Here is a 120,033-nt window from a genome sequence, read left to right on the forward strand (position 1 = left end):
AGTTATTCAGCTGAATATCTTGGAGTCCATGCAGGTATTCTGGTCCAACAATCCACTTTGTGGATGAGCATTATGATACAGGACGCATCCTTGCTCAGAGGGTTGTACCAGTGTTGATGACTGATACTGCAGAGGAGTTGGCAGCTAGGGTTCTCCATGAGGTATTGGAAATTTCTTCTTGGTTTGCATATAATATACCTTTGTTTTTTATTCAATGTTCAATACTTTTAGTTTCTGGTACCATGGGAATGGAGCTATACTTTCAAGGAGATGGTGATGGTGTTGGTGTTTTTGGACCAGATTAATACATAGATGGTACACAAGAAGACATTAATGAGCTTTATGCATGCAGCTTGTAATCAGAGCATGGTTTTCCATCGATAACTTTTTGTCTAGAAAAATGACGAAAAAAGAGGGGTTGGGGGTTGGAGGAGGACTAGTGTGCCAAGGAAAATGGGCACTAGAGTGCTGCATTTGTCGTAGTTAACCTTTCTGGAAGGCTAATACTTATGCAGTCTGTTACTGCCATCAAGGGAGATACCCTGCGGTCCATATATTTTTCTTCTGCCACCCTTGTTTTTGCAGATCGAGTCAGTGCTGCTAGAAACTGGTAGGACAAATATGTGCCTCCTGTTAAAACATGAAGATGCAAGAACAAGACAAAAAGAAGAATGAGAGAAGCCTCTAACGTATTTCATTATATTTTTATTTTGTGAGAGAACTCACTTACATATTAAAAAGGGTCGACCCCCTTTAGACTACATCAAAAGAAAAGATAAAAGACAATTATACTCCCTTTACTATAGGGTATGTACATAATAACTTTATAAATTTACTTTACACATGTTTATACTACTTTATATTACGTATACTTTCAATACTCTCCTTCAAACTTCGAAGGATGTGAGAGAATCATTCCAAGTTTAAAAAGAAAAGAACTGAAATGCAAAGGGGGAAGACTTTTTTGTAAACAAAACTATTTGTAAATACATCTGCTATTTGATTCCTTGAGATGACATGCTCCAATGCTATAATCCCATCTTCATAAGCCCTTCTTGTATAATAACAATCTATTTCAATGTGTTTTTTGCGCTCATGAAATTTTGGATTCTTGGCAACAGTGTTGTGAGAGGCGTACCCCTCATTACCTGAAGCGTACGCCTCAGAGGCGAGGCGCACCCTCAAGGTACTGAGGCGTTGCTGTGATGCGCTTAAAGTAAATATAAAAAGTTTTTAACCCAAATATGGGATTTCTGGGTTAGAAGCAGCCATGTTCACCATAATAATGATGAAATGTTTCACTAGTGCGAGGCGTTGAGTGTGATGCCACATATTTTTACGATATTTTAGATAAGACCACGGATACTTGAGAGTCTCATGTTGTGAGAGGCGTACGCCTCAGTGCCTGAGGCGTACGCCTCAGAGGCGAAGCGCAGGCTCAACGCCTTGCTTCGCCTCATCGCATTTAACAACCTTGTTTGGCAATATGAATAGCACTCATGTTGTCACAATATAATTGAGTTTTCTTATCACATGAAATTCCTAATTCCTTCAATAGCCATTGTATCTCTAAATAATCTTAGCCACAACTTAAGCCATCACTTTGTATTCAGCTTCTGCAGTGGATAAATCAATCCTTTGTTGCTTCTTGCTCTTCCACAAGATTAATGAACTTCCAAGAAAGACACAAAACCCTGTAGTGGAAAGTCGATTTCTAGTGGACCCTCCAAAATCAGCATCACAAAAAGCTCTCAACTCTTTGCTAGATGAAAACGATAAAAATGTGCCATAGTTCTTAGAGTTTTCGACATACCTAATGATCCTGAGTACAGTTGCCAAATGATTCGATTCGGGGGTGCTCATAAACTGACTAACTATATGAACTGCATATGTTATATCTGACCTGAATATCATCAAATATATAAGGCTCCCAACTAATTGCCTATATACTACAGGATCTTCTAGCTTCACTCGATCTGTAGCCTTCATCTTCAAATTAGCTTCCATGGAAGAATTTACTCTTTTTGAATTATCTGCTAATCTTGCTTTCACAACCAAATCTTTAGCATATTTATGTTGAGACAAGTACAATTCTCTTGGAGAGTATGCTATCTCAAAATCAAGAAAGTACTTCAACTGCCCCAAGTCTTTCATCTCAAACATATTAGCCAGTTTTTTTTGGTTTCTCCAACCTTCTTTATGTCATCTCCTGTGAGTACCATATCGTCAACATAAAGAAGCAATATACATCTCCCAAGTGTAGAGGAAGAAACAAAAAAAGTAGGATCACCGTGACTTTGCTCAAAGCCAAGTGATCTCATTAGCTCGAGGTGCTTGTTTGAGTTCATATAGAGCTCTGCGAAGTCTGCAAACTCTTCAGTCTGGATCTGAGTCTCATTGCTGAACTGCAACCACTGCTAAAAGTATATGAATTGTGGTTATATGAGCCACATGAGCAAAAGTTTTTGCAAAATCAATTCCAAAATGCTGAGTGTACCCTTTAGCTACCAGTATGACTTTATACCTCTCCACTGACCCATCTGCCTTTGTCTTTACCTTATACACCTATTTGCTGCCAATGGTATTTTTTAAAGGATATTTTACTAGTTTCTATGTTCGCATTCTTTCAAGTGCATTTATTTCATCAACCATAGCTCTTTGCCACTCCTCCTTTCCTGCTACCTCTGCATAAGCTCAACATAGGAATGAATTAAGGCTAAGAAAGTACGATGAGGAGGAGCGAAAGACTCATAGGATACAAAACGAGACGGAAGTACAGAAGGTCTAGAACTTTTACGTACTTGAGAAGACATGAAAGAAGAAGAAGGTGGAACTCTGAGTTTTGTTGTTGTCTCGGATATACTATTCTTTCACTTGATCAAAAAATGGAATTTCAATCACACCTTCAGGTTTCCTTAAGTAGGTTTGACCAAACCTATCTTCTCTAGCCAGAACTTGCTTCCCTTGACTCTCCATTCTCTCTCCCACTTTCACTTTCTTCAAAGGGAACCAAAAAGAACAAGTCAGTTTTATTTTCTAACTTTTCTCCATATTGACTAAAGTATAACGCATTCTCCTGAAAAACAACATACCTGGATACCCACACTCTCTTTCCAACCTGATTATAGCACTTGTATCTTTTTTGACCCTTAGCAAAACCAAGAAAGCAACATTTGACAACTTTAGGAGATAACTTGTCTTTGTATCTGTCAGCTAGCAAAACAAAATATATACAACTAAACACCTTCAACATATCATAGTTTGGAACCTTTCCATACAGTTTTTGAAAAAGTGGTATGCCTTTGAGTACTCCATAAGACATGCGATTTATTTGATAAATGCTCAATTGAGCTGCATCTGCCCAAAGCACTTTGGGTACTTCTCCACCAAACATAAGAGCTCTTGCTGTTTTCAAGATGTGTTGTTTTTCCTCTCAAATACACCATTTTGCTCAGGAGTGTAAAGACAGTACTTTTGGTGAACCACCTCTCTCTTGCAAGATTTTTTCAAACAAATAGCTAACATATTCACCCCAGAGTCTGTATACAGAGTTTTAATCTTGGCTGCGAATTGATTTTCAACCATGGCACAAAAGCTCTTAAAAATTTCAAAAAAAGCACTTCTATTTTTCATAAAATATATCCATATAAACCTTGTACATTCATTTATGAAAGTCATAAAATAGGATGATCCTCCTCTTGATACAACAAGAGAAGAACCTCATATATCTGAATATACCAAGTCAAAGGAACTTTCTGATTCTCTATCACTAGACTTGAATGGAAAGACATAACTTTTAGCTAATATACAACTCACACAATCTTTAACATGATTTGACACAACTAACTTGGATTTTCCAAAACTTCCTGAGGATACTAAACTTTGCAATCTAGAGCTGTATATATGCCTCAGTCTTTGGTGTCACAAAACAGAGTCATCCAAAATTGAAAGTCCATATCCAGTTCCAACTTTTTTATGCTCCCTCATATCAATTCAATCCAGATAATACATATATCCTCTTCTATGACCAATCTCAATCTTCTTCCTTGACAACCGATCGTACACAACACAACCAACTGAAGAGAAGATAACATTACAGTTAAGCTTGGTAATTTGACCCACAAAAATAAGATTTATAGTAAGGGTTGAAACATGATAAATTTGAGAAAGATTGAATTTACTACCATGATAAGAATTACAAGTAATTGAACCTACTTTGGAAACAAGTATAGACAAACCATTTGCAGTGTGAAAGATGCCACTACAGGGACGACAATTAGCAATGACAGACTCATGAGGTGTCATATGGCATGAAGTCCCAGAGTCTATCAACCGACTTGAGATACCCGAGAGAGCATAACCAAAGGAGGAGGCAAGGTGACAGAGAAATAAATGCCAATGGATAACTGAGCAAGAAGCTGCAGTTGCTGAATCTGATGTTGAATCTCTTGTTGAACATGTTCCAATCTCTAAAGCTGCCCACTACCCATCACTTCACCACCAACTGATGAAGAACCAATTAACTGCTCATCCTTGGGCATTATGCCCTCACCCTTAGTGGAAATTGCATATGCACTACCTCTCTCTTTTCTCGAGAATGGGACATTAATTTTTCATATGACCAAAGCCCTTACAATAGTGACACTGAACAAAACTAAGGTCACTTCTTCCACCAAATCCTATCTCTCCTCGTCCTCCAGACTTACCTCCACCTCTTCCATTCAATTTCACTAGAATAATTTGAATTCCCTCTTTCTTCATAGTTCACACAACCCCTAAACCACAATACTTAATGTCCCTACACACAAACAAAATACCAGGGAAAATATGCAGAATATATCCAAAAACCCAGCACACGATAACACCAACAAAAAATTTCACGCTCAGCTTTACAGAAGCATGAATACTCACTATCAACATCAAAAGTAAGCAACAACCATAGCAGATTCACAGCCAAACTGTGTATATCACAACCACACTATCACAAATATCATACACAATGATATTCAGGCCACTGATACACTGAGCTGCTCTTATCTCTCAAAGTCTATACAAGCACCAAGCCAAATCCAGGTTATCGTCCGTAGATTCACAACCAAACTGTGTATATCATAACCACACTACCACAAATATCATATACAATGATATTTAGATCACCAATGCACTTAGTTCTATGTCACATGGGTGCGGGGATTCGGCACTTCCAAAAAACTCGGGTGTGGGGGTGCGGCAGGGGCAAAAATGTAAATATATATATATATATATATATATATATATATATATATATATATATATATATATATATATATATATATATATATATATATATCATGTATAGTGTATATGTATGAATGTATGGTAGTTGTTAAGGTCCATGACATTTATGCATGTTAGCACATTCACCACAATTTTATGCCCCTGACAAATTAAAAAATTGATATGGTGATTAGGTGTATTAATTGTCACAATTATGGACATTTTAGTAATTTTTATTAGAAAAACATATTAATAATTGTGCATTTTGAATGCACAGCTAACAAGTGTGTAACTTATTTTTACACAAAATTGCAAAAATAGCTACTGGTGACCATTAATGCATGGAACCGCCAAGTCATTTTTAAACTTCAAGGGTGTATTTTATGGTCATGTGTTAACACCTGCAGATGGCTATGAAAGTCAACACACTTATTAACTTCCTAGACTGATCCCTCTTCATGAGAAGCCTTTTGTTTTATGTTTGCAGAGGCATTGATTTTTTTTAGATGTATATCTGATGTGTGCCCAACTTGCTTTTTACCATTTTTTTATCTTATATGGTTGTCCCCAAAGATGAAAGTGATGAGTTGTGGAGCCTGATTCATTGTTTTTGCCCTTGCAGGAAGGGGGGTCCGGGGGCTCCCCCCGGCGCGGGTCCTGCTGCGCGGTCAGCGGGCGGGGGGTTATAGAGGGGCAGCGCCCCCCGCCCCCCCCAAAGATTTTTTTTTTTAAATTCCACAGCCCATTTCATAGGGCAATTTTTTTTTTAAAAAAAATCCAAAAAATGGACAAAAATGACCCTGGGTGCGGTCAATGCACCCAGGGTCGGGTTGACCGCACCCGGTGCCACACCCGCGTCGACGCGGGTGCGGCACCCTGCTAGCCGAATCCCTATGACATAGACTTAGTTGCACTTATCTCTCAATGTCGATAACAACACCAACCCAAATCCAGGTTACCGCCTTTAGTAGCCCTTCACAGATAGCATATACCAAAACAACTAAAATAGGACTCATCCAAGACCCAAACACCTACCGATTGAATCACAATGAACAGAAATCCCAAATCTGGACATGCGATACCTCAATATCCAGAAATCACAAAAAAATTAGCCACTCAACAGATTGCCAAGATTTTTTGCTTAGAAAATCTTCTAAAAATGAGGGCTAACAAATCCATACCTCAATCGATAAAAAACTCACAGCTGATTCTGATGTCAGCACTCGAGCATGCAAACCGAGGTGCACCAGAATGAAATTGACTGTTTCACCAGCCTCTTCAGTCGGCAATCCCTTGTTCCCTAAGTGGCTCGGATACCATGTTAAAACATGAAGATGAAGGTGCTAGAACAACAGAATAATGAGAGAAGCCTCTAACGTATTTCATTATATTTCTACTTTGTGAGAGAACTCACATATTAAAAAGGGTCGACCCCATTTAGAGTACATCAAAAGAAAAGATAAAAAACAAGTATACCCCCTTTACTATAGGGTATGTACATAATAACTTTATAAACTTGCTTTACACATGTTTATACCAAAGTTGCCAAACTAGGAAGCGGAAGCAGGAAACAATACGGGAAGCGGAAGCGAGAAGCGAGGCATTTTAAAATTTATAGGAAGCGGGAAGCGAAGTATCAATTTAAAAGCAAAATATTAAAAAAAATGAAGCAATATAGTAATTGAATATGAATTGAACAAGAAACAAATAAAAACTAAAATAAAATTGATCATTCTTATATTTCATGATTTTTCAGTAAAAGAGTGAAATTTTTGTTAAAAGCTAACAATGATGGTTACTAATTTAAAAAAAGTACATGGAAAGTGAGTGAAAGCGTGAGAGAAAATACATGAAAAACATGAAAAGAAACATGAGAAAAGCATATAGGAAGCATAAACCATGTGTGTAGGAAGCATGAAAGAAGCGTGGGGGAATCGAGATTCCCATGAAGTTTCCGAAGCGAGGAGTATCACGCTTCCGAAGCGAGTTTCCGGGAAGCGAGCTTCCCACCTACCTAAGAAGCTTTTGGTAACTCTGGTTTATACTATATATTACATATACTTTCAATACCTCCAAGTGTCCTGTACTTTCATCCATCTCTTAATGATTGATCAAGAAGTGCTCATTTACCAATTTCATGTATCTCCAATTTTACAAGAACAAAATCTGTTTGACTGTAAAATAGTCATTTTCATGGTTTTGCAACATTTTGTTTTGCCGAACCACGTTGTTAAACCACTCAAATGTATGGGTTTGACTCAGTCAAGCATTACTTAACTCAGATCTTTTGGTCTCTATCTATTAACAGTGATTCTCATACTGTTATACATTTGAAAGTGCAGTTGTGATTTAGTGTGTACCTATTTTTATTTTTTGGCTCTTATTTATTCACCAAAATTATTGTGGTCATGAGTCATGGCCATTATTGCACATGCTGTTACTAAAACTCGTTGTATCAATGCAGGAACATAAACTATATGTTGAGGTAGTTACAGCTTTGTGTGAAGAGCGTATTGTTTGGAGGGAAGATGGTGTACCTTTTATTCGAAAAAGAGGATGTCAAGTTGAGTATTATTGACCTTGATAGAAATCACAGACATTGCATTTTTTATGGTAGCTGCATTCATCCTGGTGTTTCATAGAACACCATAGAATCTTGTCTAATTATATTCAGCCCCATGCTGTAACATGTGTTCAATTGATGTGCTGTAACATGTGACTGCCTGGTAGTTCAAGAATCAAATAAACACAATGCTCATGTGCTATGTGATTAAAAAGAGAAAAATGGGGAACCAATATTGCTGATGCCTACACCTCTTTGTAGTCCTGAACTATGTAAACATTTGTCTTATAATATCGTAGTCATTGGTGTATGAAGTTGGCTTCAGTTGCCATTCTGTCCAAATTCTCTGTGGATGCCCATTGCCAAGCACTGGCTGCATCATTTTAATGCAATGATTATATACGAAAGCCTGATGGTCACTTATGAGAAAATCTGTTCATTTACTTGTACACTTTTTTTTCCCTATGAAAGAAGTTGTGTATCTGAAAATTTTATGATAATGCCTGCTTCTCATCAAAAAGAAAATTTTATGATAATGTATGGAGAATGAGCACCTGCGCATTGTAAAGAATGAACCAACAAAACCTGTAGATGATATTCAGAATTAGGAAAATTTTGCATTGACCCAATGATCAGCAGATTCTTCAAGTTCTTGAGGTGATATTTGTTTCTATAGAAATTTGCATCTGCATTTGTGTTCAAATGCGCATGATTATCTGAGGTGCCGTCTACGCTGCAGCAATGTCTTTCATATTTATCTTGTGTTTGCAGCTTTCCCATATTTTTTTTCTTGTTTTTCATGTGAGGGGTGAGATTTTTACTGGGTTGTAGGCAAGCTGATAAGATAGATACGAATTTCTGGATTTCAGGTTAATTTGACATATCATTCTAAAAGTAAAGAAGTATTAAAAGGTACTTTGGCACAATCATGTTGTTATGTTTATAGGGTTGACTATTATGAGATTGTCTCATTGTTAACATAGAAGGAACATCAGGGAGTCCGGCTGCCTCACTGCGTAAGAGTATGATATGGATTTATATATATTCAAAATATCTTCATAGGGAATTCCAAATCTTTTCTCCTTGTTACTCTTTCACTCATTTAACATCTCTCCTTACCACCGCGAGGGTTGCCCGTGTGGGGCGGTTGTAAAGGTGTTGAGATGAAGGGATTGGATCAAACTCCACTACAAAATTTAGTCACCCGAGTAGTTGTCGTCACTGTTTCGAAACTTTTTCGACAGTGATAACATCAGAATTTAAAAAATGATAAAATACAAAGATTATCGAGGTTTTCGATAGCTTTTCAACAAGCTAAATCACAAAAATTTTTGACTTCAGACAAAAGAGGTATAACCAAAGTAATGACGGTAGGTGTGATCAAAATTCTGAGATACACCAATACAATCATAAAACATTACAAACAAAAGTTTAAATTAATATGATTTTAGTTTTAGTGTTTATAGTTTGACCTGCACAAAAACACTTCTAAAAGTATTTTTTATAATGTAAAGATTCCTTCTTCACTTCTAAAAGTATTTTTTATAATGTAAAGATTCCTTCTTCCTTAACCCAACTTTGGTTATTTCAAAACAAGCAAGTATTGCAAAATAGCTAATCTTTCAACACAAGATATTTCAAAATAACTTCAGAAATCAATTTGCTACCATCAAGTAGGGGTGGCAAAACCTAACCCGACCCGCCTCTTAGGCGGGTTCGGGTTGGGCTTAAACTAACCCGTTTAATAAACGGGTCGACCCACCTAACCCGTTTATTAAACAGGTCGGGTTCGTGATAGGGGTATGCCAACCCGTTTACCCGACCCAACCCGTTTATTAAACGGGTTGGCAGGTCGTGTCGGGAAACAGGTCGGGTTCGTGTTTGCCACAGCCGACCCATTTAATAAACGGGTCAGGTTCGGGTTGAGGTATGCTGACCCGCCAACCCGCCGGGTCAACCCGCCACCCCCACCCGATTGCCACCCCTACTGCTAAGTGTGTACGTCATACACCATGGCCACTCTGGAAAACCCAAGCTTGGTTTTATGGCTACAAGTAGCTGCCAACACGGTATATTTGAATCCAGATACAGACTTTCAACAAGGTCTTAATCTCAGTCTGATTCTGTACTAAATACGATGTGACAGAGTTGAATCAGGATCTGAATTGTACATTGTAGTAACGGATTTGGTATAAAAAGGTTGGAAGCGAGGATTTGCAAGCACATAAGCGTGATTTTGATTGCAATATGTAGTTTTGAGAGCCACATTCGAATTCAATTTATCAGATTTGGATTGGATATCTGATCGCATCCGATCCATTTACACCCTAGTCGGTTTTCAGTCGTGCAATAGTGTAGCGCATTGAGTGAAACTCGTGTAGGAACAAAGTGAGGCCGTTCTCAAAGCACCACGGTAGGTTAGCTTCTGATATATATTTTTTGTAAGCCCAAAATAAAATGCTTGTGAAGTTTAGAGTGAGAGAGAGAGAAGTTTAGAATAAGAAAAAGCGTCGACAGCAGGGTTCGAACCTGCGCGGGCGAAGCCCAACAGATTTCAAGTCTGTCTCCTTAACCACTCGGACATATCGACCTTCCTTGAATTGATCTGACAAATTTTTATAATTAAACTAGCTTCCATCAGTCCCCCAAGGGCCCCAACCCTCCAAGTTGTTCCTTTGGACTTTCGAGAGGCGCTACTACCAGAAGCAGGGGTGTCAACAGGTCATGCTTGTCTCGGACTTAGGTGAAACCAAACTCAAACCTGATTTGAGATGTTGGTATCAGGTTCTGACTCAGTTCCAATCAGACTCACAATAAGAGAAATCATACTCAAATCCTATACGGATTACATGAACCAGACCCAAACCATACCAGATAAAATAATATTTTTTTATCTGTTTTATATTGAAAAATTACAGATCTTATTCTAAACATGAGTCAGGCCTAGTCTGGTATGAAATTTCACAAACCAAACCTGGCTCCATATATTCATCGGACACTTCGGGTCTGACCCAGATTCTAACCTATTGACACACCTGCCAAGAAGTAAGAACTCCCCACGTCTATCTTTCGTCTCTTAGTATCAACAAGTATCTCCACCTTCGCCGTATCTACCAAAGTTGGGGATGATATTGGTTTTGGATACTTGGTTGAAAGAAAATCAAGCTTAGAATTCCGTAGGGAGGTCTCGATTGCTAGAAATTCCAAATGTAAGATCTTGCAATCTCTCTCTCTTCTGGTAATGGGAGAAACTACTGTTTTGGCATATGAACCAAGAGGTGCAACATTGACTGTGGCCCTACATCCGTCGTGTAAAATTCCACTAGTACTCCTCTTGACCCACCAGAGATGGTTTCTCATTGACTTCGGCCTTGCAGTAAGGATGCACACCACGACCACCGAGGTGGTATCCCATGTGGTAAGTGGGGTCCTGTCCCAAGCTGAAGGCCCAGGTTCGAATCCCTCTGCCACAAGAAGCTTAAGAGATATTTGGTAGGGGTCTGCCTAACCCCAGCTAGACTCATACCACGGTTATCAAACTCGCGACATCCTTTAACTTGGACGCCTTAAGCTTACCCACCTAGCCAGATGTGCAAGTTTGTGATGGCGTTATGCAGCCAGTGACAACCAAAGTGACCCAAACCACAGGAACTTGAAAAGGCTTTGCAGATCCAAGAGCAAACTGAACCAGGAGCACCATGATATTTCCCTTCTCTACCAACTGAGAAATAGTTTCTAACAGACAAGAAAAGAAAACCATAAAAGTTTCCCAATGCAATCAATGAAATAAAAAAAAAAACATCTTGGAACCACGAATTAGGCAAAACAACAATCAAGTTTCTCAAATTATCAGCTGGTCATGAAGAACGCACACGCTTCTTCCTCCTGCGTGAATGATTACCATATGCTCTTAGCTTAGCAAGAATCTTGCGTTCGCTTATTCGTAGCGATAATGAATCATACAACTTTGGTTGTTGCAAATAGCAGCATCTACTCAATGCCTCTACGTCGTCCGCCAATGAACTTGAACCATACAGGCTTTCGCGGATGTTCGCAAGAGAAATAAGTGCATCACACACGCAACCTGTGAGCATCCAATCCTTTGTTTCTGTGGTTTTTCTGGAAAACACTTTCTCCATGGTCTCACCAAACAACTGAAATTTCACAGAATCATCCATGTTTTCAATGGGTGACACAATCCAACTGAGCTTCGTGTATGCTTTCTCTGGTAAGCACATGATATACAGCAGAGCTAGAAGCTCCGACTGAGGTTGCCCAGATGAAGAAATTTCAAAATATTCTGCTTTCTCGCTAACACAGCCAGAAAAGCCCATCTTCCTCCATGTCAACAACCGTGATCGAGTATAGCGGCCAGAAAAGGATGATGAGCTCCAGTCCCATACAAGGCCAAGATCAATATTCACAATGCCAAATGGGTTATCGGGCTCAGTGAAGCCATATCTGTGCAGCAAGGCAGCATTACCCATGTTACCATAAGTATTGAATACCTGAAAAAAATATAAGAAGATATAGATATAAAACAAAAACAAATTATAGCCTGAATATATCCTGAAATGCAAAGCTATGACTCACATGAAAATACAGTCAAGATCTTTATCTTCTCTTTCTTGTTACTTGGTTTGCATGTTTGAGTGGGTGAACTAAGCCAAGCTCGATACTCTTAATAAACCACTTGACTTATGGACTCTAAGCGCTTAGGCCAGAGAGGTTATGATGTTTGCATAACATGAAAAAGGTGTTTGGACAATACCCATGAAATGCTAGATAGTGCATTACATATTGACATCCAGACTAGAGAACCTGTGACTATTCATAGTAGTAGTAGTTTCTAAACAAGAATTTACGTCAAGACTAGCCAAAAGTATTGGAAACTACCAGAGCTTATCACTAGAAAACTTGTTAACTAAAGGCATTCTTATGCTTCTCCAAAATATTTCTGCCAAAGTAAAAATTAGATGGATGGTAGTCTACATTTTTAAGGTTAGAACATGTCATCAAAATACATTCTTCTTGGTTATCACCATAAGTAAAAGAAAAAGATAGCCATATGCTTCTAAATTGCCACAAAAGCTCACAAATATAAGCCAATGTAATAAGAACCTACACATGTAAACAGGTACCAAATGCATACATATTAAGAAGGCATATAACGCTAAACCAAAGGCTCACCTCATGTCCTGCCTTCACATCTCGCACCATGATCATTTCAAGAACTTGTGGGAACTCTTCCGAACTTGAAGATTTAGGATCCTTAACATGATTGATGATGTGTCCATTTGCGTTGAGCTCTGAAGGTCTGCCCTTAGACGGACTATCAAAGAGTGAAGCAGAAGCTTTGTTGTCAACATCAGTTATTGATTCTTCCTCCTCATCAGAACTATACGAAGTGACTGTAAAGTGAACATCCTCTGCCCCAGTCTTGTGGTTAAAGCTGCATTACAGCACATAGCAGTCTCTTGTCGTTAACAACTTAAAGCAACAGATGTTTTATTGAACCAATGGTTCTGTCACACGAACTCAATAAACATGGTAACCCAAAAAAATCACTTCTAAAATCTTCAAGCGACAAAACAAGATGTAATTCACTAGAGAAATAGATGAAAATACTGAACATCATATGAGAGCTTCCCTGCCATAGAGAGCACTAATTTAGTACTTATTTTACCACGCAGGACCTTAAAGGTCATAGCATTACACTTGCAGGCCTTTATTGGAACGCAGAGATAAGACAATTGTGCAAGGTTGCTAACAAATTGATATTATAGTTCAGATTCAAAGGTGTAATCAAGCACACTGTAAAAGAAAGTCCTTCTCTTCATTTTGGATGTACAGTAACAATGGCAACAGTCTTCAGGCTAAACATGTGATAAACCACAAGACTCCCAGCTTCACGATAACTTAGAACCTTAAATTAAACATAGAGTGGCTCATTGGGCCTCTTCATTTTGCCACTTGGATTCCAAAATGGGAGCTTTGTCAAATACATATGAAACTAGTACCTAGACGTTCAAACTTTAGTGATCAACCAACTTAGTAAAGGCATTTATTAGCAGTTGTAGGTAAATGTCAAACAAAGAATCATGCCAGAAACACCATTTTGATGAATGTAAGGCAAGCAAATGTCACTCATAGGTCGAACGTAAAACAAGCAGAAGTTACTTACAGATCAACTAAAAGGAACCATTCCAAAACCATGATACTCATCCACATCGAACGATCTCGATGCAATGAGACTTTTAGCAGCAAAGTATTGCTCTACACCAAAATTGCATGGATTGAGCTTCAAATCTTTATCATCTAGAAGCGGCTGAATGCACTCCTTCCAATCCAAACAGAGAAGTTTCTTGTCCTCTTTTATTATCTGCCTAGAGATGTATGGCAATGACACAGTAGAGATCAAGAATAACAGAAAATTAGTTCTGATTTTCAACAATGGCAATGACCATCTTCCTGAAATCCTCAAAAGCAAAAAGGGTTAATGTGAAATTGCATTGGGTCACCCTGTGGAGCTCAGTCCCAACTAGAAGAGCATCAGTTTCCTTTGAACTCCATAGCAGAGGCACGCATTCCTTCTCAGACAGAAACTGAAGATAGCCATTCCACAAAGACTTCTTCCCTATGCTTTTCTCATACCTCAGAGTTACAGACAGGCCCAGTGCACCATCCATCTTCATTTTTTTGATTAAATCACGTGTCGTCGATGTCTTGATTGTAAGGCAAGCCGTCTTGGGGATGCAAGTGATCAATTCACCCTCCTCTAAATCGAAGAACGTCTTCACCCCGAATCCCCGTTCGTCATCAGTGAACACAAGAGCGTCACTATACTCAATTCCTTGGGACCTCATCCATCGCTTGAATGCACGTAAGCTCCTACATTTCAAGCAGAGGAAAACATCACCAAAATGATGAAATAAAGGAAAATTGACGCTTACAAATAGAAAAGAAGTTCTTTTAAGTAAATTTCCCACTTTTGGGGAATGAATCCAAGAAAAATGTGAATGTAGGATTGTTAGAAAAAACTGAAAAATATGGTTTTCTGAAGGAGAACACAAGGTGGTGCACCTTTTTTTTTTTTGAAGATGGTGGTGCACATATTTATCAATCAAAATTTAGATTTTCGGAAAGAAGTAGGGAAACTCAATAAATATCAAAACTGAAAAGAAACCAACTCTATTTTAATGGGTTACAGGTTGGCAAGCTTCACAATTGAACAGAATAAAAATAAAAAAAGAGATGAAAATCATGAAAAAAAATTGAGATTTTGCAAACCCGACGATATGGGTCTTGTTTCCGATTACAACATTGTTCAAGAAAATGAGAATTAGAGATTTGGAAAAAGAAGGTTTTTTCACACACAAAAAAGGATAAAAAAATCCCTAAAGGCTCCAATACGCAAAATGGGAGAAAAGCATGCCTCAGAATTTGCCCAAATCCTGAAACTCGCATTTCTTTCTCAAATTCTCAATTCCATTGTAGGACATGGGGAACTTGAGATTTCTCTCTTTTGTTTCCGAGATTTACAAAAATCGGGAGAAATTAGGGGGTTTGACAGGTGAGGCCACCATTTTCGACCGTTTGGCCATCGGAAGCAAATGGAGTTCTTCTCCGGAAATCGTTTTATAGAACACAATGAGGGAATTGGAATGAAGCTCCCTACCTCGTCATTGAGAAGGTGTATCGGCTCCCCTCTCTCTCTATCATTTTACAGTTTCAGGGTTTAAGGGTTCGAGTTGGAGTTTAGGATGAACGGCGCACCCGAGTCGGGTGCGGGTGCGGGTGGGTACCGCACACGCACCAGGTGCGGTGTGGGCCGGGTCGGGTCAAAGACCTTTTCTGTTTGTCCAGGTCTTACCCATACGGTTCAAAATATTGATATATAGAATTGGCTTTTGAGTACAACAATAAGATTTACATCAATGTGATTTATATTCTTAGAGATAAACAAGAAGGAAATAATATCCTTATTATCTCACGGGGGCAACTCGATTGACAAAACGCTCACGAGTGATACAGAGCACTGCAGAGTATTCCTTCTTTCCAGTTGTTTTGTTTCATATGGTATCAGAGCTAACTTATCTCCCATGAGATCTGATCATGGCTTCTTCTCCCTTTGCTCAGTGGAATGCAATCACTAGTCTTGTCTCTATTAAATTAAACAGAGACAACTACCTTATGTGGAAAAGCCAATTGGAATCTGTAATGTTGTCCCAAGATCTGTTAAAGTTTGTTGATGGGTCATTAGAGTGCCCTGCCAAAATCATCACAAATGAAAAACAGGAACCCAATCCTGAGTTCCTGAACTGGCAACGGTTAGACTAACTTGCACTAAGCTGGGTCAAGACTACAGTGTCTGAAACTGTGTTAAGCCAAATTATGTGTGCACAGACAACTAGAGAAGCATGGCGCATGCTTGAAAAGACATATGGCTCGCAGTCACCACTGTGAATTATGATGCTAAAAAAGGATCTGCAGTTTCCTGATGAAGAACTTATTCAAGTGGCCCTCAATGGTCTCCCCATCGAGTATGAAAGCTTCATCACCACCAGCACTGCAGGATCTAATGTCTCTATTTTGACTTTTTCAGGTCTATACGATCTACTGATGAACCAAAAAAGGAGAGTTCTTCTCCTTCACCCCAAAACTCCAGAAAACACTGAGATCACTTAAACAACCTTCAATGCTACTTGTGGTCGTGGTGGACGTGGTCGCGGCTTCTATCATGGTCGGGGACGAGGTCAAGGTAGAACTAACCAAGGGTTCTACAACAACAATACCAACTATAATAATAATGGAAATCAGAACCAAAGAAACCAGAATTCGAATCCAATCACTTGTCAATATTATGGTAAGAAAGGGCACACTGCAAAGTCATGCTATGACATTCCAAAGGTTTTTTTTTGCCATGACTCTTCAACAAACAGGTGAAGACTACTGGTATCCAGATACTGGAGCTACCAAACATGTTACAACAGAGGATCAACATATGAAAAACAAGGCGATGTACCAAGGAAATGACTCTATCATAGTTGGTAATGGAACTTCTCTCCCTATTGTGCATGTTGGCAACTTATCACTTCATATTAAAGGGGACTCAACGTTTACTCTAAAAAATGCATTGCATGTTCTAGATATTATAACTAATCTCTTATCTGTTAGACAGTTTACCACTGATAATGATTGTATTTTTGAGTTCTCACCCACTGAGTTTGTTATTAAGGATCGGCAGACGAGCAAAGTTTGACTTCGAGGCCCAAAAATGCATGCAGAACTTTACCCAATTAAAGTTGAAGGGAAGACAACTTTTATTTTATGCAGCAACAAAGGGACTTTTGAAGACTATCGTAGGCTTCTTGGGCATGCTAATAAGAACGTTATTAGTTTTCTGAACTCTCAAAAGTTGATGGAAATAAAACAGCCTGCACAAAAACATTTGTATGAGCATTGTTTGATAGGCAAGGCTCATAAGCATCCTTTTCTGATCTCAGAGTTTCATGCTTCTCGCCCTCTTGAACTTCTTCATGCCGATGTATAGGGGCCCTCTCCGGTGATTTCACGAGGAAGTTTTCGTTATTGTTTACTTATTATTGATAATTATTCTTGTTTCTCTTGGTTGTTTCCTCTGAAAAATAAAGGAGATGTTTTTTAGTGTTTTGTGTCATTCAAAGCTCTCATTGAAAAACAACTTGACTCTAAAATCAAAAAAATTCAATCTGATAATGGTGGAGAGTTCTGTAGACATCAACTTGAAGATTTTCTCAAAAAACATGGGATTATGCATCGATATTCTTGTCCCCATACACCAGAGCAAAATGGGCTTGTTGAGTGCAAGCATTGCCATGTCGTCGAAACCGGTCTCATTATGATGAATGATGCACAACTCTCACACTCCTTCTGAGTATAAGCATTCTGAATAGCGACCTATGTTATCAATAGACTACCCACTGTCAAACTTGGTCGTAAGTCACCATATAAGCTTGTTTTTTGTCAAACTTCTGATTATTCACATCTTTGAATTTTTGGTGCTACATGCTACCCCTTGCTCACTTCGTATAATTCATCTAAGTTTAAACCCAAAACCAAACCATGTATTTTCATTGGGTATGGAACACGGCACAAGGGCTACATGTGTTTAGATCCTGCATCAAACAGAGTTTTCATTTTGCGTCATGTGTATTTCGATGAATCTGCCAAGACCACTAAAGAAATTCATAATATCATTCAACCTGCTTTCTTGAATCCCAAGGTTTTGAAGTCTTCCAATTAGATCTATCTCTATTTATATTCAAGCAAGGCAAGGATCAATTTTTTCTACTTGTTTATGTGGATGATTTGATCATCACAGAATCATCTACTGTCATCATCCATAAAATAATCGGTCAACTTCGCTCAACATTCTCTATAAAAGATCTTGAGAGACTCTCTTATTTTCTTGGCATTGAAATCTTGTATCAAAAACAAGGAATCATACTCAGTCAATGGACCTACGTATACAACATCTTGCAAAAGGTCAAGATGGCTGAGGTCAAGGCGATGAATACACCAATAAGTAGCAATCGACAAAGGACAGAGACTAATATAGAATCTCAAGAATTTTAAGATCCTTCTACTTATTAGAGTATTGTAGGGGCACTTCAATATGTGACTCTAACCCGACTAGATGTTGCCTTTGCAGTAAACCGTGCATGTCAATATATGCATGCACCCTTGAAGGCTCATTGGACTAAAGTGAAGCGAATCTTACGTTATTTAAAAGTAACAATACACTTTGGTCTCTATTTTCAGCCTTCGACGTTGCTTCACCTTTGTGCCTTTGCGTACGCGGACTGGGCAGGGAGCTCAAAGGATCGAAAGTCCATCAGTGGGTTTATCACATTCTTAGGAACCGATGATGTTGTATGGATCTCATGGAAGCAAAAGACAGTAGCTTGGTCTAGCACCGAGGCGGAATATAAATCTCTATCGTGTGCAACAGCTGAGCTACTTTGGCTTAAAACTCTCTTGCAAGAGCTTGGATACCCTGCTTTAGAACCTCCCGGTCTATGGTGTGATAATATGGGAGCATTATACTTAGGAACCAACCCAGTGTTCCATGCTCGAACAAAGCATGTGGAAGTGGATTTTCACTTTGTCTGAGATCATGTTCAGAAGGACAATATGCGCATTCAATTTATTAGAATTCAAGACCAACTGGTGGATGGTCTTACCAAATCTCTAGGCATAGTCAAATTTGAAGAATTTAGGAACAAGCTCGGCGTAGTTGAACCCACGCTGAGCTTGACGGAGCGTGTTAAAGATACTGATAAAGATGCAATAGTCAGCACTAGTATTAATCATGGCATGAATATTGGAGCCTTATCTACAAGAAATAATGGTAAAGATGGACAACTAAGATTTCAGTGATATGATGAGATTTGCCTTCCATTATCGAGTTGCCCCTCCGAGATAATAAGGATATTATTTCCTTCTTGTTTATCGCTAAGAATGTAAATCACATTGATGCAAATCTTATTGTTGTACTCAAAGGCTAATTCTATATATACAATTGACAAAACGCTCACGAGTGATACAGAGCATTGCAGAGTATTCCTTCTTTCCAGTTGTTCTGTTTCATACAGTGGTGGTGTGGTGCCTAAAGACTCGATATATCATAAGGTTGTTGATTGACCTCAACTTTCTTTTTGTGCATTCAAACGTCTGAACATGGTACCTTTAAAAATCATATCATCCACATATAAAATTTTATTTTTGGTTTAACATTGTTGGATCAGCTAAGCTTTTGAAGCTTATTTGAGACTATACAATGTTCGCCTTAGCTTGCATACTTTTTTTTTAAGATCAACATATCTTCTTCATATAAACTTTTTTTTTAAATCTCTATTTAAGAAAATATTTTTTACATCTTACTGTCATAAACTTTTAAATAAATGCCATGTTAATCATAGAAACATACAGTTTTGCAAGTTAATGCCATAATTTTTACTATATTCATTGGCTACTAATCTAGCGTTATACCTCTAAATTGAATCATTTGCCATAGTCTTGATTTTGTAAACTCATTTGCATTCTACTACCTTTGCTCAAGAATACTCAACTCTTCAACCATTACCATTTGTCATTTTTCTTGAAAATTGCTTTTGTATAAGAACTAGTCTCAACATAGGAATAGATTAGAAACAAAAATGCATGAGGCTTTAGAGAGAAAGTCTAACAAGAAACAAAGTGGGAGGAACAAAAACACGAAAACTATGATGTATTTGAATAGTAGGAAGAGGGGCAACTTGAATTGCATCAACAAAATCAACTAAAAAGGATTCAGAATTGGCCTCTAATGGTTCAATCGTTTTCCTTTCTACTCTTTTAAAAAATGGTATAATCACAATTCCTTGCCTCTTCTCATATATTTGCTCAAATCTATTGAATGACACTCTAACATCATTTTGAATGTTTGTAGCTTCACTTTCCCTTTTTTTCAAGATAAAGGCATAAAAAGGATTCCTTACTTTTTATCTCTCCCTTATTTTTTTGTTAACATATCATAATATTTAAATCCATCTTGTCTCTCTGCAAACCCCACAAAGCAACATTGACAAGTAATAATACAAAATATGTACAACCCAAGACCTTCAACAAATTATAAATGGGTGCCACACCATATAATTTTTGATAGGCCGATGTGCCTTTTAATACTCTAGATAGTATTTGATTAATCTGATAAATTGCGACAGAAGTAATATTTGCCACATAGACTTTAGGTACATGACTGATAAACATGAGAACCTTGGTACTTTCAAGAATATGTTTGTTCTTTCTCTCCGTAACTCCATTCTATTCAGGCATATACGGGCATGATTTTTTATGCACAATACCTTTATCTTGCAAGAAATCCTCAAACATATGACTAACAATTTTTTCCCTTGAATTTGAGCGAAGGATTTTAATTCTAGAGAACTAAGTTTCAATCATTATACATTTTTTTTTATGAAGTAAATCCAAGTGTCTTGCACAATCATTAATGAAATTAACAAAATAAGATGAACCTCTCTTAAAAAATACTAGTGAAGGTCCCCAAACATCAAAATGTACAAGGTCAAAAGCTCTATTTGATTCCACTATCCTAAACCAAAAAGGTAGAGTATGACTTTTCGACAACTTATAACTTTTGCAATTTTTTACATGCTCGAACATAGATACTTTGAACCTTTTAAAATTATCAAAGGACAAAAGATACTAAAGCGTAAAAATTCAACAAAAATACATCTCTTACACTAACTTATGATCCTTTTTCTGCATCCCCGTATCAAAAACCTCTATTTGACCCATCTAGTGCTTATTTGGATCCTTACCCAAGCTCCAAAGTCATTCCAAGCCGATCCAAAATTCTCCAGATCCCTTGCATAACCCAAATACCTTCTTAAACCAATTGGATCGTACCTACACCAAACAACTTCCTTATCAAAGCCTAAACCCAATTGAATACGCAAAATAAAAAATTTGCTCAAACTACCCTAATCCATGTCTAAATAAAAACTCAACCTAGTTTCAAGCTAAAACCAACTCACAGGTCCCAAGATCAGGTCTCATTAAGGTTCAACACAAAAAAAAAGTTGGTAAGGCTCCAAAGTCGTTAAGGTGCACACTAAGTAATTTTCCATTTCAGATCTCAAGCTTAGATTTAAGCGACCAAGGATAAGCAAATTACCAATTATATTTTTGTGCTACAGTTTCACTTAGATATTAAGTTGAACAATTCTAAAATTACATCTTTGTCTAACACGGTTCAAATGGCATTAATGTTGAAGAGATGCTAAGATGTTTGCCCAACAATCTCCTTTTATATTTACAAAATTACCTAGGCCTGTCGGCCAAGGCTATAGACTCCTTGAATACATCAGTGTAGCGCGTGTGACCCACAACATCTAAGGGCATCACAGACATGTTATTGCCTCAAACTTTCGTGGCCTAAACAGCCATAGTCCCTCTAAGAAGCTGGTCGTGGAGGGGTACCTCCACTTAGCTGGTTAGTAGGCTCATTCGTTAACGAAATTAACCAGACAAATCACAACCATGCACCATCACCCTTAGAATCAAGAAAGTGCTCTCATTCTGTCAATCCTTATTATGTCTCGACCTAGTAAGTTTCCCGGTGTTGAGTCAAATTAAGCCACAGAAAATGATAACAGCCCTGATTTGAGGGTGAGCATTTGTAAGCTAGCTTAGAAGCAAAATCTTATTATTAATATAATTCTTATCTGTATTTGTAAAGGTGTTCTGGTCATTATATTATTGCTTACACTTGTATATTAGGAGTTGAGCAAGAGGTCCCAACTCATTCTTACCAATGCTAAAACATTTTCTCTATACTGATAGCCTTCATTCTACTTTCCCTGCTCTCATATTTGCATCCTCAATGATTCCAGCAAGGAAGACATACAATCAGAAGGAATAGGGCAATTCATAGTTGAGCACTTAAAGAAAAAACACTCATACTTGAAGAGTAACATAAAATTTTAATCCCTCATTGACATTTTCCTTGATTTCTTGATACTTGCTATCTGTTTAAAGCTTTTCTCACGAGCAGCTGAATAAAATAGTTGCTCAAATATCAACAACATTGCATACTACAGGAAATTGCTAATAGAAGTCCAAATTCCACAACATCGTCACTTAAAAGAAGCCAACATGGCTAATAAAACTAGTAAATACCAATTCAATCAAACCACTAATTCAGTATTTCTTTAATTCTCCCTTTCTTCATTTGGTTTGGGTGAAAGGAGGGATAAAATTCCATTTAAATCCCCAGATCCAATTAAAGAAGATTTGGATCTACAACTATGTGATGAAACTCAGATTGTTAGTATATGGACCGGCAAATCTCCCTTCCGAGGCATGGTTAAAACCCGACGAAACGATTTTTATACACCAGTTTCGCCCAATACATAGCAGTGTAACACAGTTTGGGGCCGTGAACAGGAGGTTTCATTTTCCCAAGAGATCACTGAGGTTACATTTATGAATGTCTAGAAAGCTAATAATTGTATATAGATTTTTTTTTCTTTTAGGGTAAGTTTGGGTGCCTCAACTCGATGGGCAATCATTCTTATTCTAAATCCCAGGGCAACCCGTGAGATTCTAAATCTTACGGGGGTGATTCGAAATCACAGGCTGACTCGAATCTCATGTTTGGTTGAACGTGAGATTTCAGGCTTTTAGCGATCTTGAGAAAGCGATTCCGTGGGAGTGAACTGGACGTTCCCTTACTGTCAACGTCATGCATTTATTAGAATCGCATTTGACAGCAGCGGAATTCTTGGAAGAGTGATCAACAACAGGTCACGTCACTTGGTGTGTGGGTGCATCCTTGTTAGAAAAAGTTTCAAATTATAGCTAATTTTTATGTTTTAGTACTTTATTGTTATCCACCAAAAGTGATTTGAAAATGTTTAGTTCCATATCTAAGAGTAAAAAATGTTTTTGGTGGTTTAAATACATGGTTTGCTTCGCACTTTGTATGGGAATGGTGTATACACGAGGGCACTTGTAGTGCAAACAAATAGTTTGGTCATTTAAAAGAATTGATTAATAAGATTACAATGGATCAATGCAGAACAAATCAAACCAGCCTTTTAAGATTAAAAGGCAGAATATGCAAAACATATACGATGCTGGAGAAGTTGAGAAACATAAAATCACAAGAGAAAAGATGCTGCACCGTCTCCAAATCTGGGATACAAGGGACCTTGCTCTAGAACACCATAATTCAGATATTCAGAAAGCTGAGCAGCAGTTGAAATTGGTTGGAGACGCAATATCAAACTCCAACAGGCAAAATTTTCAGATTCAAGGATACATAGAATCAATTTTTGGACTCCCATTCACATGAGAAATCTTTTCAATAGAATGATATCGAAGCCTAAAATGCAAAGGGTAACGCAGCAGGCAAATACCATGACATCATGAATCGGTGCACAAAAACAAAATGTAAAAAATAGTGCAGGGGTGCTGATGAGTGATTTACAGAAAATGTAAATGCAGATCTAATTTTCACTCAGTATAATTGCATACTTTACATGACAACAGAGGAGTGTCATTCAAAAAATGTAATAAAAGGCTAATACTCAACGATTTCTAAGTTGAATTTAATTCAATATAACAATTCAGCTTGAGGTCACTTCATAAGTTTGATAGATGAAAATATTTTGATAAGCATCACAGAGGAGTTTCATACTAACTCCGAATCTAATTTACAATCGGTATCTAAAAAAATGCAGAAGAAGAAACTCTGTAACAAGCACATGGGAGTTCTATCAGATGATAACTACTCTGGGAATATGGGCAAGATCAAAATTACGCTATCAGTTAATCTAACCATATATATTGACTGTTTTGATTCAAAAATTCTTATAAAGGCAGATAGAGCTCTGGAAGAACATACCTCTAGATATTCTGCTACTGATTCCCAAAATGGTAGAAGTATTAGATGCGAAGATATCAGTGTAGAGAACGCAACTCCAGTGTGACACACATTGAATGTAGCTTTGATCAATTTGTCAGGATTCCTCCAGCCGTTATAGCAGGTTGATTCCAGTCAACCTTGAGAGCTTAGCTTTTGCTACTCACCTGTAACAGATATCTTAATCACCATGAGGTTCCTGGCCTTTATCAACTCTGTCTTTGATATGTGCAAGGAGGGTCTCATCGGTCAGGAACCTGAGATCCTCTCTAGTATTTGTGCTTTTTATCAAAAGACCTACAGAAACATCTTCAGAAATTTCCATCAAGTAATAATTAGCAAGATTAACATGAGGGGCACCACCATTGTGCTACAGATTACATCAACGCAGATGCATTTGAAACTTCAACCCCTGTTGGTTGCGATCTTTAGAAGGCCAGAATTGGATTTGCAGGTGGAGATCCACAATAGTTATGCACTAACGAAGAGTCATGGAAATCAAAATGCAAAGAACATGAAGGGTTCTGTAACATATAAAAAGAATGGTAAATGTAGAAATAAAAGGCAAATGATTACAGAATACTAAAAAAGATAATAGAAAAACATATAAAACAGATTTTTCAATTAACGTATCCCACAGTGATTGGCCTCTGTATTTTCATGGTCCCGGGTAAGCACATCTTACTCAATTGATCAATCTTGAGAATCGATTTTCATGTCTGACTCTTAGCAGGTCAAACCCTTCCGTGAAACACAGAAGTTCTACACTTTCCAGAATATCAGCATTTGGTATTAGCAGAAGCAAGGGAGCTCACAGAACCCACCTCTTGTGGCTTATATTCACGCTGGTTTATCCCAATAGATAGAGTTCATAATCGAGTCAGGCATTCACCCCCATTCTCGAACTCCACCCTGTAGTTATGTGGAGATTTGGACCTCCTTCGCTCAATCAGAGAGGGAAGAGGCGAAGAGGGAGGGATAGATATAAAAGAACCAGAAGAAGTACTGGAGATACATAGAGAGATGCAATGAAATCTCGACATGATGTCGACCGATTATCAGTAAACCAGAAAGATTAATAAAAGAAAAGCTAGATAAATGATAGATTAAATCGTAAAGTTAAACCAAATATAGAAATTACAGAGAAGATAAAAAGGAAATTAATGATTTTTCTGAAATACTGCTCTGCATCCTATGGTTCATCGGTAACCAGGCATTCAATACCTGGATATACCTCCTCTGAAATGCCAACAACCCAATGTAACCAGGGAAATTTGTGAGAAACGCCAGTCACGCGAGAGAGAATGCACAGGATGAGATTATAAACAAAGTGCGGCAGAAATAACACCAAATGTACACAGCTAATTACGATTAACAGGAAAGGGAAGAAGAAAAAAAAATAAAAAAATTGAGGAGAATATGTTGGAACATGGAGTTCCATTTGTTGTTGCACAGAGGTGGATCGAGATTGCACAAGCTACTCGACACCACCATTGGTGCGTAAATGGAACCAAAAACCGAAAATCAAGAAGAAAAAGGGGAAAACCCAAAACTCCAAAGAGGAAGAACGGGTGCTTACCGTAGTTTCGCAAGATTTTTCTGAGGGAGGGGAGAGGGTTCTCTGCAACTCTGAAATCTGAAAGAGGATTCTCTTTCTTCTCGTGTAACCTGTTTCAATCGAGAGAAGGAGAGTCTAACTTCGATTTGTTGCTACCGGGTAGGGTCTACCTCCTTCTTTAGTCGACTGGGAGAAGAAGAAAAGAAGCAGAAGATGAAGAAAATTAGGAGAGTGGCGATGAAGACTCGGAAGGGGGGTGCGGTGGTAGGGTGAAAAACGGATCCTTGAAAAGGGTTTTCTGAGTCCCCTTTTAAGGAGGAAGAAGAAGCTTCAGGAATGGGGTTTGTTAGAGATGAGCGAAGGAGGAGAAAAGGGGGCGATAGAGGAGATGAGAGAGTTTTCGAGAGAGAAAAAGAGAGAAAAGGGGGGAGGCGCCAGCCAGCTGCCCTCTTTGCCCAGGGCTTTCAAAACCCTAAAGGGTTTGTAAAGGGGTCTTCGTTTTTTTTTTCATTTTATAAAATTTTCAAAAAGGGGGTCTTTTAAGAAAAATTTGTTAAAAGAGGTTTTTTATAAGAAATGATTTTTATAAAAAGGCTTACTTCTATTTTTTTTTGTATTTTTCTCTTCCTTTTGATTTTCTTTTTGTTGTTTTTCTTCAATTTAGTGTATAAAGTTATGAAACAAAAAAAATAAATAAAAAAAATAAGGGATTTTAAAAAGTCATTTTATAATTTTTCAGAAATATTTACAAAGAGAAGGGTTTTCTGAGAAATTTGGGTTTGGTTTCTTCAGAAAATGTGTTTGAACCCAAGTTTTGAGAAAATATTCGAGTTTTTAAGTCTTGAATTGAGGAATATAACATGATGGACCCAAACGGATACCGGACGAACTGTCTGAGCCTTTCAAAAGGTTATTTTTTTTGTATTTTGAAATTTTTAAAAATTTGGATAACGAAGCTCAAATTTGGATTTTGAACACTGGGTCCGGATCTAGAATCGAGTTTGAATATATCAGCATAGAATTCAATCCAGAAAATCTGAAAAATAATTGAATTTTAGTTTTGATTTTCTCAGAAGATAGAGTCAGGAGCAAAAGGGTCATTTTTACAAAATTTTAAAAAATTTTGGGTGTTCACATTGCCACAGCCGACCCGTTTAATAAACGGGTCGGGTTCGGGTTGAGGTATGCCAACCCGCCAACCCGACCCGATTGCCACCCCTAACTCAATCTGATCACATAAATACATTAAAAAAGTTTATTTGCTAATGATGGCATTGAATCATGTTATTTCGATCCCAAAATATGTTTTTTGTTGAGTCATGAAATTTGAGTGCATTGTGGACCATTGATTTTTTAAGCAAATAAAAAACTTTCTTATGTATCACAATCATGTAATTCAAAACTCATTTTTCACTGTATATCACATCCATAAGATTTAATTCAAAAAATCTAAAACCTATGATTTTCAGCTCAGCGATTCTATGTAATTTTACGCCTTCCACAGTACCGAATAATAACCCAAGAGAAAATCAGGGCAAAAGTTAAAGCTGCCCTAATTCCATGAAAATTCCCCTTCTAGTTGCGTTTATTTACAATACTGTCCCTCCGACAGGCCACGAGCTCGCTCTCCCGGCCACGATATAAAGAGAGAACGTTCACCGGTTCTGTTTTTTTTTTCCTCAAAGAGTTGGTTTCTTCCTCTTCGCTGTGTAAATTCGAAGAGAGAGAGAGAGGGAAGAGCGAAGACGCGGAGAGCGCTCGGAGAACGTGGAGGCGAAGGTCTGTATCTTCTTCCACCTCGTTTCGTATTGTTTTCCTTTCCACTTTTCTCTCGTGCAATCCCTAATTTCTCTCTCTTTCGCTCTCTTTCTATTGATTCTTCGAATTTTTGCGCTTAAAACTAGAGGGATCTGAGAATTTAGGTCTCCTTCTGTGGATTTAGTGCGTTAATTTTGGTATTTTCATGGACATTTCTCTATGGATTGATTCTTGTGGAGTCTACATGAAATACTGGTTTTTAAATGATGTGATGAATTGAACTTGTTTTCTTTCGATTGAAGGTTTTGGCTCCAGATGAATCGAGTCTTGCGGTTTTATTTCTAGTTGACTATTACGTACTTTTGGTGTTTTCTCTTGGATTGGTATACGTGAAAATTCGAAGAGGAATATATGTTGATTTATATAAATGAAGATCTTGTGTGAGTAGTTTGCATGAATAGTCTAGAATCCTTCATTTTCTTTTATTGTTTTTTGTTGTCTGCATGGGTGTGTGAGTTTGTTGGGCGAGGGAAGTTCAGACTGTGGTATCTATGCTATTAGGTGAAAAGTACTGCAAATGAAATTAGGGGAATCGTCTTCTGTTGATATCTGACGAATACAAGCAGCTTCGTAGCAAAATATTGTGGGGCAAGGGAAGCGCAGACATGGTATCTCGGCTTTTAGGTGAAAGAGACTGCAAAAGAATTTAGGATAACCATTTCTGTTGATGTTTGACGTACAAAGGGGGTCCTTAGATTTTTGCATGTTAAGTAATTCGAGGGTCAGTTCTGAGGGTTGGGTCTTTAGATACCCTAGAGACTGTATATTTTGTTTCAATGGAAAGATCTCTGTTGCCAAAGTCATTCTTTTTTAGCACTGAAGAATTTCCTTTTTATTTTCTCCCTCTCCGTGGGTGTGAAGTATGTGCTGTTGTTGTTTGCCAAGAAAACCTGTTCGTGATATTTGCTGAGAAAACCTGAGTTTGAACAATTTCCTTTTTATTTTCTCCATCTCCGTGGGTGTGAAGTATGTGCTGTTGTTGTTTGCCAAGAAAACCTGTTCATGATATTTGCTGAGAAAACCTGAGTTTAACATATGTTCACTCTATTCTTGATGACAATATGGTTTTGATTAGGTCGTCAAATATGAATACTTAGTACTGAAAGATCTCCATTTTTTTTCTCTATGGAATTGATGAAACATGTTCTTGATGTTCCCCGAGAAAAGTCAAGACTCTGATGTCACTTCTGATGGCAGTGTGGCTTTGATTAGTTAGTCTGTCATCAATAAGATTGTTGCACCAAATTCCTTAGCTGGTTCTTTATTACATATATGGTTGTATGAAGGGGCTTTTGTTGAAGATGGTGTCTTTTAAGTGAAACAAATGCTGTAATAGGGGAGAATGGAAATGGCTTATGAATCATGTAATTGGCTTTTTTTGCTGGTAACAGGCAGTGTGACAAATATCGTGAGATTTATGAAAATCTCGCGATGATAAGAGTATTCTCCTTTGGACATAATGGGTGCTGACCCCCATACATCGGAATGCACAAGTTCGAAAGGTCTTTTTGACACAAAATTACTATGTGAATACGGAAGCGAATGATTTTTTCCAAGAATACAATCATTGCATGTAAATGTATTTGTATTACAAAATTTTTTCAAGGAAAGAGATACAACTTGTAGATACTAGGATGTCCAAGCCTCTTGTGCCAAGTCTCAATATCTTTAAATTAAACATGATTATAAAAAGATTTGGATGGCAAAGACAAAAAATCCATATAATAAAGATCCCCTCTTCTATGGCTTTGCCCAATCAGCTTCCCAGACCGGAGATCCTGCACATCTCAATGGGTAGGTGAAAAAGAGACTTTACATTCAAAATCGGTAATTTGAGAAACGGAAAAAAGATTTAGGTTAAGTTTTGGAATAATTCGTATTTTGGGAACAAATTTTTTTTTTTGATCATAAGTTTTCTCAAGGTTTCCAATACCTTCAACATCTAAGGATGTTCCATCGGCGGTGAAAACATATGATTTGAATTTATTGAGACTTGGTTTTGATAAAAGCGATGCATTCAGAGTCATATGAAAGGAGGCACCTGAGTCAAGAATCCAAGAGGTAATACTTGGAAAGGATGAGATGGCGGCACTAGAAGTGGATGGTGTGGAGGATGATGGAGTTGGAGTTCATCTTCATGAATTGTTGTAGAGTTTCGGTAAGATGAGCAATGAACTCCTTTATGTCTCCATCTTTCTTTGAATCTTCATTCGGAGGAATTTCCGCAAGGAAAGGTACCTTCTTTTTGAACTTGGGGCAATCCGGACGAATATGGCCCGGTTCATTACAATTATGGTAAATAATTTTTCTTCCTCCACCACCATTATTTTTCCAAAAATGGGGTGGTTTGTATTGCCTTACATTATTGTCGGGTCTAGACACAACATGTGTAATAAAATGAAAATCTTTCAATTAAGAACTTAGATCTGCAAGAAATGGTGTCTAGAAAGACATAATAGCAAAAACCCTTGAAAAGGGTATAATGGGAAACAAAAAGAAACAAAATATTCTTTTATTGAAGCAATATGAAATGCTTAAAAAGCATTACAAATGATAATATTACAAGAGAGGGGTTTACCCCTATTTATACAAGAGCTAAGGGGAGAGCTCATAAGGAGCTCTCCCTTCTAGTCATTGGACTAGTCCAACGGCTAGAAATCTAGCAGTTGGACTAGTTCCAACTACTAGATTTTGGTTAAGTTCCAAGTGGAACTTAACCAAACTAGTATTATCTAGTTCCTATTGAACTAGATAATATTTGATATACAAAATAAAGAAAAAACAAAAAATAAAATAGGAAAAATATATATAATAATAATATTATTATATATTACATTTTAACACTCTCCCTCAAACTTATGGTACAATGAGCGAAAGTTTGTCTAAAAGAAAGTGGAATCTGGGAGCCGCAAGAGGTTTGGTGAAGAAATCTGCTAATTGGTACTCTGATGTAACATATGGCAGATCAATGGTGTCGTGTAGGTACTCCTCTCGAACATAGTGACAATTCATCTCTATGTGTTTGGTGCGTTCATGAAAAGTCTGGTTGCTTGCGATGTAGATTGCACTCTTGTTGTCACAGTACATGCGCGAGGCTTGTGTTGTTTCAACTCCCATGCCAGCTAAGAGACGTCTGAGCCAAACAACTTTCATTGTGGTGGTCGTCATGACTCTATATTCGGCTTCAATGAAGGAGAGATAAACCTTCTGTTGCTTCTTGCACCTCCACGATATAAGAGATTCGCCTAAGAACACACAAAAACCAGTGGTTGAGTGCCTATTATTAGGATCACCTCCCCAGTCAGCATCAATATAGGCAATTAAATCTAAAGATGATGATGCAGACAAGAAGAGTCCACGTGAAAGAGAACTCTTTAAATATCTAATAATGCGTAAGACTACTCCCATATGAACAGAGGTGAGACCATGTTGAAATTGACTAGTTATGTGGACCGCATGTGCGATGTTTGACCGAGTGATAGAAAGGTAGGAAAGAGCTCCAACAAGTTGTTTGAATGGAGTAGGATCTTCAAGGCGTTCTCCATCATCAATTTTCATCTTGACATTAACTACTTCTGGAGTATCTACTTTCTTTTCATCAGTAATACCAGACCTACAAACAATGACATAAGCAAATTTAGATTGAGATATCAAATACCCTCTAAGAGAATAAACAACTTCTATTCCTATGAAATATCGTAGTAGTCCTAGTCAGACATCTCAAAATGAGTTTTAAGAAGAGTTTTGATATTAACAACTCCCTGTTTGTCACCTCCAGTGATGATCATATCATCCACATAAAGAAGAAAAATGATGATACCTGCATCAGATTGCTTAATAAACAAGGCAATGTCGGTCAAATAAGAACGAAAACCAATATCAGTCATAACATGACTAAACCTGTCATACCAGGATTTTGGTGCCTGTTTAAAACCATAAAGCGCTTTCTCAAGATGAAGAATTTTACCTTTAGGAAGACTAATACCAGGTGGAGCTTTCATGTATACTTCTTCGACAAGACTCCCATTTAAGAAGGCATCTTTGACATCCATTTGAAATATAGGTCATTTCTTTATAGAAGCTAAAGCAATTAAAGTTCGAACTGTGGTCATTCGAACCACAAGGGCAAAGGTTTCTTCGCAGTCAATGTCATACTCTTAAGCATAGCCTTTGGCTACAAGACATGCCTTATACCTTTTTAGTGTCCCATCACTTTTAGTTTTCACTTTATAGACCCATCGATAACCTATAGGTTTCTTTCCAAGAGGTAGGTCTTGGATGAACCAAGTGTTGGCCTTTTCTAATGCATCCAACTCTAATTTCATAGCTTCAATCCATTCTTCATGATTTTTGGCTTCAAAATATGAGGAAGGTTCGACATAGGATTGTATTAAGGCAAGAGCTGCCCTATATGAGGATGAAAAAGATTCATAGGAAACAAATTTCCCGGGGGGTCTAGAGATTCTAGAAGTCGTACGAGGAGGAGCTTCAGAAAATCTTTCTAACGCACATAGGGGGCGTTGCTCTCCTGTTCTTCGTCTTGAATACTGTAAACTAACATCCCTACTAGTTTGATCTTCATTACCATGTTCGTAGCTAGTAGGACTTTGATCATTGTCAAAGTTACATTCAAAATCTTCTTCATTGGATTGGGAAGTTAAATCAATTAAAAAGGAATATTCAGTATTATCCTTGGATTTTTCGCTTTAAAAAAAAAATTCTTTTTCAAGGAAGGTCACATTCCTTGACACATACAACTTATTATTTTGAATATCGTAACATCTGTACCCTTTTTTTTCAGCATATCCTAAAAAAACACATGGGATTGCATGGGGGGAGAATTTATCGTTCTTGTAGGTAAATACAAAACATTTGCAACCAAACACTCTTAGTCTGGAGTAGTTTGGAGCTGAAGTATGAAGTTTTTCAATCGGAGATATGTTTTCTAAATAAGAAGATGACATTCTATTTATGAGATAAGTAGCAGTTAAGGCTGCTTCAGCCCAAAACCCTTTTGGCACTTGGCTTGCTGTTAGCAAAGTTTCAGTAGTCTCCATAATGTGCGATGTTTACGTTCTGCAAGACCGTTCTGTTGTGGGGTATTTAGGCAAGATCGTTGATGAATAATGCCATATGAATTAAGATAGTTTTTAAACTCTCCAAACATAAATTTTCCCCCTGAATTAGTGCAAAAAATAGAGATATTACTTTGAAATTTTTTTGTGACCATTTTATGAAACACTTGAAAGTGAGTAAAAACTTCAGATTTATGTTTAAAAAAATAAATCCAAGTATGTCTAGTAAAATCATCTATAAAAATGACATAATATGCAAAACCACCTTTAGAAACAACTGGTGCGGGTTTCCAAACATCCGAATGTATTAATTTAAGAGGTTTTGTAGAGACAAACGTTCTACTAGAGAACGGTAATATTTTCATTTCCAAGAATGCATTCTTTACAAGCAAAATTTTCAGATTTACAAAACTTTCCGATTTTAGACATATGAGGATGGCCAAGTCTTTTGTGCCGTAAGTCTGTTTCCAATTTCTGAACATTTAAACAAAATGCATTCTTGGGTAGTTCCAAAAAGTCCATGTAATATAGTCCTCCTTCTTTATGGCCTTCCCCAATCAGCTTCCCTGATTGACGATCCTGTATTCAGCAACCATCAGAAGAAAATGATATATTACATCCATAATAAGAAATTTGGGAAACAGATAAGAGATTTAAGTTATGTTTTGGGATATATCTAACTTCTGGAACACAAAAAGTTTTGGTTTTTTCAAAACACCCAATTCCCTTTATTTCAAGAGATGTTTCATCTGCTGTAAAGACTTTTGAAATATTTGAGTTATTTTTAAGACATTCGAATAAACATTTATAATGTGGGGTCATATGAAATGATGCACCAAAATCTAAAAGCCAAGGAAAGTTACCTGGACCGGATACCTATGTAACTGCCGCTCCAGTTGAGGCTTCAGCGGAAGAAGAGGCCTTTTGAAGAAGAGGCTGAAGAATCTCCATAAGTTGAGTCATAGAAACAGGTGCATCTTGATCTTTCGATTCTTCAACTGATGCAACCTTCTTTTAATCTATTTTCTTTAATTTTGGACATTGAGGCCTATAGTGCCCCAGTTCATGACAATGATGACAAATCACTTTTCTTTTGTCAAACTCACCATTTTGCCTCCCAAAATGAGGTGGCCTTTAGGTACAAGTATGATTCCCAGGCCTAGATACAGCTAGGACGGAATCATCATCAGCTTTAGAAGAACTTTTTTGGAGACGATTTTCCTCCATTGTTAATTCTTCAATAGTTTCAACAATAGAGGAAATTTTTCTTCGGCGAAGGAGGGCCGATTTGGTGGTTTCAAATTTCGGCCTTAATCCAGTTATAAACTGGTAGAAATGTTCAGCATCGAGTTGCTTTTGGCGAAGCTCGATGTCTTCGGCACAATGCCACTTTGGTTCCAAAAGGGAAAGTTCTTCCCAAAGTTCGGACAACCCATTGTAATATTCATGAATCGTTCTCCTTGAGTCATTATTCGAACTCTTTCTTGAAGATTGCACACATGTGCAATATCTTTAAGGGAATACATATTTTTAAGGTATTCCCATGCCTTATCGGCATGATCAAACTTGGCAAGACTTGAGCACTTTTTAATGTCAACGCTATTGATAAGCCATGACATTATCTTCGCATGAGTCATTCTCCACACTTTCCATCTCTTCTCGTAAGAGGCTAGGGCCTTGATTTTCTCTTCTTCCAATAGAGGAACTTGAAAAAGGTGCAAAAGAATCCGACCCGATCCACGTTGATCCATGGATTGTACACAACCATGTAACGTACCTAGACTGTCAGGTCTGGATACACCAGACCCGGATCCATACATATCCATACTTCTGTATTGTAACACACCTAGACTGTCGAGTCTGGATACACCAGACCCGGATCCATATCTCTGTGTTGTAACATTATAAAAGCACTGTTTAGGTCACGATTTCAAGATAGAAATCGTGACAGCCAAAGTTTTTGGTTCCTTCTTCATCTCTCTCTCTCTTCCTCTCTCTTTTCTCTATACAGGTGAAAAACTTACATGGTATCATAGCATATATCCGTCTAAGGCTGAAAAGGATTCCGGCAAGAGCAACATTCAGAAAATCAAGGTCTTTCGTTCCTCTCTCAAGTTCGGAAAATCGAGGTTTTTCGTTCCCCTCTCCCTTTTCTTCTGTTCCTCTCCATTTGCTCATTCGTCCCCTCTTTCTGAAATCTCCTGTGTACCCACACCTCACGTGGGTTTATTTCTTTGTGAAACCGTGATTCACGTGAACCCTATTCACGTGGGTTTCATATTTGGTGAATCTGCGATTCACGTGCACCCTTTTTACGTGAACACAGACTGTGGGTGACTGTATTTCACGTGAATTGATTCACGTGAAACACCGAATCTTTCCTTAATTTTTTTTCTTGACCTTCCTTTACCCAATCTCCTCTAAGTCTGTCTTTGCATATTCGAATACCTTTTTTTTTATGATTCTTTACTGCTATGCTGTGAAACTTATTTCTTGATTATCCATTTCTATTCTTGTCAAAAAGGGGATATATTTAACGTGCGAAGCCATTCTTCATCACGTCAATCTCAGTTTTTGGACTGTATAGAAAAGGTTCAGAAACTGAGTTCCCTGAATTCAACAGCCTGCGATTCTCTATCCTTTAAAAAAAAAAAGGAAAGCGGGCTGAACTTTTTGTGAACACTCTGGTTGACATTCTCGTTGATTTTCATTCTCAAATGGACCTTTATCTCTCTCAATCAAATCTTTCTTCAAGTTTTCTCAACCAACTCGTTTCTGAAAAGTTGAATACCTCAAATTTCTTGATTTGGAAGAGACAAATTATTCCTTTTATAAGGAGTCAAGGTCTCTTAGGTCACCTGGATGGAACCACTCTTGTTCCACCAGAATTTGTCCCATGAGAAGAGAAATATGATCAAGGGGCGAGTTCGATCGTGTATGTAAAAAATGTAGAATTTCTCAATTGGGAAAGGAAAAATCAATCAGTTGTTGCATACATCACCTCAACCCTGTCTCAAAAAGTTCTAGTTGCCATTCTTGACAATTGTACAACACTACAACTCTGGGAGCAACTGGTTCAGACGTATTCACAAGTTTCTCAAGCAAGGATGGTTTTCCTAAAAAGGGAATTTCAGTTGTTAAGAAAAGATTTCATGACCATCATGGAATATTTGAACAAGATAAAGACCATCACTGATCAACTTGCAATTATAGGATGTGCCGTAAGCTACATTGACATGGTGCAACAAACTCTGAGTGGATTGAGATCTGACTACAATATGATAGTCACTTCACTATTGTGCCTTCCTGCTCTTCCTTTCTTCGATGCGTTACGAGCGAAATTGATTCAGTATGAAATGACTCTGAAGGGATTCTCTGAAGAAACTCACATTCACACAAATTCTCAAGAAGTTTTTGCCACAGGAGTGACTTATGGTAGAGGACGAGGACGAGGAGAACAAGGGCGAAGTGGACACAGAGGGCGTGGTCTGTGAAAAAGGTGCAGGATCCGACCCGATCCATGTAACTGATCCATGTAAAGACCATATAACTTTCTTTTTAGTTATCGGGTCTGGATACACCAGACCTGGACCCATAGTGTAATGTAAATTTAAATACACATTTAGGTCACGATTTCTTTTACTGAAATCGTGACAGCCGCAATTGATATCTCTCTCTCTCTCTCCCTCTCTTCTCTTTCTCAATACAGGGACAAAGGAAAACTTACATGGTATCAAAGCCTAGATCCAGCTAAGGATTGAAGAGGATTCCAAAGGTGCGACAGATCAAAGGTTTGAGGTTTCGTTCTTTTCTTTCTTTCTTTCAGATTTCTTCTTTCTCTACCTCCATTCCCAATCTCCATCTCGTTTCCCCCTTTCTGTTTTCCCAGCCTTTTCTCTTCTTCTTTTAGTGGATTCACGTCTCACGTGAACCTAAACTGTTCATGAAGAATTCACGTGAATCTTGGTTCACGAAAACGCTGTTCATCAAAAAAAAAGGAAGGGAAAAGCTTGTTTCACGTGAATCTTCTGTTCCACTTGAAACACTAAGATCAAATTATAAAGATCGTGCATTCCACGTGAATCTCCTGTTTCTTTATTCAAATCTGTTTTTTTTTTTCTGAATCTCCTGTTTCTTTATTTAAACTATTTCTTTATCCAAACCTGTTTTTTTCTGCGTAACCCTTCTTCATTTTGGGCAGACGTGCGACATAAAATCTGGGACTCTAAAATCTGACATAAAACCTTTTGCTGTCCAGCCTGCTGTGCGACATAAAATCTGGGATTCATTTTGATTCGCCTTTCATTCCTTTTGTTCTCATTTGTCCTTTCTCGTATCATATTTGTTCTGACTGTTACGAGTGGGATCCACATTGAAAACTCAATCCTTCTTCTGACAACTTCTGGTCGTCAAACTTTGAGTTACTCAGCGCAAAAAAAAAGAAAAGGAGGAAGACGATCAGCAAACCTCTTTGGCTGCAGACTGAGCACTCTGTGAATACTTCAAAAAAACAAACAAACAAAGTGGTTCCTTTTCTTGTTAAAACTCATTTTTCATGGATCTTCATTCTTCTTCATCCAATCTTTCTTTAAGTTTTCTCACTCAACTCGTTTCTGAAAAGTTAACTACCTCAAACTTCTTGATTTGGAAGAGACAAATCATTCCTTTTATAAGGAGTCAAGGTCTCTTAGGCCACCTTGATGGAACCACTCCCGCTCCACTCGAATTTGTTACGAGAGAAGAAAAAGACGACAAAGGAGTAAGTTCAATTGTGTATGTCAAGAATGTCGAGTACCTCAACTGGGAAAGAAAAGATCAGTCAGTGGTTGCATACATCACTTCCACCTTGTCCCAAGAGGTCCTTGTTGCAATTCCCGACAATTGTACTGCTCTGCAACTTTGGGAAAAATTGGTTCAAACATACTCACAAGTTTCGCAGGCGAGAATGGTTTTTCTCAAGAGGGAATTTCAGATGTTGAGAAAAGATTCCATGACCATCATGGAATATCTGAACAAAATGAAGACTATCACAAACCAACTTGCAGTTATAGGATGCGCGGTGAGTGACAGCGATATGGTACAACATACTCTGAGTGGATTGGGATCCTACTACAATATGATCGTCACTTCACTATTGTGTCTCCCTGCCCTTCCTACCTTTGATGAGTTGCGAGCAAAATTGATTCAGTATGAGATGACTCTGAAAGGGTTCTCTGAGGAATCTCACATTCACACAAACTCTCAGGAAGTTTTTGCCACAGGGGTGACTTATGGTAGAGGACGAGGACGAGGAGGACAAGGGCGAAGTGGACACGGAGGGCGTGGTCTGCTTCCCACTCCAAATATGTTAGCTCATGCGCAGGGGTCAAGATCCACTCCTACCTGCTTCCTTTGTAACAAAAAGGGGCATATCAAGACGAATTGTGGGCATAATCCAGAGAATAAAGGAAAGGGTCCACAGACATAAAACAAAAAGAAGTTCTCAAGTAGTGGAGAGATTAAAGATCTGCTGATATCTGCCTTGTCAGAGTTGAAATTGAGGCAGAGTGATGAAGGCACTTGGTTTGTCAACTCAGGGGCAGTGACTCATGTGACAGGTGATGCAAGTAAGATTTCTAATCCCATTCCTTATTTTGGAAAAAGTAAGATTGTCACTGGAGATGGATCCCACCATCCTGTTTCTCATGTTGGAAAAACTGTTATTCCCATGTCATATTCCAATCTTACTCTTTTTGATGTTCTTCATGCTCCTGACATTAAGAAAAATATTCTCTGTTTTCAAACTTATTGATGATAATAATGCTTCAGTTGAATTCACTCCCTTCTTTGTGCAGGTCAAGGACCTACGCACGAGGGAAACATTCGCTGAAGGAAAAAGACGAGGCAATATGTATGTCTTTGAAGAAGCTCCTTGTCATGTTGTTCGCCCTGTCCACCTAAATTCAAAGCCTTCATTAGAGTCGTGTTCATCCTCTTCTGCTAATGTTTTTAGTATTTCTGAATGTAATAGGCCATTCTTATGGCATAGTCGATTAGGACATTGTGGGAGTCATTTTATTGAGAAACTTGTATCTAATAATCTCATTCCAAAAGAAAGTCTAAATAGGGATGAGAACAGTCACAAATGTTCCATTTGTCTTTTCTGCAAGAGTCATGTATTGCCTTTTCATTCAATTAATAAGAGAGCTTCAAAACCTTTTGAGATAATCTGTTCTGATGTATGGGGACCCGCCCTAGTTGCTTCTGGATCTGGGAGCAAATACTATCTAATATTTGTTGATAGCTATACTCGAGTTGGATATATTTCATAAAAAATAAGTCGGAAGTCTTCTCTTTGTTTCAAAATTTTCTTTCCCTTGTCAAAAATCAATTTTCTGAGTCCATTCAATTTTTTTAATGTGATGGAGGTGGAGAATTCTCATCCCGTGATTTTATTTCTTTTCTTCAAAATAACGGAATAGGAAGAAGGGTGTCCTGTCCTCACACCCCTCAACAAAATGGAATTGCTGAACGAAAACACAGGCATATCGTTGAAAGTGCCATGAGTATGCTTCATGACAGCAATCTTCCCATCAACCTATGGACAAAAGCTTTCCATTCTGCCGTGCATGTGATAAATAGACTGCCTATGGTTATTCTGGAAAATAAGTCTCCTTATCACTGTCTTTTTGGAACTCATCCTAGTTATTATGATCTACGTGTTTTTGGATATGTCTGCTATGTGCATATCGATCAGTCCCTGAGAAACAAGTTTCAAGATAAGGCCCAAAAGTGCAGATTTGTGGGATATGCAGATGACTACAAAGGATATAGGTGTTATGATTCCACCAACAAACACATCAGAACCTCAAGAAATGTTGTCTTTGATAAACAAAATTTTGACCACGGAGCTGACACAACGAATATGTCAACTGAAATTTACTATCCTTGGCTGAGCTCAGAACTTTTTGCTAGCTCCAATGAAACATGTTCCTCAGATTGCGTGCAACAAGAAGAAGAGGTATTTGAGAACACTGGGACGTCGGGGTCACAGAATGCAGAGGAAGTACTGGGCAGATACAAAGGCATTGTCTATTCCAGACAGAGACCGACAACATCAAGCCATTCAGGTCATGTCTCAGTCGCCAATCCTACTCCTTCTCATACCCTTGCAGTCAGAAAATCAAACTGCATACGACATCCTATTGACAGGTGGGTTAGTTATAACAACTTCTCCTTGGATCTTCAATTGTTTTTAACTGCCATCAATAAGGACGAAGAGCCCATCATGTATTATCAGGCAACAACTTCTATGAAATGGGTAGAAGCCATGAATGATGAAATGCAAGCCTTGCATGAATGTGGAACATGGAAAGTTGTTCTCAGACCACCTGACAAAAATGTTGCCGGATGCAAATGGGTCTACAAAATCAAGTACAAGCCAAATGGAACCATTGAACGATATAAGGCAAGACTTGTAGCAAAAGGATTCACTCAAGAAGCAGGGCAAGACTATGATGAGACTTTTAGTCCGGTTGTAAGAATGGGAACGATTCAAATTATCATTTCCCTGGTTGTTGAACATGGATGGAAGTTGAGTCAGCTTGATGTAAAAAATGCATTCTTACATGGGGATTTGAAGGAGGAGGTATACATGGAACAACCCCCGGGATATCAAGAACAAAATTGTAAAACTCATGTATGCAGACTAAAAAGAGCCATCTACGGCCTGAAGCAAGCATCTCGCTCTTGGTTTGATAGGTTCTCATTAGAGATTCAGAAACATGGATTTTCACGTTCCATGCTGGACCACTCATTATTTATCTTTAAAAGCCAGTCTGTGACCACTCTATTATTAATTTATGTCGATGATATTATCATCACAGGAAACTCTGCGGACCACATCCAAGAAATAAAAGACTTATTAGGTCAAATGTTCAAAATGAAAGATCTTGGAGTTCTACGTTATTTCCTTGGTGTAGAAGTTGATAACCAGGCTCATGGATTGACACTCACTCAACACAAGTACACTGTAGATGTTCTCAGCAAGGCAGGCATGAAAGACTGTAAACCTCTAGGAACTTCGAGTATACTTCATCAAAAACTTAGCGCTCATGATGGAGATCTGTGTGATGACCCCACCAGGTATCGCAGCATAATAGGAATGCTACAATACCTCACATTCACTAGACCTGATATTGTTTATTCAGTCAATCAAGTGTCTCAATTTATGCATGCACCACGTACTGGACATATGGAAGCGATCAAGAGGATCCTTAGATATCTGAAAGGGACTATTGGGGATGGATTGATATATTTACAACAGTCATATGGCCAAAACGAGCACAAAATTACTGTATATTGTGATGCAGACTGGGCAGGAGATCCTGACGAAAGAAGATCTACATCAGGATATTGTGCCTTCATTGGAAGAAATTTAGTCTCTTGGAGCAGTAGAAAACAAAAAGCTATCGCTAGATCAAGCACTGAGGCTGAATATAGATCCATGGCTGCTGCCACTGCCGAAGTCACATGGATCAGGCATCTTCTAACTGAAGTAGGAGAAAAGATCTCCCACACTACCTTGCTCTGTGACAATCAAAGTGCTATCAATATGTCATTCAATCTAGTACATCACAGTCGTGCCAAGCACATTGAGATCGACCAACACTTTGTGAGACAGAAGGTTGAAGAAAAAGAGATTGAGCCTGAGTTTGTCAATACTGAAAGACAAGTTGCAGACATATTTACCAAAGGGTTAACCAAGGATCGCTTTTGGATGCTTAAAAGCAAGTTGTTCATGGTCCAAAACCATGATCAACTTGAGGGGGGGGGGGTGAAAAAGGTGCAGGATCCGACCCGATCCATGTAACTGATCCATATAACTTTCTTTTTAGTTATCGGGTCTGTATACACCAGACCCGGACCCATAGTGTAATGTAAACTTAAATACACATTTAGGTCACGATTTCTTTTATTGAAATCGTGACAACCGCAATCGATATCTCTCTCTCTCTCCCTCTCTTCTCTTTCTCAATACAGGGACAAAGGAAAACTTACAGTCTGCTCCCCAATCCAAATATGTCTGTTCATGCGCAGGGATCAAGATCCATCCCCACTTGCTTCTTTTGTAACAAAAAGGGGCATATCAAGGCGAATTGTTGGCATAATCCAGAGAATAAATGAAAGGGTCCACAGATAGAAACGAAAAGAAAGTTCACAAATACAAGAGATAGTGGAGAGATCAAAGATCTGCTAATATCTTCTTTGTTAGAGTTGAAATTGAAGCAGAGTGATGAAGGCACTTGGTTTGTCGACTCAGGAGCAACGACTCATGTGACAGGTGATGCAGGTAAGATTTCTAATCCTATTCCTTATTTTGGAAAAAGTAAGATTGTCACTGGAGATCGATCCCACCATCCTGTTTCTCATGTTGGAAAAACTGTCATTCCCATGTCACATTCCACTCTTACTCTTTCTGACGTTCTTTATGCTTCTGACATTAAGAAAAACATTGTCTCTGTCTCCAAGCTTATTGATGATAATAATGCTTCAGTTGAATTCACTCCCTTCTTTGTGCAGGTCAAGGACATACGCACGAGAAAAAACATTCGCTGAAGGAAAAAGACGAGGCAATATGCAGGAGCAAACTATTTGTTTGGTCATTTAAAAGTATCCAAGATCAGACATATCAAAAGTTTCTTTTAACATAGACTTTACATCATTTACCCCCTTTTTGTCATTCCCAGTGATGATCATATAATCAACATATAGCAGAAGTATAACAATGGAGTCACCTGTCTTCTTAACAAAAAGAGCAGTGTCAGTATAGCAAGAAGTAAATCCTAAATTGATTAATACATTACTAAACTTGTCATACCAAGCTTTAGGAGCTTGCTGAAGTCCATATAAGGCCTTTTTTAATTTTAAAATTTTTCCATTTAAATTCATGCCTGGAGGAGGTTCCATATAAACTTCTTCATTTAAATTTTTATTCAAAAATGCATTTTCGACATCAAGTTGAAAAATTGACAATTTTTTAACAGAGGCTATAGCAATAAGAGCTCGAACACTAGTCATTCGAGCAACTGGGGCAAAAGTTTCATCATAATCGACCCCATACTCTTAGGCATATCCTTTGGCTACTAACCTAGCCTTATATCTTTCTAATGAACCATCACTTTTAGTTTTAACTTTAAAAACCCATCTACATCCAATGGGTTTCTTGCCATTGGGTGGATCAATGATTTCCCAAGTTTGTGCCCTTTTAAGAGCATTAAGTTCAAGTTCCATAGCTTCATTTCAATGAGCATATTGTTTAGCATCATTGTAATGAGATGGTTCATGAAAGGAGTGAAGAGCAAGAAGACATGCTAAAAAATTTAGAGAAAAAGAATCATAAGAAACAAATCTATTTGGTACTTTGGAAATACGATTTGATCTTCTTTGAGAGGTTTCTTCAATCGACTCACTTTGAGAGAATTTTTCAAGGGCACAAGGTGGATTTCTTTCATTCCTTCTAGAGTAGACTTGTATTTGTCTTGAAACATTTTCTTCTAAATTTTGATCATCATTTGGATGTTCAAGATGATCTACAATGAGAGGTTCACTAGGATCAATATGATCATCTATGATGTTTTCTTGAGGCAACAAGTCAAATAGAAAGGAATAATCAATATTTTCATTTGGTTGGTGCGAAAAACCATTTTCTTCTTCTAAGAATGTGACATCTTTTTAGATATACAGTTTGTTTTTTAGTATGTCAAAACATCGATAACCTTTTTGTTTTTCGCCATATCCTAAGAAAATACATTCAATAGCCCTAGGAGAAAGTTTATCATTTTTGCGAGTTAGAGCAAAGCATTTACATCCAAAAATTCTTAGTCTTTTATAATCGGGAGACATATTGTAAAGTTTTTCAAATGGAGAAAGATTTTTCAAAGAAGATAAAGGGGTTCTATTGATAAGGTATGTTGAGGTTAGAACCGCTTCGGCCCAAAAGGATTTTGGAATATTTTTTTAAATTAATAACGTTCTTGTGGTTTCTATTATGTGTCTATGCTTTCTTTCCGCAAGACCATTTTGTTGCGGAGTGTTGGGACAAAAATGTTGATGACAAATTCCATTTTCTTTTAAATAGCTTTGAAATTCATTGGACATGTATTCGCCTCTCGAATCGGACCTAAGAATTGATAGATTTCCTAACAATTGATTTTTAACCATCGCATGAAATTCTTTAAAGAATGAGAAAACTTCAGATTTGCGACTTAAGAAGTAAATCCATGTAAATCAAGTGAAGTCATCAATAAAGATCACATAGTACGAAAAACCTCCTTTGGACAAAATAGGGGAAAGTCCCAATACATCGGAATGAACAAGTTCAAAAGGCCGAGTGGTGAAATAATTTCTTTGAGGAAATGGAGTAGCTTAGATTTCCCAAAAATGCAATCTTTACAAGTCATGTGATTGTCTTTACAAGTATTGTTCAAAAAAGGGAAAAGAGACATTTTTACAAAATTTGGATGACCAAGTCTCTCATGCCAAATTCCAATACTTTTGTCCTTTACAAGATTGCAAGATGACTTAGATGAAAGAGTCAAAAAATCCATAAAATAGAGATCACCCCTTCTATGGCCTTGCCCAATCAGCTTCCCTGACTGGAGATCCTGCACGGTGCAATCTTTAGGTGGGAAAGAGACTTGGCATCCATGATCGGTGATTTGGAAAACAAAAAAAAGATTTAGATTAATCTTTGGAACAATTCTTACTTTAGGAACGAAAAAGTTTTGAGAGTTTTTAAAGTCAAGTCTTCCAATACTTTCAATTTTTAAAGATGTTCAATCGGCCGTTGAAACATAAGAGGATATAGGTTCGGAAAAAACATTAGAAAGAGAGTTTTTATGAGATGTCATATGAAAGGAAGCACCTGAGTCTAGTATCCACATACCTGGAGGTGATGAAGAATAGGCGATGGCGGCTCCAGATGTTGAGGAAGAAGTCTTGAGAAGATGTTGAAGAACTTCGGAGATATGATTAGGAGTTTCTTTGATATCTCTCTCTTTGGCACTTTCTTCTTCCTTCTTAGGAGAATTTTCTCCAACCGCGGCTACTTTTCTCTTAAGCTTTGGACAAACCGGTCTAATGTGCCCCGGTTCATTACAATAGTGACATATTACTCCCTTTCTAGGCCCATTATTTTTGTTAAAGTGAGGAGGTCTATATGCTTTTATATTTGATCCGGGCCTAGTAACGGCCAAAACTTCATCACCCTTAATACTTAGGCCAAGTCGAGTTTCTTCTTGGCATATTTCGGCAAGGGCATCTTCAATGGGTAAGGCTTTACTTCTATGGAGAAGGGATGCCCTAACTTGTTCAAATTCCGGTCGAAGACCATGAAGAAATTGAAAAAAATGCTCTTTTTCAATTTGTTCCCTTCTTAACTCAATATCTTCCGGAGTCACCCATTTAGGCTCAAGAAGAACGAGTTCATCCCAAAGAGGAGTTAGAGAGCTAAAGTAGTCTCTGACACTAATTTCCATTTGTTTGGTGGAACGGATTTTTTCTTGACAAAAAAATTGATGGGCAAGATCCTTTTGGGTATACATACCCTTAAGAAAAAACCACGCCTCATTGGCCCTCCTAAATTTGGCAATATTAACACAATTTTTTAGGTCAACATTGTTCATAAACCAGGGTTACTTTCCCAATCCTCAACTTTGGATTGATGATCATTGATAGCTTTGATGCGCTCATCGCCATCTAAAGCTTTTTCAACCTCATTTTCGATTTTAGTGAGAACAAGAGAAGGCTCGGGAGTAGTTCCCATAACAAAACCCCATAGTTTCTTACCTCTTAGATGATTTTCCATAGCAGAAGCCTACATAAGATAGTTGGACCCATTGAGCTTAAAATAAAGCTCAACTTTAGAATCACGTTCCATCGACACCAAATATTCTTTCTTTCTTCAAAAGCTTGAGAGGCACACGTCCCAAGATAGCAACGAGAAGCCCAATCACCAACCGAGCTCTGATACCATGTAATGAAAAAGGGGCGGAAGCACCAATAGAGCAAAAGCACTCTTTAAGAGTGACCACAAGAGCCAAGAACACAAACACTAAAAGTGTATACACAAAAACTCACAAAAGTAGAAAATGACATAAAGTCATAAGTTGAATATTATTGAAGAAAGAAAGAGGGTGAAAACCCAATGCTTTTACAATGAGAGAGCCTCCTCTATAGAACTAAAAGGAGACCATAAAGGGGGCTCTCTTCTAGTCGTTGGGAGCCCCAACGGTCATAAATATGATCGTTGGAGCCCCAACGACTAGATGGGTGGGCCCCCCTATGGTACTCCAAAGAGAAAAATAAGAAATAAAAAAGAAAAAGGAAAAAGAGAAAAAGAAAGAAAAAAGGAAAAATAAAAAGGAAAAATTACATGGTAATTTACCAAAACACCCCTATCGGGTTTTTGGTTGTACAGAAAAACAGAAAAAGAAAAAAGAATTATGTATATATACATATATCTATATTAATATATACATAATTTAACAGGCACGCTGCTGGAGGTTGTTATTGATGTACTTATGTAAGGCCAGAATTGAATGCCGATGTTTGGGGTGTCATTTGCTTAGCGATGTATTTATCATTATTTCTCAATGGCTTTACTCTAGCAAAACTGAACAAAAATACTAGGTCGGTGATGTGTTGAGAAGATGTTCCCCCACCATATGAAGCTGGAGAAAGTCTGCAACATTAGTACTCCTGTTGAATCCATACCAGGCCTCCCTTTACCTTGAATTGTTTTGGACATAGGAGTGCTTAAGTTCTATTAAAGTTCACCTACTATCTTGCCCTTTTGCATCTGTCAACTACCAAAGTTTGATGGCGCTCTTTTCATGTCTAATCCAAAGCAATATAAATTTGACTGTTGGTTTACTTGGTTAAGTTTCAGGTTCATAGTGCCTGTGGTGGCCTCTTTCTTGTGAAACTTGCTTTGATGAGCTGGTTTTAGGAGTTCTTATTTTTGCCTTATCCAGTTTTATATAGAGTTTGCATAGATTTATACAAAGTGCACACATTTTTCACTAGCAATTATTCAGTGTCCTGTAAATGACTATCCAGTAAGGCAAGCTTACCCTACTGTTCTTCCATTTCCGTTGCCTAATTTCTAGTTTAAGTGTTTAACTAAGAACTGGTGGAAGCAGATTGAGAATGTGATACCTTCTGCTTCTAGGAAAAATAAAATGAGGTCAGGAAGAGGGATGCATGGGGTTCTTCATGTGTACGGGGTTATGCATTTTATGGTTGATATCATCCAAAATTAACCAGCTTCTGGTCCATCAATATTCCACTGGACCATGTGATGGCTGTCATCTTTTTAGGGGCGAATCCTTTAATGGGCAGACATGGTTGTTCAGTTTTACCTGGGTTAACCTGGTGCAATTATAGGAATTCACTGAGTCTAATAATATATTCTGCCATATTTATGTTATTTGATGATGTATATCTCTTAGGGAGTGTTCAATTGCAATGGAAAAAGTAAAAGCTTACTGGAAAAGGCGTGGACCTGATACTTTTTCCTTACATGAAACAAATGTGGGAAAAATTTCCCTGGATAATGTTGTCTTGAAAATCTTGTGTTTCCAGATAGAAAGGTTCAATCTCAGGATGATGGATTTTTTCTATGGCAGTGATGTCTGTAACCAATAAAAACTTTTCCATTTTACAACGTATCAAAAAGTTATGACTAAATTATTGCTACGAAAATTATCTCAAGGTAAAATTCCTCCATGTGAAAATTTCCTATCCTATGCATCAAATGGCTCCTCACTCCCTTAGAGAAGAATGAGAGATTTTTTCCTGATGATGAGGTCAAAATAGATTATCTTTCAATCGTTATTGTTTGCTTCCTTATAGAAATCTTAATTTTTTTGTTTGTCCTTGTTATACTAGGATTGATCTTTGTTGTGTTTAGTGGGCAAATAAATTTTTTTGATCCATTGCTCCTATTTTTTATGTTATTATGTTTGTTGCATTAATTGTTGCCCGGATTTTCTTTTTAAAAATTTCCTGAGATTGTTTTTGTCATTAGCTTATAAGTACTTTTAAGGTTCTAAATTTTGGCTTGTATTTTCTTATGTAGAACGCATTTCGCCTTCAAAGGCTTGTGCGTGAAGTCACAATACAGTACAACCTACACAAGAAGGAGGCGCTATATGTAATTTCACGTGGAACTCGAGTACTATATAAATCTAACCCTAACGTTTGCATTTCCTCTCACTCTCCTTGCGTTTTTTTCTTCGCTCCTCGAAACCCTGATCCTTATCCGGCCGAGATGAAGCGTAAGATAGAAGAAGGAGAAGGAGAAGGAAAGGGAGAAAGAGAAGAGGAAGAGGAAGGAGTTGAGGGTGGTGTGGTTAGGGATATTAGGCGTTATTACTGTGAGTTCTGCGGGATCTGTAGATCGAAGAAAGCCTTAATTGCTTCCCACGTCCTCTCTCATCACAAGGTAAATCCCTTTGCTCTTCTTCTCTCTTCTTCTTATGGTTCCCCTCCCCGCTTTATGTGTGTGTGATTTAACTTGTCGATTTTATGTGTAGGATGAAATGGAAGAAAAGAAACACGATGAAGAAGAAGAAAAAGAACAGAAGCACTTGCAAACAACTTGCACGGAGTGTGGGGCGAGCTTCACCAAGCCTGCTTATCTCAAACAACATATGCAGAGCCATTCTCTCAAGGTACACCATTGTTCACATCTCTTCTGAGTATGATTTGGCAAAAGTGATTTGATGGCAAACCACTTTGTAAGAATCAATCTCGTGCATGATATCTTGTTGGTTTTCTTTTGATTCTGTTACCACAAGTAAGTCGCCATCTGTTACTGTAAGATGTGGATTGTGGCCATAGAAGTCCTCACAAGGAAACGTCAATAGGCTGTGTAAATCTTGATCTAATGGAATATAATGTTAACGTTTGCTGAGATTCTATATGTTATATTTGCTAAAATTGGGTATAACGGTTTATTGTCTATACATGACCACTTGCCATGAGGACACAAAATGCGAAACCATTTAAATTCCATGCCTTCATATGTCTGATGTTGCCTACCCTAGGCCTGACTTAGCTTCAGTGATTACTTTGGTGGAAATGATTATTTATTTTTTGTCTAAGTTTATGAAGGGATTAGTCTGCATACAGATGGTTTCTTTAATCTGTATTGTACAATTTACCATAGGCACTGCATTTTCTGCCAAGGGGACTATATTGAAAGGAAAAATAATAATCTCCTAAGAGTACCCAAGATTTACTGTTCTGTTATGCATTTCAGGTCAGCATTTGGGTTGCATTGCTGTTTAGTGGATTTATCGAGAATAATTTGATGAATGGAAAAAACTTGCTGCAAGCGTGAAGCATTGGATCCCATATAAAGAACTCCAAAATGCAAAGGTGGTGATTTTGATCTTGAATGGACTAGTACCAGGGTGGGTGACCTCCTGAGAAGCTCCATCAAGCTGTATGATTTTCCCGCCTTGTTCACGTTGTCGTTTCAGGTTTGTTGAAAGTTGCACATGGATTTCATTCTGTTCCTTCCTATAAGCTCTATGCACTTCTATAGTTCTATGCCTTCACCTTGTCATATAGATTTCTAAGGGGAAACAATGATTTGATGTTACTGCATCCAATACGATCTGTTCTGTTTTATATGGTAGTTTTTTTGCATGTGCAAACTACCACCAATTTACGTTGACATCCAGTAATATCAAGATGATCTTTTCCATCTAACAAGCACACGCTGATCTGTGCCATCAGATTGCAACCTAATGTTGACAGGGAACTCTGTTGTTTTGTGCTTCTTCCAGCGTCCCTTTGCTTGCCCTGTAGATGGCTGTCACTGCAGTTACAGAAGGAAAGATCACTTGACCCGCCATCTTTTCACACATGAAGGAAAAACGTTTGTGTGCCCTGTGGAGAACTGTAACCAAAGGTTTAGCATGCAGGCCAATATGAAACGGCATGTGGAAGAGCTACACAGTGATGAGTATCCACCTGAACAGACAAAGCAGCATGTTTGCCTTGAAAGTGGTTGTGGGAAGATATTCAAGTATGCATCTAAGTTGAAGAAACATGAGGATTCACATGGTAAGCGTATTGCTTGAGCCTTCAGTAACTCAGTTTCTATCTTCAATCTTCCCATTTTTTGGGTGGATAAAATCTTAATGCTTGTGCTCCTAATATGAAGCAGCTTGAGAGCATACACTATCCTTCTCTTTAATGATGTTATATTATATATTTGGAGAATGTTGTGCAGAAATGTCCTAATCTTGGTATTGCCTTGTTAGGTTCTCGTCGTGTTTGATGTATGTGTCCAAATACGTGATGTTTTTGTACTTTCTTTTTTTGTAAATCGGTTTATTGGTTTGTTTTCTGGAGAATAGTTATCGGCCTGTTCCTTTAAAATATATAGCTTTCTGTTTACAAATATTGGTCATATTCATATTTGTAGTGAATTTGGAGTATGCGGAGGTCGTCTGTACTGAGCCTGGCTGTGGTCAGTACTTCTCCAACACTGAATGCCTCAAGGAACATATCCAATCAAGTCATCGTTATATCCCTTGTGAAATATGTGGGTCGGAACAGCTGAAGAAAAACATTAAGCGCCACATGTGTAGCCATAGTTCAGAAAAGGTTGTGGACAGGATCAAGTGCACTGCAAGGAATTGTCATCACGCTTATTCAAATGTACAGTACCATACAGTGCTAACCTTCAACCTTTTATTTTTTAAAATTGAATATTTTCTTTGTGAAAGGAATGATGGTAACATTTTTTATTTTATTTTTAATGCCCTTGCAGACATCCAATCTCAAGCAACATGTAAAGGCTATCCACCTCGAGGAAAGGCCGTTTTCCTGCAGAGTTAATGGTTGTGGACTCAAATTTGCATACAAGCATGTGAGGCAAAACCATGAGAAAACCCACTTCCGTGATCATACACATGTAAGGGTGCTAATTTCTTTCTGCTTGTCACAGTCCAGGACAATTTGTTCTTCATTCTTTTCCATTTTTATCTTTGGAAATAAGTTAAATAACTTTTTAGCATAAAGTGTTTATTTGGATAAAACCTTCTCTTTCTTGTGTTGCTACATTTGAAACTGCTAGTTGACTAGCCATTTTCTGAGTTGGATGCACAAATTGACAACTTGCTGAGAATTTGTGGTTAGACCTAGTGACTGCCAAATGTATTGAATATCTAATCCCCAAACATGAACTGCCCTAAGATTTTCTAGTGCCAAGATGATGATGTTTGGCATCATCATCGCTTCAGAGCTCTCTTTTCTGTTATTTCATTCATTCCACTTGTGTTGCTTTGAATGAAAATTGTTTACAAGTGCTTTTCATACGTTCAGTGTATTTCACTAGTTCAGCATCATCAGGGTGTACTATGATTACTCCCTATATTGAGATCTGTAATCGTGCCTGTGATCCCTACAGGAGGATTTTGTGGAGTCTGATGAGAGGTTCCTATCAAAACCTAGAGGTGGAAGGAAGAGGGAGGCTGTGACGGTAGAGACTCTGTTGACCAAGAGAGTCGTTTCCCGGGATTTGAGCTCGGTGCTGGATAATGGGAATGAATACCTGAGTTGGTTGCTCACTGATGATGGAGAAGAGAATGACTCTTCATTCTTGTGATCCTTTGAATTCAGATGGCCTCTTTTTCGATGCACAAGAATGTATATATGATGCAGTGAACACTCTGATCGCTCGAGTTATTTTTCAGTTTAATATTGCTTGTAGTTAATAATGGTTCTAGCTATAAGGTAGCTATTGATTTTGTGGGGCTCAGGAGCGATCCTCCTGTTCACTGTATCAATAGCCCATTATTCTGTTGTTGGATTCGCACTTGTATATGTACATAAAACCTATAGTATACAGTGTCGTCAGTGTAAGATTCAAATAAGCTTTTGGAGGTTTTTTTTTAAGTTTTCGTTATTAGTGATCATCTGTTTCTCGTTCAGAATAAGATCAAGAAAATACAAACTCTGTGCTGGGTTCTGGATGTGAGACGCTTCCTCTTGTTATCAGTCTGGCCTTTCCTTTTTTTTTTTTACCCTTTTTCTTTTTTCTTTCTTTCTGGTCCAAGGGAGGAGAACAACTCCCATTACCGATGGCACATTAGCTGGACTCTGGTCATACATTTCATTATGAACTTGTCAATAAGTTAGCAAATTTCTAACTTACCTTTTTCCTTTTTTAAAAGGTTATTAATTTAATCTAGCAAAAAAAATTAACAGGTTGATCTGGTGTGGCTCCGGTTTGAAAGAATGAAAGTTAGTTTGGGAGATCATTGGGTTGAGGGTGAGGCCTTGTTCTTTAATTTTGTGCACTTGATTTTTGAGATTGTAACTCTGAATTTCCATATCTGAGGTGAATCATGGCAGTTTGGATATTTTAAATTAGTGGTTTTTGTTTGTATTGGAAAGTTCAACGATCGCGCTCATGTTAAGATAGTGCAACCCCTAGTCTAACGGTGACATTCATCTTACGCCCTCCACTCATCTGGTAGGGGCGACTTGTGCATGTCACAAGTTGACAGGAAGTCACAAGTTTGGTTTACTCCCTGTGGGCAACCCGCTGGTGGCATTTGGTTGAGGGTGACTTGTTCAACCTGCTGGTGGCGTCCCTTGCTGCAAGGTCGAAGCTGGGTTTACTCCCTGTGGGCAAGGGGGGCATTAAGGGTTTTACCAACTGGATGCCCAACTCCAGTTAGAGGCTGAGATCATGGTTTTGGTTGATGGCACTCCCTCACTCCCTAGTTTGTTTTAACTAATATATTTTTTCATTTTTTCATCATTCTAACTGGAGCATCATTAGGCCTTCGCCGAATATGTCTAAACCATCGTAAACGATTCTCTCTCATCTTATTTTCAATGGATGCAACACCTATCTTCTTACGTATTTACTCATTTCGAATCTTATCTTTTATTATATTTTCACACATCCATCTAAGCATACGCATCTCAGTTACACTCATTTTTTGAATATGATGTCTCTTGGCAGCCCAACATTCCATACCATATAGTAAAGCATGCCTACTTGTCGTCCTATAAAACTTTTCCTTCAACCGCAATGGCATTCTACGATCACACAATACTCCAGTTGCACTTTTCTATTTCATCCACCCAACCTTTATCCTATATACATCTCCATCAATTTCTCCATACTTTTGAATGATAGATCTCAAATATTTGAAACAGTCATCCACCGATATTTCTTGTTCACCAAGCTTCACTATACTCCCATCACTACTTTGTTGCTTACTAAACTGACATTCTATATATTTTGTCTTACTTTTACTCAACTTAAAACCTCTTGCTTCCAATGTCTGTCTCCATAATTCTAACTTAGCATTAACCTCAACTCTAGACTCATCAATCAAAACAATATCATCAGCAAACAACATACACCATGACACATTTTCTTGAATTGATCTTGTAAGCTCATCCATCACTATACCAAATAGGAAAGGGCTTAATGCATATCCTTGATGTAGCCCAACCATTATAGGAAAATTGATTGTCACCCCTCCACAAGTGCGGACATTGGTTACTACTCCTTCATACATATCTTTAATTATACTAATGTACTTGAGAGAAACACCTTTCTTCATCATTGTCCACCAGAGAACATCCCTAGGTACTCTATCGTATGCCTTCTTCAAATCAATAAAAACCATCTGCAAATCTTTGTTCCTCTCTCTATATCTCTCAATAAGTTGTCTAAGAAGATGTATAGCTTTCATAGTTGATCTTCCAGGCTTGAAATCAAATTGATTCTCCGTTATCATGACAATCTTTCTCAACCTATACTCAATCACCCTCTTCCAAAGTTTCATAGAATGACTCGTGAGTTTTTTACCACGATAGTTTGTGCAATCTTGTATATCACCCTTATTCTTATATAAAGACACCAAAGTACTCTTCCTCCACTCATTAGGCATCTTAATTGTCCGCCAAATCTTGTTAACAAGATTTGTCAACCATTCTAAACTTTTCTCACCCAAGCATTTTCAAGCCTTGATAGGTATACCATCTGGGCCAACCGCCCTTCTTGATTTTATTTTTTTCAAAGCCTCTGTAATTTCTTTCTTCTGAATCTTGCGCATGAAGAAACAATTCATCTCATGAAAATGAATGGAGAAGTCTCCAAGATCCTGAGCATGACTTCCATTAAATAGCTTATCAAAATAATCTTTTCATCTCTCCTTAATCTCCTCATCTTTGACTAAAACCCTTTGTGTTTCGTCTTTGATACATCTGACCATACCCAGATCCCTCAATTTCCTATCTCTCATCTTTGCAAGCCTATAAATATCCTTTTCGCCTTCTTTGGTATCCAACTTGTCACAAACCTCCTTATATACCTTATCCCTAGCGTTTCGAACTACTTTTTAGCTTTCTTCTTTGATATCATATACTTCTCTAAATTCTCATTATCACGACTCTTACTTAGATTTCTATAACACTCTCTTTTAACCTTAATAGCTAATTTGACATCCTCGTTCTACCATGATGTATCCTTACCCAGCGGTGCACCGCCTTTAGACTCACCCAATACCTCCTTAGCTACCTTTCTCATGTCACCCGCTATCTTATTCCACATTGATTCCGAATCTTTCTCGAGACACCAATCACCTTCCTTAACTACCTGCTCTACAAACATTCTTTGTTTAGCTCCTTTCAGTGCCCACAACTTAATTCTATGATCTATCCTATGTCTATCCCTTTTGCGGTATTTTCTAATTTTAAGATTTAAAATTAAGACTCTATGTTGTGCAGCTACACTTTCTTTCAGTATAACCTTACAATCGATGCAACAACCCCTATCTCTCTTTCTAAGTAGAAAAAAATCTATCTGACTCGTATTAACTTCACTTTTAAATGTTAATAAGTGAGACTCCCTCTTCCTAAACCAAGTGTTTGCTAAGATCATATCATAGGACAAACCAAAATCTAAAATCCTTTCTCCACTTTCGTTTCTTTCGCCTATACCATAGCCTCCATAGATACTCTCAAATCCATCCCTACTAATGCCTACATGTCTATTAAGGTCACCGCCGATGAAAAGCTTTTCTCCATAAGATATTCTTTGTACTATTTCATTTAAATCTTCCCAAAATTGACGCTTAATGGAATCATCTAAACCTACTTGAGGTGCATAAACACTAATAATATTAATAATATTCATACCTAATACTAATTTAATAAGTAAAATCCTATCACCCTTTCTATGGACCTCAACTATATTATCTATAAACTCATGACTAATAACAATCCATACTTCATTCCTATTCCTATTTATTCCTGTATACCAAATCTTATATCCCCAAGGTTATATCACTTTTGCTTTCTCACCTACCCATTTGGTCACTTGTAGACATAAAATATTCATCTTTCTCCTAGACATAACATCTACTAACTCTACCAACTTTCTAGTTAAAAACCCTATGTTTCAAGTGGCTAACCTAATTTTATGGTCTTTAACTACCGTCTTTGCCTAAATCGAGGCTCATTAAAAAGCTCAGCCCAGCTACCGTTGAATTCAGGCAAGGCCCTTTAAACCCAACTAACAAATGGCCCTGGCTCCATTTAGTTGGAGCTTTATTCTTACCTGAAACCCTGGCCCATTTGCTGGTTAGGTTGGGATGTCAGCAGTTTGGGTTTGGGTTGAATATCTGACCAACCCGAACCCAATTAATGTTGTTTGATATTAAAAACTGAATCCTCGTAATGAAATCAGGTCAGTTATACAAACAAGTTTGGATTCAGACAGTTTTTTTTTACCTGGATCTGATCAGATTCTCAAGCTTAGTATATGGCATATATATTTTAAGGTAAAAAGAGACGCCCACGAAACTAAAGCAGCAGTTCTCACACATATCAACAACCTTCGGGGGGCGTTTGTGTCACGGAAGAGAGCTCCACGGTTATGCGAAAGATGAGTCTTACCAATACCATGGAAAAGGGGGTACAACATTGAAAAATAGCTGCTTTTTTCTGCAGGAAAGAGGAGCTCGTGTTTTTGTTACGTTGATGGGCCCCACAGAAATGTGCAGGGTTGCGTTCATTTCCGTGGAAAGCCTCTCTTTTCTGTGACAAGCAAACACCCTCTTAATGCTAACCACAATTAATTGTGGAACCATGTTTCTTATAATCCTGAAACAAGAATCCTACCTAAAACAGATTTTTAATCAGACGGGTCGGATTTGCTTATTTAATTTTCAATCAGATTTGAGCTCAGTTTCAATAATTTCTTATCCAAGTCTGAGTCCAAATCCAACTCAGAATGAGATATATCCATTTTGTCAGATTCGATAATGCCTACATCCAACTCGAATCTGACCTGTTTACATCCCTATAGTTAGGTCAGGCCGTACCTTATTGGGATTGAGCTACACAAGGCAGCCCGTCCACCCCTAACAAATCCAAAGCAGTCCATGCCATAGCTAGCTAGACATCAGGACCAAAATATAGACCAGTCTGTGAGTTCAATTTAGAATATTGTCGAGTTGAAATCGGAACAGTTTGACTGCCCTAGCCCATAAGTTTCTTATCGGGTCTTACTGGGTATAGTTTGTTAGACCTAAATCTCATCCAGGCAAACATATGAGACCTAGCCAAAATCTTGTTGCAACGGGTGGACAAATCTGAAAAAACCAACAAACACTTGATTTGTTATCTCATGTCTGCTTTTCATGAAAAAAATACCAATTGAACTAAAGGTTTTCTCAAACATAAATACTTTGAACCTTTTAAAATTATCAAAGGGCAAAAGATACTAAAGCGTAAAAATTCATCAAAAATACATCTCTTACACTAACTTCTGATCCTTTTTCTGCATCCCCGTATCAAAAACCTTTATTTGACCCATCTAGTGCTTATTTGGATCCTTACTCAAGCTCCAAAGTCATTCCAAGCCGATCCAATATTCTCCAGATCCCTTGCATAACCCAAATACCTTCTTAAACCAATTGGATCCTACCTACACCAAACAACTTCCTTATCAAAGCCTAAACCCAATTGAATACCTAAAATAAAAAATTTGCTCAAACTACCTTAATCCATGTCTAAATAAAAACTCAACCTAGTTTCAAGCTAAAACCAACTCACAGGTCCCAAGATCAGGTCTCATTAAGGTTCAACACAAAAAAAAAGTTGGTAAGGCTCCAAGGCCGTTAAGGTGCACACTAAGTAATTTTTCCATCTCAGATCTCAAGCTTAGATTTAAGCGACCAAGGATAAGCAAATTACCAGTTATATTTTTGTGCTACAGTTTCACTTAGATATTAAGTTGATCAATTCTAAAATTACATCTTTGTCTAACACGGTTCAAATGGCATTAATGTTGAAGAGATGCTAAGATGTTTGCCCAACAATCTCCTTTTATATTTACAAAATTACCTAGGCCTGTCGGCCAAGGCTATAGACTCCTTGAATACATCAGTGTAGCGCGTGTGACCCACAACATCTAAGGGCATCACAGACATGTTATTGCCTCAAACTTTCGTGGCCTAAACAGCCATAGTCCCTCTAAGAAGCTGGTCGTGGAGGGGTACCTCCACTTAGCTGGTTAGTAGGCTCATTCGTTAACGAAATTAACCAGACAAATCACAACCATGCACCATCACCCTTAGAATCAAGAAAGTGCTCTCATTCTGTCAATCCTTATTATGTCTCGACCTAGTAAGTTTCCCGGTGTTGAGTCAAATTAAGCCACAGAAAATGATAACAGCCCTGATTTGAGGGTGAGCATTTGTAAGCTAGCTTAGAAGCAAAATCTTATTATTAATATAATTCTTATCTGTATTTGTAAAGGTGTTCTGGTCATTATATTATTGCTTACACTTGTATATTAGGAGTTGAGCAAGAGGTCCCAACTCATTCTTACCAATGCTAAAACATTTTCTCTATACTGATAGCCTTCATTCTACTTTCCCTGCTCTCATATTTGCATCCTCAATGATTCCAGCAAGGAAGACATACAATCAGAAGGAATAGGGCAATTCATAGTTGAGCACTTAAAGAAAAAACACTCATACTTGAAGAGTAACATAAAATTTTAATCCCTCATTGACATTTTCCTTGATTTCTTGATACTTGCTATCTGTTTAAAGCTTTTCTCACGAGCAGCTGAATAAAATAGTTGCTCAAATATCAACAACATTGCATACTACAGGAAATTGCTAATAGAAGTCCAAATTCCACAACATCGTCACTTAAAAGAAGCCAACATGGCTAATAAAACTAGTAAATACCAATTCAATCAAACCACTAATTCAGTATTTCTTTAATTCTCCCTTTCTTCATTTGGTTTGGGTGAAAGGAGGGATAAAATTCCATTTAAATCCCCAGATCCAATTAAAGAAGATTTGGATCTACAACTATGTGATGAAACTCAGATTGTTAGTATATGGACCGGCAAATCTCCCTTCCGAGGCATGGTTAAAACCCGACGAAACGATTTTTATACACCAGTTTCGCCCAATACATAGCAGTGTAACACAGTTTGGGGCCGTGAACAGGAGGTTTCATTTTCCCAAGAGATCACTGAGGTTACATTTATGAATGTCTAGAAAGCTAATAATTGTATATAGATTTTTTTTTCTTTTAGGGTAAGTTTGGGTGCCTCAACTCGATGGGCAATCATTCTTATTCTAAATCCCAGGGCAACCCGTGAGATTCTAAATCTTACGGGGGTGATTCGAAATCACAGGCTGACTCGAATCTCATGTTTGGTTGAACGTGAGATTTCAGGCTTTTAGCGATCTTGAGAAAGCGATTCCGTGGGAGTGAACTGGACGTTCCCTTACTGTCAACGTCATGCATTTATTAGAATCGCATTTGACAGCAGCGGAATTCTTGGAAGAGTGATCAACAACAGGTCACGTCACTTGGTGTGTGGGTGCATCCTTGTTTTAAAATATAGTTAATTTTTATGTTTTAGTGCTTTATTGTTATCCACCAGAAGTGATTTGAAAATGTTTAGTCTCATATCTAATAGAAAACAAATGTTTTTTTATGGTTTAAGTAGATGGTTTGTTTTTTATTTTTTATGTTGTGTGAGAATCGTGTATGCGCCAGGGTGCTTATAGTGCAATGTGGTGTTTTGATGAAGTACTTTGTATATTTACAATAGCGCGAGGCACGTGTGAGGTGTCGATGTTCGTTTTCATCAAGCAGTCTTTGACTTTTCGTTTTCTCAAATAGTTTGGTCATTTAAAAGACTTTAAAAATACATTTATATAACGTTTACGAGGCATTGTGATTGTCGAATGATTTTGAAGGTCCTTAACCGTTAGTCAAAAGCAGGTGTTGTTCAATTTTTAAATCATTAGATTTATGACCTTTAATTTTATTTATCACAAAAAACATCTTGTCTTTAACTCCGCCTGTGTATAACTGTTTAGTTATACACTGTCGGTCCCAAGCCCGGATAAAAGAGGAGGGTTGCGGTAGGCCTGTGACAGCCATCATAAAAACTTAGTCATACCCTATGAAAATGAACCAATATGAGAATTTCGTTGGGGTGTTCCCTACTGAGCGACGCGTTGTACTCTCTAGGCCCGGAGGCAGTGATAAATGGGCAAGGGTTGCTAGGTCGTCGCCCAGAAGCGACGCGTCACACCGGCGCCCGGGTGTGGTGTCAAATAGGCAAGGGTTCCCTCACTTTGTTGGACGGGTGGGGGTAAAGAAGTTAGTCCAAGACCATAAAATTAGGTTAGCCACTTGGAACATAGGGTCTTTAACTGGTAAGTTGGTAGAGTTAGTAGATGTTATGTGTAGGAGAAAGATTGATATTTTATGTCTACAAGAGACCAAATGGGTAGATGAGAAAGCAAAAGTGATAGAACCTTGGGGATATAAGATTTGGTATACAGGAATAAATAGGAATAGGAATGGAGTAGGGATTGTTATGAGTCGTCAGTTTATAGATAATGTAGTTGAGGTCCGTAGGAAGGGTGATAGAATTTTACTTATTAAATTAATATTAGGTACGGATATTATTAATATTATTAGTGTTTATGCACCTCAAGTAGGTTTAGATGATTCCATTAAGCATCAATTTTGGGAAGATTTAGATGGAGAAGTACAAGGGATATCTTATGGAGAAAAACTTTTCATCGGCGGTGACCTTAATGGACATGTAGGCATTAGTAGGGATGGATTTGAGAGTATCTATGGAGGCTATGGTATAGGAGAAAGAAATGAAATTAGAGAAAGGATTTTAGATTTTTGTTTGTCCTATGATATGATCTTAGCAAACACTTGGTTTAGGAAGAGGGAGTCTCACCTAGTAACATTTAAAAGTGGGGTTAATATGAGTCAGATAGATTTTTTCCTACTTAGAAAGAGAGATAGGGGTTGTTGCATCGATTATAAGGTTATACCGAGAGAAAGTGTAGCTACACAACATAGAGTCTTAATTTTAGATCTTAGAATTAGACAATGCCGCAAAATGGATAGACATAGGATAGGTCCTAGAATTAAGTGGTGGGCACTGAAAGGAGCTAAACAAGGAATGTTTGTAGAGCAGGTAGTTAAGAAAACTGATTGGTGTCTCGAGGAGGATTCAGAATCAATGTGGAATAAGATAGCGGGTGGCATGAGAAAAATGGCTAAGGAGGTATTGGGTGAGTCTAAAGGCGGTGCACCACTAGGTAAGGATACATCATGGTAGAACGAGGATGTCAAATTAGCTATTAAGGTTAAAAGAGAGTGTTATAGAAATCTAAGAGTCGTGATAATGAGAATTTGGAGAAGTATATGATAGCAAAGAAGGAAGCTAAAAAAGTAGTTCGAAACGCAAGGGCTAAGGTATATAAGGAGGTTTATGACAAGTTGGATACCAAAGAAGGCGAGAACGATATTTATAGGCTTGCAAAGATGAGAGATAGGAAATCGAGGGATTTGGGTATGGTTAGATGTATCAAAGATGAAACGCAAAGGGTTTTAGTCAAAGATGAGGAGATTAAGGAGAGATGAAAAAATTATTTTGATAAGCTATTTAATGATAGTCATGCTCAAGATCTTGAAGACTTCTCCATTCCTTTTCATGAGATAAATCGTGACTTCATGCGCAAGATTCAAAAGAAAGAAATTGCAGAGGCTTTGAAGAAAATGAAATCAAGAAGGGCAGTTGGCCCAGATGGTATACCTATCGAGACTTGGAAATGCTTGGGAGAGAAAGGTTTAGAATGGTTGACAAATCTTTTTCACTTGATTTGGCGAACAAATAAGATGCCTAATGAGTGGAGGAAGAGTACTTTGGTGCCTTTATATAAGAATAAGGGTGATATACAAGATTGCACAAACTATCGTGGTATAAAACTCATGAGTCATACTATGAAACTTTGGGAGAGGGTGATTGAGTCTAGGTTGAGGAAGGTTGTCATGATATCGGAGAATCAATTTGGTTTTATGCCTGGAAGATCAACTATGTAAGCTATACATCTTCTTAGACAACTTATTGAAAGATATAGAGAGAGGAACAAAGATTTGCATATGGTTTTTATTGATTTAGAGAAGGCATACGATAGAGTACCTAGGGTCGTTCTCTGGTGGACAATGATGAAGAAAGGTGTTTCTCTCAAGTACATTAGTATAATTAAAGATATGTATGAAGGAGTAGTAACCAATGTCCGCACTTGTGGAGGGGTGACAACCAATTTTCCGATAACGGTTGGGTTACATCAAGGATCTGCTTTAAGCCCTTTCCTATTTGCGATAGTGATGGATGAGCTTACGAGATCAATTCAAGAAAATGTACCTTGGTGTATGTTGTTTGCTGATGATATTGTTTTGATTGATGAGTCTAGAGCTGGGGTTAATGCTAAGTTAGAATTATGGAGACAGACATTGGAAGCTAGAGGTTTTAAGTTGAGTAAGAGTAAGACTGAATATATGGAATGTCGGTTTAGTAGGCAACGAAGTAGTGATGAGAGTGTAGTGAAGCTTGGTGAGCATGAAATACCGGTGAATGATTATTTCAAATATTTGGGATACATCATTCAAAAGTATGGAGAAATTGATGGAGATGTAAATCATAGGATAAAGGTTGGGTGGATGAAATGGAAAAGTGCAACTGGAGTGCTGTGCGATCGTAGAATGCCATTGCGGTTGAAGGGAAAGTTTTATAGGACGACTATTAGACCCGCTTTACTATATGGTACGAAAAGTTGGGCTGCCAAGAGACATCATATTCAAAAAATGAGTGTAGCTGAGATGCGGATGCTTAGATGGATGTGTGGAAATACAATAAAAGATAAGATTCGGAACAAGGAGATACGTAAGAAGGTAGGTGTTGCACCCATTGAAAATAAGATGCGAGAGAATCGTTTATGGTGGTTTTGACATATTCGGCGAAGGCCTAATGATGCTCCAGTTAGAAGGTTGGAGAAATGAGAAAATATATTAGTTAAAAGAGGTCGGGGTAGGCCTAGGAAGACTATTGGAATGGAGTTCATTTATGATGTGAAACATCTGCCCACGTTACTCCCCGGGTGAAGAAGAAAGCAGTCAAGATAATATGCTTCTCCAATAGGCTGCCCTTCTTTACAGTCTGGAACGTCCCCTCCACCAACGAAGAAGCGACAACGTTACAAGTTTTGTGAGGCCTTGTCTGGTTTTTGTTCTTTTTGTTTAGTTTTTGTTTCATCTTTTTGGACCATGTTCATGGAAGCCGGTTCCACTATTGTACACTAACCTTCGTTGCTTTTAGTATGATATTTTTTTTATCAGACTGTGCTCCAATTGCTCATCGTTTGAGCTTTAGCAATTGTATTTTTTTTCTCTGCTGAAGGATGGGCTCAAGCAGCCACCCACTGATTATACAGCTTATACCATTGTTTTCTGAACTCGCAATGTCCCAACACAAAGTCACGAGCACCAAGTGCTCATACCAAATAAGTATGGTCCGTGTTATCCTTCTAAGATTTGGTTTTCAATTTCTGTTACTCGTTTGGATTCTCATTCGAACCTGACAAGATCTAGTCAAATTGGGTTTCAGTTTGGTTTCGCTTAAGTTTGAAGCAAGGTTCTTCAAACCAGCCACTGCACCAGAACACAATAATTGTAATCTAATGAGAACATTGTGCGTTTCTTGGACTTGGATTTCTTCCGTTTCTGTCAAAAACCACATTTTTTAAAGTAAGTTTCTAGGCTGAAACCTAGCCACCAACTAATCCCATTTGGTTGGACCTATCGTAAGCAGATCCATAATCCGATGCCGGTTAACCACAAGCATAACTGGGTCTAGGTACCATAAACTCTGTTGTTTAAGTCTGTTATTCGTGTTCGAACCTTAACATTTGGACTTCGTTTAAACTGATGACCGCATTTATCGACATAAACCGATGTCGGTGAGGATCGGAGTGCCTATGGATGAATAAATGTATTATGAGAAGTTTGTCATGCAATGGGACATAGAGAGAAGTAATTCTTAACAGTCTTTTTCCTTCTATTAACTTAAGTGGCACTGGCATGTGTATGCACGAGCATGCCTGTGTGTGTATGTGCATGTGTGTGTGTGTGTGAGAGAGAGAGATTGAATACATGGCTCATGCAACACAAAAAAGGAAATAGTTTTTTCAACTCCTCTTGCATTTAATGATCAAGTTAGGGAGGTGCACATGGTGTTTAGGGTGTGGATTTCAATGCATTTTGTCGATCCACTTATCTCTGTAATTAGTATTGACATGCTGAAGCTAATCTGTGAAGCAAAAGTGGAGATCAAGTGAAAGCTACATTCAGTGAATTTATAATTATACAAAACCATTCCCAGCTAGTGATACAGATTAAGACATGCCAAAATACAAAGGTAATGAAAGGTTCCACTTAGACAAATAAAAAGAATGCCAACAACTATTGTCCTGGGCTACTGGAAAGGAACCTCACCAGCCATGCCTTTTTATACTCCCCTGGTAAATTCAGGAAAACATCAGCTAGTTGTGGGTTCTGTCCTAAAAGTGTAACTGCTGATAGAAACTCATCAGTAGAGAGACCTTCAAGCTTTTCAACCTCTTTGGTCACCTTCGCTTGTTTGATCATTGTTGTTTCTTTTGCCAAGTTTTCTGATAGTCGGATAATTGCAGCAGTGAAGCTATCCATGGATTCGACCATCCTTTCCACCATTTGTTTTCTTCTTTTGTTAGACTGTGGTGTCTTCTCAGATGCCCTTCCTCCACGGGTGCCACTATGTTGGGATGACGCCTCTACAACTGATGTAGAGACCTTAGGTGACTTGGAGAAGTCGTCATCTTTGTCTTCATCGTGGTGTGTCCATGGAAGAGTATGATGACCATTTTCATGGATGCCCATTGAAATCACCTTGTCGTTATGCGAACATGAAAACTTGCCCTCAACCTTATCATTCCCGATAATGATACCAAGCTGGTGATAGTTATCAATGGACTTTCCTTTCAAGTTTTTCATCTCTGGCTTGACCTGCATCAAGGAAATAAACTGAGCACCCTACACATGCACCATTGAGCAAGATGCTGTCAATGAACGTAGCAGAATTTACAGTACCTTTATGTAATCATTCCACAATTCAGCAGAAGCTGTCACCTGTTTTGTACTAGGATCATAAGTAAATCCACTAACACTGCAAATCTCTTTCACCTGATAATACATTTTTCTCCAAGTCCTCAGCCTGCTCTTCACATGCTCTCCATTTATATCAAAACCTAGATGCTTACAGATCTCCTTAGCCACTTTATTTAGTGTTTGTTGCTTGAACGTCTTATCCGGCTTCCCACCATTCTGCACAACATCGACCAGCAGCTCTGTCAGGAGAGCATTCGCATTGGGATGATTATCCCATTGGAATACCTTAGCCTTTTCTTTGTAGGCATTATCATCCTTGAGATGATTGTCCCATTCAAATGCTTTAGCCTTTCTTATGTTAGTATCCTCATCCACATCTGATACACAACATGAAATTCAAGCACAAAATACATCAGTTTTGCCAGCATATCAGTATAAAAGAACATGATAATTGAGAAAGACAAAGTGCACACTATATGACTTGCCCAATGTCTGTTGGCATTGAATAGAATCACAAAGAACATATTTGATATCCAAACAGGAAAATGGAACCATATCATTTACACCACACAACAGAACAAACTTCAGGTGAATTTAGAATCGATAGCATTCACAAAGGAGTATATGAAACCTGTTCATCAGTCCACATCGTAATTGCTATGTCCACTCATTTATTGCACTAATTTTCTGTCTGACTGAGACTAATAATATCTAAACAATGGACTTATCATACAGTCTGGCATCCTGAATTTACATCATGGGAACCCTATTCAAGAGAAGGCAGCACTTATTCAACACATCAAAAACACGTATAACTTTATTATGCAACGACTGACAACAGCTGAAAAGCATGCAGATTAGCAGTTTCATCATGCCAACGACCTGGTTTTCGACATATTCTTCTCAGGCTTAACATAAGTCACCAGCACATTCAACCTTCTTGGGTCAGAATGTAAGTGCTTCTCACACACGAGTATACAAAGATGAAACAACACATTATGAATCACCTCTAATCTTTCTGAAAGCATGAACCTAAATTGAAAATACATACTGTCTGATAGACAGATTTTCTATCATCAAATAGTTGATTAAGATAGCCCTATTGAAAGAAAGGAAAGATGTTCACCAGATTTTAAAGGTATACTACATGCATCAACAATGGATCCATCGCCATCTTTCTTAAACATGAATTGGCGACCTGAGTCACAGAGTAAAACATTCTGATGACAAAATCAAACTGAGAGTTTGACTGGCTACGAAGTTGCCACTCAGCGATCCTATTCAACATATTTCAAGATCGATAGAACATGTTAATATGACTCTCTTGAAATTACTGACCAAGCGATTACGCATACCGAGTTATTGATAGCACAAATACTAGCATGAAGACGGGAGAAAAATAATATGGCAATTGAAGCTAAATTGATTCTACGCAGGAAAAAATATTGACCATGGGAGGTGAAAGACTAAAAGTAGGCTGTGGGGTTTTGATCTTTATGGTGGGCAGGGTCTTGTAAAAGAAGAGATTATTAAAAAGAAAAAGCAGCACCTACCTTCCACTCTCTCATTCCCGATTATGATACCAAGTTGGTGGTAGTTATCAATGGATTTCCCTTTCAAGTTTTTCATCTCTGGCTTGACCTGTCCAGAAAATCAATATGCTTTGAATAAGCAACATTACACACCTTCAGAATGCAAGATGACATCAAGTAAATACTATAAAAGAGACTTTACCTTTATGTATTCATTCCACAGTTCGGTGGAAGCTATCACCTGTTTCATGGCAGGATCAAACTCAAATCCGTTAACACCAAGAAGCTCTTTCACTTGGTGATACAACCTTTTCCAAGTCTTTAGCCTGCTCTTTACATTCTCCACATTTATGTCAAAACCAAGGCGCTTATGGATCTCCTCAGCCACTTTGGTTAGTATTTTTTCCTTGAATGTCTTATCTGGCTTCCTGCCACTCTGCACAACCTCGACTAGAAGCTCAATCAAAAGGGCATCTGCATTGGGGTGATTGTCCCAACGAAATACCTTAGACTTCCCCCTGTTATTATCATCATCCATGGCTGAAAAAGGTGATATTCACACAAGGCACACATCATCATGAAGGAATTATTAACTGAAAATACATGATAACAAAAAGGAGCAAATTGCACATCACCGTTTGCAGAATGCTAGAAATATTAAATACCTTATAAGAATGATTGAGGCTGCTACATTTACACTATTAACCGTGAGAAACAAGTTTTGCGTAGTTCTAGAATTTACAATATGCATGAATTAGATATGCAAAAATAGAAAAAAAAAGTTCAGAGGTACAGGCTATCAGATGCAATGCAACCACCTATCCAGGAGATAAAAAAAATGACAATATGGAAATACGTGGTACTCTGCACAGTCATTTCCCGGTTTATCCCCCTTTTTCTAGATAAATAGATGCGGTCAAGAGATAACACTACTAGAAACCGAAACGCAGCTTATACCAATTTGATCATTCTTCAAGTCGGTGATACAGAACATAACAAATGATTAAAAAAAGATATCATGGATGGAAATTTCTCAAGGGAAAACAAACAGATGAAAAAGAAAAAAAGAAAACTAGGGTTTTTTATGCATTCCTCTGAAAGACGAGAAGAGAAAAAGAGACCAACTAGAGGAGAAGTAGGGTTTTTGGATCCAAACGCCGGTTTCCAACTCCCACCTGAGAAAGGAACTCGGTAGAGATAGAGAGAAGAGGAGAGGAGAGGAAGAGGAAGACGGGTGGAGGATTCCCGGCGTTCCAACGCCCGGGCGTAGCAACGGAACTCCGTGTCCCTGAGGAGGGCGTCCAAAGAGGGGAGTTTGGTGATTAGGGAGTCTGCAGTCCGCTGGAACCTACCTCTTATCTCCCGTGTATCCAAACACCATTTGAAGCCCCTAGAGTCATTCTCTTTCAAGGTCCAACGTGACGGACCCACAGGGCTCGAACCCAGTCAGTGCCTGCCCTTGGTTTTTGACTTTGGTTAGCCCGGCATTCGGTCAAAAATCTAACGAGTTGGTTCTAGTCATGTTTGGTTGCGAAGAAATGCATTGGGTTTGGTACGTCAGTTGAGCTTATAGGGTATTTTTCTTCATGAGGGTAAACCCGTGGTGCAAAGGATTGGCTTATGTGAAAATGGAACCCTGACCACTGGCCTAACAGCCAAGGCCCCCTCATTAGGACATACCCCTTGGGGCTATAGCTTATGGGATTGTTTGATAGTCCCCACAGTAGGAGATATTTCAAACTTATCACCATATTTTTCACTAAAATATATTTTAAAAAAGGGGCAACATTTGGTACTATTAAGGCAGGTAATTGTTGAATTGAAAATCATTGGCTGAAGCATGATTTTTTTATGTGATGTGACCCCTTGAAACCCTATTTATATGTCACACTCACATGAGTATGATGGACAATTAAAACAAAGTCAAAAATATATGAAAATAATTATTTTTATACTTATTATTCATGTATTGTACTTTTTTTAGTTTTTATTTTTTGTTCCTATTTTTTTTTATGGTTATCGTTTTCTTGATATTCTCACATTCATGCACTATCAAGATTTGTGACATTGGTTTGAGTTCACCCACTAGTCTTAGAATATTTGATGATTCTAAACAACAACCCTCATGTGGATAAGCGGCAATATCCAAGAGTATTGGACTTTTCGAGATAAGTGCAACCAAACACCCGTTGGATTTGTTTGGATAGCAAGGACACCTGACATAACTTGAAAATAATTCCAAATATTATAAATGTTGATTGTTTGTTTGAGGGATTGGAATTGTATTGTGATGATTTCAAATCTATTAGTGACAACTAATAAAAAACTTGATATTCCCTTTTATATCCAAGAATTTAGATGATTATTTAAGGAAATTATAAATTATACTTTGTGGTTTTCTAGTTTACGATTGTATTTGTATTAAAATTATGATGAAAAACAGATTTTATTTCATAAAAAATAAAATTGAAATGCATCCGAAGTGCACCCGTTAAGTTTTAGAGTTTTAAGAGTCGACCCTTACTCGTGGGACACATGAGAATAGTACGAGAGTCGACCTCTGTCAAGCCGGAGTCAACTCATTCTTGCAACCAATGAATATTTGAGCTCGAGGGTGGACCCTCTTCATGGAGAATCGACCCTAACTTCTAAGAAACAACCCACATAGGTCATAGTTGGATCTCAAGAGCTGGTTGGGCTAAATTGGCACCAGGTCTGGAAACCTAGATCCAGACCTACATCACCCCAACCCAAACCTAGCCCACTGTTTTGGCCCCTTGATTCACAAGGACAAATACGTGTTCTTCCTCCCCCTTACTACCTCCCCCTTACTACATGAACCCACATATCACCCTATTTGCCTCTCCCTCTAAATATAAATACCTCTCTCTCTCAGTTCTCGTTCTTTCTTTTTTGGTGGTTGCACCGGCTACAACCACCAAGCCCCCAACCCCTTGCCATCTTCCTTGTTAGCCACCAAGCTCAGCTATTTTGGCTGAGCCTCGCCCAAACTAACCTTAACCCTCTTGCACTCAGTTTCACGCTATCTCAGCCCACCATTGCAACCACTCTCTGCTCATAAATAGTCGTCATCAGCCACCACCGCTATCGAGCTCTATCTTGATTTTACCACCCAAATGCAGCCTCCTCCTTCTCGTCTAGTTCAACTGCACATCTCTCGTGTTTGTGGAAGAAATTTCCTTCATGTATATTTGGAAATTTTTTGTCTCTTATTATTACGCTCTACAAGATAAGCATGAATTTACACAAATTTACTCCGAATTATCTGATGTCTGTACATATATTTTTTTGCATAAATAATTCACAAATTAATAAAGGTGATACAGTTTAAAAATTTTGGGAGAAAACATGTTTTGAATAAGACATAACTAAGTTTACAAGATACATGAGATGACTCTTGCAAGCAAGGGTCGATGTCGATTCCTACAGTTTGAAGGATCTCTAATTTGACCCAAGGGTCAACCCTCATATCTGAAGAGTCGACTCTCAGATAAGCTTATACCCCTAAACCTAGTGAGAGTCGACCCTTGTAATTGAATGGTTGACTCTCCAAAAGGATTTAAGCTAAATAGAGAGAGTCAACCCTCACTTTTAAAGGGTTGACCCTTGCTCTTTATACTCCTATTTTAAATTGAACCCCTTATAAGTCAACCCGCACTTCTAATGAGTTGACCATCTATATTTTTGTTGCCTAATGTAGCTTAACCATTTGTGAGTTGTCTATGCTTCTGATGGGTTGGCCCACTCTACCCTTGTTGTCTAATGTTAGTTAGGCACCTTGTGAGTTGACCCATACTTCTGATGGGTTGACTCCTGATTTGAAAGAGTTGACCCTCAGCCTACTATTTTGCATACAAATTTTAATCGACCCTTGACTTTGAAGGGTTAACCCCTATTTAGAGAAGACCCAGGAAGGGTCGACCTATGCTTATGAAGGGTTGACTCATGCACCATAGTCAGTGGGCTCTTGTCACTGGGTCGACCCCTACTTCCAGGGGATTGACTCTTACTCGGTCAAAGACTTAAACACATGTGAATAAACTCTTCTAAAGGAATAATCGACATTTATAACTTATGTATCAACTCTTGTGAATAAGAGTTGACCTAAACTCTTTGAAACAATATTATGAGTCAACTCCTAGTATTGAAAAGACAACTCCTTTAACCTTGAATGCGGTAGATGATTATATGACCCTGGGTAAAGGATATAATCATATTAGAATATATACAAAATATTTATAACGGCAAGGTGTAACATCTGTCTAGGTACTGTAAGGCATGCATGTACTACTTATGGCTCTGCAATGAGGTTGGGGGTTTTGAGAAACACTTTTGAATGCAAAAACACACATGTTAACCATTCACACCTAAATAAATAATGGTGCCGTCACTTGTGAGATGCTTGAACTGTTCAAGGCACTAGAGCAAAAATGAATGGTCATGAGATAGATAACCCTCATAACTATTACGTTTTTAAGTGATATCTTAGAGATGATAGGCGGTACAAACCTCAAGTGGGCCCCGATATATTCATCTGTTTTTTTGGTATGGTATAGGAGAAAGGCGTTCCAATGGCTCTCTATTCACCTGAGGGTGGGGAGACTAGAGCTATCAATGTGTCATAAGTGATAGCGTCCAACTACTGCAGTTAGTTCATTATGCATCATATTTCTTGTCTTACAAGTGTCAAGTAGGAACTATTTTATGGCCATGGGCTGCCCGCTTGAACTGCAGTGCAAAAAAACCTTCGGGCAATTTATAATATCATAACATAATAAATACATAAAGTGTTCTATTTTGTTTTGATGTCATGTTCCCTGAGTACCCGAGATAGCCCTCAAATAAAAAGAAACAAAGTTCATGCAAATCAAACAACTTGTTATTGAAAATATGTCTAATTAGTCTAAACATATCAAGACACATATGAGTTTGAAGTAAGTTGTGCACAAAACTATGAGCTCCAAGGAAGTTGTCTTATGTCTGAGGTCATATTGAACGTCAGTATGTTGTACGACTTTCATTATGGGCATTTAATAACTATTTTGTTATTAGATATCTGAATTTATGTGTTATATCATCAATATGAGAATATATGTTTTGATATTATATAGTTCTTTGTAAACTGGGGTAAATATCTACCGGGCTTTTTCATAACCCTTTTTTATGAAGCACATGTGAGCAGTGACAACTGCACAACGTAGGCCGAGATGCAAGGTGGGGACGACATGCAAGAACTTATTGGCTCAGTTTATTTTGATATTTTGGCTCTATTTTGTATATTATGATAAACATGTTATTGTTCATAAACTTTGGATTTGTAAAATTCATATTATGCATTTTTTTAGAATGATATACATGTTTTGATTAAACTAGTTTACTTTTGTGCTTTTTAATTACTCTAATTTGTTTAAAAAATTGAGGAGTTAGATTCTTAATAGAATCCTCGTCTTTAGACCTAGATCCAAACCCGACTAAGGAGAGGAGTTGTATCCAAGCATATGCAGTTCACCTTTCTCCTGGAACTCACCCTAGGATTCACTGACTTAGGCCAAGCAAACAATTTTTTGCTGCGTTATAACCATGTTTTAAATCACCAAAGAAAATCTCAATTTTTTTCTTAAATTTTCCAAGTTATAAATCTCGGGACGTTACATTCCCTTTAGGTTGGAAAAGTGGGTTATGGAGGGATTTACTTTTGAAGTTCGGTTACATTTTGCATCATTTGCATGATGCCTAAAATCAATAACTTTGAATTTCTTGAAATTCCATAGACATGTTTGCTTTTTTGGAATCTTGTGAGTTCAAGAGTCCTTTCTTGAAATACCAAAAGTGATGTAGTGAATAGGAGGATCACTCTTAAACAATGCAAAATTGATACCCTAGTGAGAAACCAATTACTTGCAAAAGCAAGAGTGAATGAAAAATATCGAAAATTGTAAGAAAAATAACTAGAAGTTACTCAATAAATCATTCATCAACCCGTTTTTTTTATCTCTCTACAGTGAATATTTATAATCAAGAGAAAAAAACTAGAAACCTTAGTCCTACTAGGGATCCGAAACTCAACTAAGATGTGAACAATATCTCAAAACCAACATCTACTTAAAATAATAATAAAAAATTACAAATTATTAAGATGGTTCCCAATGAACCCGATCAACCCGGTAGTGACTTGCACTCGCTCTTGCATCATTATTGTCAGGTTGAAGAAGACTTGCCCTCAACAATGTTGTACACTTGCGCTTCTTCCAATTTCTTTGGCTTATCGAATACAATGAAATAAATTCAAATTGGGTTGGATATCATATAAAAACCAATTCATCGGGCCAATGTCCACCTTTAGGTTCCAGTATGGGTTGGGTAGACCCTAATGTGCAGGGGTGTTGCTGCCTAAGAGTTTCAAGTACGTTATCAAAACAGAAGGTTTAATATTTAGTGCTATTGAACCGTTGAGCTGGAAGTCATAGGTTCAAACCGGGGTTATCAAAAATGCTATAGGAGCATGGAAAACCCTGTTTCCCGAGAAATCATTTTTTGAAACGTGCAACACTGTTTCAGAAATGTGGAGAACACCAAAAAAGTTGGAAAACACGTTTCCCACCCTTTAGAGAAATGTGTTTCCCATGTGTTTTTCAAGTGTTTTCCTTTTGCGAGATGCATGTTTTCTCTTGTTTGGTAATTTTTTTTTGTTAAATGTTTTTCATTCATTTTTCGGTAGTTCCCCAATTAGTTTCTTGTTTCCCGTTTCAGAAAAACTTCGTTCCTCAAGATGTTTTCTATTTTAGTTTTTCTTTCTTGCAACCTTGGTTCAAACTTTATCAACTCAATCTGATCACATAAATGCATTAAAAAAAGTTTATTTGCTAATGATCAGGCATTGAATCATGTTATTTCGATCCCAAAATATGATTTTTGTTGAGTCATGAAATTTGAGTGCATTGTGGACCATTGATTTTTTAAGCAAATAAAAAACATTCTTATGTATCACAATCATGTGATTCAAAACTCATTTTTCACTGTATATCACATCCATAAGATTTAATTTAAAAAATCTAAAACCTATGATTTTCAGCTCAGCGATTCTATGTAATTTTACGCCTTCCACAGTACCGAATAATAACCCAAAAGAAAATTAGGGCTAAAGTTAAAAGCTGCCCTAATTCCATGAAAATTCCCCTTCTAGTTGCATTTATTTACAATAATGTCCCTCCGACAGGCCACGAGCTCGCTCTCCCGGCCACGATATAAGGAGAGAACGTTCACCGGTTCTGTTTTTTATTTTTCTCAAAGAGTTGGTTTCTTCCTCTTCGTTGTGTAAATTCGAAGAGAGAGAGAGAGAGAGAGAGAGAGAGAGAGAGAGAGAGGGAAGAGCGAAGACGCGGAGAGCGCTCGGAGAACGTGGAGGCGAAGGTCTGTATCTTCTTCCACCTCGTTTCGTATTGTTTTCCTTTCCACTTCTCTCTCGTGCAATCCCTAATTTCTCTCTCTTTCGCTCTCTTTCTATTGATTCTTCAAATTTTTGTGCTTAAAACTGGAGAGATCTGAGAATTTAGGTCTCCTTCTGTGGATTTAGTTCGTTAATTTTGGTATTTTCTTGGAGATTTCTCTGTGGACAGGGGCGTAGCTAGGATTTATGCGAGGGGGGGGGGGGCAAACAGGGGTGTAGAAAAAAAAGTTGTGTGATAGTCGGGGGTTCGGGGGCAGCGCCCCCGAAAAATTTTTTTTGAGATAAAATAAAAAATGGCTACAATTATTAATAAAAATCTATTTCATATGGACAAATCAAACTATTTGCTGCAGTCAGGGCTGGGCTAAAAAATGGATAAAAATCTATTTCATATGGAATCAGGGCTGGGCTTTAAAAAAATAAAAAAAATTAACTGTTTCGGGAGACAGGACTGGGCTACAGCCCAGTCCTGCCCCCCCCCCCCCCCCCCCCCCCCCTAGCTACGCCTCTGTCTGTGGATTGATTCTTGTGGAGTCTACATGAAATACTGGTTTATAAATGATGTGATGAATTGAACTTGTTTTCTTTCGATTGAAAGTTTTGTCTCCAGATGAATCGAGTCTTGCGGTTTTATTTCTAGTTGACTATTACTTACTTTTGGTGTTTTCTCTTGGATTGGTATACGTGAAAATTCGAAGAGGAAGATATGTTGATTTATATAAATGAAGATCTTGTGTGAGTAGTTTGCATGAATAGTCTAGAATCCTTCATTTTCTTTTATTGTTTTTTGTTGTCTGCATGGGCGTGTGAGTTTGTCGGGCGAGGGAAGTTCAGACTGTGGTATCTATGCTATTAGGTGAAAAGTACTGCAAATGAAATTAGGGGAATCGTCTTCTGTTGATATCTGACGAATACAAGCAGCTTCGTAGCAAAATATTGTGGGGCAAGGGAAGCGCAGACATGGTATCTCGGCTTTTAGGTGAAAGAGACTGCAAAAGAATTTAGGATAACCATTTCTGTTGATGTTTTACGTACAAAAGGGGTCCTTAGATTTTTGCATGTTAAGTAATTCGAGTGTCAGTTCTGAGGGTTGGGTCTTTAGATACCCTAGAGACTGTATATTTTGTTTCAATGTAAAGATCTCTGTTGCCAAAGTCATTCTTTTTTAGCACTGAAGAATTTCCTTTTTATTTTCTCCCTGTCCGTGGGTGTGAAGTATGTGCTGTTGTTGTTTGCCAAGAAAGCCTGTTCATGATATTTGCTGAGAAAACCTGAGTTTGAAGAATTTCCTTTTTATTTTCTCCATCTCCGTGGGTGTGAAGTATGTGCTGTTGTTGTTTGCCAAGAAAACCTGTTCATGATATTTGCTGAGAAAACCTGAGTTTAACATATGTTCACTCTATTCTTGATGACAATATGGTTTTGATTAGGTCGTCAAATATGAATACTTAGCACTGAAAGATCTCCATTTTTTTTCTATGGAATTGATGAAACATGTTCTTGATGATCCCCGAGAAAAGTCAAGACTCTGATGTCACTTCTGATGGCAGTGTGGCTTTGATTAGTTAGTCAGTCATCAATAAGATTGTTGCACCAAATTCCTTAGCTGGTTCTTTATTACATATATGGTTGTATGAAGGGTCTTTTGTTGAAGATGGTGTCTTTTAAGTGAAACAAATGCTGTAATAGGGGAGAATGGAAATGGCTTATGAATCATGTAATTGGCTTTTTTTGCTGGCAACAGGCAGTGTGACAAATATCGCGAGATTTATGAAAATCTCGCGATAATATCGCGAGAAATTGCCTGAAAGTTTAAAACGGCAATTTCTTGCAGATTTACAAAATATCGCGAGATTTATGAAAAAACATAAATACTGCGATTTAAACCCGATATTTACGCTTTAAATGGCTATTTATCGTGAAAAAATCGTGTATTTGTATTTTTAAATAATTTTTATTAATATTTTCTTATAAAAATATTTTTATATTTTTTTAATTACTTTTTTTATTGCCGAGATTTTGCCAAAAAAATGCAAGATTTATGGATTAAGCAAAAGAATATCAGATCCATTAACTGATATTTTCCAACATTTGGCAGACTAGAAGTCTAGAATGAATTTGTATAAAGAAAAAGTGAGGTAAGACTTTAAAGTATGTTCACACTTTACACTAATCATAAAGTTTGAACTAAGAAAAAATGAAGTAAGATTTGGCAGGTACATCCAGAATCTGTACTAATCACAAGTCGGAAACTGCGTATGCAATTTATCCGAATCTGTGGTATTGTTATGTGGATGTTAGGGAGAGATTGGTGGTAAAAGGTTCTATGTGAAATCTGCCTGTAGGATAAAACACATATTTTGGGAACTCAGTATGGTGTAACATTATTAAACAAGGTATTGTTATGTCAAGTTTCTGGCTTCAAGTATGTTTCATTTCTAGTGTTCTGCTCTGGCGTTATGCTACTTGTAAATTGTTTTGAGCTAATCTGTAAAAATTTTGATGAATTATTGTACTGCAAAATCAAGTATGAACTAAGGTATGCCAAATTTGTACTCTTGTGCTTTTTTCTGTGTGAGATAAATTGCTAAAAGTTTGATACAACAGCTTGTCAAATGCCACTATCATTGAAGGTGGAGCTTGGTGATTCTCTTCTTTTGTGGGCATTGGTGTATTTGTAACATTCAATAACAGTATGAGTGGTCCTCCTAAAAGACCACATGATGATGGAAGCCATGCCACATTTACCATGAAACGGCCACTTGAGGATACCACTGCATTTTCGAATCCTAGTGGCAAATCAACTCAATCTGTTATAAATGACTATCATCCATCATTTGAACCTGGGCTAGATGGGCGATTGGTAAAAGGCTCGCGGTCTGAGTCTCGCGATGTTGATAAAAGATTTGGTGTTCTTCCCATTTATCGAGTTTCTTCTTCTGATACTGCATTGGAACACTCAACCAGTACTGATGCTAGGCCGGACACAAGGGAATTAAAGGATAACAGAGACTCCAGGTCTGAAGTTAGAGAGGCAAAGGTAGAAGGTAGGGAGCTGTATAGGGACCCAAGGTTAGATCCCCAGTTGTTAAAAGCTGAAAAAGATACATGGTTAGAGAATAGAGGAGATGGCAAGGATCTCAAATCTGAGAGAGAACCTATCACAAATTTTAAATATGAAACTAAGATGGAAAAGGATGCATATGTGGGAGGAAGTACACACTTGAGCTGGAAAGATACAAAAGATCATCATCGAAGAAGATACCCAGAACCATTATTTGATAATTATGAACCTTGGCGAGTTTCACGGAATATGTTGCATGGATCAGAAGAAATTACTAAAGGTAACACAACAAATGAAGATAAGGAGTATTTTGAAGCTCGGGAGGCTGTGGGGGAGAACAAAGTTGACTGGAAGTGCGAAGAGACGTTCAGGGATAAGGAACGAAAAAGGAAAGATGAGAAACCTAGGGATTCGGAAGAGCGGGACAAGGAGAAGAGTGATCGCCGTAAAGATCTGCCACATGCTAGTAGCAATAATGAGCGCAGAGAATATACAAGACTGGAAAGAGAGCTTGAGAGTTCTGAGAGGGAAGGCATGGATGGTGGAAAAGACAAGGAAAGGCTAAAAGACAGGGAAAAGGATCATACAAAGAAAGAAGTGCAAGATAATAATGAAAAAGAGAGCTTGCAGAATGATAAGGAACATGCGGAGGGAACTGTTAAGGTGACCGAACAAGACACTGCAGCTTTTGAATCAAAGCGAACAAAAGAATTTGACATATGGAAGGCTGGTGAAAGGGATTCCAAAGACAGGAAGAGGGAAAGAGATCAAGATACTGAAGGAGATAGACAAGAAAAGCGAGGCAGGTCTTGTGAGAAGGAATCAGATGATGGATTTGCTGGGGATGGGGCTACAGAAAGGGAGAGGGAAGCATTTGGTTATGGGGTTCAACAACGTAGGAGAATGCTTCGGCCAAGAGCAAACCTTCATGCAGCAAGTAGGGAATCTCGGATGCGATCTCGTCCAAGGGATAATGAAGGGTACTTATCTTTGTTTTTTATGATTCACATCCTAAATATTGTTCATTAGTTGTACTTGAGCATCTTTTGCTGGTTTTCTCAAAACCCAAAAGTTTAATCTGTTTTCTTTGTTTTTTTGCATGTCTTGAACACAATTGGCAACCCACAAGAGTGATATGGTACTTATGTCATCGAAATGTCAATACATTTCATGTTGTTAAATGGTAGACATTGCAATGTCATTATTTGTGTAATCATTGCTTCACGGTAGAAGCCAATTATTGTTTGCTAGGATGAAGGGGAATCTTGTCCTGGGAAAAGTAATTCTAAAGAAATTTGTTGCACTGATTACTTGCAAGTTGCAAATTTTGGAAAAAGAAGAACACCTTATGAAAAGGTTAAACATATAGGGCATTGCTGAATAATCATTGGACTTTGCCATATTTTAATTGTTTGTCTGACCTGTACATTTAAGTAATCTTTGACCATGTTATGTACACTTTCTTTTTAGCAAACATGGTGCTCAAAACTTTCTGATATTGCTTTTATAGCTTAGATGTCTACTCTAAGAATGCCAATTACTTGCTATGGTCTTTTGCTTTGCTGAATTCGGACACATTAATGTCATTTAAGCTGTAAATATGTGCCAATGCCATGTTAAATATATAGCCTCATGAATGGGAATTTATGGTTTGATTGTGATGTCATAGCCTCGTTTTTTGATGGGTTTCCCTTTTTGGGTGCTTTCTACTTACCTTATCAATAATATCCGTTCTTGTTTTTCTAAATACATCTATATATCTTAATAAGATGAACATGGTTATCATGTTTAATTTAGCTACTGCATCTTCTGATTAGGACTTAAAAATTTGAAGGATCTAATGTTGCATCAGATGCAGATTTAGTTCTCAATGTATGAAAATAAACTGTTTGATGTCTACTTTCCATAGTTACCCCCCCTGGTATTTTGTCTAGGTCAAGTTTGAGTCCCTGTACTGTGCTTAACTATTTGCCAGACAGCTCTTCTTGGCACCAAGATTTGACAATGACACCCTTGTTATTAATTCACTTGTTTAAATAGAAATGGGAAGACTCCAGGATGCAGGCTTGATATGGGTTATTGTGATCTATTCAGTGTTTGCCTTGGTCTAAGTCTCATGCTATCTTTTTGTTGTACTGTGAATAGTAACTTATTTATGCACGGTACAGGATGTTCTTGGAGATATTAACTTGTATCAAGTAATCAAGTTGTTATTATTAATCCTGTAGCACTCTTTTTTCTCTATGCCTTTGGTCAACACTTGATTGAATAAAAGTGGCCTTCATAGTCTAAACTCTAAAGCTTTGTTATCATGGGTGATACAGTATCTTCTAGTGAAGTGGAGAATAAAATAGGTTCCTAAGGGGGTGTTTGTTACACACCCGCCCACAAGAGGACACTTTCCCATGAAAGGGACACCCTCGTGGGAGAGTGCTTTCACAAGAGGGAGGTGTGATCCCATTTTCATAGGAAAATAGGTATTTTACATTTATCATGTGTGCCCCGCTACATATTTCCCGCGGGAGCATTCGTTTCACCCTCCATGGGAAAGAGGTCTCTCTTTTATAAGAAAGAGGGCCCCTTTCATAAGAAAGAGCATGAAACAAGCGCTGCCTAAGAGATTTTCCATTCTCCAAAATAATCATTTTTTCCCCTTTTGGAAAAGGAATTGTTGTGACACAAATTTTCCTCCATCTCATGGAATTAGTTTTCTCTTATTATATCTGTTGTGCCTAAAGGGTTGAAAGAACTTGTTTCATAACAAAAACATGTTAGTTTTCTGCATTCAGCATTAATGGGAAAATATGAACAATCTTTATTCCTTTTAAAGTTCAATAGAACCTTCCACATCCTGTTAAGGTTTTAGTTTCTGTTTGCTGTAGGATAATGATTGTGTATATGCAACACTGTTAATATTTTGAATTGATTGTTAGTGTGTCTGTGGCTAATTGAGGAATTTATTACTTCATTACCCTGTGATTGCCTTTTCCAATTTGTGCAGAGCTGTCAATTATGCTTAGATTACCTTTTCAAACTGACTAACAAATTCTCTTTTTGTGTATTTGCAGATCTCAAGGTTAGCAAAGATCTTCCTCTTAACTATTTTCATAGAGGGTGATAGTTATTGCAGATTGAGATATCTGCAGCATCCTGCTGGTTGAAAGCTTTCTCTCATCAAAATTATGCCTGCATTTCTACCCAGATTTGGAATATTCACTTTTTTGCCGTTTTTGTTTTTTACTTTTAATTCTTCTGTTGGATCTGGTCCCCTTTTTAATTTCCTTTTTAAACTTTTAACTCTTATTGAGGAACTATTTTTGTTACCTTTGGGCAAGTTTTCTCTGAATGGGCTCAAACCAATTAATCTTCATCCTGTTGGTTTTCATATCTTGACGCCTATGCGGCAGATGTGTTTTATGATAAGGTCCCTCATTCATTATTTTGATTACTTATTTTAATCTTTAAGTGCCTATTCCTAGAGAATAACTGTAAGTTGTGAAAATAGAATTTTCATAAACTTTCGGTAACTTGAATTGCATTAATTTTCCAAACTTTTGCATGGAAACGAACTTAAAGTCTCAAACCCAGAAAACTTTCACAGGGAAAATTTTCTCATGGTTTTCAAACGTGCCTTTGATTTTAAAAGCTTCTTTCCACTATTATATAGAAATAATTACACAATAATCTCCAAATGTCACATATAACAACCTGCAGCCTTTTCTTCTGTTTTCCACAACTCTTTTTGTGATTTTAAAGAGAATTTTAACAATTTGATGGTTGATCTTGGGCCGAACTATTTTGTAGTTGGTATCATGGCTTGGCTTCTTTTGGGACCCTACCATCTTGTGTACAGCATATCTTTTCATAACATCCTCTAAAATTGGCTTATAAATCATTCCATTTCTAAATGTGGTATTTGTTATTAGTTTGTTAGCAGTGAGGGTGTTCTTCTTCTGCATGTGCACTCACTTCTTCACAAAAATCACATTTTCGTGGTTGATAGCCCGTTCTTATCATGTTGTGGCGTCTTTGTTCCAATTTAATCGCGTGAACAACTATTTTTAATTCATGACTATTATTTGCCTGTGTGGCCTTTGATGCTTGCTGACATGTGTGATTCTTATGATCTTTATCTGCTTCATCTTTTGATGTGAAGTTGCCTGATCATCTTCTTGCTGTATTCACCCTTTGGATGGTCTCTTCAAGTTGGACCAAGTTCCAAATTGTTGTTTATTCATATTTGTTTTCTTTATTAAAGTGTCTTTGTAGACATTTTAATGTATGTCATAGTATGCAACAAACCTCACTCAGTTGTCTTTGTTTAGAATTAATCAACCTCATTCTTTACATATGATGTTGAATCTTCGTTTGATATCAATTCCAGGAAAATCTGAATTATCAACTGTAGTGTATAAAGTTGGTGAATGTTTGCTAGAGCTTGTAAAATTATGGAAGGATTTCGAAGGGTCTCAGAGTGGCAAAAATGATGTGTCTCAGAATGGGAAAAATGATGAAGGTACTCATAGTGAAGGTCCAACTCTAGAAATCAGAATACCAGCTGAATATGTTACTGCAACAAATCGACAGGTATGTGCACAAGAAATTTGTGAGAAGTATTTTGTATGATTTTTCTTACCAGTTGAGGCTTCATGATCAGTTTAGAGCCTGTTTATGTTGGAAGTTTTGGATCACTTCTTTGAACAAGTTCCTTGTCAAACTGGTTAAGCTTATGAAATGAATTATTAATAGACCAGTAATATTAGGAAGCTGTAACTGAACTTTTATCACACTTATATCCCACAATGAATACCACAAATATTTTTCCATTTTATATGTGTGGTTGCGAATGCCAGTCTCCTTTTTTCGGTTCTAGCCATTTTAAAGAAGATGAAGAGAATTGAAAAAAAAAGTGTCAAAGCGGAAAGAAACTAAATATAATCAAACATACCAGCATAATGCTATTATATGTAATATGAACTTAGATAACATAAACATATAGATTCTTATATGGTAAATTGTGTTTAACATTGATCTGGGCCAATTGCTGACATCCACTTCCTAATTGACACACTGAATATGTAAATTGCTTATAGCAAGTTTGGCTTGTAAACATGTCATTCATAGGCAGGAGAACATTCGTTGCTAGGCTTACTTGCCTCAAAGCTCCATATGTTTGTCCCTTAGGATAAGTAGGCCCTGATTGTTGGTGCAGCAGCTGCATTTGATTTGTCTTCACTCACAATCATCAGGGTCTAGTCACTAGTGTTGGCACTTGAACTGCAATGATGGAGGCAGAGCCATATGAATCTGTCAGTTGTATGGAAATGCACAAGTTATCTGTTGATGCAAGTGCAGAGTATAATACAAAATCCAACATATGCTTAGTGCAACAGAAGTCTGTTGTAGCAGATAGCAAATTTATCCCTTGATGTAATATGTGCAAATGTTTAAACGGCTTTTGGTTCCACCTGTAGTCACAAATATCACCTTGCAATTGAATAAGATTATGTTAGATATCATGGTATTTTCATGGTATATCTTAATTTTTTATTAGCTTATGCTATTCAGATATGGTTTTTTCTTATTCTGTTCTTTCTACACATTTTGGTACTATATATTTTTCTGATATTATTGCAAAAGGATTTACTAAAGTGAAATCTATTTTTATTATTTTAGATTTTACCTTTTCCCCCCAAATAATGCAGATAGCTTCCTGAATCATATAAAAAATCTATAATATCCCAGGAAATTGCCTCTCCAACATATTGTCAAGATAGATATTTGGTGGTTATGGTACCACCTAATTTATTTTTCTTAGCAGGCCTAAATTAAGTGTATCTCTAAGTATTTTTGGTTCTGCATTTTTTTGTTTTGTTGATAAAGTTGGATATATTTTAGGTCTTCCTATCTTTCGTCACTTTATTATTAGTATTTTATGAGTATCCTTGATCCAAAGTTTGCTAACAAACTACAGAAATTTTGATAACATTGATTATTGTTTATTTTCTGTATCAGATTGTCTTGGGTCAGATTCAAAGATTTATTTTGTTACGACAGATTGGTCTTAGATCGTGGTCACAGGTATAGGTGATATTTTGAAAATATCGTGATATTATCACGTTATAGTCATCAAACGATATTATAGGTAAATATCACAATATTTTGAAAATATCACCAATTTGATAATATCGCTATAATAAGATGAGAATATCGCGATATTATTTACTATTGCTACTGTTTTTACTTATTTTATACATCTTAAAGGTGCTTTTCTTCTTTATTTTGTATTTTTTACTTATTTATTTTAGTATAGATGTATTTTATTATCTAAACATGATATTTTCCTACTTATTTTTGTTATATATATATATATATATATATATATATATATATTTTTTTTTTTTATTTTTTTATGCCCTGAGATTTTTCCGAGATTTATCACCAAACCAATAATATCGCGGGAAATAGCCTCGCCGAGATATTGCCAATACCGATATTTGTGACTATGTTTTAGATTTATACCTCATCTTTGTTATTCCCATGACACAATGGGGCATGTTAAAAGTAAAACTATATGCATGCTTTCAATTTTTTTCGTTAACCTTATTTCTTAGGTTGTTGTGTGTATTAATTGTGCAGTGTGGGTTCATACATGCAGGTTAGAGGAGGCCAGTTATGGGGAACTGATGTATATACTGATGATTCAGATCTGGTTGCTGGTTTGTCTTTATCTAGGTTCCTTGTTTTTCCACAGGGTGCTTCTTTATCTGTGTGTCTGCCATGAAAACATATACTATTGACTGATTATATGTTTTGTATGTATTTTTGTTTTCGTTTAGTTCTCATGCATACTGGCTACTGCCGCCCGACAGCTTCCCCTCCACCATCAGCAATCCAGGAGTTCCATGCACATATCAGGGTGCTTCCGCCGCATGATTGTCAGTCTGAACTCTGAACTATCCATCCCTCTCTCTCTCTCTCTTCATCGGTCATGTTTTCTAATGGGTTTATATGCAATTCCTTTTGTGTGTTTTTGTATCTACTGTTTGTCTACTCCATTATTCTTATTGTGTTTTTGATTTGCCTATTTTGGCTAAGGTCAACATTGCTATTCAGAAATTTTTTTCGGGGGGTGGGGGGCTGCATGCCCAAGTAATTATAACTTCTTGGGTTGTAATTTCTATCTTATTAGGTCCGACCTTGGATCACTCATGAATTTACTCACCACATGTATTGCAAAAATGATACTGGTCTAGAAATAGTCAAGTAAATAAACTTCCCACAAGCTGTCTATATACAGTAGGATCCTCCAATAGTTCTCCACTATCATGCCTCAGCTTAGCATTTGGCTCAATAAGAGTATCAACACCAATATGGCCTTAGCTATGAGTTCAAATCCTTGTGCTGAGTCAAAAGATATCCTCTCTTAGCATGAGCAACTTCAAGACCCAAACAGTATTCCAACTTAACTGTGTCTTTCATCTCAAACACATCAGTAAGTTTCCTCTTGACATTTGCAATAATTAATGGATTGCCACTTACAATGATCATATCATCCACATATAATAGCAATATGCAGTGCCCAATATTAGATGCGGATACAAATAAGGATGGATCATAAAAAACTTTTTCTAAAGTTAAGATTTTTCACTGTTGCATTGAAATTCACAAACCATGTTCAAAGAGCTTGCTTCAACCCATATAATGCTCTTCTGAGCCTACAAACTCTTCCTTTCTGATTCGTCACTCCTTGAGACAATTCCATATAGACTTTTTCCTCAAGATCCCCATTCAAAAATGCATTCTTTACATCTAGCTGCCACAAGTCCCAACCCTTAACTGTAGAGACTGCTAATAATGTTTTAATTGTAGTCATATGTGTCACAGGTGCAAAGGTTTTGCAAAACGTATACCGAACAGTTGACTGTGGCCTTTGGCAAGTCACCTTATATCGCTTATTTGTTCCATTAACTTTGGTCTTTATCTTATACACCCATTTGGAGCCAACCATATGTTTTCCTTCGGGGAGCTTCACTAGGTCCCAAGCCTTTATTCTTTTCAAAGTATCCAATTCCTCACTCATTGCTCGTTGCTAATCTGGATCAGTTGCATCTTCATCATATATCTGAAAAAGACTCAAGAGAAACAAATCGAGTGGAAGATACGGAAGAACGGATACTACAACATACCTCTATTGATGGAGGGTCATGCATTGTCTGTTCATGATCGACATACAAAATATTTGGACTTGGATGAGAAAGATCCTCCACCTCTTAAGCATGATGGTCATAAAATGACGTGGACTCAACTCCAGGCTCCCTCCTGCTATAGATCATGAGTCTATTCTCCTTTTCTACTTCAATACTTTCAGAGAAGGGAATTAGGAATGACAAATCCTATGTCACATGGGTTCGAGGGTGCGGCACTTTCAAAAAACTTGGGTGCGGGGGTGCGGCAAATATATATATATATATATATATATATATATATATATATATATATATATATATATATATATATATTGTGCAGGGGAGGGGTCAAGCCCCCTCCCTGCCCTCCCTGTTGGCAGGGGAGGGGCCGAGCCCCTCCTTGTCCTCCCTCTGTGTGCAGGGGAGGGGCCGAGCCCCCTCCCTGCACTCTTTGTTGGCAGGGGAGGGGTCAATCCCCTCCCTGCGCTCTCTGTGTGCAAGGGAGGGGCCGATCCCCCTCTCTGTCCTCCCTCTCTGTGCAAGGGAGGGGCCGAGCCCCCTCCCTGCACTCTATGTTGGTAGGGCATCGGCCAAGCCCCCTCCCTGCGCCCTCTTTGTGCAGGAGAGGGGTCAAGCCCCCTCCTTGCGCTCCGTGTTGGTAGGGGAGGGGCCGAGTTGTAATGTAAGAGAAGTGATATCTTGAAGAGCAAACAAGAGAGCACACACATACACAAATAGCCACTAATGGGCAAGATTACAACAAAACCACAAAAGTGGCAAAACACCCAAAAGAAGAGGAAAAAATATATTCCACTCAAAAAGCCTACAATAAAATGGGGGAAACCCCTTTATTTATAGGCACGCGGAGAGGACCCTTGGAAGGGCTCCTAAGGGACATTGGAGCCCTTCCAACGTCCCTTAAGGGGGGTTTTTCTAAGGAAAAAGGAAAAAGGAAAAAGGAAAAAAGGAAAATGTAAAAAATATACATGGCGTGAAATAGTAAAATGACTATTTTACCCCTAGTGGGTATTACAAAGGGAATACATATATTTATATATGTAGATAGACACATAGACATATATACGTAAAGTATATATGTGTATGTGTCATAATATATATATATATATATATATATATATATATATATATATATATATATATATATATATATTATGACACACGGGGAGATCACCGAGAGTTTGCTAAGGAGAAAGTAAAAACAAGGCGATGACAATGCTTTGGTGAATAAGTCCGCCAATTGAAATTCGGTAGGAACATATGAAAGTTGAATGGTGCCCCGTAGGAACTCATCATGAACATAATGACAGTCCATCTCTATCTGCTTTGTTCGTTCATGGAAGGTGTGGTTGTTGACAATGTAAATAGAACTCTTGTTGTCACAACTCAGCTTCGAAGGAGTTGAGAATGAGACGCCCATATCTTTAAGCAAGCTTCTTAACCATACAATTGTTAAAATATGTTATACATATATATCTATATATATTATGACACATACACATATATGTTATATATATGTCTATGTGTCTATCTACATATATAAATATATATCTCTTTTGTAAATACTCACTAGGGGTAAAACAATCTTTTTATATTTTCTCGCATATTGTAATCTTTCTTTCTTTTTTATTCTTTTTCTTTTTATTCTTTCTTTTTCCACCTTGGAAAGCCCCCCCCCCTAGGAGGACGTTGGAGCATCCAACGGTCATATTTATGACCGCTGGAAGGGCTCCAATGTCCCTCTAGGAGCCCTTCCAAGGCCTCCTCTTTTGTCTATAAATAAAGGGGTTTTCCCCATTGTAAGGCATGCTTCTTTGAAGCCTTCTTGAGTGGAATATATATTTTTCCTCTTCTTTTGGGTGTTTTGCCACTTTTGTGGTTTTGTTGTTCTCTTGTCCATTAGTGGCTATTTGTGTATGTGCGTGCTCTCTTGTTTGCTCTTGGAGACTTCGTTTCTCTTATTCGGCACTTCATTACGTGGTATCAGAGCATTGGTTGTAAAAGCTTCATCGGATCCTCTCTTGTCAAGTAATATCTCTCCTCTCTTTTGCTTTCAAACCCTTTTTCTATAAATGGCCAACAAAGACGCCAAAATCGATCTCTCATTCAAGTTAGATGGAACCAATTATCGTATGTGGGCGGCCGCTATGGAAAATAATCTCGAAAGGTAAAAAACTTTGGGGTTATGTGCGTGGAACCATTTCAGAACCACAATTGAAGTTAACCATGTTTGAAGGTGTTGAGAAAAAAGCTTTGAATGAAGAAGAAAAGGAGAAAGTTATTCTTGACTTCTCCTCCAAAATGGAAGATTGGGAAAGTGAGCATGCTAAAATTTTAGCATGGTTCATGAATAATGTTGAGTTAAAAATTTGTGCAAATCTTGCAAAGTTTAAGAGGTCCAATGATGCTTGGTTTTTTATGAAAAGCATGTACACTAAAAAGGATCTTGCTAGACATTTCTTCCTACAAGAAAAGGTAAGAGAAACCAAGCAAGGTGACATGAGTATTAGGGACTATTACAGTACCCTATCTTCTTTATGGGATGAACTTGTCCTTCTCGAACCACAATGGGAAGGTAGTGCTATTGCTACGAGGCAAGATCAAATGGAAAGAGAAAGATTTTTCCAATTTATTCATGGGTTTCATCCCGAGTTTGAGCAATTAAGATGATCACTCCTTCATAGGGCTTCTATTCCTCTAAGTGACATTTTAGTCGACTTGTGTCAAGAAGAGACTCGTTTGGCCCTAAAAAAGAATGTTGATGAAGTTCATGCCGTGTCTAGACCCGGCAACAATGTAAGGCCATACAAACCACCCCACTTTTTAAAAAATAACGGTGGAGGAGGAAGAAAAATTATTTGCCATAATTGTAATGAACCGGGCCATATTCGTCCGGATTGTCCAAGGTTTAAAAAGAAGGTGACCTCCGTTAGGGAAATTCCTCCGAATGAAGATTCAAAGAAAGATGAAGACATAAAGGAGTCCATTGCTCATCTTACCGAAACTCTTCAACAATTCATGAAGATGAATTCCACTCCATCATCCTCTACACCATTCACTTCCGGTGCCACCATCTCCTCCTTCCCAGGTATGACCTTTTGGATTCTTGACTCGGGTGCCTCCTTTCATATGACTCCGAATGCATCACTTTTGTCAAAACCAAGTCTCAACAAATTCAAATCTTATGTTTCCACTGCTGATGGAACATCCTTGGATGTTGAAGGCATTGAGAACTTTGAGAAAACTTAAAGACTTTTTTGTTTCCAAAATCCGAATTATTCCAAAACTTAATTTAAATTTTTTCTCCGTTTCTCAAATTACCGATTTTGAATGTGATGCCACATTTTCACCAACCCATTGCTATGTGCAGGATCTCCGGTCCGAGAAGCGGATTGGGCAAGGTCGTAGAAGAGGGGATCTTTATTATATGAATTTTTTGTCATTGCCATCCAAATCATTTTGTAATCATGTTCAATCCAAAGATATTGAGACTTGGCATAAGAGGCTTGGACATCCTAGTATTTCCAAGTTGTATCTCTTTCCTTTTTTGGAAAAATTTTGTAATACAAATACATTCACATGCAATGATTGTATCCTTGAAAAGATTCATTCGCTTCTGTATTCGCATAGTAACTTTGTGTCAAAAAGACCTTTTGAACTTGTGCATTCCGATGTATGGGGGCTGGCACCCGTTATGTCCAAAGGGGGCTACTCCTACTATGTTAGTTTTATTGATGATTTTACTAGATATACTTGGGTATACATTATTAAAAACAAATCCGATGTCTTCACTAATTTTAAAAAATTTCATATTCTTGTTCAAAATCAATTTCAAAATAATATAGCTATATTTAGATCCGATTCTGGAGGAGAATACATGTCTAAGGATTTTTAAAATTATTTCAAAATAAATGGAATTTTACATCAACGATCTTGTCCTAAAACCCCGCAACAAAATGGTCTTGCGGAAAGGAAACATAGACATTTAATTGAAACTACAAGAACACTTCTTGTCTCTAAAAATGTTCCTAAAAACTTTTGGGCCGAAGCTCTTCTTACCGCAACATATCTTATCAATCGTATGCCCTCTTCTTCTTTAAAAAATGTATCATCTTTTGAAAAATGATTTAAAATTACTCCAGATTTTAATAGATTAAGGATACTCGGATGTAAATGCTTTGTGCTTGTTCAAGGACAAAATAAATTATCACCCAAAGCTCTTGAATGTGTATTCATTGGCTATGGTGAAAATAAAAAGGTTATAGATGCTATGATGTTCGAAATAATAAACTCTATGTATCAAGAAATGTAAACTTTCTTTAAGAACAAAATGGATTTGATGTTCACACATCTAGAGAAGACATTGACTATTCCTTCCTATTTGATCTAGCTCCTAGAATTGAGTTGCCTGATGCAATTATTTGCGATGATACTTGTGATGGCATCTCACATCATAATGATATGCTACAACATGGTAATGTTTCTCAAAATGAGAACCTTAATGATATAAATGTATATACCCGGCGGTTAGGAAATGAACATCAACCTACTCTTGAGAGATATTCGCAAGACCTCTCTTTAGAAGAACCTATTGATCTACCTAAGAGATCTTCTCGTAATAGTAGACCACCACAAAAATTTGTATCTTATAAATCTTTCTCACCTAATTATAGAGCTTGTCTCATGTTAATACATTCGTATCATGAGCCTACTTCATTTAAAGAAGCTAAAGATCATCTACATTGGATTGAAGCTATGAAAGTTGAATTAGAGGCTCTTAACAAAGCTCAAACTTGAAGCATTATTCGTCAACCATTAGGAAAAAGGCAATTGGGTATAGATGGGTATATAAAGTCAAAACAAGTGTGATGGATCTCTTGAGAGATACAAAGCTCGTTTGGTTGCAAAAGGCTACACCCAAGGATATGAGATTGATTATGAAGAAACTTTTGCTCCTGTAGCTAGAATGACTAGTGTGCGAACTTTAATTGCCTTAGCCTCCATTAAGCAATGGCCGATATATCAACTTGATGTTAAAAACACATTTTTAAATGAAACTCTATGTGAAGAAGTCCTTATGGATCCTCCGTCAGGTCTTGAAATTGGTAAAGGAAATATTCTAAAGTTAAATAAAGCTCTTTATGGTCTTAAACAAGCACCAAAAGTTTGGTATAATCTTTTTAGCAAAGTAGTTCTCGATAATGGTTTTTCCTCGTGTTATACTGATACTGCTTTGTTCGTTAAAAATTCTAATGATCACATTACAATTTTGTTATTATATGTTGATGACATGATTATCACAGGTAATGATAAGAAGGATATTGACCTTGTTAAAAATATTCTTAAAGAAAATTTTGATATGTCTGATCTTAGTTATCTAAGGTATTTTTTAGGTATTGAAGTTGCATACTCGCCCAAGAGGTATGTTCTCTCTCAGATGAAGCTTGCCTTCGACATTATTGATCGGTCTGGGCTGACAGATGACAAGAAGGTGGAGATGCCATAAGTAATCAATGCCAAGATGAGAGTCAGTTATGGCACTCCTTTGGTTGATCTTACACCTTATCGTCAATTGATTGGGTCACTCACGCATTTATCTATCACCATACCCGATATTTCTTATGCAGTTCATAGTGCAAGTCAATTTCAGACAGCTCCCTCCACCATTCACATGGCTGCGGTCATGAGAATTATGAGATATTTGAAAAGCACCATAACAAAAGGATTATTCTTAGCCTCTTATTCACCTCTTACTTTACTTGCTTATACTGGCTCTGATTGGGGGGGTAACCCTGATGATCGTATTTCTACCACATGTTATTGTGTGTTTCTTGGAGAGTCATTTATTTCATGGAGGTGTAAGAAGCAATAGAAAGTTTTCCTCTCTTCTACTGAAGCAGAGTATCGTGCGATGACCACTACCACCACTGAGATCGTATGGTTAAGAAGTTTGCTTAAAGATATGGGAGTCCCATTCTCAACTCCCTTAAAGCTATGCTGCGACAACAAAAGCTCTATCTACATTGCCAACAATCCTACCTTTCATGAAAGAACAAAGCACATTGAGATGAATTGTCATTATGTTCGTGATGAGTTTTTACGGGGCACCATTCAATTGCCATATATTCCTACCGAGTACCAGTTGACGGACTTCTTCACCAAAGCTTTGCCATCGCCTCGTTTCTACTTTCTCACCACATGTTATTGTGTGTTTGAGGGGGGGTGTTAAAATATGTTATACATATATATCTATATATAGATTATGACACATACACATATTATATATATATATATATATATATATATATGTCTATGTGTCTATCTACATATATAAATATATATCTCTTTTATAAATACTCACTAGGGGTAAAACAATCTTTTTACATTTTCTCGCATATTGTAATCTTTCTTTCTTTTTTCTTTTTTATTCTTTTTCTTTTTATTCTTTTTCTTTTTCCACCTTGGAAAGGCCCCCCCCTAGGAGGACGTTGGAGCATCCAACGGTCATATTTATGACCGTTGGAAGGGCTCCAACGTCCCTCTAGGAGCCCTTCCAAGGCCGCCTCTTTTGTCTTATAAATAAAGGGGTTTTCCCCCATTGCAAGGCATGCTTCTTTGAAGCCTTCTTGAGTGGAATATATATTTTTCCTCTTCTTTTGAATGTTTTGCCACTTTTGTGGTTTTGTTGTTCTCATGCCCATTAGTGGCTATTTGTGTATGTGCGTGCTCTCTTGTTTGCTCTTGGAGACTTCACTTCTCTTATTCGGCACTTCATTACAACAATCTTAGTGGTGGTGGTGGTGGCCATCACACGATACTCCGCTTCTATAGAAGAGAGAGATACTTTCTGTTGTTTCTTACACCTTCATGAAATAAGTGATTATCCAAGAAACACACAATAACCTGTGGTAGAAATACGATCATCGAGGTTGCCCCCCAATAAGAGTCAGTATAAACAAGTAAAGTAAAAAGTGAAGAGGAGGGTAAGAATAATCCTTTAGTTATAGTGTCTTTCAAATATCTGATAATCCTCATGACTGCGGCCATGTGAATGGTAGAAGTTGCAGTCTGAAATTGGCTTGCAGTATAAATTGCATGAGAAATATTGGGTCTGGTGATAGATAAATATGTTAGTGACCCAATTAACTGACAATAAGGAGTGTGATCAACTAAAGGAGTTTCATTACTGGCTATCATCTTGGCGTTGATTACTTATGGAGTCTCCACCTTCTTGTCATCTGTTAGTACAGACCGATTAATGATGTCGGAGGCAAGCTTTATTTGAGAGGACATACCCCTTGGGGAAGTATACAACTTCAATTCCTAAAAAGTACCTTAGAAAACCACGATCAGACATATCAATTTTTTTTTAAAAACTTTTTTAATAAGTTCACTATCCTTTTTATCATTATGTGTGATGATCATGTCATCCACATGTAGTAACAAAATTGTTATGTATTTGTCAGATTTTTTAACAAACAAAGCAGTATCAGTATAACAAGAAGAAAAATCATTATCGAGAACTACTTTGGTAAAGAGATCATACCAAGCTTTGGGGTCTTGTTTAAGACCATAGAGAGCTTTGTTTAATTTTAGGATATTCCCTTGTTCAATTTCAAGACCTGGCAGAGGATCCATAAGGACTTCTTCACATAGAGTTCCATTTAAAAACACAATTTTAACATCAAGTTGATATATCAGCCATTGTTTAATAGAAGCTAAGGCAATTAAAGTTTGTATTCTAGCTACTGGGGCAAATGTTTATTCATAATCAATCTCATATTCTTGGGCGTAGCCTTCTGCAACCAACCGAGCTTTGTATCTTTCGAGAGATCCATCGCATTTGGTTTTAACTTTATAAACCCATCTACACCCAATTGGCTTTTTTCCAAAGGGTTGGCGAATAATGCTCCAAGTTTGGGCTTTGTTAAGAGTCTCTAATTCAATTTTCATGACTTTAATCCAATGAGGATGATCCTTAGCTTCTTTAAATGAGGCAGGCTCATGATATGAGTGTATCAACATGAGACAAGTCCTATAGTTAGGTGAAAAAGATTCATAAGAACAATTTTTTGTGGTGGTCTACTATTACGAGAGGATCTCCTAAGTTGATTGTCTTCAACTGGTTCATCTAAAGAGAAATCTTGGGAATATCTTTCAAGGGCAGATTGATGTTTATTTCTTAGCCACTGGGTATATACATTAATATCATTAAGGTTCTCATTTCGAGAGCCATCATCATGTTGTGACATATCATTATGATGCAAAATGCCATCACAAGAATTATCGCAAATAATTGCATCTTGGGACTTCGTTCTAAGAGCTAAGTCAAATAAGAAGGAATAATCAATGTCTTCTTTAGATGTGTGAATATCAAAACCATTTTGTTCTTCAAGAAAGTTTATATTTCTTTACATATATAGTTTATTGTTTTGTATATCATAGCACCTATAGCCTTTTTTATTTTCACAATAGCCAATGAACACACATTCAAGAGCTTTTGGTGATAATTTGTTTTGTCCTTGAACAAGCAGCATTTACATCCAAAGATCCTTAGTCTATTAAAATCTGGAGTAATTTTGAATAATTTTTCAAATGGTGATACATTTTTTAAAGAAGAGGGCATACGATTTATAAGATATGTTGTGGTAAGAAGAGTTTCGACCCAAAATTTCTTAGGAACATTTTTAGAGATAAAAAGTGTTCTAGTGGTTTCAATTAAATGTTTATGTTTTCTTTCCACAAGACCATTTTGTTGTAGAGTCTTAGAACAATATCGTTGATGTAGAATTCCATTTAATTTGAGGTAATTTTAAAATTCTTTAGACATTTACTCACCTCTCGAATCGGATCTAAGTATGGCTATAGTATTTTGAAATTGATATTGAATGAGAACATGAAATTCTTTAAAATTAGTGAATACATCAGATTTGTTTTTAATAATATATACCCATGTATATCTAGTAAAGTCATCAATAAAAACAACGTAGTAAGAGTATTCTCCTTTGGACATAACGGGTGCCGGCCCCCATACATTGGAATGCACACGTTCGAAAGGTCTTTTTGACACAAAATTACTATGCGAACACGGAAGCGAATGAATTTTTCCAAGAATACAATCATTGCATGTAAATGTATTTGTATTACAAAAATTTTCCAAGAAAGGAAAGAGATACAACTTGGAGATACTAGGATGTTCAAGCCTCTTGTCCCAAGTCTCAATATCTTTAGATTAAACATGATTACAAAAAGATTTGGATGGCAAAGACAAAAAATTCATATAATAAAGATCCCCTCTTCTATGGCCTTGCTCAATCCGCTTTCCGGACCAGAGATCCTGCACATCTCAATAGGTAGGTGAAAAAGAGACATTACATTCAAAATCGTTAATTTGAGAAACGAAAAAAAGATTTAGGTTATGTTTTGGAATAATTCGTATTTTGGGAACAATTTTTGTTTTTGTTTTGATCATAAGTTTTCTCAAGGTTTCCAATACCTTCAACATCTAAGGATGTTCCATCGGCGGTGAAAACATATGATTTGAATTTATTGAGACTTGGTTTTGACAAAAGCGATGCATTCAGAGTCATATGAAAGGAGGCACCCGAGTTATGAATCCAAGAGGTCATACCTGGAAAGGATGAGATGGCGGCACCGTAAGTGGATGGTGTAGAGGATGATGGAGTGGAGTTCATTTTCATGAATTGTTGTAGAGTTTCGGTAAGATGAGCAATGAACTCCTTTATGTCTCCATCTTTTTTTTAATCTTCATTCGGAGAAATTTCTCCACTGAAAGGTACCTTCTTTTTGAACTTGTGGCAATCCGGACGAATATGGCCCGGTTCATTACAATTATGGCAAATAATTTTTCTTCCTCCACCACCATTATTTTTCCAAAAATGGGGTGGTTTGTATTGCCTTACATTGTTGTCGGGTCTAGACACGACATGTGTAATGAAATGAGAATCTTCTAACTAAGAACTTAGATTCGCAAGAAATGGTGTCTAGAAAGACACAATATCAAAAACCCTTGAAAAGGGTATAATGAAAAAAAAAGAAATAAAATATTCTTTTATTGAAGCAATATGAAATGCTTTAAAAGCATTACAAATGATAATATTACAAGTAGGGATGGCAGTGGGGCGAGGCGGGGCGGGGGACAAGGTTTCCACCCCCGCCCCGCCTCAAAATTTCATCCTCCACCCCCGCCCCGCCTCTGCGGCGGGGATGGATTTTATCCTCCAATCCCGCCTTCATCCCCGTTTCATGTCCTCCACCCCCGCCCCGTCCCCATCCCCGTCCCGTCCCCGTTTCCGCCTTCATCCCCATTTCATGTCCTCCACCACGATCGACGCAGTCTGCGCCCGGTATGCCTCCTCGAAGGCGGAGTTGAACCGCCTGAAAGCCTGCCTCGCGCTTTCGGCATCGATCACCACCGGCATCTCCGCCATGGCCGCCACGACCTCGCTCCACGCCATGCGCTCGTAGTTAGCGACGTACTGCCGAAGCTTCTTGGTGTGCATTCGCACCCAAGCGTCGCCGAGGATGAGTCGGAGATCGACGACGACCAACGGTGGAGGCCTCCCCCTGCAACGGCCAACGGTGGTCGGCGACGGCCCAGCTACAATGATAATGCGGATGGGGAAGGGGAAGAGGCGACGGCCCGGCTCGGCGGCTCCAGGGTTAGGAAATTAGGGAAGGGAGTTAGGGTTAGTAAACAGTAAAAATATAAAGGGTTGGGGGCGGGGATGGGGGCGGGGATGGGGCCGGGGCGGGGATGGGGCGGGGCCGGGGCGGGGGAACGTGCCAGTCCATCCCCGCCTCCACCCCCGGACGGGGATGGATTTTAACCTTCGTCCCCGCCTCCATCCCCGTTTCATACCCTTCATCCCAGGTCCAAACGGGGCGAGGCGGGGCGGGGCCCCGCTTTCTCCCGGTCCACTGCCATCCCTAATTACAAGAGAGGGGTTTACCCCTATTTATACAAGAGCTAAGGGGAGAGCTCATAAGGAGCTCTCCCTTCTAGTTGTTGGACTAGTTCCATCGACTAGGTTTTGGTTAAGTTCCAAGTGGAACTTAACCAAACTAGTATTATCTAGTTCCTATTGAACTAGATAATATTTGATATACAAAATAAAGAAAAAAATAGGAAAATATATATATATAATAATATTATTATATTATTATTATTATATATTTATATATATTACATTTTAACAGCGTGAACTTCATCAACATCCTTTTTTAAGGCCAAACAAGTCTCTTCTTGACATAAATCGGCCAAAATGTCACTTAGAGGAATAAAAGCCATATGAAGGAGGAATCCTCTTAATTGCTCAAATTCGGGACGAAGCCCATGAATAAATTGAAAAAATCTTTTCTTCTCCATTTGATCTTGCCTCATGGCAATAGCACTACCTTCTCATTGTGGTTCGAGAAGGACAACTTCATCCCATAAATAAAGATAGGTACTATAATAGTCTTTAATACTCATATTACCTTGCTTGATTTTTCTTACTTTTTCTTGTAAGAAGAAATGTCTAGCAAGATCTTTTTGAGTGTACATGCCTTTCATAAAGAACCAAGTTTCACTGGCCCTCTTGAACTTTGCAAGATTTGCACAAATTTTTAATTCAATATTATTCATGAACCATGTTAAAATTTTATAATGCTCACTTTCCCAATCTTCCATTTTTAAAGAGAAGTCAAGAATGACTTTCTCTTTTTCTTCTTCATTCAATGCTTTTTCTTCATTGCCTTCAAACTTAGTCAATTTCAATTGTGGTTTCGGAATGGTTCCACACACATAACCCCAAAGTTTTTTACCTTTGAGGTTATTTTTCATAGTGGCCGCCCACATGCGATAATTGGTCTCATTTAATTTAAATGAGAGATCGATTTTGGCATCCTTGTTGGCCATTTATAGAGAAAGAGTTTGAAAGCAGGAGAGATGAGAGATATTACTTGACAAGAGATGATCCGATGAAGCTTTCACAACCAATGCTATGATACCATGTAATGAAGTGCCGGATAAGAGGAGCGATATCTTCAAGAGCAAACAAGAGAGCACTTACATCCGCAAATAGCCACTAATGGGCAAGATTACAAGAAAACCACAAAAGTGGCAAAACACCCAAAAGAAGAGGAAAAAATATATTTCACTCAAGAAGGCTTCAAAGAAGCATACAATACAATGGGGGAAACCCCTTTATTTATAGGCACAAGGAGATGACCCTTGGAAGGGCTCCTAAGGGACATTGGAGCCCTTCCAACGGTCACAAATGTGACCGTTGGAGGCTCCAACGTCCCTTAAGGGGGGCTTTTCCAAGGTAAAATGTAAAAGGAAAAAAAGGGAAAATGTAAAAAATATACATGTGGTGTGAAATAGTAAAATGACTATTTTACCCCTAGTGGGTATTACAAAGGGAATATATATATATATAGCATATTTTAACACGAGCCCCCCTCCCTGCGCCCTCTTTGTGCAGGGGAGGGGTCGAAGAGGAGAGGAGGAGAGCAGAGGGAGTCAGAGAGGAGAGGAGGAGAGAGCGTACCTGAGGAGGAGAGCAGAGGTGGATAGGTCGGCGGTGGTGTCAAGGTTCGACAGAGGCTTCAGGAGGAGAGGAACGGAGGATTAGGGCAAAAAAAAATTCCCTAATCCTCCCTCAGCAGCAAAGTTCATCGGGCGTAATTTTTTTAAGTCTAAAAACTAGACACAAATGACCCTGGGTGTGTTGACCACACCCAGGGTCGGGTTGACCACACCGGGTGCCGCACCCGCACGCGCACCTGCGTCGCATTGCGTCAACACGGGTGCAGCACCCGGTTTGCCGAGTCCCTGTGATATAGGACAAATCTAATTCATTCTTATCCTCTACTCTCTCAAAACAAAAATATGGTCAATTCTCAACAAACTCAACATGTCTAGATATCCACATCATCTTTGAAACATGATCATAACACTTGTATCCTTTTGTTACCTTCAGACTATCCTAAGAAGCAACACTTTACAACTCTAGGAAACGAAAGGTTGATCTAGTTCCAGCCATTCCAGAGAATTTTTTTTGAAATTATTATTTTCTGTAATTTATCGGTGTTTTCTTTTTTACTTTTTTTGAATTTTGCAAATATTTCCTGGTTATTTTTTAAGAGTATTTCTAAAAGGGTCAGAAACTATGTCACAGGGATTCGGCTAGCAGGGTGACGCACCCGCGTCGACACGGGAGCGGGTGCGGCACCGGGTGCGGTCAACCCGATCCTGGGTGCATTGACTGCACCCAGGATCATTTAGGTCCATTTTCTTTTTTGGATTTTTTTTTTTAAAAAATTTGCCCTATCAAATGGGCTGCGAATTTTTTTTAAAAAAAATCTGCTGACAGCTGCTGAGCTGCGAATTTTTTTTTAAAAAAAAATCTGCTGACAGCTCCTTTTTGCTGCTGTCAGTTCCTTTTTTTCGTAAAGGGTTTTCTATGCTGACAGGAGCTGTCAGCTCCTGTCAGCTGAGCTGCGAAATTTAAAAAAAAAAAAATCTGCTGACAGCTCCTTTTTGCTGCTGTCAGCTCCTTTTTTTCGTAAAGGGTTTTCTCTGCTGACAGGAACTGTCAGCTGCTGTCAGCTGCTTTTCAAATCCTTTTTTCGTAAAGGATTTTATTTTCTCTCTCCCTTTTATATATATATATATATATATATATATATATTTACATTTTTGCCCCTGCCGCACCCCCGCACCCGGGTTTTTCGGAAGTGCCAAATTCCCGCACCCGCGCCCGCACCCGCACCCATGTGACATAGGTCAGAAATAGAAAGATCCTACTCACTGGCACTATATACTGGTGGTGCAATTATTTGAACTAGTGGTCAAGACTTAACAGTATACTTGGATTGGTGGTTGGACAGTATTAAAGGGTTAACATGAAGTGTAGTTTGTCATCTAAAGGATTAGCATCAGGTGGCTCATGACAAGTTTGCACTTTGATCACTTCGCTATCGTTTTGCATTTGTCATCTAAAGGATTAACATTAGATGGTAGTTGGTCATGACAAGTTTGCACTTTGATCACTTTGCTATATTTTCGTTATGGAAAAAAGAAGTTGGTTACAACTAGTGATGAAGCTTCTATCTTAACTGCTTCATCTTTTTTAATTTTGGCTTATCATCTGCAGAGTTGATTCTCAATCAATTCCTAATCTGATTGTGGTGGCTTATCATCTGCTATCGTTTTGCATTTGTCATCTAAAGGATTAACATTAGATGGTAGTTGGTCATGACAAGTTTGCACTTTGATCACTTTGCTATATTTTCGTTATGGAAAAAAGAAGTTGGTTACAACCAGTGATGAAGCTTCTATCTTAACTGCTTCATCTTTTTTAATTTTGGCTTAACATCTGCAGAGTTGATTCTCAATCAATTCCTAATCTGATTGTGGTGTCTGTATGAAACCTGCAGAATTGCTATTTCATATTTTGCAGGTTCCCATCTAACCTTCTCAGCACTGGCCAATTCTCTATCCAACCGGGATTGTATGTTCAATTTCAGGTTACATTTCAACATTGAGAAACAATGTCCGCTCACGCGCTTGGGGTGCTGCTACTGGTTGTAGCTATCGTGTTGAGCGATGCTGCATTTTGAAGGTGACCATTGTTCATCTCTCTTAGAAAAGCTAATGAGTTCTTAACTATCTCATCAAATTGTTTAATATGTCAAGTTGTTTCATCTTGTTATCGTCTCAAGCTGTCAGTTTCTGAATAAATCATGAAGTTATTAGCACTTTGTTTCTCATTGCAGCTGCCTCCTAGATGTGAATTTGTGCTCTTACACGCACACACACACACATATGTATGGATGTATTTATGTATGTATCGCAATTGACAGTGCCTTCTAGATGGTTTTTCTTGCTTGTATTCAGTTAATTGAATCGCCTTAGTAATCTATTTTTCTCTTTTTGTGCAGAAAGGTGGTGGCAGCATTGATCTAGAGCCTTGTCTGACACATACTTCAGCTGTGGAGCCAACTTTAGCACCAGTTTCCACTGAACGCACCATAACTACTAGATCTGCTGCATCAGTACTAGCCTTTCCTCTTGCTTTTGCAAGCTTTTATATGTAGTCAGTAGTCACTATTTGATCTCTCACCTGTATTACATGTTTTCGATTGTTTCACTACCCAATGAAATCTTTCTGGGAACAGGCTCTATGGCATGTTAAATCTTGAAAATTTCATGATATATCTCACTATCATCTTCATTTTCAAGCGATTTGTTGATTACTTAATTAAATGCTTCTGTTATGTAATTAATGCATGAAATGTGTGTTTCAAATAGACAGGTTCTGCTAAGTAATTAATGTATGGCAAACGTTATGTGTGAGGTGCACACATGCATGTATGCCTGCATCTCTTTGGCCAAAACTCATAAGATGAAGACAAGAAAGCCTGTAACGAGGAGTCACCTTAATTACAGAGAACAGTGAAACCAACTTTCATGCAACATTAGGGATGGCAATGGACCGGGGCGGGGTACAGGCCCGTCTCAAGATTAGAACCTCCATCCCCACACGGGGATGAATTTTAACCAACCCCCCCCCCCCCCCCCCCCGTTTCATGTCCTCCATTCCCGGTTCAAACGGGGATGAGGCAGGGCAGGGCAGGGCCCCGTTTCCCCGTAGTCTATTGCCATCCTTTAGAAGGACTGGGGATGGGGCGGGGCGGAGCTAGGCAGGGATCGTGGTGGGGGTGGGGCGGGGTGGGGAAAAGTGTAAGTCCATCCCCGAACGGGGATGGATTTTAACCTTCGTCCCCGCCTCCATCCCGGCCCGTTTCATGTGTACCCTTCGTCCCTGGTCCAAACGGGGGGAGGCGGGGCCCCGCTTTCCCCCGGTCCACTGCCATCCCTATGCAACATGGTGTCAGTTATGGTCCTTGGGGTGCCATTTGATGATGGCACGTTGCTGGAGGTTGTTATTGATGTACTTATGTAAGGCCAGAATTGAATGCCGATGCTATTTATGGTCTTTGGGGTGTCGTTTGCTTAGCGATGTATTTATCATTATTTCTCAATGGCTTTACTCTAGCAAAACTGAACAAAAATACTAGAAGGTCGGTGATGTGTTGAGAAGATGTTCCCCCACCATATGAAGGTGGAGAAAGTCTGCAACATTAGTACTCCTGTTGAATCCATACCAGGCCTCCCTTTACCTTGAATTGTTTTGGACATAGGAGTGCTTAAGTTCTATTAAAGTTCACCTACTATCTTGCCCTCTTGCATCTGTCAACCACCAAGTTTGATGGTGCTCTTTTCATGTCTAATCCAAAGCAATATAATTTTGACTGTTGGTTTACTTGGTTAAGTTTCAGGTTCAAAGTGCCTGTGGTGGCCTCTTTCTTGTGAAACTTGCTTTGATGAGCTGGTTTTAGGAGTTCTTATTTTTGCCTCATCCAGTTTTATATAGAGTTTGCATAGATTTATACAAAGTGCACACATTTTTCACTAGCAATTATTCAGTGTCCTGTAAATGACTATCCAGTAAGGCAAGCTTACCCTACTGTTCTTCCATTTCCGCTGCCTAATTTCTAGTTTAAGTGTTTAACTAAGAACTGTTGGAAGCAGATTGAGAATGTGATACCTTCTGCTTCTAGGAAAAATAAAATGAGGGCAGGAAGAGGGATGCATGGGGTTCTTCATGTGTACGGGGTTATGCATTTTATGGTTGATATCATCCAAAATTAACCAGCTTCTGGTCCATCAATATTCCACTGGACCATGTGATGGCTGTCATCTTTTTAGGGGCGAATCCTTTAATGGGCAGACATGGTTGTTCAGTTTTACCTGGGTTAACCTGGTGCAATTATAGGAATTCACTACAACAACAACAACAACAACAACTACGCCTTCATCCCAAAACAATTGGGGTCAGCGATATGAACCAAAAAAGAAAATCATTCTGGGTCCTCCACATGAATCCTTCTCCTCCAATCATTTCTATCCAATGCCATGTCCTTGGTGAGGTTCAAAGCATTCATATCCTTTCCTATCATCTCCATCCAAGTCTTCTTCGGCCTACCTCGACCTCTTTTAACTAATATATTTTTTCATTTGTCCATCCTTCTAACTGGAGCATCATTAGGCCTTCGCCGAATATGTCCAAACCACCGTAAACGATTTTCTCTCATCTTATTTTCAATGGATGCAACGCCTACCTTCTTACGTATCTCTTCATTTCGAATCTTATCTTTTATTGTATTTCCACACATCCATCGAAGCATACGCATCTCAGCTACATTCATTTTTTAAATATGATGTCTCTTGGCCGCCCAGCATTCCGTACCATATAATAAAGCGGGCCCAATTGTCGTCCTATAAAACTTTCCCTTCAACCGCAATGGCATTCTACGATCGCACAGTACTCCAGTTGCACTTTTCCATTTTATCCACCCAACCTTTATCCTATGGTTTACATCTCCATCAATTTCTCTATCATTTCGAATGATAGATCCCAAATATTTAAAACAGTCATCCACCGATATTTCTTGCTCGCCAAGTTTCACTACACTCTCATCACTATTGCGTTGCTTACTAAACCGACATTCCATATATTCTGTCTTGCTCTTACTCAACGTAAAACCTCGTGCTTCCAATGTCTGTCTCCGTAATTCTAACTTAGCATTAACCCCAGCTCTAGACTCGTCAATCAAAACAATATCATCAGCAAACAACATACACCACAACACATTTTCTTGAATTGATTTCGTAAGCTCATCTATCACTATAGCAAATAGGAAAGGACTTAAAGTAGATCCTTGATGTAACCCAACTGTTATAGGAAAATTGTTTGTCACCTCTGCACGAGTGCGGACATTGGTTACCACTCCTTTGTACATATCTTTAATTATATTAATGTACTTGAGAGAAACACCTTTCTTCATCATTGTCCATCAGAGAACATCCCTAGGTACTCTATCGTATGCCTTCTCTAAATCAATAAAAACATATGCAAATCTTTGTTCCTCTCTTTATATCTCTCAATAATTTGTCTAAGAAGATGTATAGCTTCCATAGTTGATCTTCCAGGCATAAAACCAAATTGATTCTCCGATATCATGACCACCTTCCTCAACCTATGCTCAATCACCCTCTCCCAAAGTTTCATAGTATGCCTCGTGAGTTTTATACCACGATAGTTTGTGCAATCTTGTATGTCACCCTTATGCTTATATAGAAGCACCAAAGTACTCTTCCTCCACTCCTTAGGCATCTTATTTGTCCGCCAAATCTTGTTAAAAAGATTTGTCAACCATTCTAAACCATTCTCACCCAAGCATTTCCAAGCCTCGATAGGTATACCATCTGGTCCAACTAAGTTTCTTGATTTCATTTTCTTTAAAGCCTCTGCAATTTTTTTCTTTTGAATCTTGCGCATGAAGTCACGATTCATCTCATGAAAAAGAATGGAGAAGTCTCCAAGATCCTGAGCATGACTTTCATTAAAAAGCTTATCAAAATAATCTTTCCATCTCTCCTTAATCTCCTCATCTTTGACTAAAACCCTTTCAGTTTCATCTTTGATGCATCTAATTATAGGAATTCACTGAGTCTAATAATATATTTTGCCATATTTATGTTATTTGATGATGTATATCTCTGAGGGAGTGTTCAATTGCAGTGGAAAAAGTAAAAGCTTACTGGAAAAGGCATGGACCTGATACTTTTTCCTTACATGAATCAAATGTGGGAAAAACTTCCCTGGATAATGTTGTCTTGAAAATCTTGTGTTTCCAGATAAAAAGGTTCAATCTCAGGATGATGGATTTTTTCTATGGCAGTGATGTCTGTAACCAATAAAAACTTTTCCATTTTACAACGTATCAAATAGTTATGACTAAATTATTGCTGCGAAAATTATCTCAAGGTAAAATTCCTCCATGTGAAAATTTTATCCTATCCTATGCATCAAATGGCTCCTTACTCCCTTAGAGAAGAATGAGAGATTTTGCCCTGATGATGAGGTCAAAATAGATTATCTTTCAATCGTTATTGTTTGCTTCCTTATAGAAATCTTAACCTTTTTGTTTGTCCTTGTTATACTAGGATTGATCTTTGTTGTGTTTAGTGGGCAAATAAATTTTTTTGATCCATTGCTCCTATTTTTTATGTTATTATGTTTGTTGCATTAATTGTTGCCCGGATTTTCTTTTTAAAAATTTCCTGAGATTGTTTTTGTCATTAGCTTATAAGTACTTTTAAGGTTCTAAATTTTGGCTTGTATTTTCTTATGTAGAACGCATTTCGCCTTCAAAGGCTTGTGCGTGAAGTCACAATACAGTACAACCTATGCAATGAGCCATGGTATTTACTCAAGCTCCTTTGATGTGAGCATGTGTGCGTGTGCATGTGTGGGTGCATGCATGATTTCCTTTTCTCCAATCATGTCTCATTTCCTGGAGTGTTTGCTTTTCAACTGATTGTTTCCTTACTCTTGCTTAAAACATGATGCAGGGTTAAGTACAGCTTGGGTACAGTTGCAGATAAGGGTTTGAAAAAACCTCTTTTTACATCTGCTCAGTTGAAGAAGGGAGAAGTATTGTATGTTGAAACACATTCAAACAGGTTTGGTATTTTTGATACAACATTCGTATACTGCATCCCCTTTGTGTGCATGTAATTTGTATGTTGATATTATTAATCCACAAGGATGTTTTCATTGATCCCTTCTGGTTGGCATTGATATGATATATTCACTAAATTTAAATTTTTAGGTATGTTTGTGACTGGTATTTTTGTTCATCTATTGTGATATTGTGTGAGAACAGTTACATTTTCCACTGCTAAATCTTTTTACATGGTGCCTGAAGGTTGACTGTTTTTTAAATTAATATAAATAAAGGCTGACTTGTATATCATCAGCACATCCTTATTTGAACAAGTGCATCTGGGTTGTGGATGGTAAATGGTAACTTTGTACGTTGTGGTGTTACGTAGATATGAGCTCTGCTACAGTGGTGAAAAACCTGTCACTAATGGTACGGGACATTCAAATTTCATCACACCAGAAAAATCCTCCGTTGAGCCTGAGAAGCATACAAATTGTCAACCACACACTCAAAATGGTGACCGCCACTCAAATCGAGTATGTAATGGTGGAGAAAGAGAGACTCTTATGGATGTCTTCAGATGGTCACGTTGCAAGCAGCCTCTTCCGCAAAAAGTCATGCGTGCCTTCGGCATACCATTAGCAGTTGAACATCTAGAGGTACTATTTTGCTTCATTGACCCACCACCACCATTTCAATATTTAGGCGTATCTTTTCCTAGTGTTTGTCAAAAGATTGTGCTTGAAAATGAATCCCCATGTTGCTTCTTGTGGTGTAACTATGAGAAATTTCAGTTTTAAGTTCAGAAATTTGTGCAAAAGGTAAATGTCATATGAGGTTACAGTTTTTCTTGCTGTCCCCCCTGAACAGCTGGCCATTTTAGCACATTTGGATTGTTAACCTATTTCAGTTAGAGGTCGATCATCCCTGGGCCTGGCTTACCAAACACGACATCTACTGTGGGAATTTCCTTGGCCCAAGAGACATGGAAAAGTTGATCGTGAATAAGTCCAGTTCCCTCCTCTGGCCGTGGCAAGCATTTAATGCCCCTCTTCTCTGGGCATGTTCCAGATTGCCTTACCTATTAAAATTTTCCTTGCACCAAAGTAACCATTGGTGCTGCCAATGACTGACGGCCCAAAGTAGAATCCTCCTGAAAGAGTTTCTGGTACAGATGAATGGTGGGGATATTCAATGATGAGTCAGACTCTTGTTTATTGCTAGTTTTCTTGTTTCTGCTGTAATGGATGGATATTCATTAATAGAAAACAGGACGTGTTTATCGTTTGTTTTCCTCATCTTTTTAGGATTGATTTTCTGTGCTCATTTTTCCTTACTTTTTGTTGTTTCTTGAACTGTAGGTTTTAGAGGAGAATCTTGACTGGGAAGATGTGCAGTGGTCACAGACTGGAGTTTGGATTGCTGGAAAAGAATATGTGCTGGCTCGTGTGCATTTTCTTTCCCCAAGTTAGCTGTCAATTGTGTATTCTGCTTATCTTGATCACTGATTTTCTTAATTAATCTGCTAAGATGTATCATGCAATAACACTATCAGGAATATGGGGCTTAAGGTTCAGGGTAACATTCTAATGTTGTTTTTATCTACTGTAACTTTGTAAATGATTCACAGGCATGCATGCACACAAGCAAGCATGGAAATACAAGCACAGGCATGTATGCTTGCGTCTTGAAAGGCCAGTTGCAAATGATATTTGGAAACCAGTTGTGGAGACTGCAAAACCCTGTAATTTAGATGTACAAGAGGTTTTCTAAAAGCAGGTTAGAGTAATGCCCTTGTCTTAAAAGATGGACAAGTGCCATGTGTATCTACACAATGATGATAAAAAGATAATCTTGGGAGAGGATGGTCTTGAACAGAAAGGCAACTAAAAGTTTGTAACTCTATCACTTGGAAATGGCTTGTCGGTATCACCTTGTTTTTGTCCTTTATTTCTTCTATATTGATGATTTAATTAATTTGGTTTGCAGAAGCCTGAATCCTACTGCTAAAACTCAAATTTCTTTGGTCCTTGTTTGGTTTATTCGTCCGACATTTTTTATGCTGACGGCTCAGTTTTTTATGCTTACGAAGTTCCTCATTCTTTTGTCAGAATCTTCCAAACCAGGTTTGGATCGCTCCCTTTTTAGTCGAAAATTGTCAGGATTGCATCTCAAAAGGTGGCGCTGAAATGATACAAGATGGAATTGAATTTGAACTGTGTATAGCAAGACTGTCTACTACCCGGAGTGTGCACCAAAACGAGCAGGATTTCTGTGGTCCATTGCTGCAAATTGAAATAAAACTTGTGCTTTATCAGAAGATAAAAAATGTCTTGCATATTCAGAGGACCGCAGAAATACCATGAAGTGAGTTTTTTTTTTTCTCTTTTCTAGCAATACCATGGGATCAGCTATAGTTCACGTCACCTTGTGTTGGGAAGTTGCATGTTCAAAACCCAATGGAATCTTGTATGGTGGGGGTCCGCCTAAAAACTTTGCTCCATGTTTCTAAAAAGTGGAACCAAGATTTTCTTTTTCAAATAAAAAACTGGGGTTTGGCTGATCCCTTCTTGTTTATTGGAACAATTTCAGTAATAGTAAGATGTAAGTATACAAAGGGTCACGGGGGGGGGGGGGATCGTTCCATGATTTTTTTTTCTCAACACAAGGTGATGTGTACTGACAGCTCTTACCAAACAAGGTAACCCCCGTTGCTGATCCTTCCATGATTTACATTCAAACTTAATTGTAGACGATGCAAATCATTCGTTAGAGGTAGGGATGGCAGTGGACCGGGGCGGGGGACAAGGTCTCCACCCCTGCCCTGTCTCAAAATCCTTCATCCCCGCATGTGTTTGGATTTTAACCTCCATCCCTGTTTCATGTCCTCCATCTCCATTTCAAACGGGGTGAAGCGGGACGGTGGGGCCCCGTTTTCCCTTGGCCCATTGCCATCTTTAGAAAGATTTGGGAATGGGCGGGGATCAGGACAGGTTGGGGCAAGGCGGAGATCGAGACGGGCGTGGCGGGGAAAGTGCAAGTCCGTCCCTGCACAGGTTTTGATTTTAACCTTCATCACTGTCCTCCATCCTTGGTTCAAATGGGACAAGGTCGAGCAGAGCCCTGTTTGCCCCCCTGTCCACTGCCATCCCTAGTTAGAGGTTAGGCTTTGCTCAGAGACAATGGGTGATGGTTGGGACTCGGGATGGGCCTTTCCCCAATCAACTATCAAGTTCTCTTGGCTTATTTGGATGCTTAGCACCTATGTCACAGGGATTCGGCTAGGAGGGTGCCGCACCCGCGTCGACGCGACTCGACGCGGGTGCGGGTGCCGCACCGGGTGCGGTCAACTCGATCCTGGGTGCGTTGACCGCACCCAGGATCATTAATGTCCATTTTTAAAAAAAAAAATTGCCCAAATGGGCTTCGAATTTTTTTTTAAAAAACTTTATGCTAGTCTGTCACCTGCCTAGCATAAAGTAAGTTTTTCAGTTTTCACGCACAGCTGCTGACAGCAGCTGTCAGCAGCTGTCTGTCAGCAGCTGACAGCAGCTGCCTGACAGTTGCAAAGTTTAAAAAAAAAACCCCGCCTATTCCCCAACCCCCTTTTTAAAAAAAAAACCCGCCTATTCCCCAACCCCCTTTATATATATATATATATATATATATATATATATATATTACTTATTACATTTTTGCCCCTGCCGCACCCCCGCACCCGGGTTTTTTGGAAGTGCCGAATCCCCGCACCCGCACCCGCGCCCGCACCCGCACCCATGTGACATAGCTTAGCACCAGTGGATTGGATTATGTGGGACCTCTAATTTGAATTGGGCCTATTATTTTAGAATGTGGATCATAAACTAAGATCCAAATGTATGCTCATAAGGGAGTTGAAATTAAAAATGGTCGGACTTTTTTTGGGGTTTGATAACAGTCTGGAAGGGTGAGTTCCATTGTTGAGTGCTCCCAATACATGCAAAATAGCATATAGTTGGGACCTTGGCCTGCTTGCCTCTCCTTGGAGATCCTACTGCACTCCACTGGGTCCATGCTCAATGTGGATGTCCAATTTTCCAACAATGAAGTCGAACATTCATAATGTGATTTGAATGGACCTGGTCCATTTGTGGCCCTATACAATTCTAACAAGGGACATGAGTTGCAGTTTTGTACCATCTGTTTGAGGATTTGGGTCTAATATGCGGCAGCCAAAACTCTAGAGATCCATGAATCTGAGATCCCCAACAATAAATATCAGTCCCATCTAATAAAATTGCATGGGTTTCAGATCGGATATATAAACGACTAGAATCCATTTGTACCTCGTATCATAGTGACACAACTAAAAAAGGACAATCTCAGCAGCCAAAAAAACTCGGGTAATTTTTTTTTTAAATGTTTCGTTTTTTCAGCAAAATCTCGACAATAAAAAACAAATTAAAAATATCAAAAAATATTTTGATAAAGAAATAAAAATAACAAATAATGAAAATAAAACACAGTTTCTTTTACGATAAATATCCGATAAAAACATATCTTATTTAAAATGCTATATTTGTGTTTTTGATGAAAAAATCTTGTAAAATCGCATATTTTAACATTCAGGTAATTTCTCGCGATATTTTAGCAAGTTATTATAAATCTCGAGATATTTGTCGCTATGAAAATAACATCGTACGTTGGAAAAAACGGGGTGACAATTCAGGTAATTAACACAAGGAGGCGCTATATGTAATTTCACGTGGAGATCGAGTACTATATAAACCTAACCCTAATGTTTGCGTTTCCTCTCGCTCTCCTTGCGTTTTTTTCTTCGCTCCTCGAAACCCTAACCCTTATCCGGCCGAGATGAAGCGTAAGATAGAAGAAGCAGAAGGAGAAGGAAAGGGAGAAAGAGATGAGGAAGAGGAAGGAGTTGAGGGTGGTGTGGTTAGGGATATTAGGCGTTATTACTGTGAGTTCTGCGGGATCTGTAGATCGAAGAAAGCCTTAATTGCTTCCCATGTCCTCTCTCATCACAAGGTAAATCCCTTTGCTCTTCTTCTTATGGTTCCCCTCTCCGCTTTATGTGTGTGTGATTTAACTTGTCGATTTTATGTGTAGGATGAAATGGAAGAAAAGAAACACGATGAAGAAGAAGAAAAAAAACAGAAGCACTTGCAAACAACTTGCACGGAGTGTGGGGCGAGCTTCACCAAGCCTGCTTATCTCAAACAACATATGCAGAGCCATTCTCTCGAGGTACACCATTGTTCACATCTCTTCTGAGTATGATTTGGCAAAAGTGATTTGATGGCAAACCACTTTGTAAGAATCAATCTCGTGCATGATATCTTGTTGGTTTTCTTTTGATTCTGTTACCGCAAGTAAGTCGCCATCTGTTACTGTAAGATATGGATTGTGGCCATAGAAGTCCTCACAAGGAAACGGCAATAGGCTGTGTAAATCTTGATCTAATGGAATATAATTTTAACGTTTGCTGAGATTCTATATGTTATATTTGCTAAAATTGGGTATAACGGTTTATTGTCTATACATGACTACTTGCCATGAAGACACAAAATGCGAAACCATTTAAATTCCATGCCTTCATATGTCTGATGTTGCCTACCCTAGGCCTGACTTAGCTTCAGTGAGTACTTTGGTGGAAATGATTCTTTATTTTTTGTCTAAGTTTATGAAGGGATTAGTCTGCATACAGATGGTTTCTTTAATCTGTATTGTACAATTTACCATAGGCACTGCATTTTCTGCCAAGGGGACTATATTGAAAGGAAAAATAATAATCTCCTAAGAGTACCCAAGATTTACCGTTCTGTTATGCATTTCAGGTCAGCATTTGGGTTGCATTGCTGTTTAGTGGATTTATCGAGAATAATTTGATGAATGGAAAAAACTTGCTGCAAGCGTGAAGCATTGGATCCCATATAAAGAACTCCAAAATGCGAAGGTGGTGATTTTGATCTTGAATGGACTAGTACCAGGGTGGGTGACCTCCTGAGAACTCCATCAAGCTGTATGATTTTCCCGCCTTGTTCACGTTGTCGTTTCAGGTTTGTTGAAAGTTGCACCTGGATTTCATTCTGTTCCTTCCTATATGTTCTATGCACTTCTATAGTTCTATGCCTTCACCTTGTCATATAGATTTCTAAGGGGAAACAATGATTTGATGTTACTGCATCCAATACGATCTGTTCTGTTTTATATGGTAGTTTTTTTGCATGTGCAAACTACCACCAATTTACGTTGACATCCAGTAATATCAAGATGATCTTTTCCATCTAACAAGCACACGCTGATCTGTGCCATCAGATTGCAACCTAATGTTGACAGGGAACTCTGTTGTTTTGTGCTTCTTCCAGCGTCCCTTTGCTTGCCCTGTAGATGGCTGTCACTGCAGTTACAAAAGGAAAGATCACTTGACCCGCCATCTTTTGACACATGAAGGAAAAACGTTTGTGTGCCCTGTGGAGAACTGTAACCAAAGGTTTAGCATGCAGGCCAATATGAAACGGCATGTGGAAGAGCTACACAGTGATGAGTCTCCACCTGAACAGACAAAGCAGCATGTTTGCCTTGAAAGTGGTTGTGGGAAGATATTCAAGTATGCATCTAAGTTGAAGAAACATGAGGATTCACATGGTAAGCGTATTGCTTGAGCCTTCAGTAACTCAGTTTCTATCTTCAATCTTCCCATTTTTTGGGTGGATAAAATCTTAATGCTTGTGCTCCTAATATGAAGCAGCTTGAGAGCATACGCTATCCTTCTCTTTAATGATGTTATATTATATATTTGGAGAATGTTGTGCAGAAATGTCCTAATCTTGGTATTGCCTTGTTAGGTTCTCTTTGTGTTTGATGTATGTGTCCAAATACGTGATGTTTTTGTACTTTCTTTTTTTGTAAATCGGTTTATTGGTTTGTTTTCTGGAGAATAGTTATCGGCCTGTTCCTTGAAAATATATAGCTTTCTGTTTACAAATATTGGTCATATTCATATTTGTAGTGAATTTGGAGTATGCGGAGGTCGTCTGTACTGAGCCTGGCTGTGGTCAGTACTTCTCCAACACTGAATGCCTCAAGGAACATATCCAATCAAGTCATCGTTATCTCCCTTGTGAAATATGTGGGTCGGAACAGCTGAAGAAAAACATTAAGCGCCACATGTGTAGCCATAGTTCAGAAAAGGTTGTGGACAGGATCAAGTGCACTGCAAGGAATTGTCATCACGCTTATTCAAATGTACAGTACCATACAGTGCTAACCTTCAACCTTTTATTTTTTAAAATTGAATATTTTCTTTGTGAAAGGAATGATGGTAACATTTTTTATTTTATTTTAATGCCCTTGCAGACATCCAATCTCAAGCAACATGTAAAGGCTATCCACCTCGAGGAAAGGCCGTTTTCCTGCAGAGTTAATGGTTGTGGACTCAAATTTGCATACAAGCATGTGAGGCAAAACCATGAGAAAACCCACTTCCGTGATCATACACATGTAAGGGTGCTAATTTCTTTCTGCTTGTCACAGTCCAGGACAATTTGTTCTTCATTCTTTTCCATTTTTATCTTTGGAAATAAGTTAAATAACTTTTTAGCATAAAGTGTTTATTTGGATAAAACCTTCTCTTTCTTGTGTTGCTACATTTGAAACTGCTAGTTGACTAGCCATTTTCTGAGTTGGATGCACAAATTGACAACTTGCTGAGAATTTGTGGTTAGACCTAGTGACTGCCAAATGTATTGAATATCTAATCCCCAAACATGAACTGCCCTAAGATTTTCTAGTGCCAAGATGATGATGTTTGGCATCATCATCGCTTCAGAGCTCTCTTTTCTGTTATTTCATTCATTCCACTTGTGTTGCTTTGAATGAAAATTGTTTACAAGTGCTTTTCATACGTTCAGTGTATTTCACTAGTTCAGCATCATCAGCGTGTACTATGATCACTCCCTATATTGAGATCTGTAATCGTGCCTGTGATCCCTACAGGAGGATTTTGTGGAGTCTGATGAGAGGTTCCTATCAAAACCTAGAGGTGGAAGGAAGAGGGAGGCTGTGACGGTAGAGACTCTGTTGACCAAGAGAGTCGTTTCCCGGGACTTGAGCTCGGTGCTGGATAATGGGAATGAATACCTGAGTTGGTTGCTCACTGATGATGGAGAAGAGAATGACACTTCATTCTTGTGATCCTTTGAATTCAGATGGCCTCTTTTTCGATGCACAAGAATGTATATATGATGCAGTGAACACTCTCATCGCTCGAGTTATTTTTCAGATTAATATTGCTTGTAGTTAATAATGGTTCTAGCTATAGGGTAGCTATTGATTTTGTGGGGCTCAGGAGCGATCCTCCTGTTCACTGTATCAATAGCCCATTATTCTGTTGGATTCGCACTTGTATATGTACATAAAACCTATAGTATACAGTGTCGTCAGTGTAAGATTCAAATAAGCTTTTGGAGGTTCTTTGTTAAGTTTTCGTTATTAGTGCATCTGTTTCTCGTTCAGAATAAGATCAAGAAAATATAAACTCTGTGCTGGGTTCTGGATGTGAGACGCTTCCTCTTGTTATCAGTCTGGCCTTTCCTTTTTTTTTACCCTTTTTCTTTTTTCTTTCTTTCTGGTCCAAGGGGGGAGAACAACTCCCATTACCGATGGCACATTAGCTGGCCTCTGGTCATACATTTCATTATGAACTTGTCAATAAGTTTGCAAATTTCTAACTTACCTTTTTCCTTTTTTAAAAGGTTATTAATTTAATCTAGCAAAAAAATTAACAGGTTGATCTGGTGTGTCTCCGGTTTGAAAGAATGAAAGTTAGTTTGGGAGATCATTGGGTTGAGGGTGAGGCCTTGTTCTTTAATTTTGTGCACTTAATTTTTGAGATTGTAACTCTGAATTTCCATATCTGAGGTGAATCATGGCAGTTTGGATATTTTAAATTAGTGGTGTTTGTTTGTATTGGAAAGTTCAACGATCGGGCTCATGTTAAGATAGTGCAACCCCTAGTCTAACGGTGACATTCATCTGACGCCCTCCACTCATCTGGTAGGGGCGACTTGTGAATGTCACAAGTTGACAGGAAGTCACAAGTTTGGTGTACTCCCTGTGGGCAACCCGCTGGTGGCATTTGGTTGAGGGCGACTTGTTCAACCTGCTGGTGGCGTCCCTTGCTGCAAGGTCAAAGCTGGGTGTACTCCCTGTGGGCAAGGGGGACATTAAGGGTTTTACCAACTGGATGCCCGACTCCAGTTTGAGGCTGAGATCATGGCTTGGGGTGATGGCACTCCCTGACTCCCTAGTTGGTACGAACACCTTACAATGTGTTCTAGCAGCTTTGCCTAAATCAACAACAACTACGCCTTCATCCTAAAATAATTGGAGTCGGCGATATGAACCAAAAAATAAAATCATTTTGGGTCTTTCACATGAATCCTTCTCCTCCAATCATTTCTATCCAACGCTATGTTCTCGGTAAGGTTCAAAGCATTCATATCCTTTCGTATCATCTTTATCCAAGTCTTTTAGGGCTACCCTGACCTTTTTTAACTTATATATTTTTTCATTTCTCCATCCTTCTAACTGGAGCATCATTAGGCCTTCGTCGAATATGTTCAAACAACCTTTAACAATTTTCTCTTATCTTATTTTCAATGGATGCAACGCCTACCTTCTTACGTATCTCTTCATTTCAAATCTTATCTTTTATTGTATTTTCACACATCCATAGAAGCATACGCATCTCAGCTACATTCATTTTTTGAATATGATGTCTCTTGGCCACCCAACATTCCGTACCATATAATAAAGCGGGCCCAATTGTCGTCCTATAAAACTTTTCCTTCAACCGCAATGACATTCTATGATCGCACAGTACTCCAGTTGCACTTTTCCATTTCATCCACCCAACCTTTATCCTATGGTTTACATCTCCATCAATTTCTCTATCATTTTGAATGATAGATCCCAATATTTGAAACAGTCATCCACCGATATTTCTTGCTCGCCAAGCTTCACTATACTCTCATCACTATTGCGTTGCTTACTAAACCGACATTCCATATATTCTGTCTTACTCTTACTCAAAGTAAAACCTCTTGCTTTCAATGTCTGTCTCCGTAATTCTAACTTAGCATTAACCCCAGCTCTAGACTCGTCAATCAAAACAATATCATCAGCAAACAACATACACCACGACACATTTTCTTGAATTGATTTCGTAAGCTCATCTATCACTATAGCAAATAGGAAAGGACTTAAAGTAGATCCTTGATGTAACCCAACTGTTATAGGAAAATTGTTTGTCACCCCTGGACAAATGCGGATATTGGTTACCACTCCTTTGTACATATCTTTAATTATATTAATGTACTCGAGAGAAACACCTTTCTTTATCATTGTCCATCAGAAAACATCCCTAGGTACTATATCGTATGCCTTCTTCAAATTAATAAAAAACATATGCAAATCTTTGTTCCTCTCTCTATATCTCTCAATAAGTTGTCTAAGAAGATGTATAGCTTTCATAGTTGATCTTCCAGACATGAAACCAAATTGATTCTCCAATATCATGACAATCTTCCTCAACCTATACTCAATCACCCTCTCCCAAAGTTTCATAGTATGATTCATGAGTTTTATACCACGATAGTTTGTGCAATCTTGTATATCACCCTTATTTTTATATAGAGGCACCAAAGTATTTTTCCTCCACTCATTAGGCATTTTATTTGTCCGCCAAATCTTGTTAAAAAGATTTGTCAACCATTCTAAACCTTTCTCGCCCAAGCATTTCCAAGCCTCAATAGGTATACCATCTGGGCCAACTGCTCTTCTTGATTTCATTTTCTTCAAAGCCACTGCAATTTCTTTCTTTTAAATCTTGCACATGAAGTCACAATTCATTTCATGAAAAGGAATAGAGAAGTCTCCAAGATCCTGAGTATGACTTCCATTAAATAGCTTATCAAAATAATATTTTCATTTCTCCTTAATCTTCTCATCTTTGACTAAAACCCTTTATGTTTCATCTTTGATACATCTAACCATACCCAGATCCCTCGATTTTCTATCTTTCAATAGCCCATTATTCTGTTGTTGGATTCGCACTTGTATATGTACATAAAACCTATAGTATACAGTGTCGTCAGTGTAAGATTCAAATAAGGTTTTAGAGGTTTTTTTTTAAGTTTTCGTTATTAGTGATCATCTGTTTCTCGTTCAGAATAAGATCAAGAAAATACAAACTCTGTGCTGGGTTCTGGATGTGAGACGCTTCCTCTTGTTATCAATCTGGCCTTTCCTTTTTTTTTTTTACCCTTTTTCTTTTTTCTTTCTTTCTGGTCCAAGGGAGGAGAACAACTCCCATTACCGATGGCACATTAGCTGGACTCTGGTCATACATTTCATTATGAACTTGTCAAAAAGTTAGCAAATTTCTAACTTACCTTTTTCCTTTTTTAAAAGGTTATTAATTTAATCTAGCAAAAAAAATTAACAGGTTGATCTGGTGTGGCTCCGGTTTGAAAGAATGAAAGTTAGTTTGGGAGATCATTGGGTTGAGGGTGAGGCCTTGTTCTTTAATTTTGTGCACTTGATTTTTGAGATTGTAACTCTGAATTTCCATATCTGAGGTGAATCATGGCAGTTTGGATATTTTAAATTAGTGGTTTTTGTTTGTATTGGAAAGTTCAACGATCGCGCTCATGTTAAGATAGCGCAACCCCTAGTCTAACGGTGACATTCATCTTACGCCCTCCACTCATCCGGTAGGGGCAACTTGTGCATGTCACAAGTTGACAGGAAGTCACAAGTTTGGTTTACTCCCTGTGGGCAACCCGCTGGTGGCATTTGGTTGAGGGCGACTTGTTCAACCTGCTGGTGGCGTCCCTTGCTGCATGGTCGAAGCTGGGTTTACTCCCTGTGGGCAAGGGGGGCATTAAGGGTTTTACCAACTGGATGCCCAACTCCAGTTAGAGGCTGAGATCATGGTTTTGGTTGATGGCACTCCCTCACTCCCTAGTTTGTTTTAACTAATATATTTTTTCATTTTTTCATCATTCTAACTGGAGCATCATTAGGCCTTCGCCGAATATGTCCAAACCATCGTAAACGATTCTCTCTCATCTTATTTTCAATGGATGCAACACCTATCTTCTTACGTATTTACTCGTTTCGAATATTATCTTTTATTATATTTTCACACATCCATCTAAGCATACGCATCTCAGTTACACTCATTTTTTGAATATGATGTCTCTTGGAAGCCCAACATTCCATACCATATAGTAAAGCATGCCTAATTGTCGTCCTATAAAACTTTTCCTTCAACCGCAATGGCATTCTACGATCACACAATACTCCAGTTGCACTTTTCCATTTCATCCACCCAACATTTATCCTATGATTTACATCTCCATCAATTTCTCCATACTTTTGAATGATAGATCTCAAATATTTGAAACAGTCATCCACCGATATTTCTTGTTCACCAAGCTTCACTATACTCCCATCACTACTTTGTTGCTTACTAAACTGACATTCTATATATTTTGTCTTACTTTTACTCAACTTAAAACCTCTTGCTTCCAATGTCTGTCTCCATAATTCTAACTTAGCATTAACCCCAACTCTAGACTCATCAATCAAAACAATATCATCAGCAAACAACATACACCATGACACATTTTCTTGAATTGATCTTGTAAGCTCATCCATCACTATACCAAATAGGAAAGGGCTTAATGCATATCCTTGATGTAACCCAACCATTATAGGAAAATTGATTGTCACCCCTCCACAAGTGCGGACATTGGTTACTACTCCTTCATACATATCTTTAATTATACTAATGTACTTGAGAGAAACACCTTTCTTCATCATTGTCCACCAGAGAACATCCCTAGGTACTCTATCGTATGCCTTCTTCAAATCAATAAAAATCATATGCAAATCTTTGTTCCTCTCTCTATATCTCTCAATAAGTTGTCTAAGAAGATGTATAGCTTTCATAGTTGATCTTCCAGGCTTGAAATCAAATTGATTCTCCGATATCATGACAATCTTTCTCAACCTATACTCAATCACCCTCTTCCAAAGTTTCATAGAATGACTTGTGAGTTTTTTACCACGATAGTTTGTGCAATCTTGTATATCACCCTTATTCTTATATAGAGACACCAAAGTACTCTTCCTCCACTCATTAGGCATCTTATTTGCCCACCAAATCTTGTTAACAAGATTTGTCAACCATTCTAAACTTTTCTCACCCAAGCATTTTCAAGCCTCGATAGGTATACCATCTGGGCCAACCGCCCTTCTTGATTTTATTTTTTTCAAAGCCTCTGTAATTTCTTTCTTCTAAATCTTGCGCATGAAGAAACGATTCATCTCATGAAAATGAATGGAGAAGTCTCCAAGATCCTGAGCATGACTTCCATTAAATAGCTTATCAAAATAATCTTTTCATCTCTCCTTAATCTCCTCATCTTTGACTAAAACCCTTTGCGTTTCATCTTTGATACATCTGACCATACCCAGATCCCTCAATTTCCTATCTCTCATCTTTGCAAGCCTATAAATATCCTTTTCGCCTTCTTTGGTATCCAACTTGTCACAAACCTCCTTATATACCTTATCCCTCACGTTTCGAACTACTTTTTAGCTTTCTTCTTTGATATCATATACTTCTCTAAATTCTCATTATCACGACTCTTACTTAGATTTCTATAACACTCTCTTTTAACCTTAATAGCTAATTTGACATCCTCGTTCTACCATGATGTATCCTTACCCAGCGGTGCACCGCCTTTAGACACACCCAATACCTCCTTAGCTACCTTTCTCATGTCACCCGCTATCTTATTCCACATTGATTCCGAATCTTTCTCGAGACACCAATCACCTTCCTTAACTACCTGCTCTACAAACATTCTTTGTTTAGCTCCTTTCAGTGCCCACAACTTAATTCTAGGATCTATCCTATGTCTATCCCTTTTGCGGTATTTTCTAATTTTAAGATTTAAAATTAAGACTCTATGTTGTGCAGCTACACTTTCTTCCGGTATAACCTTACAATCGATGCAACAACCCCTATCTCTCTTTCTAAGTAGAAAAAAATCTATCTGACTCGTATTAACTTCACTTTTAAATGTTAATAAGTGTGACTCCCTCTTCCTAAACCAAGTGTTTGCTAAGATCATATCATAGGACAAACCAAAATCTAAAATCCTTTCTCCACTTTCGTTTCTTTCTCCTATACCATAGCCTCCATAGATACTCTCAAATCCATCCCTACTAATGCCTACATGTCTATTAAGGTCACCGCCGATGAAAAGCTTTTCTCCATAAGATATTCCTTGTACTATTTCATTTAAATCTTCCCAAAATTGACGCTTAATGGAATCATCTAAACCTACTTGAGGTGCATAAACACTAATAATATTAATAATATCTGTACCTAATACTAATTTAATAAGTAAAATCCTTTCACCCTTCCTACGGACCTCAACTACATTATCTATATACTCACGACTAATAACAATTCATACTCCATTTCTATTCCTATTTAGTCCTGTATACCAAATCTTATATCTTCAAGGTTCTATCACTTTTGCTTTCTCACCTACCCATTTGGTCTCTTGTAAACATAAAATATTCATCTTTCTCCTACACATAACCTCTACTAACTCTACCAACTTACCAGTTAAAGACCTTATGTTTCAAGTGGCTAACCTAATTTTATGGTCTTGAACTATCTTCTTTGCTTAAATCGAGGCTCATTAAAAAGCTCAGCCCAGCTACCGTTGAGTTCAGGCAAGGCCCTTTAAACCCGACTAACAAATGGCCCTGGCTCCATTTAGTTGGAGCTTTATTCTTAACTGAAACCCTGGCCCATTTGCTGGTTAGGTTGGGATGTCAGCAGTTTGGGTTTGGGTTGAATATCTGACCAACCCGAACCCAATTAATGTTGTTTGATATTAAAAACTGAATCCTCATAATGAAATCAGGTCAGTTATACAAACAAGTTTGGATTCAGACAGTTTTTTTTTTACCTGGATCTGATCAGATTCTCAAGCTTAGCATATGGCATATATATTTTAAGGTAAAAAGAGACGCCCACGAAACTAAAGCAGCAGTTCTCACACATATCAACAACCTTCGGGGGGAGTTTGTGTCACGGAAGAGAGCTCCACGGTTATGCGAAAGATGAGTCTGACCAATACCATGGAAAAGGGGGTACAACATTGAAAAATAGCTGTTTCTTTCTGCAGGAAAGAGGAGCTCGTGTTTTTGTTACGTTGATGGGCCCCACAGAAATGTGCAGGGTTGCGTTCATTTCCGTGGAAAGCCTCTCTTTTCTGTGACAAGCAAACACCCTCTTAATGCTAACCACAATTAATTGTGGAACCTTATTTCTTATAATCCTGAAACAAGAATCCTACCCAAATCAGATTTTTAATCAGACTTGGGTCGGATTTGCTTATTTAATTTTCAATCGGATTTGAGCTCAGTTTCAATAATTTCTTATACAAGTCTGAGTCCAAATCCAACTCAGAATGAGATATATCCATTTTGTCAGATTCGATAATGCCTACATCCAACTCGAATCTGGCATGTTTACATCCCTATAGTTAGGTCAGGCCGTACCTGACTTGTTGGGCTTGAGCTACACAAGGCAGCCCGTCCACCCCTAACAAATCCAAAGCAGTCCATGCCATAGCTAGCTAGACATCAGGACCAAAATATAGACCAGTCTGTGAGTTCAATTTAGAATATTGTCGAGTTGAAATCGGGTCGGTTTACGTAAGACCAAACAGTTTGACTGCCCTAGCCCATAAGTTTCCTATCGGGT

At 38.1% G+C, this 120,033-nt stretch overlaps 6 protein-coding genes and 1 non-coding gene across 7 annotated transcripts in view; 4 read left to right on the forward strand and 3 right to left on the reverse strand.

Moving 5' to 3' along the window:
- Positions 1-8,067, forward strand: part of LOC149847525 (Formyl transferase) — a 13,993-nt gene extending 5,926 nt beyond the window's left edge. Inside the window, exons 4-5 of the mRNA XM_089997073.1 lie at positions 35-161; positions 7,721-8,067. Coding sequence (XP_089853199.1) covers positions 35-161; positions 7,721-7,834 — 241 coding nt within the window. The 3' untranslated portion in view covers positions 7,835-8,067. The remainder of the gene's footprint in view (positions 1-34; positions 162-7,720) is intronic.
- Positions 8,068-10,327: 2,260 nt separating this feature from the next.
- TRNAS-UGA (transfer RNA serine (anticodon UGA)) lies at positions 10,328-10,409 on the reverse strand. Its single transcript has one exon. It is a non-coding gene; the product is annotated as a tRNA-Ser (tRNA).
- A 990-nt stretch (positions 10,410-11,399) lies between these two features.
- On the reverse strand, positions 11,400-16,248 carry LOC149847527 (uncharacterized). Its single transcript, XM_089994161.1, has 8 exons — positions 16,161-16,248; positions 16,010-16,088; positions 14,341-14,767; positions 14,022-14,201; positions 13,448-13,545; positions 13,010-13,271; positions 11,692-12,327; positions 11,400-11,540 (listed from the first exon to the last, which is right to left on the reverse strand). Exons 1-8 carry the CDS (start codon positions 16,246-16,248, stop codon positions 11,400-11,402), a joined length of 1,911 nt encoding a protein of 636 aa, XP_089850287.1.
- An 11,300-nt stretch (positions 16,249-27,548) lies between these two features.
- On the forward strand, positions 27,549-51,696 carry LOC149847528 (transcription factor IIIA-like). Its single transcript, XM_089997074.1, has 7 exons — positions 27,549-27,627; positions 47,883-48,228; positions 48,320-48,457; positions 49,580-49,859; positions 50,224-50,459; positions 50,572-50,715; positions 51,211-51,696. Exons 2-7 carry the CDS (start codon positions 48,055-48,057, stop codon positions 51,406-51,408), a joined length of 1,170 nt encoding a protein of 389 aa, XP_089853200.1. The 5' UTR covers positions 27,549-27,627; positions 47,883-48,054; the 3' UTR covers positions 51,409-51,696.
- An 11,804-nt stretch (positions 51,697-63,500) lies between these two features.
- LOC149847529 (L10-interacting MYB domain-containing protein-like) lies at positions 63,501-67,195 on the reverse strand. The gene is made up of 5 exons (XM_089997075.1): positions 67,027-67,195; positions 66,054-66,391; positions 65,873-65,960; positions 64,302-64,696; positions 63,501-64,217 (listed from the first exon to the last, which is right to left on the reverse strand). Exons 2-5 carry the CDS (start codon positions 66,387-66,389, stop codon positions 63,636-63,638), a joined length of 1,401 nt encoding a protein of 466 aa, XP_089853201.1. The 5' UTR covers positions 66,390-66,391; positions 67,027-67,195; the 3' UTR covers positions 63,501-63,635.
- A 5,853-nt stretch (positions 67,196-73,048) lies between these two features.
- Positions 73,049-106,165, forward strand: LOC149847530 (uncharacterized). The gene is made up of 12 exons (XM_089997077.1): positions 73,049-73,282; positions 75,927-77,363; positions 79,452-79,459; positions 80,768-80,970; positions 83,042-83,102; positions 83,223-83,321; positions 99,126-99,220; positions 99,540-99,653; positions 103,862-103,929; positions 104,080-104,190; positions 104,563-104,833; positions 105,536-106,165. Exons 2-12 carry the CDS (start codon positions 76,015-76,017, stop codon positions 105,644-105,646), a joined length of 2,490 nt encoding a protein of 829 aa, XP_089853203.1. The 5' UTR covers positions 73,049-73,282; positions 75,927-76,014; the 3' UTR covers positions 105,647-106,165.
- A 1,320-nt stretch (positions 106,166-107,485) lies between these two features.
- Positions 107,486-112,670, forward strand: LOC149847531 (transcription factor IIIA-like). Its single transcript, XM_089997076.1, has 6 exons — positions 107,486-109,199; positions 109,281-109,418; positions 110,540-110,819; positions 111,184-111,419; positions 111,531-111,674; positions 112,170-112,670. The coding sequence occupies exons 1-6, from the start codon at positions 109,026-109,028 to the stop codon at positions 112,365-112,367; spliced, it is 1,170 nt and encodes a 389-aa protein (XP_089853202.1). The 5' UTR covers positions 107,486-109,025; the 3' UTR covers positions 112,368-112,670.
- The last annotated feature ends 7,363 nt before the right edge of the window (positions 112,671-120,033 follow it).

This window comes from Nuphar pumila, chromosome 2 (assembly GCF_984573655.1).
Source record: "Nuphar pumila chromosome 2, dmNupPumi1.hap1.1, whole genome shotgun sequence".
NCBI classification, from domain to species: Eukaryota; Viridiplantae; Streptophyta; class Magnoliopsida; order Nymphaeales; family Nymphaeaceae; genus Nuphar; species Nuphar pumila.

Coding starts and splice junctions, on each gene's coding strand:
- LOC149847527 (XM_089994161.1), bottom strand. CDS start 16,248: ATGCGCCATGCTTCTCTAGTTGTCTGTGCACACATAATTTGGCTTAAC. Junction 13,546..14,021: donor AGTATCATGGTTTTGGAATG/GTTCCTTTTAGT, acceptor GTTCCAATAAAG/GCCTGCAAGTGTAATGCTAT. Junction 11,541..11,691: donor CACGCAGGAGGAAGAAGCGT/GTGCGTTCTTCA, acceptor ACTATTTCTCAG/TTGGTAGAGAAGGGAAATAT.
- LOC149847528 (XM_089997074.1), top strand. CDS start 48,055: ATGAAGCGTAAGATAGAAGAAGGAGAAGGAGAAGGAAAGGGAGAAAGA. Junction 50,460..50,571: donor GTCATCACGCTTATTCAAAT/GTACAGTACCAT, acceptor ATGCCCTTGCAG/ACATCCAATCTCAAGCAACA. Junction 50,716..51,210: donor ACTTCCGTGATCATACACAT/GTAAGGGTGCTA, acceptor TGATCCCTACAG/GAGGATTTTGTGGAGTCTGA.
- LOC149847529 (XM_089997075.1), bottom strand. CDS start 66,389: ATGGATGATGATAATAACAGGGGGAAGTCTAAGGTATTTCGTTGGGAC. Junction 65,961..66,053: donor TGTGGAATGAATACATAAAG/GTAAAGTCTCTT, acceptor TTTTCTGGACAG/GTCAAGCCAGAGATGAAAAA. Junction 64,697..65,872: donor CGGGAATGAGAGAGTGGAAG/GTAGGTGCTGCT, acceptor GTTGTGTATCAG/ATGTGGATGAGGATACTAAC.
- LOC149847530 (XM_089997077.1), top strand. CDS start 76,015: ATGAGTGGTCCTCCTAAAAGACCACATGATGATGGAAGCCATGCCACA. Junction 99,654..103,861: donor CTACTAGATCTGCTGCATCA/GTACTAGCCTTT, acceptor TTTCTTATGTAG/AACGCATTTCGCCTTCAAAG. Junction 104,834..105,535: donor TAGCAGTTGAACATCTAGAG/GTACTATTTTGC, acceptor CTTGAACTGTAG/GTTTTAGAGGAGAATCTTGA.
- LOC149847531 (XM_089997076.1), top strand. CDS start 109,026: ATGAAGCGTAAGATAGAAGAAGCAGAAGGAGAAGGAAAGGGAGAAAGA. Junction 109,419..110,539: donor TGCAGAGCCATTCTCTCGAG/GTACACCATTGT, acceptor TGCTTCTTCCAG/CGTCCCTTTGCTTGCCCTGT. Junction 111,675..112,169: donor ACTTCCGTGATCATACACAT/GTAAGGGTGCTA, acceptor TGATCCCTACAG/GAGGATTTTGTGGAGTCTGA.